Source organism: Lissotriton helveticus, chromosome 3_1, assembly GCF_964261635.1.
Source record: "Lissotriton helveticus chromosome 3_1, aLisHel1.1, whole genome shotgun sequence".
Classification (NCBI taxonomy): domain Eukaryota; kingdom Metazoa; phylum Chordata; class Amphibia; order Caudata; family Salamandridae; genus Lissotriton; species Lissotriton helveticus.
The window spans coordinates 270,051,740-270,195,918 of NC_136061.1; the positions used below are offsets into that span (position 1 = coordinate 270,051,740).

Here is a 144,179-nt window from a genome sequence, read left to right on the forward strand (position 1 = left end):
CTGAATCCGGAGACTTCGTGGCTCTCTCTCGCTCTCTCCGCGATGGGGCGGGACTTCCGGTTGGGGCCGCGATGGGATTCGCCGGCTGCCCAACCGCTTCCGGGTCGTCGCAGGCAGCGCGGCGGCCCGGCGGGGACTTGTTCACATATTTTTCTTTTTTGTGTCTTCTCCTCGTCGTTGGCCATACAGATGGACGCAAAGCTCAGAGAAAAGGTAAGAAGGCGCCATGATGTGAAACTTACGACTTTTTGCTTCAAAGCTCGTGCTATTCAGACCAAGAGACAGAGAGTCACGTGCAGAGCTGAATGTGTCCATGTTTGCCTATCCTGGAAGTTCGTGTCTGATTTGAGCAGCTGCGCGGTACTGCTCTGGGTAACTAGAAGTGGTTTGATATTTTACTAGAGTTGGCAGTCATTCTACATGAACAGTGTATTGTCTTTCTTATCTATACCGTGAATAAACACCATACTTTCTACTGAACCTTAATTAATCAATTAATTAATTTGCCACGCTCATGTAGGGTGCATTTGGTCCAGGGACCCCTTCAGGACAGCACATTTGGTGCATAATATCAATAACATCATATTGCTGGGAAATGGGTGCATTTGGAAGCAGTTCAAATGTGGGAACTGTAATGGGCAAAGGCAGAGGATATTGGGTTTTGTGCGAACAACCATGCCATTAGCCCCTTTTTACTTTTTACTGACTTCCCTGCTTGCTTTTCCGTCGGTGTACTTCAGTCTGTGAGTCCACTGTATGTTCCATCTGTTTTCTTTGACTGTCCACTGCAGAACATTATGATTTGCTGAGCAGGGGGCACTTAAAATGTACCCCTATCTATTACAGAGTGAGGCAGCTGTCACTCAAACCCAGCTATGAGGAGATTACCAGATGGTGACAGCTCGATCAATAGTTTGAGAACACAGTCTGTTTTAAGGGTAAACCTGTGAGGAGAAGGCCTACTACCGCAGGTAAAATCCACTCAGATCCCTCAACTGGAGTCCTTCATTCCGCCTGGGAGTCTGTGGTGGGCTTTATAGTGTAACACCCTTATGTGCCTTGTGTTTGGACGCGTGTGGTGTCATGGAGTGGGGGTGTGGGTATCCACTCCCATGGTGTATAGCATGCTGAAAAAAATTGTAGTTATTTGTAATATCAATACATCTAAGTCACGTAAATACAACATATGTTGCATTACAAATGCTATAGGTGTCACATTTGCGAAAGTTATAACTATAGGCATTGTAAATGACAAAGCTATTAATTTAGCTATTTTCAAAACCAACACATAAATAAAAAAATTGTCATTTACAAGACCAATAGCTCAAACTTTCCTAATGCGAGACCTATTGCATTGCAAATGCTGGTTATATATAGGTATGATGGTCGCTCCCCTCCATAGTTTGGGGACAGCTGTTCCCTTCGCAATAGCGTTTCCCAGAAGGAATACATATCTGGCCCACCTCACCTTGTCGTTTGTAAAAACATCAGAGGGTACACCATCTAAACCCGGGGCCCTTCCCCCGGGGGCAGTGCATATTGTGACTTCAGTTTCTTTGAGGGTAAATAAATTCCCAATAGGGAATACAGCTGAAATTGCTTCCACATTCTTAAACTCTGCAGTCTCAGCATATTGGGGTTTGAAATAATCCACCCAAGCACCTTCAGCAACATTATTGTCGGGTTTGTCTGGGATTCCACCTCTGCCCCACTTAACAATATTCCAGAATAATCTGGAATCCATAGCCCCCGATGCCTCCTTTAGTTCGGCCCAATGCTTTTCATCCCATGTTCTTTTTGCTAGGTATATGTTAGCTTTGTAGTGCTTCCTGGCGTCACTAATCGCTGCCCTGTCCCTGTTCCTAATTGCTCTGCCCAAACTTAACCTGGCTTCCCTGCACTGTTGATTAAACCACCTAGCCGGTTTTGGTAGTAGTTTACTATTTGTCTTGCGGGGCCTCAAGAAGTGCGGTTTTAGAAGGGAAAAGAGCTTGTCATGTATGTCAGTTATTTCCCTAGACCCTGGAATTACTGGGTTTGCATCCTCCATAGCGGTGATTGCAATGTCCACCTTAGAACTTATAAATGCCATAGATTCTGCATTAGCCAATACACTCGGCCAGGTAAGTCTGCGCATGTTGTTGGCCATAGTAGGCAGCGGACCATCAATCAATTGGGGGTTCCCTGATGTAACCAACCACCAATTATGGGTCACACAGAGGATTGTGATCACTCTCCAATCTGCCCTTGATTTCCATGTCGCATACCAACTGCCACAAGTTTAGGCTACAAAGGACATAGTCTATCCTGCTTTGGTTGCGACCATTATCGAATGTGCAGGCACCTTCCCTATCGCTCTTCGTTCTCCCATTTAGGGCTCTTAGTCCTTGCTCTAGGCAAATGGCATTCAGTTGTAATATATCTTTCGTCCACCGCCTGACCGGGGCCAAATTTAAAATTGGAACGCCCCATTGCATGTCTTCCTCTTGCCGCAAGGGATCATCGGAGCTATCCAATGGTTCGAAAGTCCTGTTTAGGTCACCAGCTACTACAACTTTATTCCCCAGGGACTGCATTTCCAGGAAAGTGGACAGAGCCTCTATAATGGGTGAATTTCCTATGATACTGCCCCTGGCATAGATGTTATAGATATCTATCCCTCCCCAGTGTTCTGACGCCATTCTTATCATTTGGCTGTCCTTGCAACCCAAATCCACCACTTTGATAGTTGCTTGTAGGCATTGCCGTACCCAAATTGTAAGGCCTCCCATCGGTCGGCCCCTCTCGCCTCTAGTAGCTGGGATTGCAAAGTTTAGATAGCCGGGAAGGAATATAGGTTCGCAGGCCCATGTCTCTTGGAATAGACATACATCAAAACCATTGATGAAGTCTATCCAGTTTTGGGATGCCAACTTGCTGCTCAACCCCGCGATGTTCCATGAAACCATCTTCCCTGAACAGGGACCATCCATAAGAACTGCTTCTGCAGAGGGCACCCCAGAGTGGCTTCTTAGAATTCCTTCATGCTCCTCCCTATCTCGATTTTTACCCTCATTATTATACATAACCTCCCGAATACCAACAGTGTTAGTTATTATTAGATCATCCTTATCAGATACCCCGGGAATTGGAGTAGACTCCCCACACATTGCCACCAAATTCACAGTTTCCCAGCTAGTACTAATATCATTTGGTTCCACACTTTCGGTTGTCAAAAGAGTTGGTACAGACTCCCCACACATATCCCAACGATTCATATTTTCCCAGTTATTCATGGTATAATCGGAATTAAATTCATCATACCCCGAGCCCTGGAGATTTTTTCCCTTTGGTCAATAAGTCCACCCCGGATCTGCCATCACTTCAAAACGATTATACGTTGGTACATTACAATGGTAAAAAATGGAAGGGAGACCCATGCCAAGGTGCCAGGTCTAACAAACTATGCTTCAAATCGAGTCAGTGCGTTGCCCGGATGTCAGGTGTAAAACAAGGGTTGCGGCAAGGACTGCACACAGTCCCTGCTGCTAAATATTTCCTATAGTAGTTATAGACTAGACAGAGATTCAAGGGCATTTCACCCAAGGTCAGGAATCTCCAACAACTTCATTCCTGTTGGCTAAAACGCAGATGACCTGCATTTTGGGGTGCAGTCAGAAACACACTACCAAGAACTAGATGAAAGATCTGGTGCGTTGTATTTAGCAATTGGACACCAGTCAATAAAGTATCCCTTGTGCATCTAGGCCTAAAGATATTTGGGCACATCTGCGCTTGTATTTATTTATCATTGATTGAGACCCTTCACAGATGCCCCACTCTGTTCTATAGCCAGACCAAGCATGGCAAAGGACCCTTTTGCCATTGTCTAACCTGGATAAGTACTACAGGTCACGTACAAAGAGTGGAACCTTCAACTCATCATTCGAGCACATCCCATACCTGCCTGGCGAGACGGTTAGTGCACATCCCTTAAGTGCACTCTGAATGCAGTGTCATAATGTATACCTCAGAATGAGAAAATAATATTGTATGTAAATGTGTTTCCTTCCCTCATTATGCTCTACCTTAATGTGTTATGATGAAAACCTATACAAAAACTATAAAAAAAAAAAAAAGTAAAGTAGTTTTCGGTCTTTCAAGTGTTCCAGGTGGTAATATGAATCAAAGTTATTGATCAGAAAAGCTAATTGCTGGAGTGTGAACGGCGGTGAACGGGCGAACCAGGCATTGTGAATCTCCCTATTCGATATCTGCAACTAAAGCTTTTGTCTTTGTAACGCAAGGGTTAGATACTCATCTATCTAACTGCTTATATCTAAATTACATGGAATAGATCTCCATGGAGATGGCACCTTGCTCTAGTGTAGAATGAGTGTGATTGTTCAACTGTTCCTGTATTCTCTACATCCACTTCGATATCTCTCTGGATCCTCTGATCGCACTAAAGACTAATACAAAGCTTCACTGAACATGTGATAACTGGCCAACACTAAGGATGTTTCGGTTGTTTAGAACGTTCTCTTTGTTAACCTAACATGAAGGCAGTAGGTAAAGCAAGTCAGATGAAAACAGATTGAATGACCTGCCTTGTTTAGTGCCTATACAGTCATGTTAGAAGGCTTTCACTGCCGACACGGATATATATCCTCCCCCCCAGAGGTTTGGATATATACTAGGTCCCAGTGTAACTATTCGAACAATAGGGAACCTTTTAAGTTGTTTTATAGTCATTTGTTTTAGGTAGTTCGACCACAAAGACGTACTAGTATATGATCAAACTCTCCATGCAAGACCTTTAGGGTACCATCTACGTAAATCATTGCAATTTCAATGTATTGCAAGAAAAGACATACCCCACGTGAATATGGAGAAAATATGACCGGGGGCAGGCCCGCTAAGTCCAATGCTTGACACACATCCATAAAAAGATGCCATTAATGTGATTTGTTAGCCCCCGTAACAGAAGTCCTGAACATAGTATCAAGACTGTAAGAGAAGCATAAGATGATGAAGTGGTTACACGGCGATGATCTTCATAGGTTTAACTTTATTGAAATCCTTCTCTTTCACCCTACAGACTGTAAATGCAAAATAACTGGTTTCAAGGAGGCACAAAATATTAGGTAAGCATATTTTATTGTACCTGCCAACTTCAATGTCATATTTTTAGATACATACATTTGTAAAATAATACAGTATACAGAAATAGGTTGGTCGCTTTGTCCGTGACACACATATTTGGGCAAATACAAAAATGGTACTGGATTACCGTTTATACATTAATAGACGTGCAAGGATGCGTGATGTGGTAGGTTGGCCTAAGTTCAGCTACAAGTCCAGACACACATTCCGAGTACCTGCCCCACTGCTACTTCACACTATCGGAGGGGACATCTATGTAGCTGTATGGTCAGTCATCACGCAAGCATTAATACACAATTCCTGGGCAGAAATGATAATGGCGCAATACCCTCCCCAAGCTCCTCATAATTTCAACTCAAGTCTAGATCACTGGAGTGAGAATGCTGCTACTGGTATGACAACAGCTTACTACATGGACTGTAAATGCACCACTGAGTAGGGCAACATTAAACTGGTGATGCTCAACTCATTTCTCAAGTCTGTGAATTTCTGAACAGGCGAACTGCAGAGATGCTTCTCTGGATCTCACAGACAGGGCTAGCACTACTGGATTTACTCATCTTCCACCTGTAAACAGTTCATGTCTACCCCGGGTTCAGAAAGAACGTAGCATCATCTTTGCAGTAAGTGACAAAACAAAAATCTATCAATGCAACTATTTTCAAGAAGATCTGGGCCAACAAAATGGAAATTCTGTCCATTCCTCAGCGAACTGCGTAAGAGCTATTTACGTGTCTTCCAGCTCTTCAGGTCCGTTTGCTATTTACTGTGGATTCAAATTGCTCCATTAAAGCTTCTAGTATTTTTAGCCATTAATTTACAGGACATGGGGTCTGGTATCCTCAGACGCACTCCTGAAGTCCCTGACCATTTTCCGCCCAAAACCAATGACAAGCATACCAGGAAATGTATAAGAACAGTCAGTGTAACAAGTGATCAAAAGTGAGCCACTCTTGGGTCAAGACGAACCAAAGCGTTTCCATCAACATGTTCTCCGTCCATATAAACCGTGTAACATTATTCCTGCAAAGAGAGGAGGGAAACTATGGTCAACAACAGAACTCCAATTGATGGGCTTCTTTAACAAGTGGTAGAGGTTAATGAGTTACTTGAAGTAATCTTACCAGCAGCAACGGAAACATTTAAGGATTCAATGCCGGGGTGCAGGACTCTTCCAGGTGGTATGGTAAGCATCATCTGGCAGAGGCTTCTCATCTCAGAGGAAATGCCATGACCTTCATTGCCTGCAGAGGTAAATACATTACAGGAAGCTCCCGCATAGGTAAGATGACATGTCACAAGACCAGACTGCAAGGTAGTTAGGAGGCTGCACAAGATGGCGGTGCAAGATCAACCACAAAGACAGGGTCTGCAGCCTTGTTTTGGAGTCACTCAGATTAAATGACATTGCGGTCAGTGGCTACAATGTAAAGTGGGAATTATTAAAACAAATACTGTTGAGTTGGGTAAGATCGACACTACAAATTCAGGCTTTTACGCAAGGAGTGGGATTAGGGACACGTACAGGAAAAGGGATCCGCAATCTTTTCATCGGCCGAGCGATATACTGATACTTTCACAAATTATGTTAACGTAAGTCTGTCTACAAAGTAAAATGCATCAGATTATACCACAATAGTTTATTATTTGTGTAAAGCATCTACTCACCAATACAGAAAGTGCATAAGTATATAAGAAAGTAACTAAAACAAGCTGAAAGTACTACCTGTGTGTAAAGTAATGGTTTTAACAAAAAAAATATATATATTTTATTTTTTTTAAAGTGTTACCCGATGGTATTTTTATTGATTAATTAGTACTGAGGCTGACACAAATGGTACATCTATTAAAAATCTAAAAGCAAGCAATACATGATAGTTTTAATTATTAGCACATGAATTAAGTATTGAGGAACAGTTAGAAAAGGGAATGTAACGTCTAGGAGTTGCACAGTTTTAGCACTTTAACATTTACTGACGAAATCAGGCCATAACTGACATCAGAAATGTCTTCTGGATAGCAGGCACAATGGTGCATGGCTGTGCACGGTTTGCTGGCCAAACACACGACTGTGTAGTGGTCGACTGTTTGTGCAGATATTTAACTAGTTGTTTACATAATGCTTTATCACAAGGGTCTCCAAGCGCTCTAATAAACGACCTACCTCATGAATATTAATGAGGTAGGTGGCAAATTGTGACCCCCTAGGATTCACTGCCATCACAGGGATGGTCGACAGCTGAAGTCAGCAGACCACCATGTTTAGGATTGCTTTTAAATAAAGGAAACCCCATGGACCACTGAATACTCCTAAAAAAATTTTGGGACCAGTCACATAGAGACATGGTCCCCTTCAGACCTATTGCCTTTGAGAAAGGGTTGCCACCTGCTTTGAGGTGTTGGTAAAATATTCATGTTTTCTATGGCACTCTGGTCACATTACATTAAAGCCTAACATAAGGAATCAGTATGTGGAAGGGATGCCCTAAACACGCCCTTCCAAATAGCGATTCCTTATGATTTCCTAGCCCATTTAGCGATTCTGTAAGATGTTACCGAATAGCTGAAAGGGGTTAGTACATTTGAAAAACACATTTTCTTGTTGCAAACCTTGCAATTTACTAAATCGCAGAATTTGCGGCAAGAAAATGCATTCGCACCTCTGGCCTTTTGTTCCAGGTTCTAGGATATGTTTGGCAGAGTTCTGTCAACGTTATCAATGCACTTGTAATCTCAAGTGTGATGTAACTACTGAGTAGAACAGACTTAAATTACGGGTTTTCGACATCAGCATTTTGCATGTCCTGCAATTTATATCAACATCGCAGACCTTGAACAATAATATCATGTGCGACCTGAAGCTCCTATAAGGCCTTACTGGCTACGCTTCTTTGTACTGAACAAGTACCGTTTGTTATTGTAATCCAACCAGATGACTCAACCTGCCTGAATACAACACTCCGGCTCCACTAGGCCTCGAAGCCGCGCATTAACCTACACAGCATTCCTACACGCTTACATCACACTGCACTGTACACCTGCCTGTACATTGTAGAGGTAAGAAACAGGTTGGAAATACAGAATGTACTGCATCCAGAAGCGAGCAGTTTTTAGATGCGTTAAGGCCATTAAATACTGCGATTTTAGCAAAATGTAGATTGCAAAATGTATATAGATGTACTGCTTATACAACAGTAGATAATAATTTAACAATAACCTTATGAAAAGTGCATTCTTCTCTGCCCCAGACCGAACCATAGGTAACATGAAACTGGATAACAGAAATGTAACTCTGAGCTACATCAGAAGCGCCCTAAAAGCATGGCTATTTGAAAAAGCACAAACTAAAACACCTGCCCACCTGCCACACACACACGCACACACCCGAGACACACCCACACACACACCCACCCGACACACATAGCCACAGCCACACACACACACACACACCCACCCGACACACATAGCCACAGCCACACACACCCCCACACACACTCCCGAGACACACCCACACAAACACACCCGAGACACACCCACACCAGAGACACACCCACACACACCCGAGACACCCCCCCCACCCGAGACACACCCACACACACCCACACCCGACACACATAGCCACAGCCACACCCCCCCCCCCTCCCCATGCCCTCCCCCCGCCCTCCCTCTGTCTGTCCCCGGAAGCAAACTTGCCCCAAATCCCCAGCCTAAAGCAGGACTAAGGCAGGTTGGCGTCCCAGTAATATTAATAAAAGGTGTACTTCCTATGCTTGTTATAAGCCTACTGACCCAACAGAGCTGCGGACAATCATACATACCCAGCACTAATATCGTGGGCCGGCTCCACTGGAATTCGGACGTGGTGATGACCGGGACCCCCTCGAGGGCTTCAGTCTTCCCGACCGTGCCAAGCACCTGCCACCCTTGCTCGATCTTTTCCTGAAGAGAAGAAACAAAGGAGAAAGTCAGCCAGATTCAGGCCCTCGCAAACCTCAAAAAGTTTGCATCTGTTCATTGTGGAAGATTTCAAGCTCATTGTACTATTCTGTGCGCTCAGAACCCGGTGATGGCAGCAGCGTAAAGTCGGATGCAGCTAAAATAATGGTTTCACCTAAAAATGCTTTACAAGCTGTAGTAAAAGAAAACAATTCAATCGGGGAGCAATGTAAATCCACGTCTAACAGGAAGTGACGGCTAATAACTCAAGGCCTTCTAGAAAGGAAATTATCGGCTGCAGCTCAAGCTAGACCGAAGTAAATAAGAAAAGTGTCTAAAAACTGTCAATCACAAGAACCGAGGAGACATCCCTCTTAAACACGACTATTCACTGCACACCCCACTGTAACACAATACAGAGAAAAATAACACATTGTATGACAACAAGAACAGAGGAGACACCCATCTTGAAAAATAATACTACTCACTGCACACCCCACTGTAACAGAACACACTCAATCATATAGAGAAAAAGAACACACTGTATTGTGTCAAGAACAGAGGAAACATCCCTCTTGGATAAGACTATTCACTGTACTCCCCACTGTAACCATATCACATGACGACAAGAACAGAGGAAACATCCCTCTTGGATACGACTATTTACTGTAACCCCACTGTAACACAATACCACATGACAAGAACAGAGGAAACATCCCTCTCGAACAGGACTATTCACTGTACACCCCTTTGCAACAGACGCTGTCAATCATATACCTGCCATTGCTGTGACAAGTAAGCACACTACACCACAAACGTACCAACACTCTTGCTGGTCTTAACTTGCAGTGCTGGCTGACAGCGGCCCTGGATCTCTGTAAAACATGCAATCTCTGCTGCGCCATGCAGCCTATTCCCGCTCTTCCGGAAATAAAGATGCGCCTGTTCCGCTCTTCCCGGAAACAATCACACTTTTTGCTCCTGGTGATTTCTATGGCTGTGACAGGGGCGGTTCTTCTATGTGGGCGGAGGAGCGTCGCCCCACTGCTTTCTCGCAGTGCGATAAGCAGTAACATAAAATGGTATAAATACCTTTAGGTTACTGCTTCTCGCACTGCGAGAGAGCAAAACGGTTTAATTTGGGACAGGCGGTGGGTGGGCCTGCAACAAGGCAGGGGATGAGTGGCTAGACCAATGTTGCGGGCCCTGACTGTCTCGTCGGCCCTCTGTGGCCAACCAAACTAGTGAGGCGCACTCTGCCATTTTCGCATTGTAGGCATGCAGCCTACTTGAAGAAAATGGCCTTCCCATAGGAGCCCAGCTGGGCACTGTCCCCACCAATCACAACGCTGCCAATTCAGCACTGTGATTGGCTGAGAGGAGGGGAGGGAGCCAGGCTGCCCGTTTCCTAAGAGGAGCAGAGAAGAAGAGACGACGCGGGACTGGATCGGGCCAGCTAATGCAAGTTATATGCGTTATTATTATTATTATTATTATTAATTTTAATTAAAATTAAACCAAACCCCCCCCCCCCTTTCGGCCACCCCAGACAACTGCTGGAGATGCCCCGAGTTACCCTGTCAGGCGAATATTAGAAAAGACGCATTTAAGTCTATGCTCCCATACCCAGCGGCACCTCCTTTCGTACCTCCACAAGAAGAGTTTCCCAGGTGAACCAGAAAGGACCGGGTAATACAAAGTAATCAAAAAGAGTTTTTCCTTTCTGTGTTTGTTCAATTATGATGTGAGTATTCACAGCTTTATACAATCAACCATTGGTAATCTAGTTATACAAATACATATGTCTCAACACATGAAATCTTATCCTTCCATTATTTTATTTCTTTAAAAAACATAATTAAATTCAGAAATGATCCAAAGCATCCTGCTTGGTACAATTAAAAACATCAGCATATGAATGCTATTACAAAGATAAAAAAGGTTTTTTTACATAGAAAATACTTCATAAAAGGTGAAACACAACTAAAGTGGTCCTATTCAAAATACATCAAGTAATCTATGTTTCACTGACTCCTAAATAGCAAAGGTTATTCCAATACAAATAGATCAAATACAATGGTATGGGGGAATGGCGGCGGTGGTGGTGAACGCTAGCCGCTAACCGCAAGAACGCTGCATTGGGCCGGATTCCCCCTCTACTGCGGATTTTGTTCTCGCGGCAATTTGCAGGGAGCCGCGGCCTCGTCTCCCGTGTTTCAAGTTTCAAGCAAGGGGCACTCCGGTATTCCTTCGGGAGTGTTGCTGGTCTCGGAGACTCGGCTACCTGGGAGTTTCACATTTTATAACTAGACTCTGTTCCTATCGGCGGATTTACTGGGCTTCGAATACGAAGCTGGGGGCATAAAAAAGGACTTACCTCTGGATTTCACGCTGCTCTGGGGGCCCCCCGAGGATGTTGTTGTTGTGAACGCGGCAGAAAACACATGGAAGTTGCTGAGGCAGCCCGAGGCAGTCCGCGGTTGGAATTTTCTCCTATGGCTGGGGCCAGAGTTGGAGCGGGAGCCGGAGCAGAGGTCGGGGCTTGGTGATTCCTACCGTAGTGCTGGGATAAGAAGCTCAAGAATTTTCTCACACTGCAAGCTTCACTGTGAGTAACTGTTGGTTGGCTGTATACTGTTGTTAGTAACATTAAGAAGTATCTAAGGGGGCGCTCCTTGATAGAATTTTACGCCAAATGGGGCAAGCCTCAAAAGGAAGGAGAAGAGCCTATTAAGTCCACCTAAGTCGAGCTGGCTGCTCGCCAGAAAGCAAGGACTCGCTTAACCTTAGCTAGAAAGGCCTCACGAAAAGCAGCCAAAGATAACGACGGGGGTCATTTGAACTTACCGGCCCAGAGGAGGGGGGTGGAGAGCAAGCCCCCACTGTTGCCGCCACGAGTCCACTCGTGCAGCCCACAGCGCCGCCGCTCCGGGACTACATCTCCCGGCGGCCCTAGCGGCGGCGCTGCTTCTGACACACCAGGGAAGCGCCAGGAGGCGCCTAAAAGGAGAGCTCCGCTCCGCGGGACGCCGGGCAAAGCCCGGGCAAAGGGCGGGCAAAGGGCGGGCAAAGGGCGGGCACTCTACGGCCCTCAGAGGACCCGAGAAGGACGGGACGGGCCACCCCACTTGGCTGCAACAAAGGAGGAGGTACAGAGACGTTTAATCCTTCTTATCTTTACCGCTTTGGACCGCCTACTGTTGTTGTTATTGGAGTTCTGTCTCCCAACTACTATGTCCATCTGGGAGGAGCTGAATGCCCTGTGTGGCACAAACTATGGCCCGGATGTATCAACTCCCCCCATAGTGGGCAGAGACACTGTCCAAATAATCCGCACTCCCCAGGATGTACCTTCACCCCCCGAAACTATCCTTTCTACCGACCAATTGTGCTGTAGTCCCTCATTATCCCCTCCCAAACCAACCCTATTAATGTCGGATAAGGCTGGGACTCGAACAAATGACTCTGTATCGCCCCCCCAATTGACCCTACTGGCGCAAATAGAGCGATTGTTAAACTCCGCATTGTCACCTCTGGTTGTAAAAATCAATGATTTGGGGGACAGATTGACCAGTATTGAAAAAACTGTAAATAGGATTTATACATTAACTGAAAATACTGCTATACCCATTTGCTCTACTCTCACTACCAACCATGAAAAACCTAAGATCATTGCTCCCAGGAAAGTTCAATCTTTTGACTCCACTCTTACTGCACCCAATCCAAGTGGCAGCAATGCTACTTTTAATCCCGCACATGTCCCCAACATAGTTCCTAGGATTTCTCAACAAAGAAGGCATCGAATCAATATACCCCCTGAAGCCGCCCCATACGTCACCGTTCTTTCTGGGGTCCCTCCACTCAGTCAGGGCAAACGTGAATTACATCAGGACTTGCTGTATAAAGCCATCTTTTGGCTCAAAAACAACAGACTGCTACCACCTGCTCTAGATGGCGGGATCCTGAGCGTCAGGAGGGTGGGGTGGCTAGGGATGTTGCCCAAAGATATTCCAGGGGACTTGATACTAATTAAATTTAAACACAGCAACATTGCCCCTTATTTACGATCTACTCAGCCCAAAGTTGGAGATGGTCCCATCTGTATCTGGGACCTGTATGACTTTTATCCTGGACCCCGAGCACCGAATTATAATACCTGGTGAAAAGGAGTCTCTGTACATCTTGGGCTATTATTTTGATTATTGCGATTAGTTGATTTGCTAAACTTATTATTATTATTTTTTTTTAAATAGTCGGTTTTCTTTTAATCTTGAAATGAATTGTTGAGTTATTTATGCATGTATGTATTTCTTTCTGTTGCTTTTATGGTTTTAAACTCAAAAACCGAATAAAGCTTACTTGATGATGATGATCAAATACAATCACAACAAAATAAAAACAAGGACCAAGTTTTTATTGTGTTGTGATTGTATTTGATCTATTTGTATAAAGCTGTGAATACTCACATCATAATTGAACAAACACAGAAAGGAAAAACTTTTTTTGATTACCTCCTTTCTTACACCTGCCTCCAGGTTTATGTTAAAACAACAATGCCAAACTGCTGAATACTCCCTACTCAGATCCAAGAATGAGGCGCAGATTTTGTACACAGAATCTCTGCTCCTGCCAGCAGTAACTTGAGAATATAGACAGAAATAATGTTCCCGCCAAACATGTATCAGAAGGTTTTTAACAATTTCTGTCAACGAAAAAAGGCATTTATTAAATTTTTAACAGCATTGGACTTCTAATTCAAGAAGCATAACAGCGAGCTGAAATAAACTGCTGGCAGGTTTTAGCAACACATTATCCTTTTCCACATTCTAAACATTAGCCTGCCTGTCAAACGTGAACATGTTTTAGGGGTTATCTCAGACCTCAATTAGGCTTTCCAAGGGAACATCTCATAACATTATGCTAAACACAAACACATGAACATCAAAACCTAAATACAAAAAACAATTAAAAATAGAAAAATGCGGAAATGAAGCGCACAGCGAGGAAGGGATACAAAGCGGCATGCTTCTAAAGAAATGATTTGCAGCCCACTCCTCTCTTCCCGAAATCACCCCTTTTCAGTTGGTCTCCAGAGACTATGGTGCCAGAGATTTCAATCACTGAACCGGTTTGCAGTGTTTGATGAGGCGAATAAAATATTCATACTACGCACCAACAGTGCAATGCTGCCCTCATGTGGTCACATTTACACTAATCCGTCGTCCGAGTTTGGAACAGCTCCCGTGACGGGATTTTAAATTATAACAGTCATGAATAAACGTCTGTGCCACTTGAATATCGTCCTTAACAGTTGTTCCTCTAGTTTTAGGACAGGTATTACCCAGCAGGCCCCCTGCATTACAAATTAGTAAAAGGAGTGATCCGCTGAACAGTAAAAAAAAAAAAAATATATATATATATATATATATATATATATATATATATATATATATAAAACTCCGATTTCTTTTTAAAAAGGAAATCCGAATGCTGTACACCTGCCAGGAGGACGCCGTACCCCACAGAATGACCTAAATGATTTAAATAATAAAAAGCAGATGACAAAAATGGCGTCATTCATGTCAATATTCATTAGAAAAACAGACCGAACCCGCGACACCCACACTATTGAGGGTCAGTCCGTTTCTCCGGTCAGAGAACCAGTGGGTTTAAAAAGAATATAGACAGTTGTGGCAGGCAGCCTTTTGATCTTTTTTTTGTATTGATCATCGGGACTAGCTTGTATAACCCATTGCCGTGTGCATGGGCGTAGGAGACTCTAAATTTCTGGGGGGGACAGGGACAACCTTGTGGACTTTCCAGTGACCCTATACAAATCGCCCATTGTGCGAGACCGTACGCGCGTTAAACGTATACAATCGCATAGTTATGAAGAGAAATATTGAGAAAGGCAGGCAAGTAGTCACAGTGTAGGGTGTTGCAGTGATGAACAGCCTACAATAACACCAGTGTCTGTGGGGGGCTGCTTGCATTCTTGGGTCTGTGCTGAGCACCCCCAGCTGCTCAGAGGCCCCAGCTGACGTGGTGTTATGTACTGGAGTCTGTCACCAGGCAATGTCGGGCCTAGACAGGCTGAAAGACATGAAACCTATTGAGTGCAGTGCATTGAAGGGTGAGTGATGTCTGTGTGAGTATAGGGTGGGCAGTGTGCCTGTGTGAGTCCTTGGTGAGTGATGTCTGTGTGAGCGCAGGGTCAGCAGTGTGCCTGTGTGAGTGATGTCTGTGACAGTGCAGGGTCGGTGATGTCTGTGTGAGCGCAGGGTGAGCAGTGTGCCTGTGTGAGTCCAGGGTGAGTGATGTCTGTGTGAGTGCAGGGTGAGCAGTGTGCCTGTGTGAGTCCAGGGTGAGTGATGTCTGTGTGAGTATAGGGTGAGCACTGAGCCTGTGTGAGTCCTGGGTGAGTGATGTCTGTGTGAGTATAGGGTGAGCAGTGTGCCTGTGTGAGTCCAGGGTGAGTGATGTCTGTGTGAGTGCAGGGTGAGCAGTGTGCCTGTGTGAGTCCAGGGTGAGTGATGTCTGTGTGAGTATAGGGTGAGCACTGTGCCTGTGTGAGTCCTGGGTGAGTGATGTCTGTGTGAGTATAGGGTGAGCAGTGTGCCTGTGTGAGTCCAGGGTGAGTGATGTCTGTGACAGTGCAGGGTTGGTGATGTCTGTGTAAGCGCAGGGTGAGCAGTGTGCCTGTGTGAGTCCAGGGTGAGTGATGTCCGTGTGAGTGCAGGGTGAGCAGTGTGCCTGTGTGAGTGCAGGGTGAGTGATGTCTGTGTGAGTATAGGGTGAGCAGTGTGCCAGTGTGAGTCCTGGGTGAGTGATGTCTGTGTGAGCGCAGGGTGAGCAGTGTGCCTGTGTGAGTCCAGGGTGAGTGATGTCTGTGTGAGTGCATGGTGAGCAGTGTGCCTGTGTGAGTCCAGGGTGAGTGATGTCTGTGTGAGTGCATGGTGAGCAGTGTGCCTGTGTGAGTCCTGGGTGAGTGATGTCTGTGTGAGTGCATGGTGAGCAGTGTGCCTGTGTGAGTCCAGGGCGAGTGATGTCTGTGTGAGCGCAGGGTGAGCAGTGTGCCTGTGTGAGTCCAGGGTGAGTGATGTCTGTGTGAGTGCATGGTGAGCAGTGTGCCTGTGTGAGTCCAGGGTGAGTGATGTCTGTGTGAGTGCATGGTGAGCAGTGTGCCTGTGTGAGTCCAGGGCGGGTGATGTCTGTGTGAGTGCAGGTTGAGCAGTGTGCCTGTGTGAGTCCAGAGTGAGTGATGCGGATGGGTGAATGCTGGCTTAGTGATGTGTCAGGGAAGGGCGAGCAATGGGTCTATGAGTGCAGGGTGACTGTGCGAATGCAGGGAGAGAGATGTATCTGTGCAAGTGCAAAGAGACTTGTCTGGCTACTCCCAGAGATGTATTGGCCAAGATACCTCTTTCTCAAATGTGCTTAAGAATGCACCATTTGCCCACTCTTTTTTCAAAATGTTCTCGTGGGAGAACCTCCGAATCCCCCATAGGTGGTTGGGCCTCGCTCGCTGCGCGCGCTCGTCACAGTGCAGTATTTACGCCCACCACTTTCAAATGTCACCAGCCGCCCCTGCCTTTTAAATGAAAATTACAGTGTAGGCATAAGGTGATCACATATCATTTCACACACTGACAAATCTGAATACACAATGTAATACAGCAATGTCTAGCACCATCCCCTAAATGAATATTAAAAAAAAACCTTTGACCTAATGTCAGATGTGTCAGTACGAATCTAGTTATACTGAAAACATTGACAGTCTTAAGTATCACAGTAGTTTAAGGAAGAAAGTCTTGAAAATTTCCAAAAGGCTTCCTCAGAGTTCTTAAAGAACACTACAGCACGTCAACACAGAGCATTATATAAGTGTCCAATCTGCGGCTGGGCTGCGCCGCGCCGGGCCCGAGAAGAGACCTGCACCTGGTGTGCCCAGAGAACCAAAGGTGTGTGCGGGGCTGTGTGGGGTGACCTGGGGCTGCGATGTATACACTCACTGCACTGACTGCATGCCAAGAACAACGGTGCAGGACGCTGCTCACAAATGGACAGTGACAAGAATGACAGAACAGAAGGTAGCGCTAGCAACCCTAGCCTATGCGTTAAAAACACACGAATGTCCATTTTCGCACAACAATCTCCAAAATCTTTTCCCATCTTCCTACCTCGCAGATATTTCATTCGCCCCTTGAAAGCCTTGTAAGCGGCCGTCTGATTAATTCCCAGTCCTTATGAGGTTAGATTTCTCACGTCCGCGCTCATAAAACTAAATCTACTTTGTAAGCCTCATTCAGATAATTAGAAAAGTATCACATTTAAGCAAGAATATTGAGCCACAATGCCCGTGAATAGCCGAATTTAGAGACAGGCCTGCAAACACTAGTCCGCGGTGACATTTACACAATTCCAATCTATAATTACAGAAACACGGCATGAAAGGGCCCTTTGTTATCGGGAGTTATTCAAAGTGCGGAATTAAGACAGAACATACGTGGGCACAATTTAAACAAAATGCGACGAGGAGAGGGCTTTCACGCACTATAAATAAAAAAAATTAAAAAGCAGCACTGGCAGCATAGGTGAGGGGGCGAGGCTGCTGAGCCGAGGCTCAGGCTGCACTCCAGACTCCACTCAGTCACAACTTGTAAACCCCACACCCCCACCACTTTCAAATGTCACCAGGCGCCCCTGGCAATGCAGTGTAACAGCTCTTGCCCCTACTTACAAGTTAACCGAGCGTCAGAGCGTGCTGCTGCCTGCAGCCCTTCTGTCTTCAAGCCGGCAATAGAGAAGTCCGACGACGAGGTCAGGTCAGCCAGCAAATCAGCAAGAGCACTGGCTACAGGCAGCTGAGGTGAGAACTAAATAATTCCCTGAGCCTCAGGGGTGCTGCGCCACACAGAGACTTCAAAAGAGCAGAGGCAGGGGGGCGAGTGGCCTATGACGTCACCTTATGCTGTGACTATCGGATCATTTGAGAGGCGCCAGGTCAAATGCAGGGCCATTAGGACACACATCACCTCTCGCACTTCGCACTTTTTTTCGCGCGCTAATGGCCTGCCAATCTCCCTCTCAGGAGGTAGAGGGGAAATTTGTTTGACCCCTCGTCACCCCCACCCTTGTCCCCTGTGTACCCCCCACTCCAAAATCTGGGGGGGATATGTCCCCCGCGTCCCCCACAGTTCCTACGCCCATGGCCGTGTGCGCACTATGCACTTTTAAAATGTTACGTTTTGCGAGGTTTTCAATGAGCATGTCCGCACATACAATAGATGTGCAGGCGGCGGGGTGTGAAGGTGTGCCTTTTAGGAACAGTGGAATGTATCCTGATGCACGTTGGAGGGTTGCACACCACTAATCCCCTCGGCAGCATTTGTAAATGTGTACCGCAAGTGCCTGTCGGCCACTGACTGTGGCACCAATCCCCTCACGCCACCATTTGTTCCACTGAACAATGCAGTAATACAGCACAATCAGTGTCTTCAAACACATCTGCCCAAAACCTTAGAAAGCTCTTCTGTCACTCATCGAGGATCAATTACCGCGGAACTGATCCCTCAATATGTAGGAAACAACCGTCACCTCGGTCTAAAGCAAGGGAGTAAGCTGCCCGCTCTTCATCAAGAACACATCTTGGGAATAAAGAACCTTGCAGGATATGGACGCATCACGTTATCCAGGAACGCGGCGAGTGTTGTGTACCTTTAAGAACGTGTTCTCGTGTTGCTACAGGAGCTTAATATGTAGTTGATAATATTATTTGTTTGAGCATTCCGATCCGTCAGTAGTTCTCACTGGACAAACTGCTTTACTTGAAGCAGCTGACCTGAGAGAAGGACTGAGGAAAGGAAGCTCCGTTGGTACTTTACTATTTGAATAAATAACTTGGATTCACATTATCTCTGGAGTTTTACTTAACAAATTGGCGACGATTTCTACCAACGGAAGAACCCACAAGAACTCTACAAGATTTTTTGAAGCATTTCGTTCATTTTTTATAATGAAGAAATTTGCATAAAAATCTATCGTTCTTGGCCCTCGGACAACTCTACGCTTACTGAAATTTGTAACGTATCAGTGTTTTGATATTTTGGGAAGAAGATTTTGTTCACCGGCTTTATTTTAACATAGCGGCATCTTTCAAAGTGCGCGCTCGAGACACAGAATCCTTTCGGCTTTGGAACGTCTACTCGAGTGACCTCTTACACGGTACGTTACGGGCACACAAACTTCCTGATGACGTGTGCTACGTAAATCACGTACGCGAGGTCACGCTGACGTGCCGCCATTTTGGATTTTTGTTCGTGTCTCAGAATTCATCATCGCAAGCCGAGTGAAAGCCGAGTGAAAGTCAATACTCATTTTAAAAGTTACCTTTCAGTATAGTTCAGTTTTATTGATCACATTTTTACTTTCTTCAGTTCCTGGAACATCATTTATAAGAATTTAAGGAACAATTTTACCCTTTCTGATATTTTTTTAAGCAATTTAAGAACTCTCTTATAGGGAAAAGTAGTAGTTTAATTGTGAGATGGCTTCTCAACAAAACTTTACTATTCAAAATCCTTTACCATTTTGGTCTTCTGGTAGTGACCCTCCTATTAAGTGGTTGGAATGGAAAGTGTATTTTTTAAACTTTATAAAGGCTATTGATGTTGACAAAAAAATGAGTGCAGAAAGGAAAAAGACTTTTACTTTACTCTCTTGGCCCAGCTGGTTTAAAAACCTATGAAAAATGCAAAAGAGTACAATCAGTGGTGATATGGATGAATTTGTGATTATTTTGAAAGACTTTGACAATCACTTTTCACCGAAAGTCTGTATTGGCATAACCAGATACAAGTTTTTTTCATAGAAAACAAGAGTCTAACGAAACCATCGATGAATAGGTCTCTGCTTTAAGATTAATAGCTGAAGATTGCAAATTTGACCATTTGGAAGATCAGTTAATAAGAGACCAAGTTGTGATGCACACTAGTGATACTTCTATTCAAGACCGTTTGTGGATTAATGGTGACTCAGAATTAAAAGATATTTTAGCATTAGTAAGAAAAGCAGAACTTTCAAGCAGAAGTGCTGAAGCTTTAAAGAAAGAAAACAAGACAGAGGACAAGTGTGAAAATATAGTCAGTAAAATCAGAGACAAATCTTCTGAAAAATATTAAAAAACGAATATAAAGAATACTAAACGTGATTCTCCTAAGGAAAAGGAAGGTTTAAAATGTTTTCGCTGCGGAAGTAGTTTGTATCTCGCTAACATCAAGAGTTGTCCTGCCTTAAAGCATAAGTGCTCAAATTGCAATATTGTAGGTCATTTCGCAAAAGTTTGTTACAGAAAGAAGTCAGTCAAGGTGAAATGTGTAGATGCTGAAAGTGTTACTAGTTCTAGTGAAGATGATAACTCAGTTAAAAAAATCTCATTTAACACTGTTTTAGATGATAAGGATACTGGAAATTTGAGAGAATTGTTTTTGTTAAACATCACTGACAAAGAAAATAACAGAAAGAAACCCCTTTGTTTATTATCTTTAGGTGATGTTGATGTCCAGATATATGCGGATTCTGGTTCCCCATATACGATAGTTAATGAATCAATTTGGAAAAGTAGGTTTGTTAAGAAACTTGGCAATGAATTATTACCATCAGATATTCGACCAGTGGGGTTTTCTAATGAGAAAATAGATATAGTTGGATATAGAGCTCTTCTTTTTAGATTTAAAGGAAGAGAGGCCTATGGAAAATTGTATATCTCAAGGAAAGGTCCGTCCGTACTAGGATGGATTGATCAGGGAGTCTTGGAATAATACTTAACCCTAACAGTGAGAATCCAGTAATGTTACTAGATGATAATTCAGATTTTTGTAAGGAAATCTTGAATGTCTATCCAAATGTCTTTAAAAAATATTGGAAGGTTAAATGATTTCAAACATAAAATTGTTTTGAAACCAGATGCATTTCCTAAAGTACACAAGGTAAGGAACATTCCTATTGTGTTAAGAAAAGAAGTTCAGCTGGAACTTAAAAAACTGGTTCAAGCGGACATCATTGAACCTATCGAGTCATCACAATGCATTTCTCCCATTGTGGTGGCTCGACGCAGCAATGGAAAATTGCGACTTTGCATGGATTTAAGGCATTTAAATAATAATATCGTAATTGACAAGTTTCCGTTACCTAAGATTTCAGAAATGTTAAGTTTGATTAAGGATGCAAGTTGGTTTTCAACAATAGACTTGTCAGCCGCTTACCATCAGATTCCACTCACTGATGAAAGCAAATATTTAACTGCATTTATAACCCCTTCAGGTTGTTTTCAATACAAGAGACTACCATTCGGTTTAGCATCTGCTGCCGCTATTTTTCAAAGATTAATGCATCAATTATTCAGTAAATTTGATAACGTGAGATGCGTCCAAGATGATATTCTTGTTTTTGGAAAAGATAAAGCGGTAAATGATAACATCTTGAAAGAAGTTTTAAATGTTTTGGAAAAAAGAGGGTTGACTGTGGAGCATTCTAAATGCAAGTTCGGTGTGAGATCAATTACTTACCTGGGACATGTTATCAGTAGAGAAGGTATTTCCACTAAACCTTCCCTGGTGAATGCTGTGATAAATGCTCCGAATCCAAGTAATAAAGATGAAGTAAGATCTTTCGTGGGTCTGGTTGAGTTTTACTCGAAGTTTGTCTAAGATTGAGTAAAAATTTTATTATCAGACAATTATTGAAGAACAAGTCTAAGTTTGTCTGGTCTGCGGAGTGCAAAGAGGAATTAGAAAATATCAAATGTGAGATTGCAAAAGCACCAGCCTTAAGCGCTTTTGACCCGGATTTGAATAATGTAATAACTGTGGATGCAAGTAATAAGGGGTTAGGAGGTGTTCTTTCACAGGTTGACTCAGATGGAAAGGAATTTATAATTGCTTATGCTTCTTGTTCTTTATCTCCTACTGAGGAAACATTTTCCGTGATAGAAAAAGAATCGTTAGCCTGCATTTGGTCCTTAGAGCATTTTAGGGCTTATGTTTGGGGAAAACCTTGCACTCTCAGAACCGATCACAAACCTCTAGTTAGGTTATTGACTACTGAAGGTTTATTTAATGCTTCACCCAGAATAGCCAGAATGTCTTTAAGGTTACAGGATTATATTTACAAAGTAGTTTATGTGCCTGGTAAAGAAAATGTTGTAGCTGATTTTCTTTCACGGATGCCAATCAATCTTTTGGAGAGTTATGATCATGAATGGGAGAATATTCAGGTTGCTTTAGTTCATGATCATGGTTTACCTTGTATTGATAGGAGTGATTGGGAATCATCTTATAAGAAAGATTTGGTTTTGAATGAATTATCTTCTTTCATTTCCAAGGGATGGCCTATTAAACAAGTTTTTTCAAACGAGTTGAAGCAATTGTGGGAGATTCGTGATGAACTTTCCATATTGAATGGTAATATTATACGAAATGGAAAGGTTATTCCCCCTTCAAGTTTTAAAGAAGAAATTGTCAAGATGGGTCATGAAGGTCACTGTGGTATAGTGAAAACTAAGCAAAAGATTAAGCAATGGTTTTGGTGGCCGGGAATGGATTTGTTTGTTGAAAGAATCATCAGGGATTGTGTGTGGTGTGCTAATTCAGATAAAACTCTAATAACCTTGAAACTAGCTATGGCTGAACCTATTATTCCCAAAGCGCCTTGGCACACAGTTGCCGTTCATATAATGGGACCTATTGGAGCACACAACAAGTATGTCTTAAGTGTTATTGATCTATTTTCTAGGTGGCCAGTTTTGAAAGTAGTTGAGAAAATCACTTCTGAAGTTGTAATACATTTTTAGGATTGTGTTTTTGTTGGTGAAGGATTACCAGTATTATTGATTAGTGACAATGGAGTACAGTTCACTTCAAATATTGCCAAAGATTATTTTAAGAAGGTAGGTATAAGACATTGCACTACGTCTCTATATAATCCAAGTGGTAATGGTATGATCGAAAGATTCAACAGAGTACTTAAAAATGCTATACAAGGTGCTGTGAGTAATGATTGGGAATTACAGTTATTTAAGACCATTTGGACGTAAAGAACCTCACCTCATGAGGTTTTAGGTACATCACCCTTTGCGGTTATGAGAGGGAGACCTGTACGTACTAAGTGTAATCCGGAATGGATGGTTCCAAGTGAAAAACCTTTGATTTCTTTAGAAGAGTTAAGGGATAGGATAAAAGATAAACATTTGAGGAACAAGAAAATATATGACTTAACACACAATGTGAAATTTTGTAATATCAACGTAGGATCTTGGGTCAAAGTTAAAAAACCTTGGAAGGTAAAAAAAGGTGAGAGTCAATTTTCCGAGCCGTTAAAAGTAGAAAAGATCTTTAGGGATGCGGTCCGCTTAAGTGATGGGAAGGTGTGGAATTTAAAACGTATTGCAGTTCTCAAGAGTGAAGATGGTTTGTACAAAAATACAGGAGATTCAGGTTTGTCTAAAGGGAAATCTCAACATTTTATCATTGAAGATGACATTAAAAATCAAGAGGAAAATCAAGATGATGGTTTTGGAACATGTGGTGTAGCTGGAACATCTATGGCATCAGATAGTGGTGCAAATGTAACATCCATGGCTTCAGATAATGCTGTTGTTTCCAAGGAAATGACTTTAGATAATGCTGTTGTTTCCAAGGAAATGGAAAATATAGATTTTTCTAACAGTGTTCAAAATAATGACAATCTTGCTTGACAACAATTTTTTTGTTCCTATTCCAGATGGTATTACATCTCCTGTTGATACGTCTCATGATAATAATATTAATGTTGATCGATCTGTAAGAATTAGATCTAAACCGGTTTGGTTAAAAGATTTTGTATGTGATAGTTTATCTGATTAATGTGGGTTTTTTTGTATTAGGAGGAAGATGGGTTGTGTTATGTACCTTTAAGAACGTGTTCTCGTGTTGCTACACAAGCTTAATATGTAGTTGAGAATGTTATTTGTTTGAGCATTCCGATCCGTCAGTAGTTCTCACTGGACAAACAGCTTTACTTGAAGCAGCTGACCTGAGAGAAGGACTGAGGAAAGGAAGCTCCGTTGGTACTTTACTATTTGAATAAATAACTTGGATTCACATTATCTCTGGAGTTTTACTTAACAGCGAGTAATACTGGATTCCTCCAAAGTTCTTTCGCAACTAACATTATAAAAGTGCCTGGTTTTAAGGTAGTCGTTTTTGTACAATACCCTCTATTAATCCGCATTAGGTTGCAAACAGTATATTTATACGTGTATTTATCAAATAATGGTACACTCGTACTATGTTGGATTTTTATTTAAACATTTTATTAAGTGCACACTGTGCTCAAGAGCATCAGAGTGCGTGCTTTACAGAAACCGTACAAATAGATCATAAACATGTCAGAAGATCAAAGGGAAGGTAACCTGTACAAAATGATGAAAGGGGGATAAAGAACAGTAACATAAGGGCTACCACAAGGCAGCAATCGAAGAGATAGAAGGACTCGGAGGAAAGTTAGAGGGCTCCATAAGAAAATGGAAAGAAGGTATTAAGGCAGTGATACTCAAAGTACGGCCCGGGGGCTGCTTGCGGCCCTCTTGACCTTTACATGCTGCCCACTGGTGAACAGAAGCACTAGCTGCTGTTTCGTTGCGGAGCACAAATATCCAGAAGAAAATTTAAATTAATCGGGTAAGCATTAATTAACCTGCAAATAAATGCTTGCCTGTTTATTTAAATTTTTTTTTTACCTCCCTACAATACCTGACCCACCCAGACCCCCTACCGCCACCCTGCTGACATCTGTGCGGCCTTTGGTCACACCGCAGACCGTACTAAGCAAATGTTTGCGAGTACCCATGTATTAAGACATCGCAATAGAGGTGAAGAAAGCAAAACCAAAGGGGATGATAACGGAGTGTTGAACATTGCAAGCACTCACCCTCAGTCAACTGATCTGGGTTTAATCCATTATCATTCTTCAGCTCACTCCGCCACCCCAGTTCAGACATGGCTATATGCAAATCAGTCTGATCCTGTGCCTCCTGGGAACAGTCCAGCCCGAACTGCCAAGCCATGTCTTCCCTGGATGCGAAACAAACATCCTGGGACCGGATTCGGGCTCATAACCCTCATCAGCCAGGCTATCTTGAATCCAGTGGCAAAGTGAGCAAGGGACCCACGTCTGGGCATACCCTGCCAACTTCAGGCGAACAAAGCAAAACCAAACGGGATGATGGACGGAGTGTTGAACATTGCAAGCACTCACCCCCAGTCAACTGATCCAGAAACCAGTCCCAAGATGCTTGTTTCCGGTCCAGGGAAGACATGGCTTGGCAGTTCGGTCTGGACTGTTCCCATGAGGCACAGGGTCAAGACTGATTTGCATATAGCGGGGTCTGAACTGGGGTAGCAAAGTCAGCTAAAGAACGATGTTGGATTCAACTCAGATCTGCGACTGGGGGTGAGTGTTTGCAATGTTCAGCTCTCTGTCCATCATCCCCTTGTGTTTGCTTTGAGCACAATAGGGGTGAACATACATACCTGCCAACTTGAAGAACAATCTCACCATGTGAGGAGGATGCGGGCCTTGAAGGGGGCAGGCCCTCATGTAAGAAGAAAAAAGCTTGCTGAGGCAGGTGCCTATGTCCTTGGGTGTTGTTACACCCCTAAATGGACCTCAGCACTTCAAAGCTTCAGAAAAGAGCTGGAAAACCACTAGTTACAATGGCTTTCTGCTCATTTTCCCTACCACTGTGTTATATTGGCTTCCCACTAGGAGACCGTGTGATGGGAGCAGATATTGTGAGCACACAGTGGCACCGTGTGAGTTGGCAAGTATGAACAAAGGTCCCGGTTATGTTAACAAGTTGTCCTTTGTCTTTAAGGACATCCTATTATTGTCTCGTGCTCCCGCTCGGGATCACTTGGGACCAACTGTGTTCATTCAAGGGTCACCTGCATTCTAATGCTCTGCAGTCTTCTGCTCCAGCGCTTTACATTGAGCAGTTGTACCAAGGACAGCAGAGATGGTCGTGGGCTTCTTTCACGGCGGCATAATAAATAGAAGTCTACAACTACTATTCCTCGTTGGATCTTCATTTAGCACCATGTGACATTTGGCGACAGGATGGGGTGTTGCAAATGAGTCAGCTGGCCAGCTATCTCCAAAATTAATTTTTTTCTGTTCTTTCAATTCATATTTTCCGTTTGTTTCAGAGGATCGGATTTCAATCCCCCCTGGAATCGGAGCGCTCTCTCTGATCAGAGCCGCAGCAGGGTACTTCCTATCTCCTGGGAAGAGCGTCACAGGGTATTCATGACGATCCACGGGGGCAGGTCAGGAGCATAAACCTTTCTGCCAAGCAACCAGTGTCGTCAGCAACGCACTGCGCTCCTGGCGGCCATCTTAAACACAGCAAATACTTTATTTAATCTGCCTGCACCTTCGGTGACAGGCACACTGTATTTATAAAATTCACTGTTGCCTGCACATTTGGTGACAGGCCCACCTTGTTGTTAAAAGTAAGAATTACTCAGCCTGCACACTCGGTGACGGACACACCTGGCTTCATAGTTATTTACTTCAATTCTCAATTTTATTGTACTTACTTGGCTCACCTTATTTCTACCACTACAAATGTCACAGCTGTTCATGTTTAGTTTTTCATCACTTTATTAATTATTCATTTATGAGGTTATCTTGAAGGCATATATATATATGCAGTGCTCCTAAACTGTATTACCATGGCATCCACTAATCAACTTCTTCAAATTTCGCGTTTTCTCACTGCCCGAGGCAAACAAGGTATGCAATGGAAACACTGGCTTAAATAGTTTGAAATGGTGAAAGGCATAGAAAGGTCAATGATCTCTACAAAGCTAATGTCTGCAGAATCTTTCACTTCCAGCGCACCCATATGCGTCTAGTGAAAATGAAGTTGTTGGTTTAGTTGAAGCAAGAAATAAATCAACAAGAGGCTCCTTCAGAAGAACAGCTGGTATAGGTTTTAGATGCGGTTCAAAAACGCATATTGGGAACAATCCAAGTTGTCCTGACAGCAAGATGCGCCGCAACAAATGTGGTAAACCAGGACATTTTATGTCTGTTTGCAGAAGTTTGTAGAAGGTTGCAGAAGTTCAAAGAATACAATGAGAATCAGTTCGGTAAATCTAGACACAGGTTCATGTGCACAAGAATAAACCAGAGTGGTTTTAACTATTTCTGGCAATAAAGTTTCTCAGTATGCAGTGAAAGGTCCTTGTGCTAAGCCATTGTGGCACAAGAGACTATTGATATGATGGCAGATTCAGATGCACCCACCACTATCGTTTCGGATGCACTATTCACAGAGAAATGGGGTGCAAGGGTACTAACTAACATGGACATTCACCCAAAAGCCTTCGGTGAACAAGATATTGACATGTTGGGGTATTTCATTGATACTCTATCTTGCTCAGGAAGAGAGATCATCACTAAAATGTATGTAGTAATCGAAGGCCGTAACATCATAGCAAGACTTGTTATTATGTTGATAACTGGTACAGAAAATCCCTTTGTGTTGGCTGGCAATCCCATTTGTTTAATTGAAGATGACAATGATATCAATTTGGATTGTGTTTTGCACAAGTTTCAAAATATTATCAGTGACAAAATTGGTAATATTTCAAAGTTGAACACTTCATCAAGCTCACGGATGGTGCCACGCCTGTAGTGCATAAAGTAAGATCGGTTCCCTTGAGCATTAGATCGGATCTCAGTATTCTTCTTGACAAACAATGCAGTGAAGGTGTTATTCAGGCAAGTGACTCATCTGAATGGAGTTAGTCCAGTGGTTATTGTAAAGAAAAAGACAGGAGAAATTCATCTTTGTGTGAACTTACATGCCCTCATCAAAAATATTGTCACTGATTGTCATCCTCTACCCAAATTACAAGATCTCCTAGCAAATTTTGGAGGGGCAAAGATATTTTCATTACTTGATCTTAGATCAACTTATCACCAAATACGACTTGCTGTAGAGAGCCAGGATCTTACCACCTTCATCACACCATTTGGCGCTTTCAAGTTCCTGCACATGCCATTTGGTCTGAGCTCTGCAGCAAGTGTGTTTCATAAATTCATGGACACAGTTAGGACGCATCCAGGGAGTATAGGCATTCCAGGATGACGTGCTTATTTATGCTGAGAGCACCAGGGAACAACAATTAAATTTTTGAAAGGGTTCTTACAGATTTTAACATAATATATATCACGCTCACAAAAGTGCAAATTTATGGTTTAACCAGTTAGATTATCTGGGTCACTGTATCTCCAGTCTAGGCATCAGTCCAAAATAGTCACTTGTCGGTGCCACCCAAGATACCAGTCCCCCAAGCAACGAGGATACACTACGCTCATTTTTAGGTTTATGTGAATACCATTCATGATTTATTCATGGGTATTCATAAGTGGTACAACCTTTGCGAGATCTGTTAAAAAAAGTCACACTTTTTAAGTGGTCTGATGAGGTAAATTAGTCTTTTACTAGGATTAAATCTCTCATTACATCAGCCCCGATTTTATCAGCATTCTAGGCTGGAAAGCCTGGTTTTTTGACAGTAGACGCCAGACAATTAGGACTCGGTGAAACATTGTCGCAATGGGTGGATAAGGACGAGAACACAATTACTTTTGCATCTTTGAGTTCTGCTGAGTTCATCTACAGAACTACTGGAAAAGAGGCGTTAGCGTGTGCATGGACAATTAAAAAATGTAAAACCTATCTATGGGGCACACAATTTTAAGTTTTCAATGATCACAGACCACCTATTTACTTACTTAATGGCAATGGCACAGGTAAGGGTAAGGGTAAAGCCTCTGCAAGGCTAGTAGTCTGCATTCTGTCAAAGTTGCAAGAATATAATTTCACCATTCATTATCTACCTGGTGGAAAGAATGCCAGAGCAGACTTCTTATCCAGAATGCCTATTACTAATGATGCAGTATGTGAATCTGAGGAAGAGGTTGAATGTGTGGTTGCTCTAGTAGGAGATCTTGATGTGAAACAGGACTTCATTACTAGAGAGGTTTAGTTGAATGCTCTCCATGGTGAAGTAATTATTCAACAAGTTATCCAACATGTTAAAGATGGTTGGCTTCCTGAAAGAAATCTGGAATATGGAGTTTCAAATGAATTATCTGTTGTTGAAGGATTTTTTCTCCTCCATGAATGGTTAGATCCCCTACCAACATCCGAGAAATTTTATTAAAAAATGCTCGTGAAGGCCATTTAGGAATCACAACCGCTATTCGTAACTTGAAACAATACTTTTGGTGGCCTGGACTAGATGCCCGGGTTAACAGATGGGTTTCAGGTTGCAGTACCCATTTAATTTCTGATAAACACTGGAAATCTACTGAACCGGACTTATATATGGTTCCTCTACAGAACGCACCGTGGGATAAAGTTGCACTTGATTTTGCTGGTCCCTTTGAACTTCTTCCTAGCAGTAAAAAGTATATGCTAGTTTTTGAAGACTATCTAAGTGGATTTACTTAAATTTTGTTTTAAGTCCCGACACCACAACTGTCATTACTTTTCTAACCAAAGTTTTTGAAGTAGTAGGACCACCAGAAGAACTTGTAACTGATAATGGTACTCAGTTCAAGTCCCATCAAATGCTGCAGTTTATTAATAATCTAGGCATCAGACATTTAAAAGTAGCCCTCTAGTCCCAGAGTTCTAATGGTTTGGTGAAACGTGTTACCAAATTCTTAAAGGAGTGTTCAAACTACATTGTCGGTGGGCTTACAGGCTGAACATTTCTTGAGAGAAAAGGTTAGGAACTATCACACCACAAAACACCACTGGTGTATCTCCTTTCAAACTATTGCGCATGAGAGTACCAAACTGTAAGCTATGTCCTGGGTGGGTCACATTTTTTACCAGTGGTACTGGAAATACCATAGTTAATTCTGATAGCATGAGAAATGATGTTGTTAGGAAGCAAGAGGCAATATCCAGGCACTATTCTAAAAAGAAGAACAGTAAAACCATTCAGTTTTCGGTTGGTGACTGGGTGCTCATTAAAAATCCCCACCGGGACAGAAAGGAAGAATCAAAATTCACACTACAAGTCAAAGTGGTAAGGATTTCTAAAGGGGTCATTCTTCTGGAGGACAGAGGGTGGAGGAATAGGAGGAGTCTAGTGAAGGTTACTCAGGAACAAGCCTCAAAGATTGTAGGTGCCAATAATAAAGGTATTCTGAGGTTGGTGAAGGTAGTCCCTGGAGGGATTTCTGTCAAGGAAGCGTCAGTTCCAATTCTATATAGACCACACATTCTGCTGAATCTGACAATCACACCTCCAAAGAACTCTTTCATAAATATGAGTATTCTAATTATTTGTGCCCTCTATTGAGGTATCCTCTGAGTTCTAATGAGGGGTAAGTGATCACGAGATTTGTTGTTGGAAGCTCTCCTTGCAGGGGATCTCGCAATGCTTAATTTCATTTGAAATGTAAAGATTATGTAATGTAATGTTGCTCTATTTTATTTTGCAAAGTCTCAGATTTTCTGTAATTTCAGGTTATTCCATCAGTGCAATGTTGAATTGATTTTTTTTTCTGTTATTGTGTTCAAAGCTTATTTTTATTATTTAAAAAAAGAGGGATGATGTTAACAAGTTGTCCTTTGTCTTTAAAGACCACTTGTTATTGTCTCGTGCTCCCGCTCGGGACCACCTGCGTTCATTCAAGGGTGGCCTGCATTCTGATGCTCCGCGGTATTCTGCTCCAGCTCTTTCCATTGGGCAGCTGCACAGAGGACAGCAGAAAGGCGGTTGTGGGCTTCTTTCACTGTGGCATAATAAACAGAAGTCTAAATCTACTATTACCTCGTAGGATCTTCATTTATCACCAAGCAACAGTCCCTGTGCCAGGAACTCCGAGAGATAACTCAGTGTTAGGTTGATCAGGGGTAGAAGGGGGATGGGAGGGAGAACAGGGGCGGCAGGGGGCACCAGGCAGAAATTACGAAGTAGAAATCTTAAAGCCAACTTGCTTTGGAGCCACCAGGAGATCAAGTAGGACCGGCCCTAAATCGGATTGGCCAGAACAGCACCCTGAATGGAAACAACATTTGGTGTTTGTTGTGGGGAAAGGGAATCATTGCGGTGTAAGAGTAGGAGGTGGGAGATGGGAGGAGGGCAGTGGGTTGATGGGGTGCTAACAATTATACTGAGGTACATTAAGGGCTGATTACAAAGGGCCTGATTTTGAAGTCGGCGGAGTGGAACACTACTTCACAAACGTGACGGATATCCAGAACGCCCAATTACGATCACATTCTATCCTATGGGGATCGCAATACGGCGGACGGGATTTTGGTCATGTTTGTGATGGAGTATTACCTCCGCCAACTTCTAAATTAGGGCCAAAGACTTTAACGGGACTTGATTGAGAACAAGTGGGATGGAAGAGTTCCCTGCTGTGCCCTTCAGAATATTGGCGCCCCGGGCCTGGTGTCAGTTCGCCCATGTCCTAGGCCGGCCCGAGATGGAGGTTGGGATAGTGGAGGTTGGGATAGTGTTGAAGAAACATTTTCAAAAAAGGCTCCAAGCTGCTTTTTGAAGGCTGTTAGAGAGGTAGGGATTCAGGTTTCCGGTGCAATGGAGTTCCAAATTCCAGGAGCACTGCCTGAGAAAGACCCGTTTTAAGTATGGGTTTTCTCTCGAAAACAGGGATTTCTAGCAGAAGTGAGCCAGTGCTCAAAAGCAGTCTTGTGCTACTACAGAGTTTCTGTTTCTTTGCCAGGTATTGCTGCTGCTCAGCATTTATTTATTTTATTTATTTATTAGTCTTATAAAGGGCACTATCACCTTGCAGGCAACCTGGCGCTAGAGGCTCAAAAAAAGGGACGGACGAGAGTCGGATGGGACAGGAACAGGACAGTCAGATTACATTACTTGGGAAAAAACAGGTTTTGACCTTTTTCCTAAAGGGGAGAAGCTCCCCAATTTGCCTAATCTCGCACGGGAGCAGATTTCATAATTTTGCAGCAGCCACTTCAAAAGATCTACCCCCTGACCTAACCTTCCTAAACCTAGGCACGGTCACCAGCCTAGCTGCTGAAGAGTGAAACCGCCTGGCTGGGGTATACCAGGCAAATTTAGATTGCAGGGGTAGAGGACCTAATCCATGAAGAGCCTTAAAAACGAGGCAGAGGGCCTTAAATTGTACCCTCTGTCTCACCGGGAGCCAATGAAGTTTCGCCAGGGCTGCCGGCGCGTGTGCTCTCCTAGGAAGTCCCAGGACCAACCTAGCGGCCGCTGATTGCATTCTTTGAAGCCTATCCAACAAGAAGCCAGGGGACTCCAATAGTAGGGCATTACAATAATCTAACCTGCTAAAGATAGTACCCCTTGCTACTTGGGCGTGCGCCTGAAGTGGAAGTAATGGCATGATCTTCCGCAAAGACCGCAGGATAGCAAAGCAGCAGGAGGTCGTTTTTTTAACATGAGTCTCCATGCTCAGCTTCGGATCAAGCATAACCCCTAAGTTGTGGACCGATTCCACTGGCCGCACTTTGGTTGGTGTTTCAGGGGGCCAAAAATTCTCTGGAAAAGGACGGGAGATCTTATTCCCAGCGCTAAAAAGCACCTCCGTCTTTCCAGCGTTAAATTGAAGAGAATTGTTCTTCAGCCAGCGTGACGTATCCCGCAGACAATTGTGGAATACCTCCACAGGAGTCGATTCCTCTCCCTCAAAGGAGAGGATCATCTGCGTGTCATCCGCGTAGTTTATTATCTTGATTTAATAGGCTTTAATAAGCGAGATCAGAGGTCTTAAATATAGGTTGAAGAGGATGGGGCTAATTGCTGATCCCTGTGGCACCCCGTGTGGAACATGAGAAAACACAGATTGAAAAGGGGCAAGGACACCGCCTGCTGTCTGTCCTGCAAGAATGACCGAAACCACAGCAGAGCACTACCTCTCACCCCAGCATCACTTAAACGGCCCAGTAAGATCTCATGGTTGACCGTATCAAAGGCGGCAGACATATCAAGCAGAATCAAAACCGCTGCCCGTCCCCTGTCTGCACGCCTTTGAAGCTCATCCACGGCGGTGATCAATGCCGTTTCGGTCCCATGAGCCGGCCGGAAGCCAAATTGATCACCCTCTAATAAGTGATGCTGTTCCAGATGTTTTGAGAGAGTTAAACTGACCATACGCTCGACAATTTTGGCTGGGAAAGGCAGCAAAGAGATTGGTCTGTAATTTTTGGAACATTCAGGGTCTAAAGAAGGCTTCTTCAACAGGGGAGATATCACAGCCTGTTTCCACTGGGCTGGAACAATACCAGTGGCAAGAGATTGATTACAAATTAGGTGGAGAGTCGGAAATAGTTCCTCCTCATACTCCTTCCAAATCTTGTGTGGCACGGGGTCCAAAGGAGATCCAGAGGAAATCCCCCGTGCCAGCCCACTAAAGGCTTCATTTGTCAGAAGTGGGAGCTCTAGTAAAGGTTCACCCATGGATGATTTTCTCAATTATGAGGCAACTTTATATATTGCTCTCCCTTCAATAGAAAGTGCAAAGCTTTGATTGGTGCTAGGTGGGCCGTTGGACTGACAATATTTCATTCTCACGGTCATCCCTGTCGGGAAAGATCCAGAGCTGCAATTTCTTCTTTTAGATCCTGGATGAGAAGAAAGGGTTTGATCCTCCCCTTCACCCCCGCTTCTTCGGCACCCTCACCGCCCCCTAAAAAAGTTTGAGTTGGAAGTTAGGGTTTCTTGCGGAGGTATAAATATAGCTGTGGAAAATAAGGTTACCATCTAGGATGAAGACTAAGGATTTGGAATTTTCAGAGTGTAGGACAGCAGTCAATGATGTATGTACAACATAGTCACTCCTGGAGTGGCATGGGTGAAGATTTTGGTGAAATGAGAAGGTATTTGGCTATTTGGGGTTAAACTGAAGATCATGTGATTTAATAAACAAAATTGTTTTGTCAAGGGTAGAGGCCAGTCAGGAGAGGTCAGTGGGAAAGGAGACTCAACTAAAGCGGAGTGTTATCCATGAATTAGTGGCGAGATAACCTGTAGTCCATTTAAACATCGCTCAAGGAGTTTTGTAGTATGCCTTTAGAGACCGTGACAGTGTTAGCCGATTGTGCATGATCCACTTTAATAACTTGAGGGTGGTTATCTAGGAAATATTTAAATCACGTCTTCACTTTCGCCACAAAGCCCATGCAGTCTCGTAGGGCTTGTATGAGGATTTCATTATTGTCTGTGTCAAATGCTACTGAGTGGTCAAGTAGGTTAAGCAGGCATGAGTCACCATTGTCCACGGTTTTATTAATGGTGTGTGTTTTTTTCTTTTCGTGCAGGGTGGCTGTTTCTGTACTTCAGTTCTCTTTGAACCCAGATTGTTAATCGTCCAGCAGACTATTGCCAACAAATTGTTTTAGTATAATGTTAATGCAGCTTTCCAGGATTTTGGGCAGAAGAGCCAGGTGTGGAAGATACTGGGTTATTAGCTACGAAGGATGCCTGTCCTTCACAATTAATAGTTCCCAGTAAAGAGAAACTTGTGGACGTAAGTACTCCATTGTAGCACTTGACTCTCTCAGCGTAGTGAAGCAGAGCAATCAGAGGTTTACTCAGGGGAGATGATGTGGACTCGCTGGTATGCAACAACACACAATAAATTATTGTCCAGTCAGTGCTTGTTTTTATAAAAAGGAAAAGTACTTTCATTACACAATACTCTACTCTACTCTACTCTACTCTACTCTCGCTGTGGGAGAGAGCAAGCCGCACTCTTTGGGCTCCCACCTGTACGCAGGAGCAACTCTGGTTTCTCCTACTTGTGCTGGCAGGAGGCAATTGACAGGGCACCTCAGTCCTTATTTCCTTTGTGTTCCGGTGATGGGGTCCCAGGGCTTTGTGCTGGGGGATGGAGTTCCTGAAGTCAAAGAATAGTTCACGGAGGACCCCCACCCACACCCCCTCCCAGATGACATTTTGAATGAAGGTTGTCCCATCCCCCAGGGTCTTCGTCTTTCCTGGGGGTAGTTTGGGATTGAGGAGCGAGGTACTGCTTCCTCCATTTTGCACACACTACTCCTGGGGTATGGAGCTGTGAACTATTATATTTCCGGCCTGTACGATCCATCTTGCTGAATTTAGGCTAGGTTTGTTCCTGGTGGCCATCCCCAGCCACCAGAAACCTTTTCTTCAGGTGTTAGGGTATTTTCTTATTTAGAGATTGAATGTTACTGCTCCCTGCGCCACTCCTGGCACCGGTTCTGGGTGGGCACACAGGCTCTGCACAAGGGGAGAAGAGAGTCACTATTTTGGACTTAAGGAGCGAGGGGCACTGTGGGATTGTTTGCAGTAGGACAGACAGGAATTGCTGCAAAATCGGGTAGCATAATCCCTAGGAACCTTTACCTCACTGGTTAGGGAGAGGAGCCAGGAGTCACTCCCACCCACAAGCTTGTATCACACACAAATGTCGCATCCCCTTCTACCCTCTTCAGAACACTACTGGACCTGAGGAAGACCAGAAGAGAACTGTGACATGAAAGGAGCCCTTAAGAACTGGACCTGCTCCCTCTTGTACACAGGACATAGAATGTACTCAAAAGGTCATAAGGCTGATCTCCAGTTCAAGCTACAGGGACACAACAAGCTACAAGTTTTCTGTAACTACCCCCGCTAACCAGTTCCAACTAGACCTGCCCTGGACCTTGTGTTTGGTCTCTACTAACGTGAGTCCTGACGCCAAAGTACTGTTCATGAGGTCCTAGAACCCTTGGCTGTGTCTGGCTAGACTCTCCTACTACCCATGAAAACCTGCTACTTAGAAGCTTCCTCAACTTCAAGACCACTGGAGATTCAAACCAACCTGCCAAAACGATCCGCTGGGCTTAAGATTCAGATTTCTCCCGCTCCAAGCTTCTCTGCAGCAGATCAGATTCAGTGGGACCTTGTGCAGAAGGTATCCAGCCTTGTGGAGCCTTTTTTGGCTATAGTCTGCAGCTTTACATGCTTAAAAAAAGTGACGTAGTGGGAAGATAAAAATCCTGACCAGATGTGTGAAAAGCAGATGGCTGAAGAGAAGACTTCCCTGAACTTTTCCTGTTCCGAGCTTTCCTGTCAAAACCAACAGCTTCACCGGGAACACGTCCAATCGCTATCTGACCTCGTTGTGCACTCTTTGGCAACAACCTGCCGTCTTCGCTTACCGAAGATTTATTAAACCATTTTTGTGACTAAGTCCCATGTTAAAACCTCTGACTGAGTCGAACTGATTTCTGTAAACGGCCCCACGCTTCATGGAGAACAGCCTCAAATCACACCTAGGTCCCAAACCACTCAGATCAGTTAATCACAATTGCTGCAAAATGCTTTTTGGCACTATTTTTAGTTTGATTTTTCAAAATCCATATCATCGGGTCCCCGTTACTGGATTTTTCTTGTTTTGATGTCATTTTAGTTAAGATTTACTCTATTTTTGGGGGGGGGGGGGGGGGGGGGGGGTGCTTAATTGCTGAAGATGGCGGGCAAGCGAGCTCTCAGCTCTGCGCCGGCCTATCATTTATCCGGCTGCACCCAGTGTTGTACCGGGCCCAATTACCGGGTGAGGTGCCTGCTACGGTAGTGAATACTGTGGCAAAGGCAGACTGGCATCGGAAGTGTTCTCAGAGCGAAGGACAAGAAGATATGCCGGGGCCCTCAAGGTGCATCGGCAGCGGAGTTACGGGAAGCTCTAAGACCCTCCTGGCTGGCCCCCATAGGAGGGAATAACTGCTGAAGTGAGCGATCCTTGGGACAGAGTTACCGGGCAGCGAAGTGTTGGTAACGAGCTGCGGACCCTGCAGACTGCTGCGCAACTGAAGAGATGGGCGCCCAGAAGAGACGGGACCACCCGGTTCGAATGGCCCCGGCTTTCTTACGCAGCGCCCTGCTGAGACTCTGTCCAGCGGAGAGTTCTGAAGTATTGGAACAGCGGTGAGTGTGAGTGGTGGAGACTCGGGGACAGAGTCAGAGTCTGGCGGGGACTGCAGCGGGGGGAAATCTGACGTCTGCACCCAGCACATCCTGCCCTGCCCACAACCACAGCGGAGGAGAGACCTGCAAGAACTGCCGCATCCCTTAAAGCTGTGCGGCCTGAGGGAACGAACGGCTCCAGGCCTCCGGCGTAGATTGGTGAGGGCTCTTCTGATTGCGAGGGGGTGGGGCGCTCCTCCTCTGTACTATCTGAGGCCTCCCCCCTTCTGGGCGGGGAGCGCAAAGTGCTCTCCCCTACTGCTCCTCGACTGAGCTCCCATATGCTGGACTGATTTTGGCCAACGCCCAAGTGGAACTCTGTTATATACACAGCCCCCTGACCCCCCCCCCCCTCCAGTTGAGTTATGCTGGAGCGAGTCTGCCTTGCACTCTTGTGAGATTAGAGACTAGGGGAACCCTGAAGGGACCCTCAGTGACTGGCTCCTACTGCCCCCACCAACATATTACGGCGAGTGGCCATGCAGACTGTTGTGTCTCAAACCAGGAACCTGTTCCTTACACTTCTAGGCTCGAGCACTGCACAGCTGTGTTCTTGCGCTCGTGCATCCTCGCTCTGCCTGAATGCACACTGTGTGTCATTTCGACAACTCATCAGTGATACGCACACTGCGTGTCATTTAAAAAATTATTCAGTTACACACTCACATTCATCAGTGATACGTTCACTACGGGGAACTACTTTACAAGGTATTGCGAGTGTATCATTTATTCACCAGTGATGCACACACTATCAAATATTATAGTTATTCTAAGCTCAACCTAGTAATGTTTATTATAAATCCAATCTGGAAATGTTAGAACTGTAACTGAAGTTAATCAGTACTCAGATAGACGTTACTAAATTTAAATTATTTAGTATTATAAGCGTATTTCATTATATTGAGGTACTTTAGAAAATAAGACTCATTCGGATCCGTTAAAGGAAAAAATCTTTTAGTCAATGGAACTCAGTGTGTCGTTAACTCAATGACTTACTTGATGTTTACTCGCTGACTAGTTTTGTGTGGTTATCTCTTCATTGCTCATAGGCATAAATTAATTTAAGTATAATGCGCAAATTGATGCAAGGTCTAACTTTAAAAGAAATTGGTGTATTTATTCATTCTGATATCAAGGATGGCAACTACTACAATGAATTTGCCAGCGCCACAGGCATTTTTGATTAGAGATGGGGAAGTTTCGGGTCAGAGATGGGAAGAATGGAAGGATTATTTGATAAATTATTTAGAAACATTTGAGAGTAAGGAATTGACTCCAGAAAGGAAGAAGAAAATACTTTTGCATTGTCTTGGACCGGGTGGGTTGAGAATTTACAATAGAATTGAGAAAAGGAATGTCAGTGGGGGTAATAGTAATGTATTTACACAAGCTATAAATGATCTCAATGCTTATTTTGCACCTACTGTGTGTAAGGCAGTACATAGGTTTAATTTTTATCATAGGAAGCAAGAGTCTAATGAGAAAATAGAGGACTATATTGCTTTGCTCAGAAGACTTGCCTTGTCTTGCAATTTTGGCACTATTGAGGAGGAATTAATACGCGATCAACTTGTGATGCATTGTAACAATAGTGGTTTGCAGGATAAGTTATGGGTAAATGGCGATGCTAGTCTAAGAGAAATTTCAGCGATAATTGGCAAAGCTGAATTAACCTCTACGTGTGCTAAAACGGTGGTTAATAAAGCCAAAGGTGAGAACAGTGACGAAATAATTAAAATAGTTAGGACCCCTGTTCAAACCAAGAGAAATCCAAACCAAAGTTATGGGAAAGGCGTAACAAGAGAAACTAGCAACGCTACAGCTTTTGAGAATAAGGGGGATTGTTTCCGTTGTGGTAGTTCAACACATCTTGCTAATGACAGAAGATGCCCTGCCTTAGGTCAAACATGTGCCTATTGCAAAATGACCGGTCATTTTGCTAGGGCTTGTAAAAATAATAAAAGGGTGACGTCTATTGTAGATGAGTGCGATGAGGACTACGATAGCGAGGAGCAAGATATTGGTGATGTTGTGGTTTCTTATGTGAGTGATGAGTGTGATGATAACTATGATAGTAAGGAATTAGATATTGTATAAGTTTGATCTGAATAGTCTCCTTCCGGGTCTTTCACACTTATCACGGTGTGATTGCGTAATGCAGAAACATGTTGACAGGGACATAATTGAAGGTGCAATCTTATAGGAGTGTATAGCATGGAGAAACCTTTTTATCTTATATTTTTTTTGTTATTGTGAAGGGGGGAGAAGTGTTGTGTCTCGAGCCAGGTACGTTGTGTTTGTTATTGTAAAGGAGGGAGAAGTGTGGTGTCTCGAGCCAGGAACCTGTTCCTTACACTTCTAGGCTCGAGCACTGTACAGCTGTGTTCTTGTGCTCGTGCATCCACGCTCTGCCTGATGTGTCATTATTCAAACTGTGGTGGGGATTCCTGATGTATGTAAGTGGTTGGGGGCAGTTCGGGTGGTAAGAGCTGGTCGGCGGCTGCGTCCGCGTCTCCTCTGTGAATCGGGGTTATGTTATCAATAAAGAATAATCCATGAATAATGACTACGATTATTCTTCACAACACAGACCTGTGCTGCTCGCCTGGACTCTGAGCATATTGGGAGGAGCACTCTGTAAAACATGGGCACTGTATACATTGGGCGAAAATGGGAAAGACTAGGGGCAAACAGCTGGAGGCTGTGCCAATCTGGAAGAGAACCCTCAGGGTCTGATGCAGGAGTCTCCAGTTCATCAGCAAATGGCTAAGATTCTAGAAGCCATTACAGGTTCTAGAAGCCATTACAGACACTAAGACCACATTGCATCAGGATATAAATGCTGTCTCAGTGGGGTTAGGGCTTCTTTGAGCAGAACACAAGAAGTTAGCGGAGAGAGGGACTGTGGTGGAGTATGGAAACGTGGAACTGACCTCAGCACAACAAGAGCTGTCTCAACGTGTAGCAGAGCTGAAGGATAGGGTCCGGACACTTGAGCGCAGGGCTGAAGATGGAGAAGACAGCAGTCGGAAAAAACAACATAAGAGTCCTTGGTCTGCCATAAAGAGTGGAGAGAGGAGGCATGGTCACTTATTTAGAGTCTTGGCTTAGTACTGAGGTGTTTGACATCATTCTACACTCTTGAAAGAGCTCACCGGGTTTTGGCAAGACCTCCGGCGCCAGCTATCCCCGTGCCTCGTGATGGCCAGGCTCCTACACTACAAGGACAGACACATCCTTTTACACAAGGCACGAACAGATGTTCCTTTCGTGGAAGATAATAGTAAAGTCTCCATCTTACCAGACTACACACTGGACATGCAGCGAAGGCGGGCTTCGTTCTTGGAGGTCAAGAAGAAGCTGAGGGAAGAAGGCCTACAATATTCCCTGATTTTCCCTGCTCGACCCCATATAGAGCTGGACGGAAAGGCCCATTTTTGTGAAGTTCCCCAGGCAGCATGGGACTGAATTGAATCATATAAAACAGGGAACCCTTTGGTGGGGCTGGGGGTGGGGCCGAGAAGTCGAGGAGCAAGGAAAAGGCCCAAGAAACATTCCACGTGTGGTCTACTAAAGAAACAGAGTCCCTCCCAAACAGAGCAGGAAAGAACCGCTGCACTGCAGGCTGTTGCCGAGATTACCCAAGGGAAGGGATCCTGATCAGACTCGGGGTCACAATCTGCGAAAGGGACCGAAGACTCTGAATCAGACTCCTACTGAGGAGATAGTCTTAACATGCTAACAGTGACCCCCGAAGACAGAGGATGAGAGAATATAATAGTGGCCCCTGCACAACCAGTTCAAGCCCAAAGTCGATCTGGCGGTGACAGCACCCCGTGTATTGTATTGTGTTATTTTGAAATGTATATGGTCCGGACTAATATTGGAGCCAGTGCACCTTGGGTATGCACCAGTGAGTTTTTAACCCAAACCACGACCCCCCTCAAGGACCTCACCATGGTTGGTTTGGGCCCTTTTGGACCTTGAAGATGTTGGACTTGTTTGGGTTGTTGACCGTTGCCGAACTGCCCTGGGATTGGGGAGTTGTTGTTGGGAAAGTTTTTGCACATAGTTTTCGTTTCTCTTGCAGGAGAGGGGCAGTATTCTTTCTTTCCAGAGTGGGGGGGCTGGGCGAGGGGTGGGTGTAGGGAGAAGCAGATGCTCGCTACACTACACTCCTCAGAATTCTGGAACCCTATTTTTGTGAACCCCATTTTACCATTCTAGGGGATCTGAATTTCCACTTAGATGATTTGGGAGTCAGTGACACTGCCACGCTGGTGGACTCACTGGGAGCATCTGAGTTCACTCAACTGGTTCGTAGCCCAACCCATCGGGCGGGCCATATTTTAGACGGTGTGTTCACTAACGACCTCAGACTCTCAGTTGGTCCTCCGGTGCCCTTAGTCTGGTCAGACCATCTGGCAGTGCCTCTTGAATTGGCATCCTTCCCTGTAGAGATATCTTTTCCGGGTGCTACCAATAGAGGTCCCAAAAGGAGCTACAGGAATATTACGAACGAAGCCCTGGCTCCTTATATAAGAGCTAGCGAGCACTCCTCTTCGAGAGAAGCTGGGGAAGCGGCTCAAGAGCTTTTTAATTCCATTACTAAAGCTGTAGATGAGCTAGCCCCCGCATCCCTTCGATATTCGGCACGGCGTAAACCTTCAGCCCCCTGGTTCACGGAGCCGTTAAGACTTTTGAGACAGAGTTGCCGGAGACAGGAGCGAAGTTGGAGGAAAGCCTGGGATCCTACTGAAAGAGAGGCACACAAACGCCTTCTGCGAGAATATAAGACTAGAGTAATTAAAGAAAAACAGGAGTTTTTCTCTAATCTTACTACATCTCTTACTTCGTTTAGGGAACTCTTAAGATTGTGGACTCACTGTGTTCCCTCCAAGTGCCTGATCCAGTTGTGGGATCACAGGAGCTGTGCAATAATATCTGAGTTCTTTCATAAAAAAATCGAGGATATATATCTCGCCTTGGAAACTCAGAGGAACACTTTGGGGGATCCTTCCTCTCTAACTCTAGCTAACTTAGAGTCTTGGTCGAGTGACCCCAACAAGACCCTTACTCATTTTCCCCCGCTCTCCCTTGATGGGCTTGATCGCCTGTTAGATAGGACAAAGTCAGCTTCCCCTTCGGACCCTTGTCCACTGAAGATTCTGAAGGAATGTAGGGACACCATTCTGCCGCCTCTTCTTGAAGTGATGAATGGTGCCATGGCTCAGGGCACCTTCCCTTCGGTTTGGAAAAAAGCAATAGTGAAGCCCCTTTTAAAAAAGCCCACCTTGGACCCCGAACAGCTTAAAAACTTCAGACCCATCTCTGTTACCTGCCCCAGCAAAAATTCTCGAATCCCATCTGAATTTTCATCTATCTTCTTATTTGGATTCCTCGGGGTACCTTGACAACTCCCAGCACGGTTTCAGAAAGCTCCATAGCACTGAATCTGCACTTACTATGGTGGTCAATAACATCCGCCTGAAAGTAGATCTGGGCCAAACCACTGTGTTGGTCCTGCTTGACCTCACAGCAGCGTTTGATACCCTGTCTCCCTCTATTTTAATATCTCGCCTGAGGGAGGCAGGGATTGCGGGGTCGGCCTTGAGCCTTCTGCACTCTTTTTTTACATCTAAGAGAGCAGAGAGTCATGCTCGGAGAGTTCCTCTCCCCTGCTAAGTCCGTGCAATACGGGGTGCCACAGGGGTCGGCCTTGAGTCCGACCCTCTTTAACATCTATGTGGCCCCCCTTGCTAGGTTAGTAAAATCGCAGGGGATGGAGGTTGTGTCATACGCCGATGACACTCAAATCATGGTGTCTCTGGCCCACTCTGTTACTACATCCGCTGTCAACTTTAGGACCTGTATGCAGACAGTTGCGGAGTGGATAATCCAAAACTCCCTAAAGTTGAACGGCGATAAAACAGAGATCCTGATCTTTGGTAAAGACCAGGACATTTGGTCTAAGGAGTGGTGGCCTACATCTTTGGGAACCTGCCCCTCACCTTCCCAATCGGCCAGAAATCTCGGCGTCATATTTGACACATCGCTGTCCATGACTCTCCAGGTCAACCGAACGGTGGCCACCTGCTGGGGGATCATTAAGATCCTTAAAAGAATTCTGCACTATCTCTCTCCCCAAGCACGTAAGCAGACGGTCGTTGCATTAGTGGGTTCCAGGTTGGACTACTGTAATGCACTTTATGCAGATTCCAACAAGGGCCTTATCCAACGCCTTCAGGTCGTGCAGAACGCGGCTGCGAGATTTGTTTTGGCTCTACCTAATGCATCCTCTGCCACAATGGCCAGGAAGAGCCTGCACTGGCTTCCCATTCAACAGAGGATCTCATTTAAGATCCTGTGTTTGGCCTATAGAGCTTTTTCAGCCTGCCCTCTGGACCCTTTGGGCTCTCTTTTAATTCGCTATGCTCCTAGCAGGACCCTTAGATCTTCGGAGATGAATCTGCTTGTAGTTCCCCGCGCAAGAAAGGTCAGATGGGGCAGCAGAGCTTTTTCCATCATTGCCCCTCGGTTGTGGAATGCCCTCCCACTGGAGATCAAGGCCCAACCGTCTCTGTCCCTCTTTAAAAAAGCGCTCAAAACTTGGTGCTTTATCAAGGCCTACCAGTAGGAGAGTATATTTGCTCCAGCTATTTTCTTTTTGGTTAGGCGCCTTGACGCCCATTGGGCTTAGTAGCGCGATACAAATCAGATTTCATTTCAAATGGCATCAAACCAACACGCACTGAAATTTCTAACGTGGAACATTAAAGGGATGGGGTCAATGTCTAAGCATCATAACATACACAATTTCTTGAAGAGAAGGGGTGTGCAAATAGCCGTTCTACAAGAGACGCACCTCCTTAAAGGTGAGGTTGAAAAGCTGTGCAGATGGTGGTGGGGGCAGATCTACGCCACCACCTTCTCGGCATGCACCAGGGGGATGTTGATCTTGATAAGAGCGGGAGTTACTTTTGAACCGACATGTATTCTGATAAACAGAGGGGGCAGATATGTCCTCCTTGCGGGGAGACTATTTGGCCGGGCCCTCATGCTGGGCTGCGTATATGCACCCAACCAAGAACAAGTGGCCATTCTGGCCCAGATGGCCGATTTGAGGGTGGGGCCCTTTGATAATGTTGCAGATATCTCGTTGGACCGCACCCACCCACCCTTATTGGGAGGGTAGGCCAACAGCACCGCAGGGGGTTTTCGTGACTGGAGGGACTACTAGGTGATTTTTACCTGCACTGGAACGACACTAAAGATCCCCACGTCAACGCCATCAAAGACCTTTTAAGTGACCTAGCCCGGACTCAAGCCTGCTCACGGCCAACCCACTCAAAAGGGGCCCTCCTCGACTGGATCATCTCTAAGGACTCCGCAGTTTTGCTCATCTCCATAGACCCTTGTGACTGGTCTGACCGTCACTCCATCTCTCTCATTTTACCTGGGGCCCGCAAGACAAAGTCGTCTCAACCGGTGATTCCCAAACGCTGGACAAGAGATACAGATAAGAATCTCGACCTGATGAGAGTAGAGTCCCGTTGCAAATCCAACCCCCCCCCCCCCCCTTCACACATAACCATGGTCAGTGACCTCAATGAGCATTACTCGTTATCCATTTCAAACATTCTGGACGACCTTGCCCCCCTAAACTAAAAAGAACTCAAATCAAAGACAGAAACCCGTGGTTCACTGGCTCCCTCAATATGGAGAGGAGATCCCTACGGCAATTTGAAAGAATCTGAAGACAACACCCCTCTGCAACGCATCTAAAACTCCTCCGCGAGAAATGCCTACAATAAGCACATCCTCATTTGCAAAAAAGAATATTTCAGATCAGAACTGGGGAACGCCAAGAATAGACCCCAAAAGCTCTTCAAACTGGTCAAACTCCAATCTAATAAACTGGCAAAAACACAGAAAGAATCCCCAAATAGCTTATTTCGTCAAATTAATGCTCTTCTTTCTTTGCTGAAAAAATATCTGCACTAAGAATTGAACTCAGTACCACCACCTACTCCCAACCTCTTCCCGTCTTGCCCCATTCTTCCGCACCAACCGTCCTAGTCCCACCAAAGAACAAAGCCCACTGGACTGACTTCGAATACTATACCGAAGATACTATCTCAAAAATCCTCTCTGCATTAAAGCCTAATAACCACTTCAACGACCCGCTACCCTCCAACTGCCTTGCTGCTGTCTCCCAATCCATCGTCCCTTGCTGGACTACAATTATAAACGCCTCTCTTCAACAAGGCTTGATCCCGGACCCCTTGAAAGCCGGCCAAGTCCTCCCCATATTGAAAAAGCCCACACTGAACCCAGCCTCCCCTGACAATTTTAGACCTATCTCCAATATCCCGCTTTTAGCCAAAGTTTTGGAGAAGTGTGTACAACAACAACTAAGCCAGCACATCAACAACTTCCACCTACTTGACGACTTTTAATCTGGCTTCAGACCAGGGCACAGCACTGAAACTGCTATGCTCCACATTGTGGATGATGCCCTCCAAGCCCTTAGACCAAGGCAAAACCTGCCTTCTAATCCTGCTTGACCTATCCTCTGCCTTCGATATGGTCAACCATGAAAAACTACTTGAATGCCTCAAATTCAGGATGGGTTTGGATGGCGTGGAACTGGAATGGTTCAGGTCCTTCCTCCACAACCGTTCTCAGAGATTTCTCATTAACGGCAACCTATCAGTTCCCACCCCGGTCACGGTTGGAGTCCCCCAAGGCTCAACCCTGTCCCCCACCCTCTTTAATATTTACCTAGAGCCACTCACCGAAGCTCTCCATACTGCCAACATCTCCTACCATATGTATGCGGACGATACCCAAATTTACATCAATATCTCTTCGCTCAAGGAGATCCTCCGCCTGAATGAGACCCTGGAAATGACCGTCCAATGGCTAGCCAATAACCAACTCAAACTTAATGCAAAGAAAACGGAATTTCTCCTAATCTCCCCTTCAAAAACCAACCCGGAGATTCAAAAGTGGACCAAGACCATCACAGCCCTGAACTGCCCACCAACCATTGTGGACTCTGCCAAATCCCTGGGCATAATCCTCGACTGCAACCCGAACATGCGAGACCACATTGACTCAATGGCTAAAGCAGCCAGATTCCACTTGAGCTACCTATGAAAGCTGAAACCTTTCATCGATGCTCCTGACCTAAAAATGGCAGTTCATCTCCACTAGTCATCTCCAGACTGGAATATGGCTGTTCCACCCTCACTGGACTGCCCAAGATCTCCCTAGCGCCTTTATAAGCCTGCCTCAACGCGGCCGCCCGGCTACTTACAGGCACCAGGACTTTCGACCACATCTCGCCCCACATGAAAGCACTGAACTGGCTCCCTCTAGAGGCCAGAATTCAGCTGAAACTTGCTGCATGCATTACACACAAGGCCCTATACACAAACTCCCCCGCCTATCTGGCTCAAAACTAGTGATATCTGGAGGAAGCAGGAACTCCCGGTCCACTAGAAACCTCCTACTCCAACCCGCCTCCTTTCAGAAAAATAGAACCTACAACAGGGCGTTCACCGGAGCAGCACCAAGAATTTGGAACACTCTCCCACCTGCCATCAGAAGAATCCCTTCTCTAGCACGTTTCAAAAACGAGGCCAAAACCTCTCTCCTGGGAAAATTCCTCGTCTAAGGCATACTCGCAACCGCTGCATTGCCGGACTAATCCAAGACTACCGCTTTCTCAGATCACCAACTCCTTACACCGAGAACTTAAGGGTCCTGCGGGATTACAAACTTTCTTCGTGATTGTAACCTTACATGTTGATCTTGTATATTTCTGCACTTTAAACTTTTCTTATTTGTAGCACTGTTTAGCATGTAAAGCGCTCTGATACCCTCACGGGTCAAGTTCGCACTCTATAAAACACAATAAATAAATAAAAAAATAAATAAGAGATTTGGAGGGTGCAACACGCAAGAGACAGGGAATATTCATTATTTTCCTCTATACACCAACTCCACACACGGCTAGACACCTTCCTGTGCTCTCCAATCTTTAGCGGCTCCATTATACACAGAGTATTTAGAGCGGACCATCTCCGATCACAGCCCATTACTGATGATTCACCAACTTCTTGGGTGTAGACCCTCAATCCCCATATGGAGACTTAGTCCCTCACTGTTAGAGGATGCCCTGTTTGAGGAATCCCTGTGTTCACTTATTGGAATGTTCTTCTTGGAGAATACACAGTCGGCATCATCTACCTTAGTGGAGTGTGAGGCATTTAAAGTAGTGTTGAGGGGCCATTGTATGGGGCAGACGGTCTGCGTACAGAGGGTACTCCGTCGTGAATTAACAACCCTAGATGACGAGTTGCGAACGCTAGACAATGTACAGGGTATAGATGGATAAGCCCACACTAACATCCAAGATACACAGTTTAGATGTATTGAAGCTCAGGAGAGGATAAGATGTTACGAACATAGGGATTACCTAGACAGAGTCCAAAAAGAGGAGGGGAAAGCCGGTGGTCTGTTGGCTTGGCTGATCAAGCCGGAGTCTAGAGGGACACCAATTACGCAGATTCAAACTGAAACAGGCGCCCCCGCATTCGACCTAGACAGAATTAACAACTTATTTAGAGGGTATTACGAATCGTTAATCGCTGCCGGCCCCCAAATCTGATCTCAGGGCCTTTTTGGACTTGCTGAGACTCCAGACATTGGATAGACAGGCCGAGAAGTCCCTGGGAGGACCTGTGACACTGCAAGATATCCAAGAAGCCAATGCGACAATGGCCACTGGAAACACTCCTGGCCCAGATGGCCTCCCAACAGAATTCTACACAAGATATATTACAGAACTGGCTCCACACTTGGTGACCCTGTATGCAGAGTTCTTGCGGCTTGGCCACCTGCCCGAGACCACACGTGATGCTATGGTAATCCCACTTCCAAAAAAGAAGACCCTAGGAGCCGGGGTGGTAGATTTTAGAGCCCTCTCCATGCTTAATATGGATTTTAAAATTCTTAGCAAAATGTTAGCACTCAGATTACTTCCACATATGAAGTCCCTTATTAAGGATGACCAGAATGGGTTTATCCCCACTCGCAACACTTCCTACAACTTGCATAGGCTGTACTCTGTGTTGTACCACCCTAGGGCGCAGTCTCTCGTGCATGCAGCCATCCTGTCGATTGACACGGAGAAGGCATTCAGCCCGATAAATTGGGATTACCCTCGAGGTAATGAAACACTTGGATGATAAACATAAAGGGACCCTGAACCTAAACAAAGGATAAAGGGGAACAACCCACCAGGGCGTTCAATAATATTAAGAACATGAACGGGAGGTTTTTGTATTTAATGTTTCACTGTTTCTATTGCTGGGCTTATATTTTGCTGTTAATGATAATAATATACTTTCTATGTTTTTGATACAATCTACTTGAACAAATGAATGTTTTTTTACTAAGAAATATACAAAAATAAAATGAATGTCTTTTTTATAAGAAATAAACAAAAATAAAATGAGTTGACACTGCACAGCTTTTTTGTGGGCAATTGTAATTTTTTGAATGTTCTAGTTCACGATAGTCTTGGGAACCTCCCGTTCATGTTCTTATTATTAATGAAACACTTGGGCCTTGGGGAATGGTGGGTGAAATCGTTGAGTTTGCTATATACACACACACATGTCCTACGTCACAAGTCCGAATGGGCAAAACCAAATTCACACAATATCAGATAGCCCCTGGCACGCGTCAGGTCTGCCCTTGTCCTGGCCATAGAACCTCTGGCGGCGAGGTTCCGAGAGGGGGGTCGGGAGGGGGCATAGGGCTGATAATAGGTAGGAGATCGTACATCATTTCTCTGACCTCCTGATGTATCTACACAAGGTTGTAGGGGGCTCGGATACAGCCCTGCGGCTTCTAGACGGTTTTGTGGGTAAAAAAGATTAAACATACCTGTTCCCGGTGGCTGGACCATTGCCCAAGCCCCCAGATTTACCGGTTGACCTAAATTGGACGCCCAATACATTCAAATACTTGGGCATTCAGGTCTTCCACTCGTTGGATGATTTGAGAGAGGGAAACCTGGATAGAGCGCTGAGGGCGCTCAAGTCCAATGTATACTTCTGGTGCACTTTGCGACACCCAATGATGGCTCGGATCTCCTCGACTCAAATGGTCATGTTACCCCGCTTTACTAATCTATCCGTTTTTATCCCAACGGGGTGGTTCCGACAACTAGATTTGCTACTTCAGGACCTAATATGGTGAGACTGAAGGCGAAGAGTCTCGCTGAAGACCCCGAGACGCCCCATGACGGGGTGGGGGGGGGGGGCACGGGGGGGACTAAAGGTGCCAGATTTTGAGCTCTACTTGTTGGCTGCTCAACTGAAATGGCCGACTCAGTGGCTGGAGGGTGTTAATGAAGAGGGGACGTTTTTTACGGAGCCTAACAAGCACCCCCATCTCTTACTAGCTAAAGTGTTGGACCCCACAACCAAAGGTCCCATACACTTCAATATTGCAGACAACTGCCCTGCAGTGCTGGAAGCGCTGCATGGCAAAGATACCAGAGACCCCATTGTATTCTCCAGTGTTACCCCTGGTGGGGCTGACCCATGGGGAGCCGCAGTCAATCATTTTGACAGACCAAGTAGTGGCGTGGACAGGAGCGGGACTTCATATGGTGGGCGACTGTTACCAAGAGAGGACCTCCTGCTCCAGTTTGTAACACTGATGGAGGAGTGTGTGGCCTCCCGCCGGGGCAGTTCCTGCAGTATGAGGTGCTGGCTCGAGCGTTTGGCCAGCTATGGGGGTTAGGCCAGAGATGAATCAGAAACTCAAAAAAGAACTGCACTCATTGGTCACCCTGGGCTCAGCTGGCCACCAAATGTAATGGTTGTATGCCACACTGCTTAGAACTTCTTACCCCACTAGGAGTCTTTCAGGACAGATGGGAACGAGTCCTTGACAGGGAATTAATGGACAAGGAATGGGGCAGGGTTTTGGAATCCCCCAAGAAGATTTCCCGCAAAACAAGGTTGAAATACACATAATTTAACTTTGTACATATGTTATATATGACACCTCACCGCTTATTTATGGCTTATGGAGGGGAGCCACGAGGATGTCCAATGTGTAATCAGTCTGATGCAGATTTTATACTTACGAATTGGGGCTGTGAGAGACTACAGAAATTCTGGACTGAAGTTATAGCCAAGATCAACACTACACTGGGGCGCGCTCTTACATTCACAGTAGAAACTGTCTGTTGGAGCTCTCCCCCCATCCACCCAAGCGTAAAGTGGGAAATAAATGTATGGACCTGGCCTTGGCGTTGGCCAACAGGAGAATAGCCATGACATGGAAATGAGCCACGGGACCGCTGATCCAGGTTTAGAACCATGATGTGATTATATGGGCTGGTGCAGAGGGTAGGGCCTTACAAAACGAAGAGGCAAAACAGCAGAGACGACACCCGATTGCTGAGCAATGGAAGAATATACTATTCACATGGGAACACCCAAGCTAACTAACAGTGAAGACGAAGGCAGCGAGGGTACAACAGTCTAAAACATAAGGGCTAACAACGACAGAACTGGAGCATATTTAGAAGGTAGGTAAAGAGATTGCTACTCCTTCCCTTGAAAAATAGACAAGCCAAGACATAGTGCAGACATTATATACATTGGCTCTTTCCGAGCACCAATAACTCCCCCCAGCCCTAGCTTACAAACATATGTGTAGACTCCTCTCCTGCTCTAGTTGAGTTATTAAAGTTTGTATGTTAACGGTTTTAAGGGGTGTAAATGGCTTCATAACACCCCCTGTTTCAATAATGCAATCTAATGAGTGTAAACCCCCAAATATACACAAGACTCTAACGTGCAGGACCTGTATACAGCAAAATACTATTTGGATATAGGAGGTAGAGAAATGCAATAAAAGATCCTAAGTGTACTTTACCGATAACCTTGTAACTAACCTCTAGACATTATTAAACCTCCCATGTGAAATGTTATCTGTTGTAAATTGCTGAAGAAACAATATATGAGTATATTGCGGCACAAAGTACTGTACACAATCAACATGCCAATAAACATACCTTAAAAAGAAAAACAAAGATTTACTCTATTTTTATTGTGTTGTGCCTTCACCTTATTTCTATTTTGGTACTAAATAAATACTTTATATAATGGCCAACTAAAGCCCGTCTGCTCTGTGTCAGGTTGATTTAGTGACTTTGAGCGTTCACCCGGACAAGGACTGTAATAATTCCCTGAGGTGGGTAGCCACCCCCCTAAACTAATAACTCAATTTCTTACAGTGGCCAACACCACTAGCCTTTGAGAGATCCATCCATGCCCTGGGGCCAGCTAGAGTTAATGTACCTTAACCCATCCTTGCAGTGATGTCAGGTGCCTGGTTATTCCAGCTGAGCATTCCTTTGCGTTGTCGCTTCTAGGTCCAGTGTCTGCTGAATAGTCTCTCCCATATGCACAGGTTTTAAGTGGGGATAGAAAGGTCTAGAAGCCAGGCACCCATGGGCATGGGTGCCACATCTTCGCTCAACCCCTGTGCCAACCCTCCTGCACAAAATTCTGGGCCATTTTAAGATGGCAACTTCAAATGGGAGCCTCGCTCTTTCCCCAACTGACACAGCTGCCTGATCCCCTTCCCCAAAACATCAAAGATGAATCCCTCCTAGGTTTAGCTCCAGAGGCCTGGCCTTCCTCCTTTGGTTCTGTGGGCCTGGGAGGTCCCTGCGTGGGTGCAGTGTGATAAGAGGATTACCAGTTGCAGGTTTCCTCCCCACCACTTCCTTTTCCAGAAACTGGGTCAAGCACGGTTGATCACTCTATTGTGTGTGGAGACCTATGATTCTCCTGCAGGCCAGAAGAGTAATTAACTTGGCCCTACGAGGGTGAGGGGAGGATGGGGGACAAAGGCCTGGAATCGGATTATGAGCTGAGCCATGGAAATATGAAAATTCTTAAAGTGGATAATGAATGTAAATATGACATAAGGGACTGTGGATTTAGACTCCGGAAGCAAGTTTTTACGGAGATTGATACCTAACCAAACTCTGTAGACCTAATTTGGGGGAATATTGTACTTTGGTGAAGCTTTCCTCTACAATTTGTAACTCAGTTTAGCACCATATATTTTCAGTAAGCACTACAGACCTACATTATGACTGCCCAATCGCATTATAAGTCCTACCTAAAGTCAGCACCAATTCCTGAAGGGTCCCTATTGTAACAGGCAACGCATGCGCTGATACCAGGTTGTGCAAGACTGTAATCTTATACGTGCAGCCTGCAGACAAGTGTGTTCTCACATGTTCATGTGTAATCAAAGAGCCTCTTTCCCCCTAGCTGAGCACAGAGGCCTTATATTAATAGTTGGACGCTGGAGGTTAAAACACTCAGTCCATCTCCACAACATTTACAGTGAGTGAGACTCACGGAGTGAGGATCACTCACAGCAAGTCGAAAAACGGGGGAGGCAAAAATCAAAAATCCAGGGGGGGTGGGGGGGAGATTAAACTAAATAGACGGAACACACTTTGCTAAAGGGCGGATATTGTTATTGACCTTTGATTACAACACCACCAACTACTTATCTGGTAGACATCTTTACCTCCCCTTACACTGACCCCCTTCTCCCTCTCCCCGCCTTCTGCTGCGCCCTGGTTACCCTCAATTCCAGAACCCTCTCTCTCTGATGACGGTACAAGTACTCTACCCTTCTCCATACCAAAGTATTTTATGACCAAGCTTAAAATCCCATCCTAAATCCCCTCCACTTTTCCACCCTCGCCATTGCAATAGCCTTAATAGTTCATCCCACCATTGTAACGTCCTTGAAACATCCCTCGCACTTGATGCTAGTCTTTCACACACGAGCAGTATCCACGAGTCATCATGAACTCCATAGCAATCTTCCTACCAACGTGCACTAATCGCAGTACGTTACTCGCACCTCCCACTCACCCCTTCCCTGAAGCGGTCGACAACAGCAGTTGCTCAAGTAGATGTGCAATTAATTTTTGGAAGCTGTCCATGGTCAATTCCCTCTAACCGAACTCATTTTTCCTTTTTGGTATCAATCATTTGGATAAAGAAGCCAAGAAAATCGAGTTTGTCTGTGTATCCCATTTTTGATAATCAGTGGGAAGGAAGTCAAGAAAATCAAAGAAGAACAGAGATACTGAATTTCGATGGGGAAGACCCAATATTATGGGTCCCGGAGAGGGGTAGAACTGTGGTCGCTGCAGAGATAGCTCAGTATTGTAGGAGTGTCTGCCCTGGTACAAGTAAACTGATTGGCAGGGCGCAGTAACCAAGTCAACTGACATCAGAGCCCTGCTTTAGAGACTGCAGATCTAGATGGCTCACCACATGTGCCGATGTCATGTCGCTCATAAGGCAGAGGATTTGAGATTGCAGCTCTTATAGAGCTCTTTAAGTAGACGTTAGTATGAGCGAATTTCTTCGAGAACAAGTTGGCTAATGGTCAGTACATTCGAGAGGAGAGCTGGGAAGGGGAAAGCTCAACCAGATATCATTGGCCATTTCTGAAGCCTCTCACAAGAGGCTTCAGCATGTAAAAGGGTCAAGGCGGCTCCAAGAGGTTCATACAGCCGCACAGGCAGAACATGCCCACAACAAAAGGACAATACTTGGCCTCCTCTTACCACACCAGGGGACCTGCTGTCATTTTCCAGCAGGCACTCTGGAGATCTCATCAAGCCCGGAGAACTCATCACAAGGCCACAATGTGGGCAGGATGTGACTGTACTAGAGAGGATTTCGAAGCAGAAGCTTCTCATCGTCACCAAAGACCAGCAGACACAGGGAAGCTGTGTACAGCAGGGGCTCCGCTGGTCTCTTCAGGCCAGACCCATAAAGTCAGGCAAGTCTTCCTTACAAATACTGAAGCCACTGGTGGTTGTGCAGATACTTTTTACTAATTCCTTATCCTTGCTAAGTTAAATGGCTAGGGCCAAGAGGGGACTGGCATGGATAGTGATCCCAGGCCCAGAGAGCTAGTAACAGACCTCCTTTGTTGTTGGCCACCTCCAAATTTGCATTACTGTTGTATTTTCATATGCAACATGTTCAAATTCATTAAGAAATGTCACCCGTTTGACACTTCACGCTTTCAATATGCAAAACTAGTGGTCTGTAGGTCCTGATGGATGGCATGAAGAGACTCAAATGAAGACCTAATTTCTGCTATGAAGAAATAAAGTCTAAAGGATTGTGTAAAATCAATAAAATACATGAAAAACTAGTAAATCTAAATTAACCGGGACAAAATCTAACTCCCCACACTCACTTACAATTACCATCTCTTCCAGTCAAGGTGGCACCAATTAAACATGGCAGCAGACAACACACAATTCATTATAATGTCTGTTGGGTGCTCGTGAATTGGCGCTTTGTTGGTTGCAATCACCAACCAACCACTGAGTCGGCCACTTACACATTTGTTTTGGGCACACTATAATGTGATGTAGTTCAAGTTAGCATAAGTGAGGAAAAACGTCCAAAGACGTTTTAAGACAGATGCGTCCAATGGAGGTCCAGGATGACCGAATCAATGCCATATTTTCTTAAAGTCTATGTAAACTAGTAGTTACGTTGAAAACCTGCCATGGATCAGGCCTTCCTGGACCTATGCTGGACATGACATGCATAAAGCAATGTGGTGATCAAACAGGACAATGCCTAGCGAACAGAGGATTCGCGGTTAAAAAGAAAACAGTGCACTTACAAAAAACAACCCAAGATCAAGTGGAATAGGAAGGAACCAAGTAAAATCAGTACCTGCAAGACCTCAGGGAGATTATCTACACCAAAAACCTCCAGAAGTTCCATTGTGCCTGCACTTGCTTTGCTTACTGTTGGAGTCAGGGCGCAGCTGTAAGGGAATGAAAACACACTGCATTGGAATTATTCAAAACGGGCTTGTCAATTGGCTGTTAAACCCTCAACATCAAAAAGCAAATAAGAAAAATAGATCAGCATTTACTTGGGGGGGGGGGGGGGGCGGAATCAATCCATAGTGGTCAATGACTTTCCTCGTAGAAGCATTTGTGGAAACATGTCACTATACAATAAACAGTATATCTGGCAACACACTGCTGCAGGGCACCTGATGCAAACTATTGCATTCCACCAAAGTCACACAAGTCGCCCAAGCAATCACGCGTTACATTAATTTTGCAGATCTTACCGGTCCCCTTGTCCTACCATTGGGTTGGGAGGAACTCTGCAGTCAAAGCAGACCAGACACATGAGGAGACAGACACTCCTGCTAAAATATTGTCGTAGGCCACAGGGAAACATATAGCTGATGATCATATTAAAAGTGCTGCTTTAATAGATAAACCCACTGTACTGTATTAGTTTAATCTTCAAAAACCTCACCAGCCTCTGTTATTGATGTTCACTTTCAGAGTTTCAAAGTGGGTGCTCGGCTATTGCCCCTTGGTGTCATGGCTGCCTACAACAGCATATTCACTGAATGCAGTAACATCACGGATTCCTGAAGTGAAAGATTGTGTGTGCACAAGCACCCAACAACACTGGTAGCTTTGCACTCTGGCCAGCATTAGCAGCCAAACTGAAAGTCAAGGCTGGGATTACTTTTTACAGTGCAAACAGGTCAAGGCCTTTGAAGGCTGGTCTTGCACGTTTATAAATGTTCTGAAGGCCAGGGTGGAGGAGTTTCCAAAGGGAGGCTTGGCGCAGAGTGCTATGGACCTGATCTATCAAAAGATTTTACCCATTCTGTGTCTATGAAAACACACAATAGTACATAAGCTTTTTCGTATCAGTGCTATAGCACTTGTAGTCAGAGCTTCACTAAGGCAGAATGAAGGATAGCATTCTTTCATAAAGGGAGTCTAGTAGCTCGACTAATACAAAAAGTCACACACTCACCTCTCAAAAGCAGAAATACATCCTGAAACCTTTTTTTCCTAATTTAAAAGCCTGTGCTCCCTAGGGTTGTAAGGACTTACTGCGGGTCTACATGCATTTTACCTAAAATATAAGGGGAATTCAGAGAAACCTACAAGCCACACAATTCAGTCACAAACTGCCGCCAAATACTTAATCTATACAGAAAATAAAACTAATTTTTACGATTAATGTATCATTCAGTTTCTGCTATCACAAGATTTTTTGGGTGGACCAGATCCTCCCAAATTTAAAAAAAATGCCAACACAATAAGAAAGCCCAATTATCTTAGCTAGATTCAAACTCCCACATTTTGCCCGAGATAGCACTCATCTTTCCTCGTAATATAAATCATTTTCAAAAACCATAGGGCCAACGACACAATCTGGGAGTCTGTATTGACACTAAACACCAGAAGAAACTCTTTCACAAATAAGAACATTAAAACAAAACGCTAGCTGTACAGGCGTAATGTGACCACCACACTCCTGGATATTTCCAATACATGCCTCCCATACAATCTATGTGGAAAATGTTGGCTCTGTTGGGTGCAGATTTGATTCTAGGTTTATTGAATAATAATTTATTATTCTTATTATTGAGTAAACATTGAATCAATTCTGTACCCGACAGATTAAATATTTTCCACATTCTTGTACACCCAGGTTCTGGGGGCACTGGGTCACCCCATTACACTAGATGTATCCTATACAATCTAGGCAGATGTTTGACTAGTACTATCTGTCTCTATCCCTAAGACGGCCCGGGCACCAGTAAGTACTAAAAGCAAGAGCCCTAGGATGGAGCTTCCTCAGCCATTCTTGTCAAAATGATCTCATCAGTTGAAGACTGACAGAAACAACCCTGGACATCCAAGTTCACTTGTACAAAACATCTTTCATGTCACACCTAGACACTACCACCGCACATGCGGATTCCTTTCTCGCCGGGTCGCATCACCGAAATCATCTGACTTTGTACTAAGGGAGACATCCATCTCACATGCTGAATCACTTTTTGTCGGGTCGCATCACCGAAAGCACACGGATCTCCATCTCCGTATCCCTCCACACCATGAGAAACATTGCTGCTCTTGAGCTAAAAAGCACCTACCATAGGCCATAACCTACTGTAAGTTTCAACCACTGCAGTTCTGATATTGGCATCTAATGCACAATTAAAAGATGCACTGTTCGTTTTTCAGGGCTTAGAACATAATTTAGGTTGTTTTCAATAACAAATCACATGAGCCTTATCTTACTAGGACGTTGCACCAGGGATGAATAATAGGCATTATATTTGGAGGCAGGAAAGAACGCTGGTCTCCATCATATAGAATAAGACCACCAAATTATGCAACTATTTTTTAATGCATTCCTATCATTCTCCACTGAATAATTTGTTGCATGCTGGCACCTGGAAGACAGTTGTATCTGTTTTTTCAACTAACAGAAGGACTCACAGGGTCTTGGCTAAAAGTGTCCCAGAAATAACCACTTTTTCTGGTTCATCACTATCATCACTCTGATGCGATTGTTCAAGCTCTTTATCTGCCCACTTCAGTACTGCTGGGGAAAGAGATCTTTATATTTAGAAAAGATAAACATACCTGTTTGTTAGGCTTGACAGTACTCTAGTCACTCCCAGAAAGTAGGCAGTGCGGAGAATGGCCCCCACGTTCATCGGATCCTGCATGCCCTCCAGCACCAGCCACAAGACCTGCTTCTCAGGGCCAACAAGCTCACTCTCCGCCACACCTTGCTGTTCTCCATCCAACCGTTCGTAGCGGAGAGGAGTCACCTCCATGCACACACCCTGGTGGACCCGGTCCTTGCAAAGAGAATCCAGTATATGCCTTTTCACGTGGTGCACCGGCACCCCGCGGGCCTCTGCCTGCTCAAACATCTCTTGGATTTCAGGCCTCTGTGGTTTCAGGGTTGATTTGAGGAACAAGTTCAAGAAATTTCGTCTGGACTGGGAGAGGGCTAGGTGACAAGGAGCCACACCAAACAAGATCTCCGAGCCTTCACTTAGCTCGAACGGAGCTGGCTTTTGCGGTCTGTAAGATTTTTTCACAGGGTCATCATCTCTCAGATACTTCAATTCTGAAGTATTACCTCTGTCCACCTGAAATGAGCCCTTTCCGGGTCTTTGCATCCTTTTATTCTCCCTGGGTAAAAAGTGCTCCTCTTCATCCTCTTCTTCACCATCTACCACCTTCGGGTGATGTCGAGATTCATGTGGAAGACGACTCTCATAACTATTTCTGCTGGAAACCCTCTCAGTCCTTTTTCCACCAGATGACCATGGTTTTTTCACAGAGTCTTCATCTCTCAGATACCTCAGTTCTGAAGCATAGCCTCTGTCCACCTGAAATGACCCTTTTCCAGGTCTTTGCATCCTTTTATTCTCCCTGGGCGAAAAGTGCTCCTCTTCATCCTCTTCTTCACCATCTACCACCTTCGGGTGATGTCGAGGTTCATGTGGCAGAGGACTCTCATAACTATTTCTGCTGGAAACCCTCTCAGTCCTTTTTCCACCAGATGACCAGGGTTTTTTCACATAGTCTTCATCTCTCAGATACTTCAGTTCTGAAGCATTACCTCTGTCCACCCGAAATGACCCTTTTCCAGATCTTTGCATTCTTTTATCCTCCCTGGGCGAAAAGTGCTCCACTTCATCCTCTTCTTCACCATCTACCACCTTCCGGTGATGTCGAGGTTCATGTGGCAGAGGACTCTCATAACTATTTCTGCTGTAAACCCGCTCAATCCTTTTACCACCAGATGACCAGGGTGGGGCTGAAGGCTTCACTTTCATAGAAAAACACCTGACTGCATCATAATGGATTCTGGGGTGAGTTGCAAGCGAAGTTCTGGCCATCCTCCAAGGAACTGAGCCAAAAGCGCACAGCTTGACTAGTACAGAGGCCATAGTTTTTTCAGTCTTCCACTTGAGCACTGTAAATCTACAAGAATAAGTATTATTAGTACCAAACAAGCAATTTAGGTTTATCATCATGAAAGTTTAATTTTAGACAAACATTCGAAACATATACAGTATGAGAAAACAGACAATATACACAATTGATATTTTTTTTAAAAAACATAAAACTATCAATAGGGGACACTACACCTACCAGAAAGCATTATTCTGTATAAAACAATATATTGAAAAGCCCCATATATGACATTTTCTTGTCTGAACATAAAAAGTGAGGTTGCCTTTTACAGTTTCTGCAGACACAGACACTCAAATTCTACACTGCGGACGGCTTAAACAATGTAGAGGACAGCTGTCCTTTGTGGCGGCGTTCCATAAATTACTGGTTACAAAAGACTGTATGGGCCTGATTACAGGTATAGGTGCTATTTATCGCACTCGATAAGTAACTATACCACGCAAAGTATTTACTGGATGAGATAAATACCACCCATCATCAGTTTGTGGGGAATAACATGAGCATATTGGTGTTTGACACACCAAAATTCACATGAAACGATAAATACTGTTAGTTTTCCCCCAGTTTAATTTCGGCAGGTTTAACCTGCCTAAATTTAAAGAAGGCATTCAACGCATCTGATAATTATCAGATACGTTAAATACCTTTCAACTCGTAATTCCGATCCATGAGTAAACAGGGCTTTATGAATGGGTCGCCTTATATGTGTCGGAGATGGGAGGGGCCATCGGTCACAAAGGCGAACCTTCTATTATGACCAGTTAAATGCTGGACAAAAGCTACATTTTTCAGGCAAAAATTCTGATCAAGGGATATATTTCACAGACAATCCAGATGAGACCACCCAATCATATAAACAAGACAAGAATATAGGCGATGGGGGGGGGGGGCGTGGCCAACAGCATGGCCGGTTAGGACGCATACCCTCGCAGCTCTGGAGAGCTGATCTTTATCCGACGTTACCATCACCGAGAAGACTCCCGATTTCTCACCTGGTGATTTCTCACCTGCTAGACAACCGATGCTCCAGACACTGTCCGGTGCTCGTCGCTGGTGCTCCCAAGTCCAGTCCTGCCAAGCGTCACGCAACACGTGTGACGCCCACGCATTTCAGTGCGGTGATCCGCATCACCGCACTGAAATGAAATGTCACGCATCATGCTGCCAGGCGAGCCAACGGTGTCTGTCACTGTGCCCGTCAGTCACTGTGGCTCTCTCTGCTGCTCGAGGTGCTGCCTGTGTCCCAAACAGTTAACAGCACAGACTCCCTGCGCAGCTCTTAGCCGGCGCTACAATGTATCGAGTACCGCGTCATGTCCGGCCGCCAGGAACACAGGAAGTTAGTCGGCGGGGGAAAATCTGGAGTGAGCGTGCAGGCTGCTTCAGTTGCTCACACTCACAGCCTCTCATCCATCATGGCTGTTGGCACCAGGCCGGCCGGGCCGGCCGCAGGGGGGTCCTGACCGTCGGCCGCATCATGTGCAGCACGAGCCCACAGCCGGCGAATGTCTCTGGGCTGGCGCGGCCTCTCTACCAGCACAGGCTCAGTTCAAATAGATGCCTGCTGCATTGAAATTCCCGCGCGGCCCAGGCCTGACGTCATTGTCAACACCAGATAGTGACACCCGCCGCCGGGTTGGGTCTGCCTGTGGTTGCGTGATGATTGAGAGCGATGTGACCTCATGTCCTGGTCTATGAAGCACCACAAATGAGAGCTGCAGTATTAGCGCACGACCACGACGACGTGCGCAGCTTCTGGCAGTTGAGGTACGTGGTTCTCATGTTGGCGCTAGTGTGTTATAATGTAAGAACACCCGAAACAGCGGCCGTTATAACAGTGACATCGCTTCAGTGGCCAATGGCTATGGGAATACTTATTAGGGAGGTGCTGCAAAATGGCCGGGTGTCGTGTGGCATTTCAATATTAGCTGCAGTTGCAGTGTGCACGCAGCACTGCTTGCAATACCGCGGGGCAGTACATACCGCGGTCGAGCCGGGCCCTCTCAGGCCCACCCGACCCTCATTAGCACCGTGACCTGTTAATTTAGACTCGCCATGGAAAGTTTGCTGCCTGTAGGGAGCTGCTCGCCGCTGGCTTTCGGCTGGGGTTAACTTAATCCGCCCGCGGTGCGGATCAACAACTGTGAGTGAATAAATGGTGTCATGTGCCACATAGATTGAGCCTGGCCCGGCTCGTAGAGGTAAGCGCTGGTATGTTTTTCACTTTATTCAGCATCACAATAATCCCAGATCAGAACTAGTTGTGATTAATCAAACCCAGCACTGTCGGGCCTTCCCACCACAGGCTTTCCTTATGTGTTCTTCGAATGTGAAAGAGAACAACGTGATCCGGATCATTATCCGAACGGCAGCCCCCACACACAGATCTGGTGGTACCTCGCCGTCATTTTTTAAAAATGCTGGCATGGCACCACAGACAGTCATTGCTATGCACTACTGACTAGTAAGTAGGGCAAAATTCCAGGCGGAAAGCAAACGGGCAGTTTGGTTCTTTTTACCAAGCTGCCCTACCCTGTCCCTGCCTCTAAACTTAAGTGGTGTTGGTAGGGTGTTTTTCCCACTGCGTCGCAATTACCGAAAGACCTCCTGACAGTCAGTAGAACTCCACCTCCAAACAATTTCAGTCCCAGGCAGCCGGGCTGACTCAGAGAGCAGATCGTTCTCCTCGGAGGTCAGTCTCCTCTGCAGCAAAACCAGCAGAGCGTTTTGGGCTGTAACTGGCAAGTTCTCATGAGTGTTAAACGATTGCTGAAGAATAACTAACACTGTAAAGGCAATCTATGACACCAACGCAGCACCTGGTTACATTTCACACATTTTACTCTGTATGCATTCCCGAATACTATTTCCTTTTAATAACTATTATGTTTCTGTAGATTTTAAGAACACTCAGACAGGACGTGCTTATTGACAATTTCTGAGAGATGTTGAAAGAGAAAGAATTAAAGTGCATAAAGAGTGAGAACCTGCAGAGGACAGTATAAATGGAAAAGCGTGATGGATTCAAGCACTCTGAAGACTGTGTTGCATATCTGGCTATAGTAATAGAAACTCATGCGGAAGTGCCTCTCGAAGTGCCACTCATTCACACAATGAAAACATAAATATCACACATCAGCAATAATACAAATGGGCAGCTATGTAAAGTTGTATTTAAGAATCATGTCTGGCCCTTTGCAAAATGTTAGAATGAGAACAGGAAGCTGGTATTTTTCTTGTGGGTGGGAGAGATGCAGAAGGGTTATGATTGTCAGAGTAGTTTCAACAACAAGCTGACCCATGCTATAAAATGTGCTTTTTAGGCTAGCATGCGGTCGTGAACAGATCATCTTCTGAGCAGCAGCAGTGCCTGCCAGCCTGCAGTCACACAGTGTGTGTCTGGTTAGTGCCCTTCCATTTCTGGTGCTGTGCAGCAGTTCTAAGATCTTCTTAGAGTTTCTCGTTGCTCAAATGGGTATAATCTCTGATATTTGTATGTGCCTCTCATCTTCATTGCTTGATTTTTGCCCGCGAGATAGTGTCACTCATGTGCGCTGAAATGTCACTCATAATTACACTGGAATTATGAAAATGTCACACATAGTAATCTGAAACCTTGGCAGCTATGCAAGTCAGCAAACAGCGAGGAAACGACTGCCCGAGTCCCGGCTCTGATGTGAATGGTGAGCCCAAGATGGCGGCAAGCCGCTGAATCGTAGCGGAAGCCCTGGGCCTGGCACGTATCACACTACGACCAGCACGGGGGAACCTGGCCTTACTGTCTGGCGGCGGAAGAGCGGCCGGGCCCTAGGGAGGCTACGGAACGGCCGGGTAAACGGCCTGAGGACCGCAAACGGCGGGGAAACTTGGACGGTACCCCGGAGGTACCGCACAGCTCGTGAACGGCCGGAGAGTGCGGCTGGCCCCAGACACCCACGGGCGGCGCTGTGAGGCGGCGAAGGTGAGCGGCAGGGCCCAGGCAGGCACATGGAGGCCACGGGAGACTGCGGATGTGACAAGGGTCCGGGAGAAGCCAAACTGGAGGCAGGCAGACGGGCGACCCGGTGGAGCGCCCTGGGGGCACGATACGGCGCAACCTCACAGGCGGCAATGCGGCGCCAGAGATAAGGCCCCAGAGGGAAGATACGACACCCCCACATTAGGCGGCCGCCTTACAGTCACAGTAGGAGAGGTCCCCCAGAGGCGCCAGAGCGGGGTCTGGAGGTCCACCCAGTGCAGCCGAACAGTACACCACCAACTTAGAGCGCAGACCGCCTGAAGACCGAGGACTGGGCCTGCAGGCGTTGACCGGCAGAGCCACAGAAGAGGCGGTAGGTGCCGCAAAACCAGACCCTTACGCTGCGGACAACGCCTTGGGAGGCCCCGGACGCCAGGGGGCGGGGCAGGGTCGTGACAGGGGCTGCATTACCAACAAGAGGCAAAGGACACAGAACTCTGTCTTTGGGGAGCCCCGGTGGTCGGTGTTAGGCGAACGACACACAGGGCAAGAGAAAGGTGGACAGTGACTAAGGCCTACGACACGTGGACCGCCCACTACAAGAGCACGGAGGGGACTGTCCCCTGCTTTGAAGACGACCCACAGGGAGACATTGTGGGACAAGCCGGAATACCATACTGGCGACCATCCCCACGGAATCCGCCGTGGGACTGCAGACGTAGCTCTGGTCATGCAGCTGGACATACGTGAGGGCTGACGCTGCAGGTGGGCACGCAGAGCAGCTGTACGCACAACACCGATCGAGGCTCTCGAGATGGGGAAAAAAGACCCGCCCCCAAACCACCTCGCCAAGAAACGATGGACCGCTATGCCGCGCCCTACAACCGTGCCGAGTCGGCCCCCCCGAACCCACGCTCGGACACGGAACGCCTACTGGGAGCCATACAAGCATCGAGAAAAGATACACAGGCGCAGCACTGGAAGTCAAAATCGGGGAAGTGGGTTCAGAAGTCACGTTGCTCAGACAAGACTTTCGCAATCTGACCGAAAGGGTGACCACGGTGGAAAACAGAGTAAGTGAGACTGAGGACTCCCTCTCCACCCTCAAAAGGGACATGGCGGAACTGCAAACATACCACCGTCAACTGCAATGGAAGGTGGATGATGCTGAGAATAGGGCCCGGCGGAACAACCTACGCTTCGTGGGCTTTAGGGAAGGAATCGAGAAGGACGACATGGTGGCGTTTCTATACTCATGGATAAAAACAACCTTCCCGACGACACAATACTCCACCTGTTTCCTGATTAAAAGAGTCCACCGCGCGCTGTTGGCGAAACCACCAGAGGGGGCACGGCCGCGTCCAGTTATCGCAAGATTCTTTAACTTTGCTGACCGAGACTTGCTTCTGAGAGAGGCTAGGAGAAATACGACTCGAGAATGCACATATAATGATATTCCCGGACTACAGTCAAGAGGTACAAAAACAGAGGCGCTCGTTCGACCCTGTGAAGGTCAAGCTGTGAGAACTCCATCTTCAATATATGCTGCACTTCCCGGCGAAACTCAAAGTGATTTACAAGGAAAAGATACACTTTTTCACACACCCGGACGATGCTTGGCAGTGGCTAGAAGAATGCCCTGCGCCCCGGAGAGCAGAGGGCGATACACGTGAGGGGGTTGCCTCGCCTCCTGCTGGCGGATCCCAGTGGGGCCAGCCCAAGACTCAAAGGCGGAGAGGCTTGAGACATGGAAGAAACCTACAGTCGACACCATATCCTCCTCGGGAAGCGACGAACAGGCAGCGGAAGGACTCGGTCTCACTGGGCAGAGACGGTGCGGAGGGGTCCAGATTTCGCTGCTTAGAGAGGACGGCGAGATCCGAGGGAGAAGAAGAACTGGAGGGCCAAACCTCTGGTGATGAAGTGCCAGAGGCTCCATCCCTGCATCCCTTGGTAGTAGCCATCCACGAGATGGAGCAGGACAAAACCCAACGGTCTGGAAGCACGCAGGGTGATACCCAGGACTCCCACTCTTGACCTGGGATAACAACGGTGACGAAGATTCCAGCTCGTGTTCGAACTGCACGCAAGTTACAAGCAACCTCCGTTTTTCACTGTTATTTTGAGGGGACAGATGTGTTTTATGCTTCATTCCTAGGTTGTTGAAGAGTTTTGTAGGGGTGTAGTTGTGGGGGGGGGGTGCGACAGACCTTCCTTCACCAGAAAGTCTAGAGGCAGAATGGGTAGCTGATGGGGCTGAACGGGGAGGGCGGTGGGGTGGGGGGGAAGTTGGGGAGATGATCACGTTTATTGCGGAAGGGGGGGAAGGGAAGTTTGTTTTACCATGTCATGTCGAGCATACAAGCACATTTCGCAACGACACTCACCATAAGACGCAAGAAGCCACCAGACCTCATTTCTCGATATGCTCATGGGTGCCCAGGAAAGAGAAATTGTATCTAGAGAAGGCTTTAAAGGTGCTGACCTGGAACGTCAATGGTCTGGGCTGTAAGATCAAGCGGGGACTGGTTAATAATTATGTGAAAAGATCCGGGGCTGATGTAATACTACCCCAGGAAACGCATCTGCAAGGCACTAACTGTGCCTTTTTGGCAAGGGGACAATATAGAGTCCTGGCGCATTCAGGGTTTACCTCAGGCTCCAGAGGAGTGGCGATCCTGATTAGAAAGCACCCACCTATGACCATAGCGCAGGTGTGGACAGACCCACAGGGAACATATGTAGGAGTACGCGGACAGTGGGGGAGGAAGGAATGCACATGTTTCCGCCTACGCCCCGGCCACACTTCAGGCAGGCACACTAAGGGGAGTTTCTAACATTATCATTAATACAGCAGATACAATTCAAATCCTTGGTGGAGACTTCAATGACGTAATGAACCCCATAATGGATAGGACAGGTGACCGTGATAGGCCGCGAAGTGTGACACCGCTAGCCAAATCCATGACTGCGCTAGGTCTACTTGATGTCTGGAGATGGCTCCACCCGGACGTCAAGGCATACTCCTTCTCCGGTACACACAAAGTGTACTCCCGCCTAAACTACATTTTTATGGCGCGACAGACGCTGCAGGTATCGGACACGGCTGAATACTGTGCACGTGGCGTGTCCGACCACTCTCCACTGTTTTTAGAGGTAGGTAGGAAGAAGAGAGAGGGGCCCAAGACACTCAGACTATCGGCTTGGGACCTACAAAATGTAGAACTCCTCAAGGGCCTGAGAGCGGACGTGAAGGTATACCTGGCTGAAAATATAGGCTCGGTGGACTCACGGGTAGTCCTTTGGGAGGCGCTTAAAGTGGTACTCCGAGATAGGGCACAATGTAGACTGGCGGAGGATAGGAAAAAAGTCCAGGCTGAGATTCGGGAACTGGAAACACTGATACGGATGATTGAAAGCGAACACCTAATAACCAGGGACCCAGGGAAACTGCGGCGTCTCTCCAATCTGCAGGTCCAGTATAGGCAATTAGTGACAGGGGAAGCGAAATCACAGGTGCTGGCGACCTTACACCAGCTATACGATGTGGGAGACAAATCCAGGAGGCTCCTCGCATGGCTCAGCAGGAAGGCAAGGGACGACCGGTGGGTGGAAAAGGTGAAAGATGGTCAAGGTGAATGGGCAAGTACAGATGACAGGATAGCGGATACATTCGCTGAGTTTTATAAAGCCTTCTATGCAGCGTGAGAACTAGGGTCGAAGGAGGACGCATTGCAATATATGGCGAATATCAACCTCCCGGAGCTGGAGGAGGCTGACCAAAAAGATTTAGAGACCGATATAACGGAGGAGGAAATTAGGACGGCACTGACCAGGCTCCGCACGGGAAAGGCCCTGGGCCCCAACGGCTTCCCGACAGAATTTTTCAAGAAAACGGCGGATCTCTTGACCCGTCAATTACTGGGCCTCTTCCTAGATGCTGAGATGGAGGGACAGTTCCCGTTAGATCTCAGACAGGCCACGATTGTCCCAATCCACAAGCAGGGGAAGCCGGCCGATGATTGCTCGTCCTACCGCCCCATCTCCCTCCTAAATGTAGAGGCGAAATTATATGCAACGATCCTGGCTCTCCGCCTGCGACGGGTAATAACGGGGCTGGTACACCTTGACCAAACAGGGTTCATTCCGGAGAGGGTGACTAGATATAACCTGCGGCTGACCCATAAATGGCTCAGGGAGGTGGGGAGCAGGACGGAGCCGCACTGGTTTTTATCTCTAGACGCAGAAAAGGCGTTTGATGCTGTCCACTGGCCTTTTCTAGAGGGAGTACTAGAATGCATGGGATTTGGACTCAAGTACAGGCTTAAAATTGGTCTACTGTACACCGGCCCCAGTACTAGAGTCAGGGTGAACGGGACACTCTCGGAGGCCTTTCCTATACAACGGGGCACCAGGCAGGGATGCCCCCTGTCCTCCCTCTTGTTTGCCCTCACTATTGAAGTCATGGCTTGCGCGGTTAGACAGAACGTAGGGATTACGGGGTTTCGGATAGGGCAAGCAGATAAAACTGACGAAAAACTGTCCCTATACGCGGACGATGTCCTGCTTTATATTACACAACCGGACAGTACTATACCGGCCCTGTTTGCCGAACTGGATCGGTACGGAGCCATGTCTGGGTACCAGATCAATTGGCATAAGTCGACGCTCTATGACCCCCAAGGGCGGGATGAGTGGCCCACGTTACCTGAGAGACTGCAGACTACTACAGAGGGATTTATGTACCTAGGGATATTTGTCACTACTGACGGTAACCTTTCCTACAAACGCAATATTAACCGTATTGTACGCAACTTTACTGAAGACGCAAACAGATGGCAATCGCTTCCCCTGACGATACTTGGGCGGGCAGCCATGTTTAAAAGGATCTCACTTCCAAGATTCTTATATGCACTCCAGAATGAATACTTCCCACTGAAATGTAAGGTCTTCTGGGATATTCATGCGGAACTGAGGTCCTATTTATGACTGGGTAAGCAACCTAGAATAGCGCTTTCGACCTTACAGAGACACCAATATGATGGGGGAAATTTCATTGCCCGGCCTGGAGGCCTACTATTGGGCGGAACACCTGGCACCTCTTAATGACTGGCTACATGCACCTGCCACACACCCCACCTATGCACTGGAAAGGCACACTATGGGTACCCGCACATGTCTTTACTATATATATGGAAGAAAGAGGCAGGCCAGATTACTGCCGGCTACTAAAATCACACTGGGAGCATGGAAGAGGTCGACAAAGGCAATTCAGTGGGAACACAAACCAACAAAGGAAACTCCGCTGTGGGACTGTACCTGGCTAAAGGAACTTAATAACTTGAAGGGGTTCCGGGGACGGGACGCCATAGGCATCTCTACGCTAGGAGATGTAATTAAAAAAGGGGCACTGCAATCCTTCCCGTCATTGCAGAGGGAAATTGGGCTCCACCGATCCCAATTCTTTAAATATATGCAGCTGCGGCATGCTTGGAGGGCAGAAGTGACGTTGATGGAGGCACTTCCTGAATACGCTCCATTGGAGGGCCGCCTCCTGCAGGAACGGATCTCAGGGAAGGCAGTATCCCTAACATATAAAACTATCATGAATAATAGACCAAACAAATTAGAGGGCCTCAGAGCCACTTGGGAGCGGGAAGTTGGGGACATGGATGATGTGGACTGGGGTGTGGTACTGATGCACCATAGGGAGGTAGCGATCAAATCACGACTCCGTCTGAGCCAGTTTAGGATCTTACATAGGTCCTATTTCGATAGAGTGAGATTGCATAAACTGGGGAGAGTACCTGATCCCTGCTGCCTGCGGTGCGGCAACGATAGAGGAGATTTCTTCCACACGGTTTGGTCCTGTCCCCGCATTCAAAAGTACTGGGGAGAAGTCCTTGCTGAACTGGGAGAGGTGCTAGAGACGGACGTCCCCTCGGACCCGAAGTTAATACTCCTGGGGATGACCAATGATGTAGACCTGGCACGCCCATTGCTGGACTGGCCTTGGGAGTGGCCAAACGGGATGTGGCCAGGAAATGGGGGGCGGCGGACATACCACAGCTAGAGGAATGGCGGAAGGGGATGGACCTTTACATGGCAGCCGAAAGGGTCACGTACAAGGCAAGAGGATGCCCTAAGACGTTCCGCAGAATATGGGGCAAATGGCGACAGTATCATGGATTGGATGGGGGGCTCTAAAGGGTTGCAAACACTTGAATGTTTGATTGCTATGGAAGGGATAGGTTTGCAGGATCAGGCACTGTTACTGAAATGGACTCAGAGGACTGCCATGGCTGAACAGATGGACGATGGTGTGTGGATCCTGAGTTACGAGGGAGGCGGAGAGGGTGGGAAGGGGGGGGGATGTGTGGGTATTGCTCAATAATGACATGCTTGTTGTATGCTTTTCTATGTTGCACGGACCAAAAGACAATAAAAATGTTTTTTTTATTTTTTTTAAAAGAATATAGGCGATAGGGACAGTGTAAGGCTGAGCACCCAACAGCGGAATATAGGGTAGTAAGCAGCACCCATTTACTTTGTTGCTGTAGTGTGGGCGAGTGACCATTGTAACTTGTAATATATTGTAAAGAGCTGCTGAGGGACTGAAAAGTCCCTCATATGGTGACAGATGTGTAACTCTGTAATGAGTGCCCCAGCTGAAACAATGTCTGGATTCCAAGTTCTGAATGTTGCTGTCATGGGCAAAAACAGATCATGCATGTGTGACATGACATAGGCCAGTCTCACGGATTGCGGTCTTGTTAGACCGGGAGGGGCACCCAAAGTGCTAAGCTCATAGTGGTAAAAGGCTACAAACTGAGCCAGGAGTAAAGTAGCACAAGCGTAGTTGTGGAAGCAGACTGTATAGCGATTGGTAGAAGTGAACAGGCCCCTTTTTACCTGCGTCACTGAAGTGAGGCCTACATGCTCTCTCTTGTAAACTTCTGCTGCTGTGTACTTAACTCACCATTGGCCTCCCTGAAGTTAGTATGCAGCACCGTGTAGGGAGTATATGTAGTATGCAGGTGCTGGTATATGTGTCTGTGAATGTTATAATATAAGGAAGATGCAGGATTTCATTTTGGGAGAGCCAGGGCTGACAAAAGGAGCATGAGGAAGGTAGGGAAATACCCCCCAGATAGATTTGTGGATTGTTGCATTCTTGCGAGCTGGGTGTGGGTTAAACATTCAAGGAAGGAAAGCCAGGTTCTTTAGTATACTTCAAAGGGTGCTCTTTAATTCAGAGTGAGATCAATGGAAAAGGTCCTCGGTGCATCTCAGGAAGGAGATGGGGCTGAAAATAAAATAAAAACGAGCAGAGATAAGGCATTTGGGTAATCTTTTCATACTCATATCAATGTGGCTGACATCCAGGTGTAAGGCCTATGTTGTGGACTTATCAGATTTGAAGTTGCTCCTGCCGTGACAGACTGCTTTCAGGAAGAAGGGCAGGGCAGAGGCAGGGGCAGGGGCACTTCACTTCAAAAGGAAGTAGACATCCAACACAAATTTCAAACACTTTGAGCCTACATCACATTTGGTCTCTGGAAATGGACTATACGAAGGGGAGCTTGTGGTCTCCAACATAGGCAAATGTCAAGCAGCCTGTCGGGCTGTGTGACAGAACACATAACATAACGTGTATTTGTAAAGCTCGCGTTCACCCAGACTGGTATCTTGGTGCAGAATAACATATGTTTATTGTTGCCAAACTCAACGGTACTCATTTTATCGACCTCAGAAGGATGAGAGGCAGAGTGAACGCACCGGAATTTGAACCTATGAACAAGAGGTCGAACACAGGGTCCTACAGCAAATGCAATAGTCCACTGAGCCACCAGACCCAACTAGGAGATACTCTGCAAGACGTCCGTCTGTGACCAGGCCTGGGAGTTAAGGCCTGCCAGTAGGCAAAAGTAAATCGCCCAGGGAAAATACAAGATACCTCCCCCGGGAGCCTGGATTACCAATAACTGCCTCCTTGCATCAACCAGTGTGCCCTGTAAGGAATAGAAGATTGCTGGATGGAGCATCCCAGTGGGTGAGTTTAGTGAGTGGATCCCTGTGGCGAGGTGTGAGGAGAGGACCGAGGGTCCATCAGAACATCGCCTGTCTGCGGTGTGTAAGTCTGCAACCTCATATAGTAGAGGGCGCCATTAAGTAAGCAAGCATTGCCCCCTATGTAATTTCCTCGATTAACTTTCTCCTGATGGGAGATTTTAACTTCCACAGAGAGATGGCTTGTCGGTTTGAAGACTTAGAAACACTGAACATTCACCAATATATTGCTGGCCCTAAGCATAGAGCAGGCCTCACACTAGATCTGCTCTTTACTAACTCTTCATTCATAGCTGGTGACTCCTTACTTGGACAGATCATTACCTGATCAAGTTCCAACTTGCTATGACCGACGTAACAAAGCAGTTGGCTACAACAGGGAACAAGACCTATAGAGCTTGGAACATCTCAGGTTCTCTAAGGCCATATCATGGGGAGCGGCGACCCATGGTCTAGATATTAATGTTGCTTTAAACAGCTACCATTGTGCTCTGTCGTAATATGTGACAAAATTGCTCCCATAAAACTTTCCAAACAGACCTCTTCCAGGACACATGCCCCCTGGTTTTCAAGTGAACTAAGTTTGGTGAAGACCGCCATTCAAAAACTCAAATTGACAAAGCAGCCTTCAACTTTGTCAAATATGAATACAATGCGCATATTAGGAAAATGAGAAGGAGTTTCATCTGCAGCCAAATCAAAAATCCAGGCAATTCTTCCAAAGAGCTCTATAAAGAGCTCAATGATTAGATCCTCCCTCATGCCTGCGTTACTGCCATTCCTGCCTCTCAACTACTTTGTAGTTAAGTAGCTGATTTCTTTGAGGACAAAGTTGGATGCTATCTACAAGAAATTCCCCATCAATTCGGTGCCAAGCAACCCCATTTCATCTAGGACGTCATGTATGGGACTCTCCTCTCCTTTGGGATAGGTTGGAACCCCTCGCAGCAGACCATATTTTAACACTCGTCCAAAGCCAAATCGGTCTCTCCCCCGGATGTCTGTCCCCCTAAGACCCCAGCCACAGCCACTGTATCAGCAGTGTTAACTCCTGCCATTCTTTCACTATTTAATCTTTCACTTGAAGTCTACTTTGGCCTCCCCATCCTTAAAAACCCTAATGTGGACCCCAAAAACCTGTCCAATTTCCCTTCTTGAAAGCTGTGCTAATAAACAATTTATGTCATCCCTAGAGGAGAATGTCATCCTAGACCCACCTCAATCAGGATTTCGAGTGGGAAACAGCACTCAGACTCCATTGGTTGCTGTCACGGATTCCGTTTGTCTTTCTTTGGATGCAGGTATTCCTGCTATGCTTGAACTACTTGATCTCCCAGAGGCTCTTAACACCTTTTCCATGCAATACTGATTAGCAGACTGCATGAGATCGGTGTCAGAAGCACTGTCCTGCAACAGTTGGCTGATTTCCTAGAAGATCGGTCTCAAATTACTCTGGATCCCTTCAAATTCAGAATAGTTTCCATCACCAAAGGAGTACCACAGGGCTCATACCGGAGCACGATGCTGTTTAATATCCATTTTTCTCCTCTGACCTAGATTGTTAAAGCATCAGGTTTTGAAGTAATTTCCTACGCTGCCAATACTCAGCTAATCATCTCTCTGGGACAGGATATTGATGGTACCAGGTGGTATTTTCAAGCCTGCATGGGGAACATTGCAGCCAGGATGTCCAAGAAAAGGCTTCAGTTAAACAGCAAGAAGACGGAGGTTGTTTGGCAAAGCCCAACATCTATGGGCCTCAAACTGGTGGCCCCCTGAACTGGGATCCATCCTCTGTCCAAGTCCATCAGCAAAAACCTAGGTATCAAGCTTTACCATGAATTATCCATAAATACATAAGAGGGTAATGTTTCGCTACCTTGCGGCTCCTGAGGACTATTTCCCCCTGGCTTCCTTCCACAGGGTTTGATAAGCAGCTGTTTAGACTATAGCAATGCTTTGTTGATGGCAGCCAATCTGACTAAATTGAAGGTGGTGCAAAATAAGGTTGTATGTTGGAACGAGTTCCCCAACCACGACTTCCCGAACAACGAGGTCGTAACTACGACCCCATCTAAACCACTATTTTTTTTTTCACGCATTCTTTCCCACGAATTTTCTTTGTAAAGGAATGCGTGTTAAAAAAAAATGCTTTCCAACTAGTACCCAGATACCCACCCCTTCAATACTAATTCTCCCCACCCTAAAAATAATCACCATCACCCACACACAAGCTATGCTTGCATATACTGTAATCGTGACACGTGATGCTACATTGCCGGTCTGGCCTCTCACTAGTTCAACCTACCACTGTATCACCTCCCCTACTTCCTGTTGTCTGAGTAGTTTTTAGGTCGAGCTGGAGAAAGCAATGCGAAGCATTGCATCCAGCTCGACAACTAATGTTGCCCGCCTCCTGGGAATCTGAGACAGGGGTCGGGCACGCGCGGCAATTGGTGTCTGTGGACGCGCACGTCCAGGCCGGCACCATGCACATCTCCTGCCTCAGATTCCCTGAAGTAGACGCAGACACACACACACACAGACACACACACAGAGACACACACAGACACACACACAGAGACACACACAGACACACACACAGACACACACACAGAGACACACACACACACACACACACAGAGACACACACACACACACACACAGAGACACACACACACACACACACACAGAGACACACACACACACACACACAGAGACACACACACACACACACACACAGAGACACACACACACACACACACAGAGACACACACACACACACAGAGACACACACACACACACACACACACACACACACACACACACACACACACACACACACAGTGGAGTCTGGGTCTATGGGAGTCCGCTCCTGCACAGGCCCCTGTGGGGCCTCCCTCTTACCTGCTTCCAATAGCCGCTCCTCACTGCTGTTGGGCACAATCATTACTGGAGCGCCGGTGGCGGCTGCACAACTCTCGCAGCATTCCCTTAATTACAGCGGCAGATCCAGGGACAGCGCATGCGCCAGCAGCCCTCGTGCCCCCACCACCGTCTCCTCCCCGGCCCGGATGTGGGCACTAGCCTCAGATCCAGGGACAGCGCATGCGCTAGAAAACAAGCAGCCACCGTAGATAGTAGTTTGTTGGTGCATTGGGACACTTAAGGGTAGGAGAGTCACGCGAACACCAAAACAGTTCTGTATAATGCAAGGCATCCAACCAGTTACGTAATATGCCCGCAGTGGGTATGCTGCATGTTGATTGAAATGTCTTAAGGCAGATTATTACTCCATCACTATAGACAATGGTACCATTGTCTCATCAATAGTGCTGCTTAGAAGGGATACATCAATACCTCCGAAGACTACAGAGGGAGCACAAAAAATGAAAAAGCCCCCCAGAAGGCTCAATATCCCTCTAAAGCTTTTCGTTTTTGGGGGATGCGAAGACATTTCATGCCCAAGTGACCCGGGGTTTTAATTGGACAGAATCAACGTTTATTTCATGAGGCTGGTGGCGTTTGCCAAATTGACATTACCTCTTTGGCTGATAACCTGTCACGTGAAACAGGCTTCCGCCCAATCTTTGTCCACTTCTTCACTTTAAATGTGCTTTTTTCCAAACTCGTACAATAACGTATAAATCTGGGTTAGGTCCACCCCTCACTGCCAAAGACCCGTCCCGGGGCTCAGGCCCTCTTTAAAAGGTTTATAACAGATCACGGGATCGGCCTTGGCCACAAGTCCTGTGATGTACGTCTTACAGGCAGTTGTCTTGACCCTCATAAAGAGGTGCTGGAGCACAGGTTTAGGGACAGAGGACAAAAAAGTCACCCACCAGCGGCTTGTGGCAAAGATAGCGATTGATGGTCATTTTAAAGGCATAGCCATTTGTTGTTTGTTCTGCCCTTGGCTTAATATCTCCTGTGCGGCGTTGAGCATGCCCTGGCCACATGGACCAGTCCTGAAATGAGGCAAACCTTGGTGGCTACACAGGGCAACACATATGAGAGAGCCCTCTGTTAGACTTTCTGCCCCCTGTCAGACTCGTTTTTTGTGCCCCTCTGCCCTCTGTTAGACTCGTTTTTCCCTTGTTTTTCTGCCTTCTGTTAGACTCTTTTTTTGTGCCTTTCTGCCCTCTGCATCACCACATCACTCAGCGCCACCCCAGCATCACTCAGCGCCACCCCAGCATCACTCAGCGCCACCCCAGCATCACTCAGCGCCACCCCAGCATCACTCAGCGCCACCACAGCATCACTCAGCGCCACCACAGCATCACTCAGCACCACCACAGCATCACTCAGCACCACCACAGCATCACTCAGCACCACCACAGCATCACTCAGCACCACCACAGCATCACTCAGCACCACCACAGCATCACTCAGCACCACCACAGCATCACTCAGCACCACCACAGCATCACTCAGCACCACCACAGCATCACTCAGCACCACCACAGCATCACTCAGCACCACCACAGCATCACTCAGCACCACCACTGCACCACCACTGCACCACCACAGCACCACTCAGCACCACCACAGCACCACTCAGCACCACCTCAGCACCACCACAGCACCACTCAGCACCACCACAGCACCACTCAGCACCACCACAGCACCACCACAGCACCACTCAGCACCACCACAGCATCACTCAGCACCACCACAGCATCACTCAGCACCACCACAGCATCACTCAGCACCACCACAGCATCACTCAGCACCACCACAGCATCACTCAGCACCACCACAGCATCACTCAGCACCACCACAGCATCACTCAGCACCACCACATTATCACTCAGCACCACCACATTATCACTCAGCACCACCACATTATCACTCAGCACCACCACAGCACCACCACAGCATCACTCAGCACCACCACAGCATCACCACAGCACCACCACAGCACCACCACAGCACCACCACAGCACCACCACAGCACCACCACAGCACCACCACAGCACCACCACAGCACCACCACAGCACCACCACAGCACCACCACAGCACCACCACTGCACCACCACTGCACCACCACAGCACCACCACAGCACCACCACAGCACCACCACAGCACCACCACAGCACCACCACAGCACCACCACAGCACCACCACAGCACCACTCAGCACCACCACAGCACCACCACAGCACCACTCAGCACCACCTCAGCACCACCTCAGCACCACCACAGCACCACCACAGCACCACTCAGCACCACCTCAGCACCACCACAGCACCACTCAGCACCACCACAGCACCACTCAGCACCACCACAGCACCACTCAGCACCACCACAGCACCACTCAGCACCACCACAGCACCACTCAGCACCACCACAGCATCACTCAGCACCACCACAGCATCACTCAGCACCACCACATTATCACTCAGCACCATCACATTATCACTCAGCACCACCACATTATCACCCAGCGCCACCACAGCACCACCACAGCACCACTCAGCACCACCACAGCACCACTCAGCTCCACCACAGCACCACTCAGCACCACCACACCACCACTCAGCACCACCACACCACCACAGCACCACTCAGCACCACCACAGCACCACTCAGCACCACCACAGCACCACCACAGCACCACTCAGCACCACCACAGCACCACTCAGCACCACCACAGCACCACCACAGCACCACCACAGCACCACCTCAGCACCACCTCAGCACCACCACAGCACCACTCAGCACCACCACAGCACCACTCAGCACCACCACAGCACCACTCAGCACCACCACAGCACCACTCAGCACCACCACAGCACCACTCAGCACCACCACACCACCACTCAGCACCACCACACCACCACTCAGCACCACCACACCACCACTCAGCACCACCACACCACCACTCAGCACCACCACACCACTCAGCACCACTCAGCACCACCACACCACTCAGCACCACTCAGCACCACCACACCACCACACCACCACTCAGCACCACCACACCACCACTCAGCACCACTCAGCACCACCACACCACCACTCAGCACCACCACACCACCACTCAGCACCACCACACCACCACTCAGCACCACCACACCACCACTCAGCACCACCTCAGCACCACTCAGCACCACCTCAGCACCACTCAGCACCACTCAGCACCACTCAGCACCACTCAGCACCACTCAGCACCACTCAGCACCACCACATTATCACTCAGCACCACCACATTATCACTCAGCACCACCACATTATCACTCAGCACCACCACATTATCACTCAGCACCACCACATTATCACTCAGCACCACCACAGCACCACTCTGCACCACCACAGCACCACCACAGCACCACTCAGCACCACCACAGCACCACTCAGCACCACCACAGCACCACTCAGCACCACCACAGCACCACCACAGCACCACCACAGCACCACCACATTATCACTCAGCACCACTCAGCACCACCACAGCACCACTCAGCACCACCACAGCACCACCACAGCACCACCACAGCACCACCACAGCACCACTCAGCATCACCACAGCACCACAGCACCACTCAGCACCACCACAGCACCACTCAGCACCACCACAGCACCACTCAGCACCACCACATTATCACTCAGCACCACCACATTATCACTCAGCACCACCACAGCACCACTCAGCACCACCACATTATCACTCAGCACCACCACAGCACCACTCAGCACCACCACAGCACCACTCAGCACCACTCAGCACCACTCAGCACCACCACAGCACCACTCAGCACCACCACAGCACCACTCAGCACCACCACAGCACCACCACAGCACCACTCAGCACCACCACAGCACCACCACATTATCACTCAGCACCACCACATTATCACTCAGCACCACCACAGCACCACCACATTATCACTCAGCACCACCACATTATCACTCAGCACCACCACAGCACCACTCAGCACCACCACAGCACCACTCAGCACCACCACAGCACCACTCAGCACCACCACGTTATCGCTCAGCAGCACCAAAGCACCGCTCAGCAGCACCAGAGCACCGCTCAGCAGCACCAGAGCACCGCTCAGCACTACCACAGCATCGCTCAGCACCACCACAGCACCGCCCAGCACCACCACAGCACCGCTCAGCACCACCACAGCACCACTCAGCACCACCACAGCACCACCACAGCACCACTCAGCACCACCACATTATCACTCAGCACCACCACATTATCACTCAGCACCACCACATTATCACTCAGCACCACCACATTATCACTCAGCACCACCACATTATCACTCAGCACCACCACAGCACCACCACATTATCACTCAGCACCACCACATTATCACTCAGCACCACCACATTATCACTCAGCACCACCACAGCACCACTCAGCACCACCACAGCACCACTCAGCACCACCACAGCACCACCACAGCACCACCACAGCACCACTCAGCACCACCACGTTATCACTCAGCACCACCACAGCACCACTCTGCACCACAGCACCACCACAGCATCGCTCAGCAGCACCAAAGCACCGCTCAGCAGCACCAGAGCACCGCTCAGCACTACCACAGCATCGCTCAGCACCACCACAGCATCGCTCAGCACCACCACAGCACCGCCCAGCACCACCACGCACCACCACAGCACCACTCAGCACCACCACAGCACCACCACAGCACCACTCAGCACCACCACATTATCACTCAGCACCACCACATTATCACTCAGCACCACCACATTATCACTCAGCACCACCACAGCACCACTCAGCACCACCACAGCACCACTCAGCACCACTCAGCACCACTACAGCACCACCACAGCACCACCACAGCACCACCACAGCACCACCACAGCACCACCACATTATCACTCAGCACCACCACATTATCACTCAGCACCACCACAGCACCACTCAGCACCACCACAGCACCACCACATTATCACTCAGCACCACCACATTATCACTCAGCACCACCACATTATCACTCAGCACCACCACAGCACCACTCAGCACCACCACAGCACCACTCAGCACCACCACAGCACCACTCTGCACCACCACAGCACCACTCAGCAAGCACCACTCAGCACCACCACAGCACCACTCAGCACCACCACAGCACCACAGCACCACCACAGCACCACCACAGCACCACTCAGCACCACCACGTTATCACTCAGCACCACCACAGCACCACTCTGCACCACCACAGCACCACCAAAGCATCGCTCAGCAGCACCAAAGCATCGCTCAGCAGCACCAAAGCACCGCTCAGCAGCACCAAAGCACCGCTCAGCACCACCACAGCATCGCTCAGCACCACCACAGCATCGCTCAGCACCACCACAGCACCGCCCAGCACCACCACAGCACCGCTCAGCACAGCATCACTCAGCGCAACCACAGCATCACTCAGCGCAACCACAGCACCACCAAAGCATCGCTCAGCAGCACCAAAGCATCGCTCAGCAGCACCAAAGCACCGCTCAGCAGCACCAAAGCACCGCTCAGCACCACCACAGCATCGCTCAGCACCACCACAGCACCGCCCAGCACCACCACAGCACCGCTCAGCACAGCATCACTCAGCACCACCACAGCACCACTCTGCACCACCACAGCACCACCAAAGCATCGCTCAGCAGCACCAAAGCATCGCTCAGCAGCACCAAAGCACCGCTCAGCAGCACCAAAGCACCGCTCAGCACCACCACAGCATCGCTCAGCACCACCACAGCATCGCTCAGCACCACCACAGCACCGCCCAGCACCACCACAGCACCGCTCAGCACAGCATCACTCAGCGCAACCACAGCATCACTCAGCGCAACCACAGCATCACTCAGCGCAACCACAGCATCACTCAGCGCAACCACAGCATCACTCAGCGCAACCACAGCATCACTCAGCGCAACCACAGCATCACTCAGCGCAACCACAGCATCACTCAGCGCAACCACAGCATCACTCAGCGCAACCACAGCATCACTCAGCATCACTGGTTCAAATATGTTCTCTCAATGTTTCAAGCTTTATTACAAATGTCACAAAAAAATTTTAATATTTCACTTCTGTTCTTGGATTTTCGTCACAATAAAATACACTGAACATAATGTTCACAAAAGTTATTTACAAAAGTTTAAGCTATTGCCATTATAAATTACAATCACTTTAAATTTAAGTATTAATTATTTAAAAAAAATTAAAAGCCACTGTTATTTGTAATATCAATACATCTAAGTCACGTAAATACAAAACATGTTGCATTACAAATGCTATAGGTGTCACATTTGCGAAAGTTATAACTATTAGCATTGTAAATGACAAAGCTATTAATTTAGCTATTTTCAAAAACAACACATAAATTAAAAAAAATGTCATTTACAAGACCAATAGCTCAAACTTTCCTAATGCGAGACCTATTGCAGTGGATAAGTGTGGCTCACTGGTTAGAGGAGGCAGACCTGGAAGCAGAGGTCAGCCCGGGACCAGGGTTCAATTCCCGGCTCGGCGGGGTCTTGAGTCCTAAAATGTCCATGGACTTGACAATTCTCGCTCCGGTGCCTACTCGATTCACGGGTTCACGGGTTCACACTCTGCGACTCTGGGCAATAGCTTGCTTAATCTCCACAACGGCCCCTCGCGTGGGATGCCTGGCTTTCACCTTGCGGATACCCTGCCGGGGTTATCTCACAGGGGAATACCAGGACGGGTTCCCTAAGCAAGCGCTTAGAAACCGCTTGGTGATTTGCGCTATATAAATTCCTGTACATTTACATTTACAAATGCTTGTTATCACATTGCTTCCCAGTCCCGGTGCCACGCACAGCAAGTAATCTGCATTTTTTTAAATTAATGTATTGCTTAGTGGAGTGGAGCGGAGCGCTTTGCACTTTCCAGAAGTAGGCGGGGCTGCTGTGCAACCATATTATTTATGCAGCACAGCACGCCGTGCCTGAATAACAATGTACCACTGAGTGAAAAAGACGATTGTCCCTCCATTTTTTTTTCTCGAAGTATATCCAGTTTTCGATTGTTATCGCGCCGCTTGACGGTACATGTGCAATTTGGAGTAGTTGCATCTCTAATACGGAGATGGATGCTTAACTCGTTTACTCACTCTTTTGCAGTGTTAGCAGTTCAAAAACACAGAACCACAGGTCCATGTTTTGCTTCACGTTTTAACAACAATGGTGAGTTTGTAACTTTAAAGAAAACTAAAAAGTGGGGAGGGTATATTAGCTTACAGCCAAAGCTGCTCACTTTGGAACTTTAAAACCAAGTTCGAGGCCAGGCACCATCATGCGATTCGAGAGAAAGCACTTCATTCTGCGTGCTTGACTACTTATCCGGAGCTTCATCAGTTTGGAGCGCTGCAGTATATAGTTCATGCAGAATGCAAGCCTGCCATCTAGTGGACTTTTTTTTCCATGCATCTTGTTCACAGAAGGTAGAAGCATATATTAAGCTTCGTTGTCAAGTAGAGTCCTGGTTTAGGAAAGTCGTCGTTAAGATTTGTTGTTGTTCGGACTTCGTTGTTCAGGTAAGTAGTAATGTAAACTTCGTTTTTAAGGAGGTTTCCCGCAAGATACAGCTGCTGAGATAGTCTGTAATCTCCCAGAGGGCTCTTATTCTGCCCCTATCCTCAATTCACTTCACTGGCTTCCAGTCAGGAGGCATTGTCTTTAAGATCTTTTGTCTTGCCCATAAAGCCTTATTTAGAAGGTCTGCTTTGTTTCTTAAAGGCAAGCGACGCTACTACTGTCCCTCTCGCACATTAAGATCCAGTGATAGGGCACTGCGGTCTATCCCCAGTGTCCGAACCTCAAGATATGAGAGCAAAGCCTTTTCGTATACTGCTCATACAACGTGGAATTAGTTTTCAAGCTACCTTCGTGGTTGTCCGAATTTTTCTCAATTTAAAAAAACTCTAAAAAAAAAAAACCTGGCTGCTTTAAAGTTTTGGGTGCGTTTCATGTGGAGGCCGAATGCAGAGCTATACCTTTGGGTGGGGTTCATTGCTCTTTACTAAATAGATATACCATAACAGTGCCGATCGGGGTGTCGCCCGTGTGCGATGTGCAAGATGGTGAGCCCCCCCCCCCCGTCGTGTGTGGCAGCCCGGGCTCAGACAGCTCCCGGGCACACACACAGCCGCAGCCGAGCACTTCACAGGTCTTTAAAAGACCGTGTGCATGTTAAAGAGGCTTTGTTGATGTCTCACCCCTTCTAAGAGCCCCTGCAGCGCCACTCTACCTACTGCTTAAAGTTTCAGCCCCCCCCCCCCCGACATTTTCTTAGCCAGCCCCCCCCCCCCCCCGAAATGTGTCTCTAGTTGCGCCTCTGCCAGAGTGCGGAGTATGAGTGGCTACCCTGTGTGCCAGAAGGGGCCACCAGCAAGACCACGGAATGTAGCCTGGTTGAGGCCGCTGTCAAGCAGATAGGCAGCCATACGGACCTGTGCGGGCCCGATGCCCGACTGAGGAACAGATCCAGAAGCCCATGAGCCTTCCCCCACTCTATGGAAAGAATCAAAGGAAACTAACAGTTGCATCCCCTCATAGCCACACCCGCTAGTGAGACTATCTCGGAGGCTCCGGTCGTGCAATCCTTGCTGGTGCTGGTAAGACTGATCGAAGGGCCTGAAATGCATGGGGAACATGTGTGCCAGATAGCGCTTCGGCACTGGAAAACTTTAGACAGTTCGAAGAGAGTCGGAGTGGAACTCCTGAGATTCAGACTGCTAGTGGGGTATAATATGAATGTCATCTATAGCCAATAGGGAATAACCGCTACAGCTAGTGAGAGGGAAGTGGGACCCGAGGGCCTGCAAATTAAGCACAGAACCTTGACATCAAGGGGGCTGTGTGTATTGTTTGCGTATGCCATATTTCCCTTTGTGTTCATATATAAATATTACCTTTGTCATAAAAGACAGTATTTGAATAGATAATCCTTTATTGCTGCTACTGAACGTACTTATCTGTAGCTACCAACACATCCTGAGAAGCCTTGAGCTGCTCGATCTACGCTACCAAGGAGTCAAGTGCTGGAGGGGTTCTTGGCCTAGTTATTCAGGATCCCTAGTAGGTCAGGGCGCAGGACATCAGGAGTAAAAGGCCTCAACCCCCACGTTTGGGTAGAGTAGCTCCTCCTTGTCACATGGCCCACTGGAACGGGTTTTGATAGCCACTTAAATTTCAATTTGGAGTTTTAGCAGGTAAACAAATACGTTTAATATATGGTTTGAGCAATTCCCTCATTGTGCCCACAGTATTTCAATACTGAGCTGGAGCAAGTCTCTCATCAAGCTAAGCTGAAAGAATTCCAGTTTGTATGTTCTCTAGGAACCAAAGTGCTGCATTCAAAAACACTGAAGTGTACAGTACAATAAGCATATGTAGGCACTGATCTTACCCATAATCATAGCACATAACAGAAGTACAGATTTGATGGCTTCTCTGAACTTGATGGTGGAGTGCACGAGCCAGCTGTCCATGGAGAAACTGGTCCAGAGATTGGCTCCCAGACTTGAAAGCATTTAACCTCAACCTCTCACTGATATTCGGCAGAGGGGATCTGGATGAAGCCTTCCAATACCCGAAGATCTCTGTAACCTACGGCAACCCAATAGTAGTGGTTTCTCCCGGAGATACTGTACAGTAGTAGCAGACAAAGGTTGTAAATTGAGTGTTCTTAACCCTAAAAGCCGGACATATTTCTTCAAGCAACTGACACATGGGTGTGTGGTTTACTCACTCAGACGCTAGCCGGTCTGCTGCATTTTAGGTGACTAGCTATTTTGTAAAAAAGTGCTGTAATAGGAACCTGGAATGGTTCAGTGTTTTAATGGTGTTTCGACTAATCCCCTAAATTGCCAAATGTATTGTACAGCGTACTTGGAGCAGAGTCAAATGTGCCCAAAGAAATGTGGAGAACGAGCAGGCTTCAAAGGAAAGCTGCAGCTTGTTCATCTTGTGCAAAATATATTTTTAAGGGTGAGCCAAAGCAGGTTCCAGATTATACACTACAAAAGGGACATATCTCCAAATTTAGTGCTGCTGTTTATTAGTTTTAAAAGTGAGCAGAGGCTGGCTCCTATTTGTAGCCTATATGTTTCAATGGTAGAGCAAGCACCGTATTGTAAACGACACACTACAATTAAAAGTTTGGGAAGGTCATACAATTTGCCTATAAATTTAAACTGAACTGGGGTGGCGTGGTGAGCAAAATAACAATGGATTAAACCCAGATCGGTGACTGGAGGTGAATGTTTTGCCATTGTGCAACATTCCGTCCATCATCTTGTGTGTTTTGCTATAAATTTAAAGGAGCTGGAGCTGGCCCCTGCTCCATACATTTCTCTGAGAAGCAGAAGCAGGACCTTTATATATTTCAATAGTGTGTGGAAACAGTTTTCTGGTTGTGCCGTATGTATATAAAGTGGGCGAAGGATAATGTGCCTCACTGTGCATATACATTTCAATGGCGATTTAAGGGCAGCTTTCATAACTTCAATACTCATGGCCTAACTGCTTACTTGTCTTTACATCAATGCAAAATCATCCTCATTTAAGTTCTAATTCAGAGGGAATCTATACCTATAGACAGGCAATTAGAGTTGAATACATAAAGAACCATCTGTCCCGCCCATAACAACTGTTTACCATCCTTGAGGCTTCATTTTGCACCAAAGTACTACAAACAGGTTGGAGAGAGAGTTGCAGGGTCTCTCTAGACTCACAAAGAGAAGCAGGGCTTTGTGAAAAGAAGAGTACTGGAAAGTAATTACATCACTACCTGCTCTTATGCCAATTCTTGACATAAGGAGTAACTGACATCCTCCACTGCAAATCAACAGAAATGAGAAGAGGCAAAAATACTACAAATCTTGTGGTTTATTCAGCATCATCATTTCAGCAAGACCCCGTCTGTAACACGGAAATGCATCAAAATGCGACCTTCAAGGACCAACATACAACATGAGTCACAGCCTCTGTGGCTGCATTACAAATGTTTCTAAGATGCCCACCATGATCTCTGCCCCAGAGACCACCTGATCTTGTGTCGAGCAATGTTCAAAACTGTAGGGGAAATCACGCTGCGCTGCTAGTGGAGATTACCAGCAAGATCTGTTGACTAAAGGTTGTGCGTGATGGCTACTGCATCGGTTTTCCGTATAAGAATGTCACAAAGCAACACAGTTTCACAGATCTGGTTTTTGTATGCTTTAAAAGACAGATAGCAATGTCATGAAGGCGTACATGGCACCGGAAAAAAAACTTCCCAGGACCAAATGGCAGGAAGGAGAGGGCCCAGTTGCAACCACTTGAGATTCATATGTCATTCTGAAACCGCCACTAATATTTAAGGTATGCAGTATCATTTCATATTGGAAAAGGCTCAGCTCCTCTTACAGGCAAGCCTGGAGAATCGCCCTGGTGAGAGTCTGAATCCATTCCAGCAATTGTCACTAGCACTCTTGATGGCCTGCTGCCTTCTGTAGAAGGTAGGAATTAATACTACTTCTGTTTTTTTTTAGCAGGAGGCGGTATTGAAGAAGTGCTGCACATTCAAGACAAATGAGATTATTACATGTGCTTCCTTTCAATTTGCCTGGTAACGAGGCATTTTACAACTCTAAGTATTTGGAGAATTTCAACCTATAATCGGCAAACCTGAGAGAAAGACGTATCATCTTTTTCTGGCTCGTAATCCAATTTCCACATAAAGGAAGGAAGACGAAGGGTAGAGAATCATGACGCTACTTACTGAAGTTCTAGATTCTTTACAGAAGACAGACCACGATGAGTATTTGAAGAACCGTTCTGCTCCCGTTGGACTACATCAGCACAATTTATTTATTTATAAAGTCTGACTCTAGCAATTCTTATGATGGAATGCCTGTTGATCAAAAAAGAAGTACACTGGCAAAGAACTGTTACCAGAGATTCTAGCTTTACAGTAAGAATATGGGTTTTTCAGAGAGATGCCTGGTACCTGGAAACTCTTCTTTGGAAATACTAGAAAAGCTCTATATTAAGAGTTCTTATACACACTTATGTGATGGATGTCATCAAAAGGGAATGAAAGGATCCAGCCAAGGTTCATATCGCACTTTTAACCATTAGAAAATGTTTTATCTAAGCTTCCATTTTCAGTGAAAGTGGTTTCTTTCACGGCAAGCGTGGTTAGCAAAATATCGAAGGTGCAAGAAAACATTCCGAAGGACTCAACTGATAAATAATTTGTATCAGAAACTCAATTCAATGTAAACTTGATACAATTATTTAAAAATATCGCAAAAGTACAACAAAAAAGATTGCAATCATTACCATCATAAAATAAAAAAAGATATATTTCCAATCTAACAAAGAATCAGACTTTGGCCTGAATAATATGTTACACTGAATCGGCCTAACACATTAGAGGAGATCAAAAGAGGCAATTCGGCAGCTTAAAAATGGTAGTGCCTCGGGCAATGATGGCCTCCCTGTCGAATTTTATAAGACATATGCTGACGAGCTTGCACCTTCACTATTAGAAGTTTATGAGGAAGCTTATGAGGGCGGTGCGCTTCCACGCACCATGCAGGAGGCACTTATCCCCCTCCTTAAGCCGGAAAAGCCTCCGAAGTGTTGGGATTCTTATTTCCCTCCGTCCCTTATTAATGTGGACAGTAAAACATTAGCTAAACTGCTGCCAAATAAATTATATCAACTAATGCCCTTCCTGGCACGACTGGATCAATCACATTTTATTCCTGGATGTTCCACAGCGGATAGCCTACGCTCTCTGTTTGCTCTTACACATCAACTAGACCCTAATCTGAAAGCTGTGACAGTGTTGATAGATAATGCTAAGGTATTAAAAACTGTTGAATGGCCTTTTTGTTCTATGGCAGTGCTGTCTAGAATGGGGCTGGGCAGCGTTGGGACTAGAGGGATTTGACTACTCTATATGGACCCCCTTTCTTGTTTTAGGGTCAATGGTGGGATGTCTGCAGCTTTTTTCAATCAGTAGAGGCACGAGGCAAGGGTGTCCCCCTCTCCCCGCTTACTTTTAGACTTTACTGTGGAGGCCCTTGTCTGTATACCTCGAAAATGTAATTAGCAGTGCAGGATTACTTTGGGATATCACTACAGTTGACGCTCCATGTATGCAGATGATGCTCTCCTGGTGGTGCAGGAACCTGAACATAATATGTGCCCTATTATCGAGGAGTTCACCCAATTTGGCCGCTGAGCGAGTTTCTAAATTAATTGGTCGAAATCCATCATAGTTCCACCTATGAATGTTACCACTCAGCCCTCATATCTTCAACTACAGTAGAGGATAGATCAGGTCTGCTACTTAAGCATCTTGTGTATGTCGACCCTTGGACGATCTTATTAGAGAGCTATGGGACATAATTTGAAATTCTACGATCTAGAGTGGAACGCTGGATCAGCCTGCCCTGGTCTTTGCCAAGATTATCATTTTCATCAGAGCCACCCTGCTCACCAAAGTTACTCAATATGTTTCAAAATATACTTATCCCTTTGAATAACTAAATTCTTAATATCCGCTTGGCCTGGGCGGGTAAGCAGCCTTGAATGAGCTGGAGTTAGTTGTGTCTTCCATTTGATAGTGGAGGATTTGCAGCGCCTAAGTTTGAGGTCCACTACTTGGTGTCCCAGTTTCATTTCAGCAATTACTGCAATTACTTATAGTGGTCATGCCCCGCACCTTGATTTAGAACAAGGTCAAATACACCAACTTCCTATACAGGAGGCACCCTACTCCTATTTTACTAGGCCAATGACAGAGATCCATATAGTAAGGTGCACATAAAAATAAAATGGTAACACAACGTTATTTCCGCACTGCCTAAGTTCAGTTGCATTTTAGATGCCGGGCTGGGCTGTCGTCACAGCCAACAGGGGAAGGACTGGTGGACACTTTAGGCCGGCCAAACAGTCATGCGCATTTAACATTTCCACACCCGGCTGTATTGCACAGTTTGGGTGGAGAACATGCAGAGGCTCCCACTCCCTGTCGGAGTGTCGAACCAGGGTGCTCAGACCAATCAAAACGCTTCAGCGACAGAAGGACAGAGGAGAGGCGGCGGCAGGCAAGTCAAATAGTATTTTTTTCTAATCCCTCCTCCCCGGCTCACCACCACGCACCTCCTCAGTACTATTCATTAGCAGCCGCCACTGGTTATTGCATGTTTTGAGTACCAGACATATGCGTTTCTAGGACTCGAATAATACAGTGGTAATTACTTTGTGCCTTATATGTATTCAATTGCCTCAATAATAAATAAAATAAAAAAGAAAATAGAGAAATCGGAATCAGATGTGCAACAATACAGTTGTATCCTGTAGGCTTATACAACCTTTTGTGGGAATAAGATATGGGTATCAACAGTATCCATATAAGGTCAATCTCAAATAAGTTAGAACATCCTTTCCTCAAGTATTAATTTACAATAGCGCATTGCTGACTTTAAAAAACAGCAGAAAATGTACATCCTATAGAGTTACCCAATAGCTGTGGGAAATAAATTGCTGGTTTCCATTTATAAAATCGATACCCATTAAGAACAGAAATTAAATAGCAATGGGTAAAGGGTTTATAACATTTGCAACAAAATAAATTCCAAAATGCAACAATGTCGGTAGGGAAGAAATAAAAAACTCTGGTGCCGCACTTTCCTTTGAGTCTGAGAACATATGGAGCATATGCCACCCAGTCATTGATTTCAGAATTTAAGAAACTATTCAAGGCTTCTGAGGAAGGAACAGAATGTTCAGTCTTATTAGAAGGGATGGAGCGTCAGACTGGATTTTTAGACATTTCTTTTGATATAATAAATGCCAGCACTGCTGGAGAAGCACCTGCTGCCATCCGATGGAATTCTCTGCTGATGGACTGGAACATGGATGTAGCGTATAGACGGACTGTATTCTGTGTGTCGTTTAAAGGAAACTGCCTTTTTGGTCCAGATCCTAAAGAGAAGATGCACTGGTTATTTAAAGAAAAGAAACACTCTTCCTGCATTAGGCTTCATAAGTCCAAATCTACAGATTTCTAGAGGAAAAGTTCATTTATTCAACTTTTCAGGAAGCAAGACCCAAAGATAAAATTTGGAAAATGCAAATTGAAGAATTTCCACTGCAAATACTCTCAGAATCAGAAACCGGGTTCTTCAGGTAAAACTCCATGTCCATTTCTATGCGGATCACTTGTCAGTAAGTGGTCTCAAGTTTCTGATTGGAGGATGAATTCAGAAGCAATAGGAAGCTAGTTCAGACACCAGAGTTCTTAAGACAGTTCAGACAGGTTACAAAAGAGAGCTCCGATTCCCTCCTCTAGATTTGGGGAGCATTCATTTTCCTTGGTCAAAATAACTTATCAAGAGCGAAGCAATGAAGAATGCTCCCAATGCTTCTGTGAGAATTTATAATTGTAACAGATCATATGAAATAACATATACATAAAAAAGTATGGTATATGGGGAGCTTTTTGTTGATTATCTTGTAAGTTTATTTTGTTGACATTTTTATAGCCAGATTTGATGATGTTTTGTCAAATCCTAGCCTCTTGGCTTCTTTGACCAATTGAGTTGCAAAGTTTGATTTATGACTAAGCTTAAAGTGTTCTCTCCAGGCTTTATCAGCTAGATTTTTGCCTGTCACATTTAGTCTCTTCATGGCATATTTTATTAAAGCGATTTCGCATCTTCTCTGTGAGGAAAGTGGAAATCTGATTCCAGGGCCACCACAGGAAAGCCTGTTGGTAACATCAACAAAGACTTCCAGAACGATTTTCGTAGTCCCATTTTTTTACTCCACTTGTCCATCCTCTAGACTTCAGCACCATAGGCTATTTGGCTAAATGCCTTCACCTGAACAACACAATAATCAATGTTGTGTAAGAAGTCATTTCCATGGGTTCATCATATTTTGCAGATGGCATTTAGAGAAGGCCCTGGTTTTTTCCATAACTGTCTGAATGTGTGCACTCCATTTTAAGTTATTGAAAAGCGACAACCCTAGGTATGTAAAGGTATTTACGTTTTCCAGTCATTTGCTGTTCATTGCATAGATATTACTAGATGTTCTATTTTTTTTCTGAAGATCATTTTAGTCATCTCAGTTTTTATTTTTAGCCCATTTTCCTGACAGGACTTCTCTCCAGCTAACAGCTGCGCTTGCAGATCCTATGAGGTTCTTGCAATTAGAATGGAACCATCACCATACAGAAGGGCAGGCCATGGAAGCATTCAACTCCCGGCACGTCTATAGTTGCCTTCAAACATTCATTTTTCAGATTGTTTGCATATTGTGAAAATAGTAGGAGCAAAAGCAGGCTTCCATTTCACTCAGCTTATGGTGCCAATTTTCTTTGCTAAGTTAGCCGCTTTGGTTTAGCCTGACCTGGTATGTTGTGTCCGACTATACCATTACCATTGGAGCTAGAATGGCAGGATCTAAGCCCAAGTAGTTCAAAAACTGTGCTTTGGTATTACAACAAAGACTGCGGTAAAATCCAAGTAGGCTACATACAGTGGCTTTTTTTGGCTGTGCTGTATTTGTAGATGATATAGAGGAAGGTGAATATTTGGTCAATTGTCGACAGGCCTTCCCTAAAACCCCCTTGCATTGGGTTTGTTTATCTTTTTGAACTCATTCATCTCAGGCAACAGTTTTTTGACTTTTAGACTTCTGTGGATCCCTACTGAATAGTTACTGGAAGCTGGGGACCCTGTCTAAATCATTTCTATGATGTAACCCTCAAAATGTAGGTTTTGTCAGAGCATTCCAGTGCTTTAACTGAGGCCAATATTCGTCCAGACTACTGTTTGATGTGCCAGTGCTATTCCAATGAATTAAGCTAAAGGATACCAACTTAAAGTTTTAGCCTCCCCTTATAAACTCTTTCAAGTTTACCAAGCATTTAAAACTTTTCAGTTTGCTCTGTATCATGTATAAACTTTAGCACTCTACTAATGTTAATTATAGATTGGGAAGTATACTCCACTTCCGGGTCAAGGCTCGCGGCAACTCGACCGGGGCTAATCGTACTGTCAGCATACTCGCATACAGGTATGTGGTGGTAGCTGAAAATGGGACTTGGGAATATGGATAGGGGACAACAAGGTACTGATATGGTTTTTTGTGGTACAATCATTTGCAGGGCAGGAGAGTTGGAATTATAGAAGATCCGGATACTAATAGAACAAGCTCTTCGAAAATTGTTGGAACTTCACCCTGATTTCGGGTAAGATAAGTTAAGTATAACCAGAGGGGATGGATGTCAATAAAAATGAAGTTAGACGTTTGAACAAGGAGAATGATACAATACATTTTGTTAACAGAAGAACATTTTACTCATGTGAAACAACACACAATAGGAGAATAATTATTCAGACTGCCGGGACGGAAATAGAACCGGAGGAGAGGTAATGAAAAGGATTTAACATGAGGAAGTAGATTTGTGGGGTAGATTTGAAGAGGGAATCTTATGAATAAGTCTCAAACTGTTGTTTTTTGTTTTGAATTGCTCTCTACTTCAGGTGGGAAAAGAAGGTGAAACGTGTAAGCCTAACAGGTAGGCTCATTTATAATACTAATGGGGTCAATAGGATTATGCCCTATGGTGGTTTCTAGCTCACTTCGCATAAAAGACAACCTGATATACTTGACACTAAGCGTTAATGGGCACCACCCTCAGAGACACACAGGCGGGGGTAGTGCAGAAGTAGCAATTGAGCAGGGTAAAAAGTATATGTATATAAAAAAAAACTGTACATACACAAAATACGACACTGTGCATGGGTTTCTACTTTGTGAAAGTAGTTTTTTCATGTGAGCATCAAACCTGGAGTGGTACTTCACAGTGGAGATCTGTTTTCACCACAGTTTGAAATTATTGTAGAACACATTGTACGTTGATGAAAAGTTGTAAATGGTCTTCTTAAATTGACATAGCCCTGAAGAAGTCACAGAGCATTCCCCATTCGACAAAACACGTGTCGGCTGGGCACAGGAAAATTAAAGACTGACCAGACCAGAAAGAATTTCTCTGTGTGGTCATTACTGGTGAAATAATTGTGTAACTAAGCTTGTGCTAAGGATTGAATTTATGCTATAAGGACCTGAGGATCTTTGTTTTGGAGTGGTTAGGGTGATTCCCCTCCCTTTAAGCTCTGTGCATGCATGTGATGTTGAGGTGAAAACGTATTAAGACATCTAATGGAAGCGCCCGAATTCTCCTAGAATCAATTCACCCCATTTATGCAATATATCTTTTTGAACTCATTCATCTCAGACAACAGTTATTAACCTTTAGACTGCTGTGGATCCCTACTGAATCGTTACTGGAAGCTGGGGACCCCCGTCTAAATAATTTCTATGATGTAAACCTCAAAATGTTTGCTCTGCTTTTAATGCATCCTCTCTTTTTGTCAGAGCATGCCAGTACTTTAACTGAGGCCAATATTCGTCCAGACTACTGTTTGGTGTGCCAGTGCTATTACTATGAATTAAGCGAAGGATACCAACTTAAGTTTTAGCCTCCAATTATAAATTCTTTCAAATTTTCCTAGCATTTTAGACTGTTCAATTTTGCTCTGTATATACTTTACAACCTACTAATGTTCTAGACGGTTGCGGACCATCTTAGTAGGTGTAGTGGACCCCCTGTAGATCCACATACCACAGTTTAAGAATCACTTGTCTAGTGCCTTATGTATTAGTTTACAGTCAATGTCTATCAGACTTATTTGTCGTTAGTACTTAGCGTAGATTTGGGGTCTCTTTCATTCAAGGGTACAAAGATGCCGTTCCACCAAGATTCAGGGCACGTGTTTGTTTAAGCAATCTTGCAGGAAGGTTTTAGTTAAGAGGTTGTCAACATTAAGCATTTTTTCCTTGATGGACTCTGCTGGCATGTTGGAGCCCAGTGCCTTGCCTTTGCTAGTTTGTTCATTGCTAATGTTAGGCTCTCCTCTGTGAAGGTTTTTTCAAACAGATTTCTGCTCTCTGTCATGTCTATTTCTCTAGTCGTTTCCATATGGAAATAGTTTTGCATTTTAATATGATTATGGTCAGTCGGTTAGAATACTGAAAAGAGTCATATCCAGATTTCTTCTGTGAAGTTGGCCTAAAGCGCATTTCTTTTTATTCCAAGGCTCTCACCAATATTATGCCAGAAAGTTTGCAGATCTTTCTTGAGGGGGGCTTTTACCGGTGTTAGCTATGTATTCAGTAGGGCTTCCTTTTTGCATCTTATCAACAATGTTTAAGCCCTTCTTGCTTTTTTTATTTGGTCCCGTACTTCTTTTGTCTGTACAAAAAGTTATAGTCCTTCTTTCACAATCTTTCATTCCTCACCAAACGAACCTGTGTTGTTTTTCTTTGAGCCTTGGTGGTTTTGGAAAACCTTCTTGACACTGGAAGTAATAGGGAGATCTAAGTTCCAGTTAATGCTATCCCCATGTTCCTTTATTATTTATTTTGGGTTTCAATTGGACGATCAGCTTCTCTATATCTGGACTATTTAGCCATTCCTTTATGTTGGATTCCCTATCCTTATTCCGTCTTCTCCTTATTTGTCTATCGAATTACCATTCATTAATCAGGTCTTGGCTCTCTTTAGGGGCCCTCTGATATATTTCCTTTAATGTCGAAAGATAAGGCATTGTAGTCACTTTCAACTTTCCATAGGATTCTTGGGATTTAAAATCTGTTCTAGTCCTCAAACCTGACAAGGATATAATTAATGACCGTTCGCTCCCACTTGCAGGGTATGTCTGGTCATTTGCATTTTCATACAAGTTCCAAGCAAAACAAAAACTTTCTCCACAACATAATTTGTGTAGTCTTTAACCTCAAGCATCTATTTTAGGGTGTTATGTCTCCATTTTAGTTTTTCATTTTAACTTAGCAACATTTTCTAATGGTGCTTTGCACAACCAAGAACATGATGCCTTGTTTTACTTTTTGTTTGTTGGAGACGACCATTTCGCCTCAAAGATGCTGCACTGCACCTTTGGCATAGTATGATAAGCTTGCCATTTTAATATTTAAACAGCTACCATGCTGAAGTTGGTGAGAGGTTCACTTCCCGGCGGTATCATCATGGGACACTGCTGCTGAGATGTGAATGAGATGCAGTTCCGCTGTTCCAGTTCTTCATCCTAAGAGGGACGAGAACCATGCAAATGGTGTGCAAGCCTGCACTTCGTTAATGCATAGAGGCCAGCTTCCAGACATGCAAAGTATGGGTTTAGGTCATTCCAATATGCCTGGCAGATTGGTACTACCAACATGCTCTCTTTAATATATGCAAGTTAGTGATAAATAGCAGTAACCTGAATGACATTACGAATAATTAATATGATTGAATTATTTGTGTTTTTCACCATTCTAATAATGCTCATAACACTGATCTGTCATATTTTCCATAATGGCAGTTTATGTTTTATTTACAAAGATTAGAGGTTTTCAATAAACGTTTGAAAATGCAGCATTGCATCTTTTCTTTGTGACACTTTGGCCATGCAAAAGTGACAAACGAAAGGGTTATATCCATTTCCACAATTTCCCTGGGAATTTAAGAGTCATGTTATAGGTCAATGCCCATATCTATAACTCTGCAGGTTTCGGAGTTGCAGTTCTTTGAGCTAGCCAAACAGACCAAGAATTACCGATTACATAAGAAGGCTCAGTCTCTATATTATGAAGATTTGTTGTTCAATATACACAATCCTACTAGTTTCGTAGGAACCGTATAACAAGGGAATTGGTGTTGAATGGATGGCACTCCGAAGCGCTTTAAAGAGAAAAGTTCAGAATGGATTTAGATATGGTGTTTCTGCCAAGAAAAAAGGAGCTTTCCTACAGAGACGGTTATCTCTGCTCTTTGTTAGAAATACAGGAGACTCCAGCAATAAAGTGGCTACAGATTCAAGGGCACATGGCTTCATGAATCATCAATATGCAAATTCATCTTTATCTACTCTTGTCTAATCTTCAAAACTATTAGCATCCAGCTTTTCAATCATCCGAGACTATGGTTTCAGTACTATAAAACTGAACACTGCAGTGGTGGCTGAATCCAGCATCTTCCTGGGGGTTGGTCGGGGGGGTCTTTGGAGTCATCCAGTGCTCCGCTGATTTTAAACCACAGATGTAAGTACAATAGGTTAGGGAGCGGTTCTGGAACATAAGACACTTCAAGCTTGATGGTCTCTTCTGGAAAGCCACAGTCATGGAATTGAAGAGAACTGTCTGCAGTATTTTGTTACCTGTAACATTTTCTAACACGTTCTCAACTCACAATGTACTGGTAATGGCTGGCAATACAGTGAGAATGGCAGGGGACCCCCTCCGGTTTGCAAATGGTTTACCACCCTTTCGAAAAGGGTGGTAAACTGCAAGTGTTTTGCAACCGCATTTGCAATGGTGCATGCCATTAGCACTCGCTATTAGGAAGGGACGCCCTTGGCACACCCCTTACTAATAGCGAGTCGCAAACCATATTTAATAGGTTGGCGAATTGCAAAATATGGTTTGTGCATGGGCCTGACCTTTTTGCTGTCGCAAATGGGCCAAATACCTATTTGCGACTGCAAAAAACGATCATACATCTGCCCCTAGCTCTCCTAGAGTTCTGAATAGTTTCAACCACTTTCCTTAAAAGGGTGAAATTCTCAACCACCATACGGAGTTAATATGAGGATAAGACAAGAACTGATGAATTGTGAGAAGATCAGTGAGGAATAACCCAAGGAGAATGAGATGCCGAAGCTATAAGAATAAGGGCCCACATCCATGTGCCAAAAGGAACTACTAGGATAACCTCTGCTCCCTTCCCCCTCATTTTGTACAGTAGTTTCAGGATCAGCAGATATGGTGAAATGCATAAAGTAAGCTATTGAGCCACTTTAACAGGAGAGTATCCACTGCCCAAGCTTCCTCAACCAGGAATCTTCAACAAAATCTGTCCAGGAGACTGCTGTCATTTGAGGGTGCTCGAAATCTTCAAACTATTTTCCTGAATGTCATCTTAGACCAGAACAGATCTTGGGAACCTCCAGCACAATCTGTCTGCTTGAGTATGGTCTAATGCCTGGACATAGATTGCTGCTAAACTCAAGTTCTTCTCTGTCCACAGCCACAAACTGTGATGTCACCTAATTAAGTGATCTAAACAGGGTCCTCCCTAGTTGGAAACTACAGAAACAGTATTGTCCTTTCTGGACAAAAACGCTCTTCTGATAAATCAGTTTCTGAAAATGGCAAAAAGCTCTGTCCTTAGCAGTCCACTCCCACAAGGTTCTAGGACCGACAAACGCTCCAGTGTTGACTACTTGAACTAACAGGATCTTTGGATCAATGTTGCTCCCGAAATTTGGAGACTGCCATCAAGACAAAACTAGTGCATATTCACTCCCTGAGAATGAGCCCCTGTATCTAATCACCACTTCAGATCATCTTGGATAGCCAAGGAAAGTGGAAATTGGTATCTCCAAAGAATGAATTGCCAGGGACCTAAATCCATGAAGATGCAATACCGTGACCAGAGATATAGTTTTGTCTACTGTGAAGACACTGTGAAGATTCCTGTGGTCATGTGACCTTGTACTTCTAGCCAAAAACTGGCTGTTGCCTTGGCTGGGGTCACCTGCAAGCTTATCAGGTTTGAAAGCAATGCTTGGATTCGAGACATATGTTTCTCCTGTAGAAAGACTTTCCCAAGGTCTGCCTTGACTCTTGCATCAATGAATTTTAGATATTTTGATTATTTGTTTATTTTGACACTTGTAAACAGTCAGGATAAACCACCATCTATGTGCGGACTTTGTTTTCTCCAAGAAACGCAAAGTCTCCTGCTCACTGTTGCCGCATGTAGCAACCAATCATCTAAGTATGGAAAAATTGGAAGGCCATGTAGATGAACATGTGCCTCCACTGGCTCTACCACTTTTGTGAATATCCCTGGGTGAAAACTTCAGGACGAACTGAAGAACTTTAAAACAGCCAATGATTACCTCCAAGTTCAAAACATGAGATACTTCATTTGCTACCTCCATATAGATATGTGCAAATAAGCATCCATGAGGTGGATAGTGGTCAAGAAATGGTTTGAATAAAATCCTTGGAATAACATAGGGTCTCCAATTCGAACTGAATGTCCTGCACAAAAGACCAGATAAAATCCTCCCAAGATCAACAGGACTAGAAATACAATGGAGGAACTTTCTTCTTTGGAACAGAGGATATTGCTTCCTTCTGTAGCAGGGCTTTGATTCAGTTCAGAATAGTTTCTTTCTTGGAAATGTAGTGAAGACAGGGCCTGCTTGCACACCCTGCAATGTTAGCATAAGCGTATTAGAAGTTTAAACGCAATATTGCCACTTTTGCACACAACACTACATGTAACTGTTGTTGTAAGTTAGACTGATTTCTTCGCATGAGAACGGTCTTGTTTTTTACATCACTAGACTTACACCGCAACCTTCGTCTGCACACTGCGTGCAGAAGACTTCAAGGTCATAATAACAATGTATGCCGTTATTCCGGTTGATCGACCCACGCTCTAGACACAACATGCACACAGCTGCAACCAACTGAAATTCTAGTGCATTTAATATTGCACTGCATGCATGATTTGGGTACTTGGAGAAAATAACTTTCCCGAGGCAGAGAGCTTTGCTGATCCTGAGATGTGACTCACCTCTGCTGATCTTGGAGGTATGGGGTTCCCCATTCAAGCCTAAGATACCTTCTATTATTATAAAACCTAGTTCCTAGCAGGGGAGGGTGGTTCACAAAGAGCTATATGACCGGTTTCCACTATCATTATAACTTGATTTCTCCCTTTGTGTTTTATGGAATTGTAACAATGTCGGATTGTTTTACTTCTAATCATATGCCTGCTTATGTTAGCCAAAATACTGCATCTTAGAGCACGTCAGTAAAAATAAACATTTTAAACTTTTCCGTGTCTCCGATTACTCACTTTGTGGACTGGTATGAGAACAAAAATGAAAGAGTGTTCTTGATTCCCACCATTCCTGAGAGTACCCTAAGTCACATGTTCTGGGTTGTCTAATCATTGGTAGCTTTGCTGTAGGATGGAGAGATAATGAGACACTGATGCTACTTGGATAAGGATTCTGGGTACTGAGGTGAGTTTCTGGTACACCACAAGTCACTGAGGTCCTGGTTTCCTGCGCACAGTTCTGTGCCTACACAGAATCCCCACAACAAGATGATCATTGGGCATTGGCAAAGGAATGGTCCTAAAGTGTGAAGGCTGGAAATAAAGCTCTATTCAAAACCTTTCTTGACCACATTCAATACCCACTGGTCTCTTGTTACTTTCATCCATTCTGAGAAGAAGTCGAGAATCTGGTCTCCAACTCTTAAAGGGGGTCATCATTTTCTCTGGCAAGGGTCGGGAGCAATGATCTTTGCTTCCTTCATTTTTTTATGCTTCATAAAAAGGAGTAAAACAATGCATTTTACTCTGAAAACTAAAATTTGGATCAGGATTTAATTGCCTCCTTGATGGCGGTCTAAATGAAAACTCTGACTAAGAGGACCCAGAATATCTAGATGACGGACGTCAGAAACCTTTGGAGAAACGGATCTTCTAATTCAGGACTAAAAAAAAAAGGCATCCTTAACGCTGTAGCTCTCTGAGCAGCACCTATGTTCTAGTTTTATCTTGCTGCTACAGAAGCCCCACTAGATAGGTCTGCTGATCTCATTATGTCAAATAAAACAATAAAACATCTGACAAGAATTCCACTTGGTGATCCATGCTCTCTGATAACTGAGCACTCCGTTCCATCCTATGTAGCCTTCATAAGAATTTAAAGTCTGAAATTAGAGCTTGAACTGTGTAATTATGCCATCCCTCGTAGGTACACAAGATCCAGAAAAAGCATCTTCAAAACTGAATCAATCTTCTTTATCTGCAAGTTTTTTAAGAATATTTTCTTCAACCATGGAAGGTCTGCCAATCAAGCTAGCCACGAGAAAATCCACATGTATAGAGTCAGGCAAAGATGGATTCATATTTTCCAAGGGATTTAACGTTGCCATAAATGTTGGTGGAGATATATAATCTGGATCTTTCCATTACTCTTAAATGACTTCCAAAACAAACTGGTGAATAGACATGCACAAATTAGAAGGTCTCTGAAATTGCTTCAATGGAGACTCATTTGAAGTACAAAGCTTCTCTGGGGCAGGAAACCCCATGTTTGCCCTCAATGTGATAGAACATTCAGTAATAAATCATTTGAAATGTAATATTCCTTGTAATCAATAGCAAAAATAAGTTCATCAATGATATTAGAAGCATCAGAGTCAGAGAAAGTATCTCCCACAGTCTTTCTGGTCCCCTGTGTTTTGGAACTGTCTTTTTGTATGCAGAAAAGGTTTCCAAAACAATCCTTCTCATCCCTTCCTCCTCATCCACTCTCCCTTTCCCGGGTCTCTTAGGCGAGAGAAAGGCTGACCCAGGGGAGTGCCAGAAGTGAGAAGACACTGAGGGCGATGGAGAGGCATATTACCTCTTGTCTGAATGATTACCACTACTGCCAGGAAAAATAAGACGACAATGGGCATCAGCAGTCAACAAATGCATGGTGTTAGAAGCCGGCGTCCCCGTGCACACCGCTGTTGTCCAGTCCGCTCCCACATTAGGCCAAGAGACAGCCGTGCTCACCCCCCTAGTAGCTTGACACAAGCAGCCAGGCTGATCTCCAAGGCACGAGTGTTCAATATGTGCAACCATGCCTACAGCAATCCCAATGATGTCACCACAAATGGACTCCACACGACTTTCTATAAAACAAGTATACTTTATATAGAAAGATATACGAAATGACCACACGATACAACGTCCACACATATACAACAGATAATATTGTTTTTGGCGGTTCTAATCCCCAACCACCACTTTTAACCAACAGTTACGCTGACCTTTAACCGTTCTCAACAGGTTAGGTGTGTATTTTCAATAGAATCACACACGTTGCAAACTACAAGAAATACTGCACTACTTAACGATGGGTTCCTGTACAGTGCCACAGTCAACACAAGATAATGCAACTCGGTTCACTACCAGCAAGCCCTGTTCAAGGAAGATATACACCAATGAGTCACGCTGCAATTACGTACAGTGCGATAGGAAGACAATGCAATGCATATCGCCACCAGCATGCCCTGTGCAAGGAAGGAATAAGGTAATGTGTCACAGTGCAATTCAGTACAGTGCAGCAAACAACCAATGCAGTGCGCTACGCTAGGATGCTGTATCCTGCAAGAGAAACAAAACTTAGTGCGTAGCGCACTAACCCCTAAGTTCGTTAAGCACCACTAGTGTCAGACGTTGTCCAATAGTTCGATAGTTCGTTAGCAGCAAATATGCAAAGTGTTATACGACTGTTTTTAGAAGTTATGTGACCGGTTGCCCCCAAAACGGATCAACGATGGCACCCAAGTTCCACTCTGGGCCCTGGACCCTGTACTGCCCCGTCCGGGACCAGCACTGGCCGAGATCCGAAGCAACATGTGGACACAGCTGCCAGTAGCGAGAGGCCGAGAGAGTGTCCCTCCAGGCCCACACCCCGCCGATGATCCACTTTACCTGGGGGGTCGCAACCCCACTCTCCTCTCCTGCAGCAGCAGATTGGCCTCACTTCAGAACCTTGTCACCACGGGCAGGGCGCACTTGGGCCGGTAGTTCAGCTCCGGCAGGGCTGCCGGTCCGGGCCGCCAACATTCAGCACAAACTCCTTCCACGAAGCCTTCCACACAACGCTGGTGCCACCCCACGTTGCCTTCGAGGGCCTAATCACTTGGCCCTCCTCTTCAGCGCTATTAGAACTTCTTCGCTCCTCGGTGCTCACCGCTCCCTGGTACTCCTCACCAGCACCTACGACACACACCCCCAGCACGTCCGAGACCCACTTCTCCTCTGATGACCAGGCGCACCTCACTACACCTCGGCTGGCACCTTGACACGCACCCTGCGCGCCAGAGTCTCGCTCCGTCTCCGGGTGCACACGATCTTCAAGCACTCTCCTCTAGTGCCACAACTACACCCCCACAAGCACCCTGCGTGCTGGAGACCCACCTAGTTTCTTGGTGCACACAATGACCCAGGAGCTCTCCACTAACATCCTGGCTGCACCACCACATGCCGACCCGCGTGTCGGAGACTAACTCCTTCTTAGTGCCCACGGTGTCCCGGCACTCTTCACTAGTGCCTGGACTGCACTGTGACACGTACCCTGCGCATCCCGAATCTCAGCTCCCTTCCACAATGCCCACAATCCACAGGCGCTCCAACAACTGTAGCCGCACCAAGACACGCATCTGCGCGTCAGAGTCTTGATTCGCTCCGGGTGCCCGCGATCACCTTAAGCACCCCTTCGGAGGTCTCAGGCTGCCATGACACGGTCCCACTACCGCACCACTTGAGACTTCCTGGAAACTTTTATGTTACTGTGTTTACGAACAGGGAGCCAGCTCACCTTGGGGTACAGCACGCAGCAAAGACCTGCTCCGGAAGAAGGGGGTGTGTAATAAACAACAATATCTCAATAGGATTCACTTTAGTGACAGAAACGTTTGTATGTGCAAGACATTACAAAAGATCTGGTCATTGAAAAAAAAAAGAGACTCGTCAGACCGTTCTCCGATCCTGGCCCCCTGGACCTTCACAGATTGAGTCACCGGCAAAACGGTTTACCTGCCGGGACTCTGGTAGTGGATCATCGGACCCTACCCCATCGATCCTTTTCCCCCCCCCACAATTTCGCCAAGCCAGGACGGGGCTCTGTTCCTGAGCTTTTTACATTTTCACATCCCGTGAACCGGATAGGGGATAACCGGACCCTGCCGCTACCACTTGTGCTTCATTTACCCTCTTCCCTCCAGAACGGGGCTCCGTTCCTGTAAATACTCACCACTTTCATTAAATCGGCAACCCGGTCCTGATGAAGAACCTAAATCAATAGGATCGAAACGCCGTCGACCTGCAATACAGCGCAACTTATGGCGTAACACTTTATCTGGTTCCCAAACTAACTGTAAATTACCATTCATCAAAGAGGAACCAGTAACTTTTTATAGATTGTATTTTTCATATTGGTTTTATTTTTACGTCCTTTCGCCGTTTCTTCACCCACATGTCACTTGCGCCGACACCGTTTGTCACACTATCACGTAGCGCACAAAGCGCCCTTGGGTTGCCTAATGCATTATATGCCCCCAGTGCTGATATTTCAAACTGTTTCCTGATTGTTTTTGTGTAAATATGTCTTTAAATATACGATGCTCTACGCACTTCTAAAATCAAAATCCTGAGTCTCTCTTTTTTCAATGACCAGATCTTTTGTAATGTCTTGCACATACAAACGTTTCCGTCACTAAAGTGAATCCTATTGAGATATTGTTGTTTATTACACATATGCACCCAGATCTCAACCTGGTCTACGGGTTATACTCCTGTTGTTTGTTCCTATACAGGAAGAAGGGGGGCATGACCCACTGCAGCTTCCCTTCAGGCTCATGTGTACACATTATGAATTATAGAATAAACAGATCCATACACATACAATGAAATAACATGCAAACTATGCAGTGACCGATATACATGCATATGTGTGTGTGCGTATTTTTGTAACCATATGTGAGATATCCACTTATCCACTGTACTAGTTTACGCACACAAGCATATGCTTTACATTTGTGTTTTGAGTATGGTGGGTATGTAGGAAAGAGTCAAATCTTGGGTAGTCTTCTGAAGATAAGACAGTAATGCGTGGATCTTATGTTTGGGGGTTGTGAATTCTATAGTTTGGCTGCTTGAACAGAGCGAAATATACCACCCATGTGTTCTTTCTTGTATGCAGGGGTTTTGAGGCAAATTGCCAATCTGGAGCAGAGATTCCTTTGTTGTATGTATTGGGTGATATTATTCATAATGAAAAGTAATCCTGTTCCATGTATTGCTTTGTGGGTGTTTCAAGGAAGATTGAAGGTGGATCTTCCAGTAACCAATGTAGGGATCTCAAGGAAGGGGAGATGTGGGCTTGTGTATATATATATCACTTATGGTTACAAAAATACACACACACATGCATGTATATCGGTCACTGCATAGTTTGCATATGTTAAATCATTGTATGTGTATGGATCTGTTTATTCTAGAATTCATAATGTGTACACATGATCATAACCATTGAATCTATAAGTGCTTCCCTATGGAAATAGTAGGGAAAATATAGCAAATATAAATAAACAAAAAACATAACATTTACCCCCAGGATGCTCGTTTCCTGTCCAGGGAGGACTTGGCTTGGCAGTTCTGTCTGGGCTGGTCCCATGAGGCACAGGGTCAAGACTGATTTGCTTACGGCTGGTTCTAAACTGGGGAAGCATGGTGTGCAAAAGAACAATTGATTTAACCCATATCTCTTGACCGGGGGTGAATGTATGATTTATTCAGCATTCCGTCCATCATTTGTTTGCGTAGCACTTCTTACAGTTCCCATTGCGTCTCTGTCTACCCGATAGGCTGGTTCCGCCATCGGTGTAAAGGCCCAGTAATTAACATTTATTAACTGGGATGCCAAGTAGTAACTTTTAATGTCAGGGATCACCAACCCACCCTCAGACTCCTTGTTGCAATTTTCTCAGTGCAATATGCAGAATCCCCTCGTCCCACAACAAGTTTCAGATCTCACCGTTCATTGCTTTAAACGTTTACTCCGGGATCTGATATGGCATATTTTGCAGTACATATAGGAGACAGCGAGTGCCATCACCTGTAATAACACTGCTCGGCCCATTATTAAATTTGGAAGCCGTCGCCAGTGTGCGACATCGTCGCACAGTCTTTCCATCTGTGGCCATAAATTCAGCATCAAGAAGTCTGCCTCTGATTTGGAGATATTTATCCCTATGTATTTGAATACATTTCTGAACTATAGCGCTGCACATGCCGACGAAAATGTTGGTTGTTCCGGCGTCAGTGGGAATACCAATTATTTATCCCAGAATATCTGGTAGCCTGAGTGGCTGCCAAATGATTGTAATATATGCATTAGTCTGTGAATCGTCGGACGTGGCCTGCATAGAGCAGCACATCGTCCGCATATAGGGAAATGCGTTCCTCCCAAACTCCACCCATAAAGATTCCATATACCAGAGGGTCATTTTGCACCCAAGCAGCGAGCAGCTCGATTGCCATTGCAAAAATCAATAGAGAAAGTGGGCAGCCTTGTCGTGTCCCCCTGTGTGTCTGAAAAGGTCTGGACACATCCCTTTACTCTTTCCACGCCAGTGGATCACTGTATGAGCCGGCAACTCACTCCCGCAAGCGCGTCCCGAACCCTAATCTGGGACGGACAACAAATAGGTATGGCCATTCAATGCTATTGAATGCCATTTGCGCGTCTACTGCCAGTACCGCTGCTGCTGCGCCTCGTCTTAACGTTACTTGATGCATTAGCCCAGCACCATGTTACTCTGGGCAATAGCTTGCTTAATCTTCCTGAGGGCCCCCAGCTCCAGGACACCTCTCTGGAGGTAGCTGTGCGCTTTACAAATGCTGGTATTTCATTTCATTACTCCAAAGAGTCTCCTGAGGTTCAGCCTAGTACTTCTGTGTGGTATAAAGCCGGACTGGTCTGGATGGACTATTGTCGAAATTCTGGTAGTACTCTATTTGCTAAGGCTTTAGCCAATACTTTCGCCTCAAAGTTAATTAAGGAAATGGGCCTGTGTGAGCTGCATTGCTCCACCTGTTTCCCTTCTTTGGGTAGGACCACTATTGTAGCTGTCCTGATATCGTCTGACAGTTTGCCCCTTTCCAGCACGGACTGGAACATATTGAGCATCGGCTGAGCCACTTTATCAGCGACACATTGTATAATTCCGTGGGTAGACCGCTTGGCCCTGCCGCCTTCCCAGACTGCAGATCACATATGGTGCCTGTAATTTCCTCCACTGTCAGGTCTCTATCAAGATCTTGCTTTTCGTCTGCTGACAGCCCTGACAGACGGATATCCCGTAGAAACTCTGCACAATCCTGAACCGTTCTATTTGTTTCAGACATACGTATTGCAGCGTAATAAGTAGCAAAGGCCTCAGCAATTTCTCCATTTGATTTACTAAGTGAGCCGTCCGCTCCCCGGATTTCTACCACCCAATTGCAAGCTTTATCCCTCCTCTCTGGCTATGCTATTAGTTTACTCGCTTGATCGCCTATATAATAGATACTTTGTTGTGTGGCTATTATGTGCGCTCTTGCTGCTCTTTCTTCCAGGTCTTTAAGCTCCGACTGTAGTATCCACAGTTTGTTTCATGTTGGGTTCTATTGCGCCCCCTTCCCCAATTTGCCCCTCAAGCTTAAATATTTCTTGCTCCAGTTCCTCACATCTTGCCCGGCTTACTTTCTTTTTGCCCCCTACGAGGGCTTGTGCATGACCCTTGCTATTGCTTTAGAGGCCTCCAAGAGTATAGCTGGAGAACTAACCGTCCCTTTGTTTTCCTCAAAATATTGTTCTGTCCGTTCCCTAAACTTGTCGGCGAATTCCTCCTCTCTAAAGAGCCAGGGTTGCAATGTCCATTCCCTCAATGAGCCTTGAAGCTTTACTTTCACCTATGAATGGTCTGATATCCCTCTGGCTGTATGTTGCACCTCCCTAAAGAAACCTGCAGAGAGAGAGTGAGTGTGAGAGAGTGTGTGTGTGTGTGTTCGTTCGTTCTAGGCGGGATCCGCTGGCGTACGCTGCAGAAATGTGTGTGTATTGTCTGGTACTTTGGTTGTGTACTCTCCATTGATTTGTTAGGCCTATTGCTATCGTGAACGATTGTAGCAGTCTCGGACCAGTTGGCGCTTCCGATCTTGTGCTTCTATCTATATTCGTGGATATCAAAGCATTCATGTCGCCTCCCAGTATTAAAAGTCCCTGTGGCATTTCGAGCAGTGTTCTAATAAGCTTTGGTAGGGTTTCTGAGTGGAGCCTTGGCAGAATATATAGTGAGTGTTGGACCTGTCAGCCTTAGGTTGGTCTCCCCCTACATTTTTGCCATTTCGCCTCCCATTTTTACCTCACATTTTTGTTGACTAAGGACTCTGGGCACCTTACCACTGGTAAACAGTGCGGAGGTGCAGGTGCTCTACCCTAAAACATGGGGACACTGGCATATCTGTCACAGGCCCCTACTACCGCAGGGAGGCCTACCCCTCCATAGGTTAACATTGGGTGCCCCCTTATAGGATAACTTCTGACTGGGACCTAATAAGTATGTCATGCTAGTTGGAATAGTGGCGGGGAACCCTTTCCAATGATATATTGGGTTTGGGCACTACTACTGTAGAACTCCCACTTTTAGAAAGTGGTCATTTTTCTGCCTACACTTAGTCTGAGCACTGCAGACTCCCCCCTCCCATCTGCACACTGATAGCCTGTGAGAAGGGAGTTGTGATTCACACCTTCTCCACCGTAGCCTTAACAGCCCTGCCTCTCGTCACTGTAGGCAGCTGGGTCAGGGAAGGCAGGGAACACCCCAGTACCCCCTAGACCCTTCCAGAAACTCCTACCCCCTAGACCCTTCCAGAAACATCTGGTCCCTTCTAGTAACTAGAACCCAGGGTATAAAAGGGAGGGTCCTGGCCACGCATCTTTGTTACACTACTGGACCAGGAAGAATATCTGCTGGAGTGAAGACTGCTGCGTCAAGAGGATTGCCACACTGCTGAGGCTGACTGCTCCTAGGAACTGCTGCCCCAACTTGCTGAGCTGCCCTTCTGCCTGCTGATCTTGCCCTGCCAGGGGGACTGAAGAAACAACACCAGAGTGTCTCCATAAACTACTGCTGACTGTTCCCCTGCCTGGTGGGGAATTCAGAAAGACAACAAAGTTTTTTCTCCTCCCCTAAAAACGACCTCTCTTTGAACAACAGCGCTTTAAGGACTTGACCCTGCAACGCTGTGCCTGCACTCCGCATTGCTGGCCCTGCGATCTGTAATAACTGCCACTGCAGCGCGGGGTGTGTAAGACTGATTCACCGTCACCCCTGAAGTCTCCACCGCCGGCCCGAGCGGAGCGCACTCTCTAAATCACCCCCTACATGGATTGAGGCCTGCAAGTGGTCTACAGCGGCACCCTGTGACTGCAGGGCTCCGTGCCTGCCTCCGCTGCCGGGCGACTGCTGAGGCATCTGAAATTGCCCCAAGTTCACCGCCGTGGGCCGGAGTCCAAGCGCACCGAAATAGCTGCTGAAATCACCGCTGCGGCCCGGGAGCCTCGGGAGCCCTGGGCGCGCGTCATGGCCGACGTCAGGGGGAAGCCGTGCTGGGAATGGCTCCCGCACGGGGAGTTGCCCGGCAATGAGGGACTCGTCCCGAAGCGAGGCCACATTGGGATTGCGGGAGGGCTGCCCGCTCGCAACCATGCAGCGCCAGCGAGCCGAGGAGAAAAGCCCTAATGTCTACCAGCTAACAGACAGTCCCTGCTGGAATATCTGTAACAGCCATCCAAGTGTACACTTGACTGAAACCTTTGCTTATCTATATGTGGATTCCCGCTTTTTTGGATCTTGCATAATTTTTAGATAAAGATACTTTTATATAAAACCAGTGTGGTGTCCCTTTTGTGTGTGTTTTTACTGTATTACTGTTGGTGTGTGTTGCACTAATACTTTACACGTTGCCTCCTGCGTTTAGCCTACCTGTTTTGTGCCAAGCTACCCTGTCGGAAGCGGTGGTCCCTACTTGAACTAGGGTGCATACCCCTGCCAACTAGAGACCCCGGTTCTAACAGTGAGCATATGTTAAGAATTTAGCCCTCCCACTTCCCGGTTCATGCTACATATGTGCCCTCAGAGTCCCCCCAAATCTGGCCCACCACAATGTGGGTTCTATTTTTACTTAGCATAGCTGTTCCCCTGGAGCATGTTGTGTATCCCACATCGCTATGAGAGTAACTGTATCAACTTAGTGCCAGGTAGCAGTTGCCTTTTAAGTGGGTCTCCTGGATTAGTACCAGGTCTGGGGAATGCCTACGTAAGTATTGGAGAACCATTGTGCGTTTGATTTTATTTCCGTTTACGTTCCAGGATATTCGAATAACTGAAATCATTCCCACCCTCCCATGCTGCTACCCTGTTCTGTAGGTCTAAAACTACCCACTTGCCCAATTTGCAGAGCGCCGGTCGCCAATTCTGAAACATGAAACTTAGTAGGGGTTCGTGGATACCAAATCTCTTAATAGTCCTTTGCCACTCATCCCCGCCACCTGTCCCCAGCAAACACCATGTCCTGGTCCTCGTAGGTCCCCGATACCATTATTGCTGACAGTAACATCGCTTAGGGGGCAATCAGCTAAATGCTCCTAGTACACATCACTGCATAATCCTCTCAGCACATAGAGTTGATCATTGTCTCTCAGGAAACTCCTGCTTATCTATTATCACCGGCACTTTCCCTCTCCAATTACTTCGTATTCCGACATGGTTCCGAGTGTCTCTGATCTAGGGTGGATCTGGCACTCATGGCTGTGTCCATCCCGGCCTCGGATTGACTGTCTTCCCGCACCATTTGTTGTTTTTGGTCTCAATTTTACCATCTTTACACTGCATCTTTCAGTCTTCTTTCAAGCCAGACCCATGCTTCCTCTGGTGCCGTAAAGAACCACGATTCCCCATCCTCTATTACTCTCAACTTGGCAGGTAAGATCACTGCGTACCCTCCTCTCTTAGCGCTCTCTTGATTTCGTGGAAGGTCCGCCTCTGGCGTTGTACCAGCAAGGTGAAGTCGGGGAAAAAACATATTGTCACATTCTCATGAACCAGGTCTCCTTCAGTCCGGGCTGCTTGCAGGATGGCGTCCCGATCCAGGAAGTACAGATTCCTTGCGATTATGGTTCTTGATGGGGCACCTGGTCTTGGCGGGGGCACGGGAGCCCTGTGTGCTCGCTCAACTGCGAAGAACCTGGATAATCGTTTGGGTTTCAATTGGTTCAGGACCAGGTCCTCCAGAAACAGGTCTACGGAGGGGCCCTCCATTCCCTCTGGCACCCCAACTACGCTTATGTTGTTGCATCGCGCCCGCCCTTCCTGGTCTTCCAGCTTTGCCGCCGCTGCCTTCTGCTGTTCCAGTCGTTGAACCTTTCCTTACAGTTGTCTGGTTACAGTCTGCAATTCTCCAATGTTTGTCTCTGCCGCTTTGACCTTTTCGGATGTTTCGTGCATATCCGTTCATAGGAGGTTAACGTCTATATTACTTTTGTCCTTCTTCGTTTCAAGGGTTTCCCCCAGATTGAGGATTGCCTCCATTATAGCCCCCAGTGAGGGCTCCTCCAGCTCCTGGTCCCCGGGTGATCTGGCTCTCTGTGTCACCGCACTCTGGGGTACTGCATGTTTGTCCATTTTATTGCTCTGGGTCGCAGGCGCACCCTTGGGCTTCATTGTGGCGGTCACGTATGGCGGCGTCTGGTTTATTACAGTCCGACAGCCGGCCTCGCCTGCCAAGCCTCAAAGTAGCACCTATCTTTTGTGGCTGTCTGGTGTGCCTCTAGAAGTCGAGTCTTCACCTCCTTAGCACCCCACTGCACCACCCAGAGCTGTGCCAGTCCACACCTTTCCTTATGTCCATTTGCCGGTACACCCCTAGTACCGTGGTCTGTGTCACCTACGGGACTCTCCTTTTCAACATTGATTTGTAGTATCTTCTTTCCTCTCAGCCACCGCGGGATCAGCGTGCACTGAATGCAGCCTCCTGTTCTCACCGGTCTTAGCATAGGCCCTGGTTGAAATATTCCCAGCTGGGCAGAGCCTCCTACTCTTCTCCTATCCCGAGAACCAGGGGGCCGGTCCGTTTTACGTCCCTTTTGCGTGTTTCCCCTGGTGGTCAAGCGGGGTGGGGGGTAGAGCGAATGGTGACTCGTTGTGTCCCAGACGCGTCCGGAGCTTTGATTACGGTTTATGTGGGGTCTCCCCGGCACTGCAGCTCCTGGCCTTCGCCACGATGGATAGCCGCAGCTGGCCCGTTTCCACATGCCAATGCCTCACTTAAGCCGGTCTCCGCCCCACGGTATCGGCGCTTTCCCGTGATTGCTGAATCGGAGAGTTGTCTGAGTTGGTAGCTTTCGGGTACTGTTTTGTGCCGGTTACGGGCAGATAAGAGTTGTTGGATTTTATTCTGATTATAGGAGGACGGCGCAGATCTCCCGTCTTACGCGGCCATCTTGGCTGGCACCAGACAATGCCCCCCAGCTTATCAAACTTACGCGAATGCTCACTACAGTATTATAAACTGCAAAAAAATAAGCCAAAAACACTTATGCGCAGCCAAAATACGTTAAGATTCTTCTCGCTTACTAGCTTTCCCCTTCATTATAGTACCAGTTCCATTACTTTCCTTCGAGTGGGACCAAAAAGCCACTCGACCACAAATAAAGTTTTTCTTTGTTTTTGTAAATGGGATACAGAGCAAGGACCCAATATTCCCATTGTGTTTTGATAAGAATTTACTAAGGGACCACCCTGAAGTTAAATAGGGAATTTAAAAAGTTAAATAACTGTGACTAGAACAGTGTTTCCTAAACTGTGGGTTGCAACCCACTGGTGGGTTTAAAGCCCCTTTTTGGTGGGTACCGAAAATCGAGCTATAAATAAAGATGCCTTTAAATTTAGTAGTTACTGTGTCACATTTCCTGCGCTTCACAGACAGAGGTCAAAGTCAAGCTATGACTTTTATCGGTGTTTACTAACACCTCTAGACCTGCAGTCAGAAAAAGAAAAGTAAAGAGAATTATGCAAAAATCTTGCTGAAAAGTGTGAAAAGAACGGCTGTACGATACCATTTTTTGTAACACACAAGAACATGTAAATACCAAAAATCAACTTTACATATTCGGCATTTTGGAAAAATGAAGCACATTTTTTTGTAATCCTGAAGCGAGATGGAAACAAAGATTTTAATGAGATCAAAACATTTTAATTGGTGAAGCACAAATGATAAACATTAACTGAAACTCAAATTCCACACATCATTATTTGCATAAAGCATTGTTTTATCAGTAAAACTGTATACCTGTGCAAAATTCGTGGCCATTTCATTCGAAAATGTGATGCCAGTAAATGACATCTGCCTCTTTCTTAAAGCAAAGGGAGTCACAAACGTTTGCTGCTCAAAAAATTGGGTTGTAATTCTGAAAAGTTTAGGGAGCACTGGCCTTGTACATTTTAACAAGGAGTTATGGATCGTCACATACTGTGACACAAAGAATTCACTGAACAGTTGTATTGCATAGTATCCTTCCTATAGCACATACTACCCCAATGTGGGTCACTAACGTGCTTGCCTATATGGAGGAGCAAGCTACAACATGTAGGGTATGTGGCTGGAAGGGTGTTTGTTATCTTTGATTTGAACCAAAGTGGGAAGCGTTCCCTTGCTGTGTCTGATGCGGTACTAGAGTTATGGGACACAGCGATTAGCAGTGCAATAGATGAAGTAGTATTAGAGACAGGTACACATTTTATGATATGGCAGCTTTAATAAGCTCTGCAGGTCCGTTTGTGGTATTTCTTTTGGTCCCAGTCCACTAAACTGGTTATCGCACAGGGTTGCCAATTCTGAGATTTATGATTATGATCCTGAGCAGGCATAGACTCGAAGAGAGAGAGATGGTCAGGAGCTCTGGGGAATTGACTTTTCTATTACATTATGAGATGTCAATAAACAGTTGTAGCATGTAATTAATGAGCGCAAGCACTAATGGACTAGGCTAGAGTCTCCGAGTAGTGAGATAGATTAGAGTCCCCCAGTGGCCATTGGCATGTGGCAGATCTCTACAGTTATTCGAAGGCTGTTCATTTGGTGATGGGTGGTTATTTTGTTGTGGACCGACAGACTATTGGGTGATAGACATGACCTGCTGCGGTTATGTTGAATGTGAGTGTAAGATAGCCAAGCGATTCAAAGGAATATGTAGCCCGTTTGAACTACAATCGACTGCACGAATGCTGAGTGTTATAGTATTAGCAAGGGCTTGAAGGATTTTACATAAGTATAAGATAACCAGTCTAGGAAGTGGTCAGTCTTTCACAACTTGCTTGCACAAAGACATATGTTAGATTGTTTGTGGACATGAGAGCTTGCTAGTCAGACTTGCATATCTGTGGACAGTAGCTGTACTTGAACGAGTGACTGTTTATATGGGTTCGACCCTACGATTATAAATTAGTGTAGTTATCTTTAAATTAACCGTACCAGGAGTATGGAAACAGCTACATGAGCAGTAAGTAAGCGGGGTCTGCGTTTTCCTTTGGCCATCTAAAGTTTCCAATAGTTTTCGATACCTTAACCACAGACGGTAGGGAAATCAAAATCGTCCCTGGAAAAAATGTTCAAACCAGTGCTACACTGCGGAATGCAACACACGCAGCGTCGGATTGGTAACGCGGGCATTCGGGCAATTCCCGAGGGGCCGGTGTCCGAGTTCTGCTGTGGGCTGCTTTTTTGAGTAGTCTGGGGGACCATTTGGGCGCTGTCTCTATTGTTCGAACACAGCCAGCGGCCCAGTGGGTGTCTGCGTGGCCTTTCTAGGGGCAGATGGGCGCTCATTACCTCCGTTTTGCAACAGGCAGAGGTATCACTCCCTTGTCGGCTGGCCGGCCCAGTAATCCGTGCACATACTGAGCGGGGGCAGGGGGCCTGAGTAGAAGTGGCCTCACTTGTTTCACCATTGTGAACTAATGTGTGCATGTATTTACACCCTCCCCTCCTAAAGTTGTTTTGTAAGATTGCGGGCCCGGGCCGAATTTCAATTTCAATCCCAAACCAACCCTGAACACACGAATGGGAGTATGGTTGAGTAGGGACAACCCTGCAGCACACTGGGAAAATGCCAGAATAAGCGGCACGGCTCTGACCTTAGCTTCTCAACAGCAAACGAGGATGTAAAGGGCGAGAAAGGCAATCAACCCTTTAATGTAACCCCGCTAGCCCTCGACTTTTGATGAAATTACACCAAAGCTAAAGAATCATTTGTGAAGCTGCTTTTCAGAAAGCCTGACCAAAGTTCTGCAACCCACCTTGTTATTAAGTTAAAAGAGGGCACACTGTAGAGACACAAACTCCAGAAAATGGCAATGATAGAGATGACTGATTGGCTGAACTCTTTCTAAAAAAAAAAAAATATGAACTAGGAAGAAGGCAGGTCTTTCCTTAATCATGTGTAGGATTGAAGGTTGGTGTGCATAAAATTCACATCAGCGTGGAACTGATCAAATATTCACAGAACTGGGATTGAACCATAGCAAGGCTGTGCCCACCGCGTCATGAAGTGGAACAAAAGCAGAATGACATTGTCAATGGCAGGCTACAGCATGAAATGCCATCGCATTAGTTCTTAAATACCAATATGAATATGTGAGCAAATGTGGTAGAATTCTGAGCGTGCCCTATAACCACAACCGTCACAAATACAAATACTGCAGCCAACGACATTAAAACAAATGATTTTAAAAAACGGGAAGACGGAGTTAAACCCATCTGTCCACTACTTACATGAACCACGTGCTTGACCTCAGCCTGATGCCCGTTACTGATGTTTTACTTCTTAGCTAGATGACACTTTACTCGTAACGTCACTGCTTCCAGGTCGCCAGACAACCAGTCCCACGGCTTAACATATTATGGGAGTCGCCTTGGGTGGGTGGGACTCGTAATGTGTAAAGTGACCTAGGATTGGAGCACTGTTAGCGCCTCGGCGAATACTAGAACGCAGCATTGCATTCAGAAGAGTTCGTTGGCTGTGGAGTCAGCACGTGCAGCTGCTGTATGTAAATATGTTGAGAACCTTCTTCCGGGGTGAGCGTCTGGCAGGGGCACAATGTGAATTTAACTATTCAGTTACAGTTTACGACCGGGGCAGTAAGCGCGAGCCGACGATGGCAAAAGGGAGAGGCAGTTTAGCTGCATGTGTCAGTTTGGAGCAGGGTTACCCTTGGTGGTGAAAGTGACTCACAGGATCCATTCGGTAGCCGTTTGAATAGAGTACAAATCCATTATCGAGTGATAGCAAGCCCTTCTGGTTTTTGCTTGAACTGCTGAACATGTGTCTAGGGTTCTGGCCTGGTCGGTAACTAACATTAGTCCACAGGTTTACCGCAGGTGGACTGCTCAAAATAAAACTATTGGTCTTGGCAGTTATGGCTCAAGTCCTAAGGAAAATAGTGGTAGGGGGCGGACTAATTATCGTATATACGTAACAAACGACACAAGAAGCTATGTCACAACTAGGGATGTCATGTCCTTAGAATAATTATTACGTAAAAAGCCAAGGACCTATTTTATAGAAACAACTAATTATGATAAGTAATAAAAATATGAAAAGACATTTTTTTGGTTTTACTTTTTCTTATTCACATGTATTCTTTCCACATATCAAATATGTTACTGAGATCAGCACTGGCTAAAACCGTCAAGTGTTAGTTTCCTCCTGCTTATCTATCTCCAAAGCACAAATCTGCATCACATTTGCAGTTTGTTAAACAATAAAACGTTTAATGGTGTCGGATTCTATTTTTCTCAGTTAAGAGATTAAAAAATAACCCCAATATTGGCCAGTCCCACAAATAAAGGGAATGCTGCAGGTGAGACTGGGGTTTACAAATATTCTGAGGAGAGATTACACACTTGCAATGCTTCCAAATAGAAGCAGATTGAGTGTTGGGGCACAAGGGAATTGTTATACCTGCTGCTCAGCCAGTGTGACTGGGGTGTGGAATGTAGGTGTGTGGTGATGCTGTGGAATGTGTCAGTTGGGAATGGGCTGAGTAGCAGGAAGGCTGCTCCTGGTGGGGCTCTTCGTGACAACTATCTATTAAACATCCTACATAATTTCCTGGACCTCTTTTTGATTACAATATTTTGGCGACGATTTTAAAGAAGAACTTACAAGTGCAAGCTGAATATAAGCTAATTTACAGAGAGAAACTGAGAAACCAAGATGGCAAGGAAAAGCTTCATGAGAGCTGCTATGAAATCAAGAAAAAGTTTACAATGTATTAGAGGCTACGGGGATCTATATTGCCCTGGAGATCGCCCCACCAGTGTTCTACAACATCTAACATATTTGGCAGAAGTTTGTGATTTTACAGCAGTGACTTGGATTGCTCTGTTGCTGAACTAGTAGCGTTTGTGTAGTAGGAACTGGCTAGTGCTGCACGTTAAATCTACTTCGATTTGGATTGGGGTATGGAAGTTGTTTCTAATCCTGAATCCGTATTACTTGAGGATATATTGCTGCTAGGTACGTTGAAGATAAGTCGTTCGGGGGCATAGATGGTGCCCTGGTGAGAATTTGGCTTAGCGGCATTGTTGTGTACACCTTTATCTGGTATATGTTTTACTTATTGTTATTTAGGTTGCTCTCTCTTTAAGTAGCTCGTGCTGGGCTAAGTTCTGTGTATGACATCTGGGGATTCTAGGAATGTGGGTATTCTAGATGCAGTGACTCGGGGGTTGGAGTTGCTGGTGAACTGTCGTGTTACCTGGCTCTCACCTGTTCCATTATCCTGCTTGGAAATAAACCTTCCTTTCCTACAAGAAGCCTAAGATTCCTTCTTTACAAGTGCCAACAATCGTTTGGGATGCTATCCACGTTAACTGGGCAAGTTTTGAACCACCTTTTTCTGTCTTTGCGTTGTGGAAAAAGGAAGAAATAATTTTTTTTAAAAAGCAAGAAGAGGAAGAAAGGAGGAGTATTTTTTTTCGGTGAATCATCAACCAATGGCTTTGAGTGAGTAGACTGAAATCGTCGTGTTTGCCTGTCTGATCGTCTTACCGTGGGCTTTGGTGACAGTTGAGGAACCGCCATCGGCTGCATCATTCGAGCAGCGGCGGAGTTCTTCGGCGGGCGCTGATCTGTGTTCTGAATGACGCTAGTTGCAGCCTCGGCAATAGCGCATTGAGGATGACGTCACCACGTGGGGTCACGTTGCGTGACCTTGCGTAGCGGCCATTTTGTCAGTGTTTGTGTTCTGCAGGCATTTCAAGGAAACGATTTACTAATTCAGGGCTTTTCACTCGGCAATTTTTGCAGGACTTTCGAAACTGTATACTTGGGACAGGTGAGGTTGTCGGGTCGCGACACTGTTTTTTAGGTCTTGCTCTCGAGACCTATTGTCATGGAGTTGCCTCTCAAGGGAGACAGACCGGGGCACGCGCGGTGATTCTGGTGTGTGGACGCGCACGTCCAGCCCGGCGCCGTGCACATCTCTTGCTCCACATTCACAGTGGCAGCCTCTCACAATCACGCGCGCACACACAGCCACACTCACACACATACACCCACGCAGGCACAATGCATCAGGACGCACTTACACAGACACACAGCCGCTCATATACAAACACACAGCTAACAGATACACAGTCACACATATACATACACACACACACAGCTACACACGCGCACACACACAGCTACACCCACACACGCGCACAAACCCCCCACTCCCTCCCTCCCTCCCCTGCCGCCACCCCCACTACAACTAAGCCCACTTACCACATCGGCGCAACTCCGGATTTCAACCGCCACCGCGGGACTCTCCCTCAGGCATGGGAGCCCCGCGTCACCACTGCTCCTCTCCTAGCCAGCAACTCCGTGGGCGCGGGCTTCCAGCAGGAAACGGAAGTCCCGCCCCACGGCATTTTTTGTCACGCGCACGTCTTGTTAATTACAAGCAAACTCTTGTATAAGAACGAAGCTGCATTGAAGAATTCTGCAGAGTAGAGAGGCGTGAAATGGTGTCAGAGGGAGACCTTATGTTCGTACACATGGGAAAATGTGCAGCAAAAAGTAAGAGCGCAGGCGTCAAAGCTTTTCTTTCTAAATACGTGTTCAGTCTTGATGGCTGCACTTGTCGCTGGTGGTGTGTATGTATGAAACAGATTTACGAATTATGCCCTGATTTTCATTGGGCTGTTCACACTAAGATAGCGCCGGTACCGATGTGAGTGCTACTTAGCAGACAAACAACATACAATTAAACCAGTTTTGTAGAACAGTAACACTTCTACCAAATCTTCTTACAAAGGGGCATATTCTGCTGTGTTATGTCATCTTTCCCTTTAAAGTAGTGTATGTTATAGCAGTAGTACACTGTATGAAAACATTTGTGTGGGATCGGATTTATCACTCTCATCCCAGACTGACTGTTATAAGAACCTCCAACCTTGTTCTTTCTTTCAACCACCACGGAGCACAAGCTGTCCATCCACAAAATTACGGAGCCTGCGCTTGTAACAGGCTTCTGTCGGTAGAATTTGGGCCTGTTTTGGGCTGCTTTTTCCCCCAAAAGCATTCCGAGCCCACACACGCCCCCCCCGGACCCTGTCCCCTGTGCTGTGTTGCTCCCAGAACGTCCACCAGTAGCCAATGACCTTCTTCTATGTCTGTCTCCCTGTTCTTTGGTTCCGTGGAGGGTCAAGCTCTCAGGATCATGCGCTGGTGACCGGTGGGCCACAGTGGAGGACAACCCGGCCTCTCGCGCCGCTGCACCAGGGCCCAAGGCGGTATCCCTCCTGCAGGGCCGTCCTGCGATTTCATCTCTCTACTCAGTTCTGACCTAGACCTCAAGTCATCACGGTGCCTGTACCCGTGAGGTGAGTCGCGCCACAGGTGGTGTGGGTCTTTTGAATGTGGGTAAAAACTAGATAAAGGGGTACGTGTGTGCAGGAAGGGTTCTTGGGACTGGTCAAGGTTAGAGGACCCAGGGGCGAGAGGGGTTCTGCAGATGTAGGAGTGGCAGGCATGGTATGCTTTTGGGGACTGAGAAGGAGGGGCAGTGTCTGTCCCTCGGTGTACTGGGTGGTACCAGGTGAGCACCTTTGGTCAAAAACCCCTAATGACACCCAGGACCGTTCAAGCACTTACAATGCTATGAATTCCTCTACCTCGCACCTAAATTGTGACGCCTTTACTTCTACACACCATCGTGCAACTCCTCCCTTGTTGTTGGTTGCTTCCCACTCCTGAGTATGATAACACGCTGTAGCAGGGCTCCGTATCTCTCCATGTTGGATGCTTGCAGAGGGGCATGTGGCAAGAGACTGGTCGGGGATCCACTGCAGTTTTTGAAGAGCAAGGTTGTTATTTCAAACACACCATCCTTCCGAGGTCACAGCTCTTTATTTATTTAGTTAAAATAAAATTGAATTAAGCTTTTTTTCCCTGTAGTGTTGACTCGAAGGTATCAGAGTTCCTTACAGGGGCACCAGTTGTGTTACAGACGGACATGTTAATTTTTGTTAGGCACTCGGAGATTAAGTGATTTTCCCCAAATCACAGGATGTTGAGCGTCCCTGCATGGACTCAAAACCAGTTCCGCTGCGTCTGTTACGTAATCGCCCTATGCTGTACTCTACCACACCCTCGCTCTTCCCGCAACACTGTTTACCCGCCCCCACCACCCATCTGAGATCTCGGCTTTTAATGTTCTCTTCTGCCACAGAGTCTACTGTGTGTTCTAATTATCACTGTAAATGTTCGGTCTCCCTTTTCATGTCTCCTCCACTCTCCCTGTGCTCATCCTCCCTTTCTTTTAGCCTGTACATTCATACTCCAACGCCTCTACACTACACCTCCCCCTGTTTCATTTCTCCTCCTCCTGCGTGCTGTGTGTTTAGTCGGACACTAGGGGGCTGCACTTTGAAAGTCACATTCAGAAACTGCAACAGGACTCGTATCTTTTCCCACCTCGCTATCTATTAATCCTCAAGTACCAGATGCTCACTTCTACCAAAGTATAAACAAACATGTCGTTCACTTTCAATCTGGCAGCAGTGAGACATTACTTAAGGGCACTTAAAGGTGCTAAAAACAAAAATGTCCATTATAATGCCAGTAGCTGTAACTCTAAATGCGAGACCTAATGCATTGCAAATGCTTGTTTTTATTTATCAACTGTTGGGTGAATTATTTTGTTCATTTATATTTTCGGCCTGCGCTGCACACGTAGTTTTTGTGCTTTATGGAGCAGGGTGATCAGAGTTCAAGAGACAGACAACAACAGTCCATAGGTACTGCAGTTGCTCAGCATACCATGGCGTTACAGAGTTTCTCTATTAGCCCTCCCCATCCTTTTTGGGCTACTGGTTCTCAACCCACAATTAAGTGGTTAGAGTGGAAGGAGTACTTAGTTAACTATGTTTGCGCAATAGATAAAGCTGGTAACATGAAACCGAAGCAAAAGAAGAGGATACTTCTTCATTCTTTGGGCCCAATGGGTTTAAAAACGTACTCTCGTATGCCAAAGGTTGCAGATGCTACTTTAGATGTTTTTGAGTGTGCCCTAAAGGATATGGGCAAATATTTCGCTCCAAAGGTCTGCATAGGTGTGATCAGACATACATTTTTTCAAAGGAAGCAGGGTAAAGAAGAGTTGGTGGATGAATGGCTAGATGACCTTAAAAAGTTAGCCATTGACTGCAAATTTGGGAATCTTCATGATGACTTAATACATGATCAGCTGATCATGCACAACAACAATTCACCTATTCAGGATCGTTTATGAGTAAATGGGGATGCACCTTTGGAAGACGTTTTGGCCATCATAAGAAAATTGGAGATGTCTGGTAGATGTGCTACTGTGGTTAAGGAGTCAGAGAAAGACTTACCGAGACCTGCTGGTGGGGTTTTCAAAGTACAACCTCCAAGGAAAACTCAGTTGCAGAGTTCTTCAGGACGTTGGATGAATCAACCACAAAAGGGTTTTCTTAGAGACAGAAAACCGGAAGAGAGGAGATGTTATCGTTGTGACCGTAGAGACCATTTGGCTTTTAGCAAACAGTGCCCTGCTTTAAGGAAAAAGTGTGGGTTGTGTGGTCTAGTTGGGCATTTTAGCACAATGTGTCGCAAACGGAGTAATGTGAAGTATGTTTGGGGTGATGAGGGGGATGTGGAGGAAAATCCTGATCTTGAGGAAGATTGTGTCAAAAATGTACGTGGCAATTATCTTTTGAATTTAGTGGATGATGCTTTGAAAGACAAACCTATTTGTGAGTTGTCCTTTGGTGGTGTTGCTGTGAATGTATATTCCGACTTTGGTTCTCCCTATACGATTGTAAATGAAGAGGTGTGGGAAAAAAATTGTTGCTAAACTTGGGCACCATTTGAATGCTTCAGATGTTAATCTTGTGAGCTTTACGGGTGAAAGGATAAACATGTTGGGGTTCAGATGGCTCATATTTAAATTTAAGGGTAGGACGGCCAGGGGTAAGTTTTATGTTTCCAAGGTGGGGCCATCAGTTTCAGGGTGGCTGAATCAGAAAAATGTGCACATTATACTAGATCCGAATAGTGATGAAAAGGTATTGGTATTGGATGACACTACCAAATTGAGTGAGGTGGTTGGTAAAAAATTCCCTGGTGTTTTTAGTAAGAAAGAGGGGGAGCTTGAGGGTTTTGAACATAGAATAATGCTCAAACAGAATGCGGAGCCTAAAATACACAAAGTAAGACCGGTCCCTATGCTCATTAGGGATGAAGTTAACAAGCAGTTGCAAGATTTGCTAGCCAAGGGCGTTATTGAGGAATTAGACACTTCTGAGTGGATTTCTCCGGTGGTGATAGCACGTAAGTCCAATGGAAAAATCCGCCTTTGCATTGATTTGTGCCATCTGAACAATAATATTGTGGTAGAGAGGTTTCCCCTTCCTAAAATTAATGAAATGGTATCGTCTTTGAGAGGGGCGACTTGGTTCTCTACCATTGATCTTTTGGCAGCGTATGTTATGTTATGTTATGTTAATTGGCTCTTCTATAGCGCAACGGCTACTCACAATGGAGTGTCCCGGCGCTTTGGCGAAGAGGACCTTTAATGGAAAGGAAACATAACTGAGAATAAAAGACAACACAATTCCTAAATAAAAAGCCATGTTTTTAATGCCTTTCTAAAAGACAACAGACTAGGGGCCTGTCTAAGAGCAATTGGAAGTTCATTCCAAGCACGTGGGGCCAGGTAATGAAACGAACGCCCCCCTTGTCTGGCTCGTTTGATGGATGGAACGCGCATTGTAGACAAGGAGGCGGAGCGAAGAGCTCTGCTCGGTTGGTACAAAGCAAGGCGCTTTCTAATATACCTAGGGCCCAAATCATGGAGGGCCTTATAGGTAAGCGTCAGGCTTTTGAACAGCACCCTTTTGGCTATAGGAAGCCAATGCAATTCCTTCAGCAAATTGGAAGCACTAGCTCGTCTAGGTAGACCATAAATGGCCCGAGCAGCTGAGTTTTGCACAACCTGGAGTCTTCTTACAAGATACTTAGGAAGACCTAAATAAAGGACATTAACATAGTCCAGGCGCGACCCTACCAATGCCTGGACAATAACCCTTCGGTGATTCACAGAAATCAAAGGGAGGAATTTCCTGAGCATCCGTAGGATACCAAAGCACTTCCCTGCAAGACAGGCTATTTGAGGTCCAAAAGTCAACTCATTGTCAACAATAATACCAAGGTTTTTAGCCTTGGTACTGGCATTGGCAGGGGGAAAAAGATCCTGAGGCCACCAGTTCTTCCAGTTTGGTTCGGAGACACACCCGAAAAAGAGCAGCTCCGATTTATCGGAGTTGCATTTCAGGCCATGCCTCCTGAACCAATCAAAGACTGCTTCTAAGCAGCCTCTGATGCGGGTCCCATCAAACACCTCGTTCTTATTCTGAGTGAACAAGAGCTGGGTGCCATCAGCATAAGACACGATCTGGGCGCCAAACAACTCCGCAACCTCTGCAAGGGGGGCCATAAAGATGTTAAAAAGCAGGGGGCTAAGAATAGACCCCTGAGGGACCCCCACTTCCAGGGCTGACATAGCTGCGGAGTGAGGTGGCGCCCAGATCGTTTGTCGACGGTTGGCTAGAAATGATTTAAGCCATTTCCACACCGTCCCCCTTAGACCACAATCCCAGAGTCGAATTAGGAGAGTGTCATGGGGAACGGTGTCGAACGCCGCCGACAAGTCTAACATAACCAACATGGCCTTTCCTCCTGAGTCTAAAACCTCCCTAATGGCGGTGGTGACTTCCAGTAATGTGGTCTCTGTGCTATAATTCGCACGAAACCCAGATTGAGTACTGTGCAATAAGTTGTTAGTCTCGATAAAATCGGAGATGGATCGGTGCACATGTCTTTCCGCCACCTTTGCCAGAGCAGGGAGCAGAGAAATAGGCCTATAGTTGGCATGTATGATGGGATCCAAAGTTGTTTTTTTTATTAAAGGAATAATACAGGCGCTCTTCCAGGCCTGTGGCACAATGCCAGAAGACAATGAGGAATTTAGAATGGAATTAATGGGACTATTTAGCACAGAGGCTATTTTGTTAAGACACGAGACCGGGCAAGGATCAAGGGGAGAGCCCGATTTCAAGCTTGTCAAATGATCTAATGAAGCAGTAAGGCTTAGCTGCGGAAATTCCCAGAGAGTGGGAATAGCAAGAGAAATAGCATCAGGATCCACAGCCCGAGGCTGAATGGAGTGAATGGCAAGGTCGGCTTGAATAGTGGTTATTTTCTCAACAAAATAATGTGCAAGTTCATTCAGCCAAGATTCTGAATGACACTGCACAGAAGTGGCTAAGGATGGGGAAGTGAAGTCTCTAACAATTTTAAAAATTTCCTTACAGGAATTATCCGATTCATCTATCCGCCGTTCAAGAAAGGATTTTTTTTCACTCCAGATCATCCTATGATAGGATTTGGTCAGATCTTTAAATTTTTCTCTCTCACGAGGGTTATAGTCTTTCCTCCAAGTTCTTTCGGCTCTCTTGCAATTTTGACGTAATTCTCTAAGCTTAGATGAAAACCAAGGAGCAGAAGAACGTTTCATTCCAGGTTTGACAACTTTCTCAGGCACGAGATCCGCCAGTATGGCCGTGAGCCACTCCGTGTAACGGGGTAGGTCAACTTCCACCTCACCGGACAAAGTGCAAGGTGAACGAGCCAAAACCTGGAGTAACGTATCACTAGATAGCAGATGAAAAGGCCTAAACAAACGTTTGGCAGAACTAACGGGGTTCAATCTGGAAGAAGAGACACTTGAAAGACTAAAAGTGATTAGGGAATGGTCTGACCATAATACGGGTTGGGGAGCGAGTACATTGATCAAAACAGTGGAAAATACTTGGTCCAAAGTATGACCCTTATTGTGAGTGGGATCATGAATGAAAGGAGTAAGTCCTAATGTAGCCGTAACCTCCAGAAGTTTCATCGTGTCGGGGTTTACAGCCTCGTCCATATGTATATTCAAATCACCCAAAAATAAACAATGTTTAGATTTGAGACATGGAACTGAAAGAGCAACCTGTAGCTCGTCCAGAAAAGAACCTAAAGGACCAGGGGCACGATATACCAAAATACCAGTGCAAGCATAATGAGGAGACAAATGGAGAGTGAAGCCCAGCGCCTCGGTGTTCTGGATGTTATCTACCGTAAAAGTGGTGCAGTGCAGCTTATTGTTGACTATAATTGCTACACCGCCCCCACGCCCAGATGTTCTATCTCTCCTAAAGATGGAATAATTAGGTGGGATGGCGTTGGCTAAGTCTGGGGCCGAGGTATCACTCAACCATGTCTCCGTGAGAAAAAGACAAGATATGTCGGAGTTATCAAGTAAATTCCATATATCTAAGGCATGACAGCCTAATGAACGTGTATTAAGGAGTAAGCAAGTAATAGTAGTCTCCAAAGAAATATGTTTTGGTCTATTACATGGAGGGGCTCGCCAACCACAAACCTGACACCCTTTCCTTAAGGTCCGATGTCCCGGAAAAACCGAGTGGCAGCGCCCTAGCGGCGGACGGAGATCAGAAAGAGTCTCTGAAGAATAAAAATAGCACATATTAAGAGTTTAAAACGTACCGAACCAGCAACTTAAAAAGAGCCTGCCAGCCGTCCTGCACCGTCTGCACCGGATTGTGTTGGAGCCGGGGTCGAGGGCACTTACAGCGTTTATACCGCCTTTTGGGTGTTTTCAGTTCAAGCGGATGCCTTTTGGCTTGGCGTCGGATGCTGGTGTATTTCAGCGGCTTATGCACAAACTGTTTGGTAAAATGGATAAAGTGTGTTTTTTCCAAGATTACATTTTAATTGCTGCCGACAGCAAGGATCAACATGATTTGGTCCTGGATCAGGTTTTTCAGACACTACAAGAAGCTGGATTGACTGTGGAACTTTCGAAGTGTACGTTCGCACAAATAAGTGTTATGTATTTCGGTCATGTTATATCTGGGGACGGGGTGAAACCCAAGCCTACACTTGTGGATGCCATAGTTGCAGCATCTGCCCCTACTTCAAAAGAAGAATTTAGATCGTTTTTGGGTATGGCAGAATACTGCGCTAAGTTTATACAAAATTTGCTTCAACGGTGTTTAACATACGATTGCTGCTGAAGAAGAATGTCAAATTTGAATGGTCAACGGAATGTGTCAAGGAATTTGAGTTAATTAAGACTTATTTACAGCGGGTGAATGCTTTGAGTAGTTTTGATCCGGATTTAGAGTGTTTGATTACAACGGACGCTAGTGACAAAGGGTTGGCGGCGGTCCTCTCACAGAAAGGGACAGATGGTAAGGAGAAGATCATTTTGTTTGCTTCAAGGGCTTTATCTCTTGCAGAGGCCAAGTACCCTAGTATCGAGAGAGAAGCTTTGGCTTGTGCCTGGGCTTTCGAACATTTTTGTGCTTTTGTCTGGGGCAAGCCAGTTCTCATTCGCACGGACCATCAGCCATTGGTGCGTATTTTAACTACGGAGGGAAGTGTGGGGGCGTCAGCCAGACTTGCGAGAATTTCAATGAGAATGAAAGAGTATATTTACAAGATTGTCTATGTTCCTGGGAGAGATAATGTAGTTGCAGATTGTTTGTCTAGGTTTCCTGTTCTTTTGGAAGAATGTGTAGAAGACCCCTGGGGTGATTTTACTATTGCCTTTGTCCATGATTCTGGTATTCCAGCTATCACTAAAACAGAGTGGGTACAGGAACAGCAAGGTGACAAGGACTTACAGTTGGTTTTGAATCATGTTTGTAAAGGTTGGCCTAGGAAGCAAAATATCAGTGGGGATCTTAAGTCCTTCTGGGATGTACGGGTGGAATTGTCATGTGACAAGGATTTGTTACTTAGGGGTGATAGGGTTGTTCCTCCAAGGTCTTTGCGCAACAAACTTATTCTTTTGTGTCATGAGGGGCATTTCGGAATTGGGAGGACTAAGTTAGTTGTAAAGGGTTTGTTTTGGTAGCCTGGTGTTGATAGGGATGTTGAGAGTTTTGTCAAAGCATGCCCTGGTTGTTCTTTTGCAGACAAATCTTTAAAAACTCTGAGGCCACCAATGAGTGAGGGGTTGATTCCTAGTCTTCCGTGGGAGACAGTTGCTGCTGATATTTTTGGTCCCATGGGGGATTTGAAGGAATATGGTTTGGTGCTGGTTGATCTTTTTTCTAAATGGACGGTTGTGAAAATTGTAGAAAGGGTTCACCCGGAGGTGGTGGTAAAATGTTTGGATACAATTTTTATTATGGAAGGATTGCCAGTTTCTATTTTAAGTGACAATGGTGTTCAGTTTACATCTAAGTTAGCTAAAGAGTATTTAGCTAATTGCGGTATTGTACATAAGACAACTTCACTATACAATCCTAGTAGTAATGGTTCTGTGGAACGTTTCAATAGAGTGTTGAAAGGGGTGATTCAAATGGCGGTGTGTAAGGGTTTGGATTGGAAAGCTGAAGTACAGAAAGCTGTTTGGGCCTATAGGGTTACCATCCACCCTACCACTGGGTTGTCACCATTCACAATTATGAGAGGTAGGACACCTAGGAGCAAAGTCAACCCGGCCTGGCTGGATAGGGGGGATGTTCAGAGTTGGTCACCTGTCCAAGTCAGAAAAGTTTGGAGGCTGTACATATGAAGAGTAAGCAGTATTATGATACACTGCATAACACGAAACAGGTTTCTGTGAAGGTGGGGGACTGGGTTCGTATCAGGAAACCAGTTAAGGTTCCAAAAGGTGAAAGCATGTTCTATCCTCCTCAGCAGGTGGTGGAAGTTCTGCGTAATGCGGTTAAACTCAAAGACGGTAAGGTGTGGAATCATAAATGTGTCTGTGGATGGAAATCAGCAGCACGTTGAGCCTGCTTTGGAGGTTCAGAATTCTTCGAATTTTGATTGGGTGGAGGATTATTTTGATAAAAGTAGTCTTCAATCTCATATGGCTTTGGGAGAATCTTCTAGTGAGGTCACTGGGGCTGCTCAATCTAATCAGGATGGGTCTCCTTCTATGAGTTCTGATTTGCATACTTTTGCTGAAAGGGGTGGGGAAGGTTTGAGCAATCCTGTTTGTATGGAACCTGTTTGTACGGAACCTCTTTGCCTATGTTCTGACACTACGGGTTCTGACACATCTTGTGGTAAGAGGAGGAGAGTTCTTCCGGGTTGGTTGAAAGAGTATGTGGTGTGGTTGAAAGATTATATTTTGTGATTGTTTTTTTTTTCCTTTAATTTTCTTTTGGTTTTTTTCCCTTGTTTTTGTTGTTGTATCTCATCATTTTTATTTCCTTTTGCAGGGGGGTGGGGGTGGGGGGGTTGTGTGCACCTTTATCTGGTATATGTTTTACTTATTGTTATTTAGGTTGCTCTCTCTTTAAGTAGCACGTGCTGGGCTAAGTTCTGTGTATGACATCTGGGCATTCTAGGAACTGGCATCTGCTAATTGGAATTGAGGGTATAAAAAACCACATAGGAGAAAAACCACTGATGACTTACAGGAGGGGTGTCTCCTTACGGAATGAACTGTGTCCCAGCTATGTCATTACACCCCCGAGTGAAGGGAATTGGCTACCTCCAAAACCACCAGGCTTTTTTACATGTGGATCATGTAATGTCTGCGAGATGGGTAAGAATAAGACCACCTCATTTTCTTACAATAGTGACCGAAGGTTTATAATCAAACATTTTTGTAATTGTAACACTCCCTACACGGTCTATGTCCTAGGATGCCCCTGTGGTCGTATATATGTGGGCAGCAGTATACGGCCATTGAAACTAAGAATCCAAGAGCATCGAAGGGCAATTATTAACAGGGACATTTGACATCCAATTATGGAACATGACAATATGGAACATTTAGACAATGACAACTTTTGGTTCCATGCGATCCAGCACATCCCCTACAATAAAAGAGGTGGGAATAGGGAGTTAACCCTAAGGAGGGAGGAAGCTAAATGGATTTGTCGACTAAGAGCAATCAATCAGGGACATAATTCTGATAATGAGCTGCACCATTTTCTATAATGTACCCCTTGCTCTATGTTATCGTTCAAACACTAGTGTTTTTGTACCCCTGATTCTAGACTGAAATTCCTTGCTGGCATGAATCGGTAGATTATGGAACATCCAGTTGGGGATATAATTCTGTTAAAGAGCTACATCATTCTTGTATGATGTATTCCCTACTGTAATTTCTAATTAAAATATCAAGTTTCGATGTTCCTTTGGCTCTTGAATTGAAATACCATGCTGTCCGCCTTGGGCATATTGCTATTAAGCCCTGTTACTCCCATATATCTTTTTGTTTTACCAGTGGGCGTTTTTTGACCTGTCTTGACTATTGAACTTTCGAACTTAATCAAATTAGTTGCATCTTTATACACAGATACTCTATTCCTTTATTTAGCTTGGTCTATCCCTTACTCTTACTACATTGTTTATTTTTCGTTTGTAATTATTCCGTCCTGTTTATTATTCATTTCAGATTATAATGGTCGGCATATTGGTAGTGAACAGTTAGGGGGTCAGGTCCCCTACCTTTTTTCTCCTTTCCATTTATATATACATTTCTTGTAGTCTATTGCCTACATTTGTTGTGTTATCAATATCGTTATATCCATTCTATCATGGCCGCCACTCTTCCATGTTGTGATTCTGCACATACGCCCCTGACATTGGTGAGTCCGTTCACGTGACGCCTCCCTTTTCTATCTTCTTGAAGATTGGATTCCGTATCACATGACCGAGGCGCGGGTTTCTTTAAAAATCTGTCCCGTCTTCGCGGCCACTGTTCGAGTAATTCCGCGGTGGGCTGTTCGTGCTAAATACTCTCTCGCAGGTAAGCCGCATTGTGAGGCTTCGATTCGGATATTTCTAAATTGTTGAGCCAGCCATTGTTTTCGTTTGGATTGGCTTCACTTTAAAGGTCTAAGGAGCCTTTTTTTCGACTATGGACTCATTCTCAATATAATTTTGAGGCGTTTTTTAATATGTGTTTATGAAAAAATCTATGTGACAGCGCGGGGTTGTGCATACATTTATGGTGCATTGTTTTCCAGCATGGTCTATGCGGATATTGATTATAGTGGCTAGAATGCCTTATATGAGCCTTCTTTTTCATGTGGCGTTTATAACGGGGCATACGTTTTTTTATTTAGAATTAAATATTTTTCCAATGCTCATGTGGATGTATCTTGGGCATGCTGATATAATAATTTATGGGGGCCACCTGGGCCCATGTGAACATATATTGTTAGGGCATATGAGATGGGTTATATAGACAGTGAGACTGCCTTAGATGTAGACTCTTGATATCAGATATATGTGGATATTTATAAGGATTGGGTGTAGATCAATAATGCTTCCCTTTTTGTCAATTTACCTTCTGATTACAGCACGTGGTTTGGCAGCTTATCAAGGACTGCTCAAACGCCGTCCTATGCCCTGTACCTAGGATACTAATGTGAGTAACCTTCAGCTCCTTTTATATATCATTTAGAATTGTTTGTTCTTTTTTCCTTTTGTAACGAAGCCAAAGCTGTTATATATAATTATTTAATGCATACTGTTATGTATGGCTCGACACTTTCAGCAGATTTTCAGAAACACTGCTTGTGCGTATATGGAAGCAGTCACTTAAGAAATGCGATCACATGAAAGTACTCCGAAAGTCGCATCTCCCCCTCTTTGTGATCTCCTTATTCATATTTTTTGTTTAGATATATCTCTGGGCAGTCCGCCTGTGAAATCTGTATTTACTACGGCCCTTTGTGACATTTCTATTCTTGGCTAGGAATACTTATACTAGGTGAGAGTACTGTAACTTTGGTCCTATTCTTCAGGTTAAGACCCATAGGGTCATTCTCAATTTTCCCCCTTTGGGGCACACTCTTAACTGAATTATTTTTCAAGTATTTTTTTGCATCATAATTGATGTTTTCTTTATTGTATATCCTTTCGCGGAATTTGTCCCTCTGTCATTTACACAATTCCTTTATATGTATAATTTTTTTCTAGAACCGGGTCTTATCATACTGGTTAGAGTTTCTCCATTCAACTTGACTGTACTATTGTAAGACTTATCGTTCATCATAACTGGTGAGAAATCTCATGTTATACCCTTAGGATTATCTGTTATTAGTTAGTTTTGGCTTTAGGGAGTTCGGGTTTTTGCCTAGATCCCTTCTTGTCCTGTAAAGAGTTATTCCTCTACCCATATCCTTTTGTCCAATATTCTTGTTTTCTAATTGACTCTTTACCTTCTTTCTCTACTTCCTTTCTCACAATTTCCCCTTTCGCCTTACTCTCTTTTTCCTCCCTTGTTTTTTGTTCAAGCCTGCTCCCCCATGTGGGCCCAAGACTTTGAGGTCTTAATTATTAATTATTTTTAGATTTGCTTCTGTTCATATATAAAATCTGTTTAGTTATTTGGTTATTGTACTTATTGAGTCCTTGTATGTGCAGTGTCATTTTTCTGGTGTTTTTGCTTGAACACTGTATGTTGTATTGTATTATTTGTTTTTTTAATATGTGGTTGTATTTTGTGTCAGTATGTGTATTTTAATATATATGTACATTTCACGTTTGTTTCAGCCCTGACGAAGCTTCTGCGGGAGCGGAACGCGTTGGCTGTCTTGTGCACCTTGAGAAATAAGAAAATAAAAAGAAAAAATATTTTTTGAATAAACTTCTGGCTCCGTTGATTGACTTTAAATTTGGAGCTGCCTCCATTTACTCTTGACATTCTAGGAATGTGGGTATTCTAGATGCGGTGACTCGGGTGTTGGAGTTGCTGGTGAACTGTTGTGTTACCTGGCTCTCACCTGTTCCGTTATCCTGATTGGAAATAAACCTTCCTTTCCTACAAGAAGCCTAAGATTCCTTCTTTACAGGCATGTTAATTTCTCCAGTGTAATGTGCTGGCGAGATGACCATGTTGTTGACTTTTGAAATGTACTACTGTCTGCATAAAGGAACGTTCATGTTTTTGTGTTGCTTACCTGAAGAGCCGCGATTGGGGAAACGCACTGGTCTCGAGCATCCAAACTCTGGTTAGCAACTGGTAGCTCAGGAGAGCACGAGCTGCATCATCTTACAAGTCTCGCGGAAGACTGGAGGGCGTGCCAACGCCGACGGTAATAGCGTATCTTTGGACGGCTGGAATACTGACTCCTGGAGATGTTCCCGGCAGTCTTTTATCTTGTTACGTAGCAGACAAAGGGTTAGCAGGTCAGGGGTTTCTACTGTGTGCACCTCTGGACATGGAGAGATTTGCCTGATTGTATACTTATTCCAGGTGTCCTGACAGTGGTGAATAAACTCATGAAGTGGCCAGTTAGTTTCTATTTGAAGCGATGTTAGTCAGCTCACTGGGGGATAACCGAATCTGTGACGTGAAGGCATCCACAAAATCTTACTGATATGCCGCATGGGTGTTTTTGTTCATTAAGGATGTGTTCGGTACTCCATACTGTTTTTTCCCACAGTGTTGTTGCCGGGGTGAGACATGTACATATTTGGGCCAAGGTGTGAGGATTCTTATATGAGGGCCCAAAGGTCCTGAGGTGAGACCAGGTTCTGGTCCTGACGAATGATTGAAGTTTTTCCACCCTTCCTAATGGGTAAGGGTGAAGGGCAGTGGTTAAACCAAGGATTTCCACCCTTCCTATGGGGTTATGGGTGAAGGAAAGTTAAACCAAGGACAGTGGTTAAGCCAAGGGATTTCAACCCTTCCTGTGGAGTTAAGGGTAAAGGGCAGTGTTTAAGCCAAGGTGTTCCACCCTTCCTAAGGGGTAAGGGTGAAGAGCAGCGGTTAAGCCAAAGATGTTCATCCCCCTACGGGGTCATGGGTGAAGGGCAGTGTTTAAGCAAAGGTGTTCCACCCTTCCTGATGGTTTCCTTTCACTATGGGCGGTTCTTTAGTTTGTCTCCGGTGGTTGCTTGCCTGCATGTTGTCTTTTATGTCAGCCTGACCAGCTGGCATGTTGGTGGCATTAGGGGTTTGGTAGAGGAGGTTTGGCGTGGTAGAGTGTATATTGTTTTGATTCAAAGGGAGAAGATGAGTGAGGAGTGTTTGCTTTGTTTTCTTTGTTGTTTTCTTTGTTCTGATTGGGCTATTTTGTAGACAAGAATGGAGGAATCGCTAATGTTATTCTAGTGTTTGTAAAGAAGGGAGATATGTTATACCTGCTGCCCAGCCAGTGTGACTGGGGTGTGGAATGTTGGTGTGTGGTGATGCTGGTGAATGTGAAGGATGGAGAATGGGCTGAGCAGCAGGAAGGCTGGTCCTGATGGGGCTCTTTATGACAACTACCTATTAAACATCCTACATAATCTTCTCCTGGACTACTGGCTCTCTTTTTGATTACAACAGGAATGTAGTTTCCATTCTTAAAAATAATAGGGGGCTTCGTGCACCCAGGCATGGACATCATTTAGGAGTCACCAGGGGCAGCAGCTGTGACCCCTGGCACTGCTTTTGCAATCCCCGGCCTCAGAGGTGGCAAAATCAGTGCCAAGAACACTGGGGCAGCTTGGCCCTTGTAGGTGTTGGGCTCCACTCTCCTTTTTGGCCCATCTTTAGGTCGAGTCTTGGCAACGCACATGTGATGTCTTCGAGACATGCTGTATTCTCTTCTACGGGCTGTGGCCATGCCCTTGCTGACGATAGGTTAAGTGTGTGTCATTTTATAAAGCTTTCTTCTCAATGGTTTCTTGTGGTTATATTTCCCACCTTCCTGTGTCTTACTCGTCCCCTGGAGTATTGGCCTATTACAGGTATCCTTTCTCTAAAGGCTTTTTCCTTTGTGTTTGTGCCCTCTTTTTATGGTTGCAGCCTGTACGTTTTAGTTTGATCTGAAGGTTCTTTTAAGGTTTGAACATGGCGTCCGCCTTCCTTTCTTTTCTATTTGTAGCAGTCGTGGAACCCCATGCTTTTGCTTTAAATATGAGAAGCTGAAGCATGGTGTGCCGCAAATGCTACACAAGTAAATTAATAGAAAAGAAAGAAAGGCATCCGCCTTTTCACCATTACTGGCTTTAGCTTTGATAAACATGACAGTTGCCCACCTTTATATTTGGGGAATTACATGGCGGCCACCCACATTTCTTTTCTATTTATTTATTTACTTTTTTTGTGGCTTGATGCTCCTCAGTGCATCCTGGCAGTTCAGCAAACTCACGATTGCCGCACGGGGTGCCTCTCGCTTCACTAACCCCACCCCACCTCTGCTATGCAATATGTGACCATGGATTTCCCAAGCTTCTCCACCTGAGAGAGCCAGTGACTAGGTCTAAGGCCACACGAGAAACACCAGTGCCTTGGTTTAACAAAGTTTCAGTTAATCTACTCCTAACCAAGGCAAGTTTGATCTGATTACTGTTGGTTTTTCGGTGTGACTCGTCGCCCAGGAGCCACAGGGCCTGTACCTTTGTCATGTGGACATCATCCCCAGCTGCTCTCCTCACGCCACCCTGTCGTGGGCTCCTTCGCTGCACGTTGATTGGCTTGTTACTAAAAATGTCATGTTTCTCAAGAGATTGCGCTTATCTCCCTGTCATAGGCTTGTTTTTAAAGGACAGTTGAATTTCACGTCAGAAACAGGGAGACTATGTCTGCAATTTTCCTGACAAATACATATCTACAACCTTTGCATTCATTATTTAATTAATCAGGTAGTCTTGGGGAGAGGGTATGAGGGAGTTGTGGGGCTTCTCACTTTTGTACTCATAGGACCACTATAAACTTCCACAGTACTGTTTGTTCTTGAAAATACAAAGTGGGGCAAAATATTCTTTTTTTTGTAGAGTTTTATATAGTGCAAACTAGATCAGAGACATCGGGTATCAGAGCGCTTTCAATGAGCACCAGTTTCGTTACAGATGGACATATTCATTTTTGTTAGGCGCAGGGAGATTAAGTGATTTGCCCAGAATCACAGGACGTTGAGTGTCGCTGCCGAGACTCGAACCCGGTTCCCCAGCTTCAAGGTCGACCGCTCTAGCCGTAGGGCTACATCCTCTCCCCATATATATTTAATCTACGTATATTTAAAATGTTTGTAGGAAAATACATACACACAATACATCCACAAGTATAAGACAGGGTAATGTGTATCATGTGTGTGCATTTGCACTAGGAATGCACACCCAGTCACACATATGTGTACATGTGTATATTTGGGCCAAAGGTATTTAGGTAAAACATGTATTCAGGCATGTAGAGGCACATGGTACTTAATGCCAACTGTACACGTTTGTCTTTACATGTACAAGCTACGCCCATCTCTGTATGCGCTCATCTGTCCTACTTGTCTCCACCCACTTAACCTACCCACCCTCGCATTGTCCACCCAGCAGCCCACCTGGCCATCCTTGTTTCTACCAAAAACACCGGACGTGTGTCGTGTACACATGCACTGCTCTTAAGACTTACTACTGTGCAGTAAATAATTAAATTAAAATGCCCTACCCCATATCCTATTAACTTTCAGCCGTGGAAGTGGGGCATGGGGGGGGGGGGGGGGGGTTGGTTCGCTGATACGATCCCTCCAATGTGAACACAAAAAAAAAATATTTACATCGCCATTAGTTCTAACTTTCACAAATGTGAGACCGATTGCATTGCAAATGCTTCATAATTATGCTGATAGTGAATAGCATTGTTTTATTTGCAAGTAGCATAATAAAAAATAAAGCAGCAAGAGCTGCAACAGAACTTCCTCTAACAGATCTGGTAAGAAAAATAAAAAGCATTTAAATCTATGTTGTGTGCATGCAGGTGAGGGTGTGTGTGAGAGAGAGAGCCTGTGTATGTGTAAGTGTGTGTCTGTATGTGCATGCAGAAAAGTAAGTGGGAGGTAGTGAAAATGACTGAGATTAAGGTGCAGATGAATCAAGCCTTTGTACCAGTGCAAAGTCATGTAAACTGATGCAAAATCTTGATAAACATTTTAATTTCCGATACTAAACTTTTTTTATACTGAAAAGTAGCACCAATAAGGATTTGTGCTGCTTTGGGCTATTTTGCATCACGGGCCATGCCAGGAGTGTGATATGGGCATTCCCACTCTAAAATCCAAGTGTTTGACAAAGCCCTATCTACTAAACATGTTAGGGCTGTGCACCAAAGAATAACTCCTTCTTGAAGCAAGCCTTAAGTTGGAGAAATGTTTTAATTTCTTCTAGCTTTTTAGACATTACATGTGCTGCCTTATACATCACACATTGTGTAACGTTTTGAACAACCGACGAAGAAATAATTTGCTCTTTTTGAAAATCCCAGAGGGGGTGAAAGGGTACAACCTAAAAAAGGTTTGTTGCAAAACTGGTCAAAGCGGGCACTCTAGTGGAGTATTCAGAGCAAGAGATTACAGATGATATGCAGAGGGTACATAGAGACCCTTTCAGGTTAAATCCCATTTGAGAAAAGCCTAGGAAGATTTTGGTGAATTTCCTAACATACAAAATAAAAGAAGACATTCTCAGTAAAGCACTGAAAATGGAGTCCCTTAAAGTGGAGGGTATAAACTTTGAGATAAGATCGACTCCTCCCAGATCACTGCAAACAAGCAATGGAAATTAGGCAGAATTATGGAACCATTGAGACAGTTCGATGCTATGGCACAGTTAAAATTCCCGGCCTTGTTGTGTGTAGTGTACAAAAACAAAATGCAGAATTTTAGGAGAGTTAAAGATGTGGAGGAATTCATGAAATGTATTTCTAGAGCGTAGACCACCTAAAGGTGGATTAAGAGAGGCTCTGTGCATGCTTTTTGATATTTTGTCTTCCCCACTGCACCCTTCGCTTTTGGTTATTTTGCCAGACGGCCAGGAATGTAAATGGTGGCTTAATTATGTAGTACATTTTTGTTAGCATGTTATTCACGTTTCGGTGGTAGGTTGCTGGTCCCCCAACCTTTGCTACAGTGTTTTTGAATGGTCAGCCCCGACTTAGTGGCCCCACAGGTTTAGTCCATGAGGAAGGAAGGAGGGTTCTCCAAGGTAAGGGTAGGGGTAGAGGTAGCTTTGTGGGGAGGGTCACCGGGTGGGGAGCATGTAAGGGAGAAAAAACAAAAAACAAATTGTACTCATTCACTAGAAAAATTGTTTATGGAGCTCCCATGTAGGGGAAGGTTTTGAATAAGGAAATAGCAGAGGGTCGGATAATGAGGGTTGAGCTCCTGTCATGGAATTTCAATGGATTAAGAGTGAAAAGGAAGGAGGGAGAAGATCTTGCAGTATCTGAAAGATGTCTCAGCCCACATTATTATTCTACAGGAAACTCGCGTCACAGTTGAGGAAATGAAGGAGGTGTTTAGATCTAGATGCTGGGTGCAAAAGGTCAGTTATAAACAGTAAAATGTGAACATTAATTAAGACCTCCATGGTACAACTAGGGAGGTGTGACATCTAGAGAGGGAGGATGGGGGTTAAGAAGGGTTTTACATATTATAATAAAAAATACAGGCACCAATTGAGAATCAATTTTTCTTAGTTGACTATGGGCTTAAAGAACATGTGGAAAAGATTACTCATGTGGGAGCCATTTTTCAGACTACTCAGCAGTTTCTATAATTTTAGCAGTGTGCACTGGGATAACACAAAGAAGGTGGACTGTGGATCACGCTCTATTGCTAGATGAAACAGTGACAGACGAACTTAAAGCAGAGTCGGGAGACTTTTTGCCATAAATATGGATAGTGCACCTACAGGCATAGTATGGGACGCATTCAAAGAGTTTTTGAGAGGGAAAATAGCCAGTATCAAATACTGAAAAGGAAAGAGTTCACCGCAGAAGTAAGTCTATTGGAAAGCCGTCATCAACAGCAGGAGCATGACCTCTCAGAGGAGATGGCGGGGAACTGATAAATCGACTTTACAAGCATCCTTACAAGCTGTAAAAGAGGAGCTGTCTGGTTTAATAGAAGATAGGCTAAGGAAAAGATGGAGGTGAGTAAAATTGCACATTTTGTGTATGGAAAGCTCCTAGCATGGAAAGCGAAGGCAGACCAAGCAAGATCTTTTATAAAGAAGTAAGGTCTGAGAAAACTGGTAATATGCTTGCTGGAAGCAAGGAAATTGAACATTTCAAAATTATTTTGGAGAATTATATCATGAGAACCTGGAAGTCACTGAGGGAGAAGTTAAGGCATAGCTGGGGCAAGAAGTTCTTTAAGGTATTTCTGATATCAGTAGTACAGTGTTAAACAGTAGCATGATGTAAAGGGCTCATTTCATTGTAGTTGAAGTCTGTTTTCATTGTTTATTCTTATGTTGATATGCTGCATTCTGTGTTCTATTTCTTGGTGTTCTTTGCCACCGGTATGCACACCTCCAAACATGTTTATGTTTGAAGGTGCATCGCACGTGGTGCTTTCCTTAGTTGAAGCACTTAACAGTTGAATTAAGCATTCAGCAGTTATGCTTCAATGAAGAAGGACATACTCCTGTGATTAGCTGCAGTGCCTTAATAAACTTCAAGTTGGAACTTACCTGAAGACGTTTTTTTTTCCCTTCGATATTGTTTATTGGCACACTTCACAATTGGCGACGATTGGAGCAGCTTTTTTCACCACTTTTGTACGGATTCCTTGTCTGCATCTTCTTCGAGGACTTCACTTCAACTAAAGAAATTTTAATCTCTCTACAAAGGTCAGAATTTGACAGCCATACCCCGCTGTCACTCCTCGTTCTTTTCCCACTGGGATATGACTTTTGATTCATTTTTGTGGAATTTTCTCCTGTTTGGGAGTTCTTATAGGCCTATTTCTTTATTAAACTGTGATTACAAATCCTGGCTGAGAGACGTAATGGGGCGGTAGGGGGCCCTTTACAACAAGCATTTGCAATGCAATAGGCCTCGCATTAGGAAAGTTTGAGCTATTGGTCTTGTAAATGACAATTTTTTTATTTATGTGTTTGTTTTGAAAATAGTCAATCAATCAATCAATCGTGGGCATTTGTATAGCGCACTACTCACCCGGGAGGGTCTCAAGGCGCTGGGGTCCTTTACTGCTCGAAGAGCCAAGTCTTGAGGAGCTTCCTGAAGGAGAGATGATCCTATGTCAGCCGGAGGTGGATCGGGAGGGAGTTCCATGTCTTGGCTGCCAGGTAGGAGAAGGATCTTCCCCCGGCGGTGGCTTTGCGGATGCGTGGTACGGCGAGGAGGGCGAGGCTGGACGATCGTAGCTGGAGGGTGGGCGCGTAGAAGGTCAGGCGGTTGTTGAGGTACGTGGCTTTGTCTGCGTGGGTGAGGAGTCTGAACGTGATCCTCTTGCTGACGGGGAGCCAGTGCAGGTCTCTCAAGTGCCCGGAGATGTGGCTGTGTCGGTGGATGTCCAGGACGAGTCGTGCGGAGGCGTTCTGGATGCGCTGGAGTCTTTTCTGAAGTTTTTGCTGTGTTTCCGGCCTAGAGGGTGTTTCCGTAGTCCAGCCGGCTGGTGACGAGTGCCTGGGTGATCGTCTTCCTGGTTTCGGTGGGGATCCAGCGGAAGATCTTGCGGAGCATGCGCAGGGTGTTGAAGCATGATGATGAGACGGCGTTGACTTGTCTGGTCATCGAGAGGGAGGAAAATAGTAAATTAATAGCTTTGTCATTTACAATGCCAATAGTTATAACTTTCGCAAATGTGACACGTATAGCATTTGTAATGCAACATGTTTTGTATTTACGTGACTTATATGTATTGATATTACAAAAACAATGGCTTTTAATTTTTTAAATTAATTAATACTTAAATAAAAGTGATTGAAATTTATAATGGCAATAGCTTAAACTTTTGTAAATAACTTTTGTGAAGATTATGTACAGCGTATTTTATTGTGACGAAAATCCAAGAACAGAAGTGAAATATTAACATCTTTTTGTGACATGTGTAATAAAGCTTGAAACATTGAGAGAACATATTTGAACCAGTTGTTGTTGAATGGTTGCTCAGATTGATGCTGTGATGGCGCGGAGTGATCTTGTGGTGGCGACGAGTGATGCTGTGGCGTTCAGTGATGCTGTGGAAGCGCATAGTGATGTTGTGGTGCCCCTGAGTGATGCTGTGGTGGCCCTGAGTGATGCTGTGGAGGCCGTGACTGATGCTGTGGAGGCCGTGAGTGTTGCTGTGGTGGCCCTGACTGATGCTGTGGTGGCCCTGAGTGATGCTGTGGAGGCCGTGAGTGATGCTGTGGAGGCCCTGAGTGATGCTGTGGAGGCCCTGAGTGATGCTGTGGAGGCCCTGAGTGATGCTGTGGAGGCCCTGAGTGATGCTGTGGAGGCCCTGAGTGATGCTGTGGAGGCCCTGAGTGATGTTGTGGTGGCGCATAATGATGCTGTGGTAGCGCATAGTGATGCTGTGGTGTTCCAGAGTGATGCTGTGGTGGTGCTGAGTGATGCTGTGGTGGTGCTGTGGTAGCGCATAGTGATGCTGTGGTGGTGCTGAGTGATGCTGTGGTGGTGCTGAGTGATGCTGTGATGGTGCTGAGTGGTGCTGTGGTGGTGCTGAGTGGTGCTGTGGTGGTGCTGAGTGGTGCTGTGGTGGTGCTGAGTAATGCGTTGGTGGTGCTGAGTGGTGCTGTGGTGGTGATGAGTGATGCTGTGGTGGTGCTGAGTGGTGCTGTGGTGGTGCTGAGTGATAATGTGGTGGTGCTGAGTGGTGCTGTTGTGGTGTTGAGTGGTGCTGTGGTGGTGCTGAGTGATAATGTGGTGGTGCTGAGTGGTGCTGTGGGGGTGCTGAGTGATGATGTGGTGGTGCTGTGGTGGTGCTGAGTGGTGCTGTGGTGGTGCTGAGTGGTGCTGTGGTGGTGCTGAGTGATGCTGGGGTGGCGCTGAGTGATGCTGGGGTGGCGCTGAGTGATGCTGTGGTGGTGCTGAGTGGTGCTGTGGTGGTGCTGAGTGATGCTGTGGTGGTGCTGAGTGATGCTGTGGTGGCGCTGAGTGATGCTGGGGTGGTGCTGAGTGATGCTGTGATGTTGCTGAGTGGTGCTGTGGTGGTGCTGAGTGATGCTGTGGTGGTGCTGAGTGATGCTGTGGTGGTGCTGAGTGGTGCTGTGGTGGTGCTGAGTGGTGCTGTGGTGGTGCTGAGTGATGCTGTGGTGGTGCTGAGTGGTGCTGAGTGATGCTGTGGTGGTGCTGAGTGGTGCTGTGGTGGTGCTGAGTGATAATGTGGTGGTGCTGAGTGATAATGTGGTGGTGCTGAGTGGTGCTGTGGTGGTGCTGAGTGGTGCTGTGGTGGTGCTGTGGTGGTGCTGAGTGATGCTGTGGTGGTGCTGAGTGGTGCTGTGGTGGTGCTGAGTGATAATGTGGTGGTGCTGAGTGATGTGGTGGTGCTGAGTGGTGCTGTGGTGGTGCTGAGTGGTGCTGTGGTGCTGAGTGATGCTGTGGTGGTGCTGAGTGGTGCTGTGGTGGTGCTGAGTGATGCTGTGGTGGTGCTGAGTGGTGGTGCTGAGTGGTGCTGTGGTGGTGCTGAGTGATAATGTGGTGGTGCTGAGTGGTGCTCTGGTGGTGCTGAGTGGTGCTGTTGTGGTGCTGAGTGATAATGTGGTGGTGCTGTGGTGGTGCTGAGTGATGCTGTGGTGGTGCTGAGTGATGCTGTGGTGGTGCTGAGTGATGCTGTGGTGGGGCTGAGTGATGCTGTGGGGGTGCTGAGTGATGCTGTGGTGGTGCTGAGTGGTGCTGTGGTGGTGCTGAGTGATGCTGTGGTGGTGCTGAGTGGTGCTGTGGTGGTACTGAGTGATGCTGTTGTGGTGCTGAGTGGTGCTGTGGTGGTGCTGAGGGATGCTGTGGTGGTGCTGAGTGGTGCTGTGCTGGCACTGAGTGATAATGTGGTGGTGCTGAGTGATAATGTGGTGGTGCTGAGTGGTGCTGTAGTGGTGGTGCTGAGTGGTGCTGTGGTGGTGCTTCTTTTAAAACAAGCTCTTGGCATTGCTGTGTGGGCGGCGGGGGAGCAAGGAAGCGATTTCAATGACCAAGTGAAGGAAGAAACAGTAACTTGTTTTCCAGTAACCAGTGGTCTGGTCTTGTTTGCCGCAGGCACTAAAACAAGCTCTTGGCATTGCTGTGTGGGGGGCGGGGGAGCAGGGAAGCGATTTAAATGACCGAGTGAAGGAAGAAACAGTAACTTGTTTTCCAGTAACCAGTGGTCTGGTCTCTTTTGCTGCACGCACGAAGACTGTTCTGTTCCCAGAGCATCATTTAGCTGAAAGCCGTATGTTTGCTGTTTGCCTGGTCACAGCCTGTAATATCACGCCTTGGCTCTATCGTGTAAACAAGTGCTGACTGAAAAGAGGAAATTCAGTAAGGAAGTCGTCCCAATGTTTTAAAACTTAGGCGAACTCGCTTTCTAATTGCAAGTGTCAACATGAACAGGCTTGTTTTGAAGATGTAGTCCCCAAATATGAGATTCCACGACAGAGAGGGGCTGTGAAGGACGGAGAGGCGACAGGCAGATGCCACGCGCGGCGGACATCAAAGGATGGGTGGGAGGGGAAAAAAACGCATTAGCGAGCGAGAAAAGCCAGAAACACAAGGGGGGCGGGGAAGCAGATTGCCTTCAAGCTTTCAAGCCTTTGAAGATAAATGCCAGACATGCACTGTCGGAAGCAAGCCCCTTTTACAAAACCTCTTGCGTTTGACGTGGTCAGCGAGTGGGAGGGAAGAAAGGGAGTGAGGGGGAGCAGAAGCCTTTGATGGTGGTGTGCGAGGCCAAACGCGCGCCTGGGGAAGCTTCATGCTTGACTGCACAACATGCATTGCACGAAATCCGGCTGGTTCAAGAGACTCTGGTTCAGTAGTAATAGATTTGAGTTATAAATAACTCGACCTAAAAAGGCTTTGTCAGAGAAAGAGGGATCCAGGAGTTGACCTTCAACCTGATAGGGGCAGCCAATATAGCTTCCACTTATAAACTCCCCCTAGCAGTTATTACATTGAATGCCACTAAAGGCTTTGATTGGGTAAATTGGGCTTATCTGCAGGTGATGTTAAAACTTTATAACTTTGGTGGAAAGATTTGCAAGGCAATAGCAATGATATATAGAAAGCCGCAGGCCAGAGTTTTGATAAATGGTAATCTCTCTGTGCCATTTAGTATTTCAAGAGGGACAAGATAGGGATGCCTGTTATACCCCTCCTTTTTAATCTATATATCGAACCATTGGCAGCTGAGATTACGAAAGAGAGCTGAATAGTTCCTTTCAGATACAAGGATTAGGAGAATATGGTGGCCTTATACACAGATAATATGTTGGTATTCACAACAGATCTGGAACTAACGGTCCGTCTATTAAATGCCCTCATTTCACAATTTTGCTGGGTATTTGGTAAACAGTGAGAAAACAGAGGTTATGGCATGGAATATGGAGTCACACTTAAATATATGCAAAAAGGAGATGAGATATTTAGGAATGAAGATCACCCAGAACATTGAAGACCTCCCTGAAATCAATTTCTTCAATGTAATGAAAAAAGCTGGAAAACTGATGCTTAGTTGGTCTCATCTTCCATTGACGATTATAGGTAAAGTTAATCTTATGATAATGATAATGAAAATTCTTCCGAAATTTACATTCCTTTTTCCAACGATTCCATTCCTATTTAAGGTGGAGTAGTTGAAGAAATTACAGGGTAAAATTAACAGTTTTATATGGGATTCAAAAGGCCCCTGAATTGCCTGGGGAAAAACTATGCAGAAGGCAAAAAGGTGGCTTATGTCTACCATATCTAAGATACTATGCCTGGGCTTTTTTTTTAAGGGATGGGAGGATACTATTAACCAATCCAGACAATTCAGACATGGGTAAAATGTTTAGGTGCATATTGTCAGATATTGAAGGAGGAATGAAAGGCTTTATTTACAAGTTTGGCGTACCTAAGTACTGTAAGAGAGTACCCCCCAAAACTTTACAAATATGGTGGAACTTTAGTCGAAGATTAGGATGGAGATTAAACTCATGTACTATAGTAGGTGGGCGCCGATTTGGAGCACCCCAGGATCTCCTGAATGGAGATAGGATTCTTTGACTAGACCGTTAAGAGAGGCAGGAATGTGTAGATGGGGGATATGATGGAAGAAGGCGATCCGGTAACCTGGGGAAAAATTGATAGAGCTGTTCATTAACAATCTCTCCAGGTTTAAACCTCTGCTAATGAGAAGTTGGTTTCAGTCACCCGAGGAGGAGATAGGTGCGTCAAATGAGTGGCGAGGTGGTACTGGCTTTTGGTGGATCTATCAGATGGCGACCTCAAACTTCAAACCGATTTGTGGGAAAATGCTGTAGCTGGAAAACCTATGGCGAGTATCTTTTAACTTCCTTTATTCAACGTTTTACCCCGCCAACTTAAGAAAGAACCACACCTTCTGTCTCCATAGAGAATATTGGACGCCGCACAGGTTATCGAAGTTGGGGAAGGAAGATCATCAAGGTGTGTGAAATGTTGCCAAGAGAAGGAAGATGAAATCCATATGTTCCTGGAACGTCCTGGGATTCAGAAATTTTGGGAGGATGTAAGAAGAGCTATCTCAGATATAGTGGACAATGAGTTCCAGGTAAGCTTACCTCTGGTATTCTTTGAGTTATCGCCTGTGCATGCTGATTTTACAAATGATGAAAAAAACTTGTTTTTTTACCTGATTTTTTGGGCACGTAGAGAGATATGTAAAAAACTGGATAAGTAATTTGTCACCAAATGAAGTAGATTGGATAAAAGCTGTTAAAAGTATAATACGTCTGGACAGAGCATCGGAGGAAAAAAAGGAATACATTTTGGATGCCTGTTTTAAAGTCGTTAGAGTCCAAATGAAAGGAGGTGCCAAGGGAAGCGTTTGGTCCAATGATTATTGCCTTCTTCTTTACAGTCTCCTAATTCTCCTGGATGCTCTGCAGTTTGGCTGGTTTATGGTCAAGGCAGAGAGACATGGAAGGACGATTTGAGATATTAAGACCCTTGGTGTAAACAAATTGCTTTGGTAAGTGCTGGAATTTGGGGGCCCCAGAGCTAAATTCCAAGGTAAATGAGGACTAAAACAGAGAAAGAAAAAAAAGTAGAACAGGTAAGTAGCACAAATACACCGTGGCTTCCAGGGAGAGACCAAACCATATACTAAGAAAGTGGAATGCAAACTGCGAGCGAAGTCGAGACTTGACCCAGAAGACTCAGAAGAGTTGGGGGCCCAAGGAAACACCTGGGATAAGTACCCAGAAACCCCATGAAGTTTATGTGCAGAGAGCAAACACAGCCGCGTACTCAATGCAAGTCAATGGGGAAGTCACAGTTGCAGTTTTCAAGAAGTAGGACCCTTCCTAGAGGACCCTGAAGAAACCCTGTGGAAGATGAAAGGTTGTAGAGTCACCCCACCCGTGGATAGGTGCGAAGTGATGTTGGAAATGGCAATCGACCTCAATGGAGGACTTTAGTAAAGATTCCTCTAGCGATGGGGGCGCTAGAGGGCGCACTGCGGGATGGCTGCCTGCTAAGACAGCTACGCCGGCCAGGTGCATTAATCGGCAAAAATAGCTGCTTTGCGGATGCCAAACTGACTGTTCCTGGCAGCATTGTACATCGGAAGTGAAGGTGCCTGCCGTAATCGCATCTAGGTACAAAATTGGCACAGAGGTGGCCGAGAACTCGTCACTGTGGACGACTGACCTGGAGACTGTGGTGTCACGCAACATGGTGGCGGCCCGGGACCCGATCAGAAGTTAAGCAGCGGGAGCGTCGT

The 144,179-nt window shown here is 45.6% G+C and overlaps 1 protein-coding gene across 2 annotated transcripts; it reads right to left on the reverse strand.

Annotated features, from left to right (window-relative positions):
• Window positions 1-5,120: 5,120 nt before the first annotated feature.
• Window positions 5,121-113,840, reverse strand: MRM1 (mitochondrial rRNA methyltransferase 1). Of its 2 annotated transcripts, none has more exons than XM_078679783.1 (6): window positions 113,727-113,808; window positions 57,739-59,089; window positions 54,992-55,085; window positions 8,964-9,084; window positions 6,270-6,389; window positions 5,121-6,168 (listed from the first exon to the last, which is right to left on the reverse strand). In XM_078679783.1, exons 2-6 carry the CDS (start codon window positions 59,061-59,063, stop codon window positions 6,128-6,130), a joined length of 1,701 nt encoding a protein of 566 aa, XP_078535909.1. In that variant the 5' UTR covers window positions 59,064-59,089; window positions 113,727-113,808; the 3' UTR covers window positions 5,121-6,127. The 2 variants fall into 2 exon arrangements, with proteins under 2 accessions (XP_078535909.1, XP_078535908.1); XM_078679782.1 differs by having other exon boundaries at window positions 5,978-6,168; window positions 57,739-59,097; window positions 113,727-113,840.
• Window positions 113,841-144,179: the final 30,339 nt, after the last annotated feature.

What these genes read in the sequence shown, in the direction of transcription:
- MRM1 (XM_078679783.1), bottom strand. Translation starts at nt 59,063, where the DNA reads ATGGCCTCTGTACTAGTCAAGCTGTGCGCTTTTGGCTCAGTTCCTTGG. An exon ending in CTGTCAAGCCTAACAAACAG is followed by an intron (nt 55,086 to 57,738) that starts GTATGTTTATCT and finishes ATTCCCTTACAG; the next exon opens with CTGCGCCCTGACTCCAACAG. An exon ending in GCCCACGATATTAGTGCTGG is followed by an intron (nt 6,390 to 8,963) that starts GTATGTATGATT and finishes TTACCTCTGCAG; the next exon opens with GCAATGAAGGTCATGGCATT.